The 144,179-nt window shown below is 42.7% G+C and overlaps 3 protein-coding genes across 8 annotated transcripts; 2 read left to right on the forward strand and 1 right to left on the reverse strand.

Moving 5' to 3' along the window:
- Positions 1–4,674: 4,674 nt before the first annotated feature.
- LOC128119455 (phosphatidylinositol 3,4,5-trisphosphate 3-phosphatase TPTE2-like) lies at positions 4,675–85,997 on the forward strand. Its single transcript, XM_052752842.1, has 23 exons — positions 4,675–4,775; positions 4,952–5,104; positions 11,694–11,744; positions 19,361–19,408; positions 21,492–21,545; positions 23,760–23,813; positions 25,051–25,116; positions 30,140–30,190; positions 31,972–32,133; positions 36,500–36,619; positions 38,870–38,969; positions 39,090–39,153; positions 40,050–40,114; positions 50,164–50,224; positions 51,381–51,462; positions 51,583–51,671; positions 58,013–58,074; positions 59,980–60,060; positions 63,884–63,989; positions 70,468–70,559; positions 74,466–74,558; positions 82,049–82,119; positions 83,830–85,997. The coding sequence occupies exons 1-23, from the start codon at positions 4,675–4,677 to the stop codon at positions 83,930–83,932; spliced, it is 1,929 nt and encodes a 642-aa protein (XP_052608802.1). The 3' UTR covers positions 83,933–85,997.
- A 2,210-nt stretch (positions 85,998–88,207) lies between these two features.
- On the reverse strand, positions 88,208–111,129 carry Slc25a15 (solute carrier family 25 member 15). Of its 6 annotated transcripts, XM_052751809.1 has the most exons (9): positions 110,589–110,940; positions 109,616–109,746; positions 109,275–109,514; positions 108,620–108,734; positions 102,768–103,026; positions 96,516–96,653; positions 93,993–94,162; positions 92,472–92,630; positions 88,208–90,695 (listed from the first exon to the last, which is right to left on the reverse strand). In XM_052751809.1, the coding sequence occupies exons 4-9, from the start codon at positions 108,672–108,674 to the stop codon at positions 90,571–90,573; spliced, it is 906 nt and encodes a 301-aa protein (XP_052607769.1). In that variant the 5' UTR covers positions 108,675–108,734; positions 109,275–109,514; positions 109,616–109,746; positions 110,589–110,940; the 3' UTR covers positions 88,208–90,570. The 6 variants fall into 6 exon arrangements, with proteins under 6 accessions (XP_052607769.1, XP_052607768.1, XP_052607767.1 ...); XM_052751808.1 differs by having other exon boundaries at positions 109,275–109,746; XM_052751807.1 differs by lacking the exons at positions 109,275–109,514; positions 109,616–109,746; positions 110,589–110,940 and adding an exon at positions 111,011–111,129.
- Positions 111,130–124,440: 13,311 nt separating this feature from the next.
- Positions 124,441–144,017, forward strand: Mrps31 (mitochondrial ribosomal protein S31). The gene is made up of 7 exons (XM_052751812.1): positions 124,441–124,645; positions 128,246–128,533; positions 131,483–131,641; positions 132,957–133,097; positions 137,999–138,072; positions 142,313–142,456; positions 143,716–144,017. The coding sequence occupies exons 1-7, from the start codon at positions 124,521–124,523 to the stop codon at positions 143,943–143,945; spliced, it is 1,161 nt and encodes a 386-aa protein (XP_052607772.1). The 5' UTR covers positions 124,441–124,520; the 3' UTR covers positions 143,946–144,017.
- Positions 144,018–144,179: the final 162 nt, after the last annotated feature.

The following is a 144,179-nucleotide window of genomic DNA, read 5'->3' on the forward strand; positions in this document are numbered from 1 at the left end:
CTTTGGAGATGGAAGGGCTGAGAGTTAGAGACCCGGTGATTGGCTTTGGCCCTTCCCTGACGTGTAGGCTGGTGTACTTTACCTTAATTCTACCTGAGTGGTCACTGCTGGCTTCTGAAAAGAGGCTTTAACGGTCTTCAACCAGGGTAATACCTTGAAAACATTCATCTCCTGTGTGTGGTACCTTGTAGGGTCCCTCAAGATTGCCTTTGATAGCCCATCTATCCTGTATGTCACAGGTCATGGCATAGCTCTCTTTGGTGTCTTATTTAGCTTATTTCTGTTATTTGTTTCTTTTCTTTCTTTTTTTTTTTTTTTTTTTTTTTTTTTTTTTACGATTTATTTACTTATTATGTATACAGCATGTGTGACTGCAGGCCAGAAGAGGGCACCAGATCTCATTACAGATGGTTGTGAGCCACCTTGTGGTTGCTGGGAATTGAACTCAGGACCTCTGGAAGAGCAGTCAGTGCTCTTAACCTCTGAGCCATCTCTCCAGCCCCTTCTTTCTTTCTTTTTATGAGACAGGATCTTCTGTAGCTTGGGCTCACTTCCATATTGATAAATAGCCAAAGATGAATTTGAACTCTGGATCTTCCTGCCCCTACCTCAGAAGTTCTGGCATCATTGGTGTGCACCATTACAGCCACCTTGATTGTTATTTCTTAAAATATGTTATTTCCAGTTTGTTTCTGGAGTATGGAATGGAGGATGCCACAAGGATTTTTTTTCCAGATAAAGAAATGCATTTCTCAGGTTATCATAAGGGAAAATTATTTTTATGAGAATATGTTCTGAATTTCAAAAGTATGTATCAGTTTCTATTGTTGCAACATAGTGCTGTGTGTGTGTGTGTGTGTGTGTGTGTGTGTGTGTGTGTGTGTGTGTGTGTGTTGGAGACAGAGCTTCCACAACTGGCCCAGACTGACTTTTAACTCAAGGTCCTCCTGACACAGTCTCCCCAAAGCTAGGATTACAACAGGTATGTATCATCACACTTAATGTTGTGGCGTAACATACCCTGGAAGGCAAGATGTCTAAAACTCAATTATACTTGCAAATGATAAACAGTCAGCATGGTTTTATTTATCTGACCACCAAAAGATGTGTTTTATATGTGGCACAATCTACAGAGGGGAGATTAGTTTTTTAAAATGGTGAAACCATCCCAAACCAGCATTTGGATAATGGGAAGTCTTGGTTGTCTGTTCTACCACTGGTTGTGTGTTCCACCCCATTCTGCCCTTACAAAAGCTTTTAAATGTGATTCAGAACATCTTTAATTTCTGAATAAAGGTGACCAGGAACTACCCCTTACTATTGTGGTGTTTCTTTTTCTATTTCCCCTCAATGGTACCTCATGGTTACCCTTTCCTATCCCTATACTTACAGGTCTAGCTTGCCGTTACTAAGCTTATCCAGAGTTACTTGAATGACATACCAAACAGGGAATAAAAAGGAAAACCATGATGGTTGTCTTCAGAGGCCCTGTCCTCATTTCAGGGATGTGCACATGCAAAGGACACACAGAGGTTGCTGCAGGGTCCCCAGTTCTGAACCCTGAGTCTCTTTCTTCAGTTCTCTCATAATTCCTTGTGATTTTTACTTTTCATTTCCTGGAATCTGATAGGAGAAAAATGGGATTGCCTTGTAGAGTGTTTGACTTGTGCCGTTTCCTTTATGGCAGAGTTACTGATATCGTCACCTCGCAGTCTTTGTCCTCGCAGATCAGTGACAGTGGGTGAGTTGACTTGACTGATCTGAGTTATAACACATATTGGGAACATATAGCACTAATTGGTTTATTGATTTTCTTAGAGATTGAAACACGTGTATGTAACTTTCTTTCTTTTAGGGGTGAAGTAGAGAAACAATTAAGTTGATCACCAGGCAGGAGGGGATGTGTCATAACCTGTTTATAACTCTTAATATCTAGCAGTCAGAATTCTTAGGATGCCATCAGGAACCCTGTGTATGACCCTTTCTCAGGTTAGTCTAGAAAGAGGAGGGAGTTCTGCTTGGGACATGGAGGAGATAAAAGTGGAAGGTAGCAGAGCCCCCAGCAGAAAATGGAAGGGGCATAATGGGGTTTGAAAGTGTGCCTCACCTTCCAGAGCTCTGCCACTAGGGTGAGTAGTAGGTACTCCCAAACCAAAACATCCAATTGGATTGAACAGGCTCAGGCCTGTAGCTACTGTACCTTCCATGAGGGGCAGGGAAGGCAGACATGTTGGGTAAAAGTAAGGAGGGATGGAAGGACTGAAGAGCGAGACATTAGATGGGACTGGAGAGATGCTAACAAGGTAAAGGGCTGTTTCCTATTGTGTCTGGTTCAGTAGGAAATAATTGTTCTTAATCTTGAGTCACTATATTCTACAGGACTCTAATAATGTTACTATCATATAAAGTGTCATTTATAGGAAATAGGACATTAAATTCCAAATAACTGATTTGTATGTGAGGATATTAGGAATCAATCAATTTATAAGCAAGAGGTTAATTATAACTAATTTGAACTTTTATGAAAACATGAATCTAGGAAGCAATTCTGTGTCTTACTGTATGTCTTTTAATCACTTAGCACTGTCTCAACCGGATGCAAACAGTGCTCTCAGGTGCAATGACTAATGAAATGTAAGATGTAAATGATTAACTATGTACGTGTGTTGTATATATACATCTATATGCACATACACTCATGCATACTCACACAAATTGAGACATGGGCTGTTCACTGCAGGGACATCTAACTGAGCACAGAATTTTCTCAGTGCTGTGCCTAACATCCTCTCATGAGAAGCTTCTGTATGGAACACTTAGGGAAGAAGCCACAGACAGAGTCATCTTTCTCCTACGGCTTCTTCTAACATCTTACTGTGTTTGAGACTCTAATAGAGTTGGCCAGTGGAGGAGGGAAATCCATGTGGAGCCAGAAGGAACTCACAGTAGGTCTGGAACGGAAGAGAACATGAACACTAGTCCTGCAAGTGATCCTCACCTGCCAGGTTGCTGCCATCCGGCAAGGCCGGTGCTCTAGAGCCAGGGCCATCATCAGACTGAACGGAGTCCCTGTGTGAGGGCAGGACATCTGTGCTTCTTAAGATGCAGAGTAGGATGGGAAAAGGGACTTGAAACTAAAGACCAGGAGCCATGGAGACTGAAGCGAAACTTAGTGCAAACTTAAGCTCAAATATTACATATGATACTAGGTTCAGGAAGAGAGAAGGGGCTTTATTGACTTATTTGTTCAAGTATTTACTTACTTCTTTTTTTCTTTTTTTTTTAAAATCAACAAAATGACAAGTGTTTATTGGAAAAATCCAGGACTCACAGGCAGTATGATATGAAACTAAAATATGCTATGTTCCATGAGGTAGTAAGAAATGCACTAATATAAAATTAGAAACTTCAAGTAAATATATCTATAATACAGGGTACAGAGATAGAAGATACTAGTCTGGCCTAGAGAATTGATTGGTTAAGAACTATTTAATTGTATTTATGAAGTCTTTAAAAAAAACTTTTTTTTTTTATTTCTTTGTGGATTTCACATCATGCACCCTGACCCCACTCATCTTCCCTGTCCCCTTGCTCCAGCCCTCTTCCCTTGCAAACTTCAAGAAGAAAATTTAAAAGTTGAAAAAAAAATCTCAGCATGGAAGCTGCAGTGTGGCCCAGTGAATCACACAGTCTACCCTTTAGTCCATCTTTACTTGTAAGTGTTCATTGCCATGAGGCATTGTTCTGGTCTGAGGCCTCTGGTTTCTGCTACACCATTGATACTGGGCCCTCACTGGGACTCCTCTTGGATATCCTGTTGTTGTCCTGTGTCATGGAGATCCTGTAGCTTTGGATCTATAGGTCCGGCCCCTGCACATTCTTCAGCAGTTCATAGATGAGGTGGGTGTTGGGGTAGGCTACCTCATAGTCCTGGTTCTGGGCCTGGGTGGTAGCTGGGTTGGTCAGCCTGCCAGCTTTCCCTCATCTGGACAAGCTCTCCAGCATTGCCCAGGCTAGCTCACCCACTGCAGCAGGCAGCAAGGAGCAGGGCCAGTTCTGCTCTCACACCTCGGTTCACGGACACCCACACCACCAGGGCCAGCTCTGTTTTGTCCAGGTGAGGTACAGTGCTCACTCTCTGGATTGCTATACTTGGTGAGGGGAAGCGCCAGCTCTTCTGTTCTCATGCCCTGGCCCCAGGTTGGACCTCCTGCCCATTGTAGGTGGCAAGGGGGGCATATTTCCCTTATCCTTGCCACCCTGTGGCATACGAGGGTGGGGGTAGGGGAAGAGCTCCTGCTTTCGCACCCACAGGCTTGACTCACCCATGCCCCCACCAACAGGATCAGCTCTGGTGTGCAGCCCAAGTGGGGTAACTGAGGGGCAAGTCCAGTTCCACCTAGTGTTGCTGCCAGTGAGGGGCAGGGCCAACTCTATGTAGCCATACCCTCCCTGTTTGTGTTTTTGGTGTTAACAGAGGCCTCGGCCAGCAGCACAGACACCATGGCCCCTGTCGGCAATGCAGCCTACTCAGAACTGCATAGTCCCAGTAGAGGCTCAACCCTTAGACACTAATCTGCCCCTAGGCGGCAGCTCAGACCCCTGACATCCTTGTGGCCCTTAGTGGCCCTACAGGCCATGGACATCAATACAGACCCCAGCTGTGGTTGAACCATGGACCGGGACATGGTCCTTGGCGGCAGCCTAAGCTCGGATGCCACCATGGCCCCAGCTGGTAGTGCAGGTCACTTGATTGGCATGGACCCAAAGGCAGCGTAGCCTTTGAACTCCCACATGGCCCCAGGCATGGGCCCAGATCCCAGGCATCTGCACTGCCTTTGATGGCAACAGAAGCCTCAGATATCAGTGCAGGTCCTGGACTGTGGCGGGGCTACAGACCCAGACATGACCCTAGCTACAGCTCAGGCCTGTATGATTGCCTTGGCCTCAGGTGGCAGTGCATGTCACTCAGGTCTGTATGGGCCCAGCAGCAGCACAGCCCTCGAGCACCAAGAAGGCCACAGGTGAAGGCCCAGATCCTGGGCATCAGCGTGGCCTTTGGTGGCAACATGGGCCACGGACATCAGCACAGACTCAGGCTGAGGTAGGACCACAGATTCAGACATGATCCTTGGCAACAGCCCACATCCAGGTGTCATCATGGCCCTGGTTGGCATTGCAGATCACCTAGATTGGCATGGTCCCAGTCAGTGGCCCCAAAATGCCAACATGTCCGCAAGTGACAGCCCAGATCTTGTGGATCCACTCAGCCTTCGATGGGAACAGGATCCATGAACACTGACACAGATCCTGGCTGTGGTAGGGCCACAGACCGAGATGTGGCCCACAGCCACAATTTGGGACCAAATGACACCATGGCCTTGAGTGGCAGCATGGGCCACCCAGGTCTGTATGGCCCTGGCAGTATCTTGAGCCTCTAAGACTAGCATGGCTTCAGGTGTTAGTCTGGACTGCTGGCCTCTATACAGCCCTCGATGGCAACAGGAGCCACAGGGCCACAGACCCAGACATGGCCCCTGGCAGCAATCTGGGCCGGATGTCACTATGGTCCTGGGTGGCAGTGCAGGACTCCTCGCTCTCCATGGCCCCTGTGGCAGTACATCCCTTGGGTATCAGCTTGGTCACAGGTAGTGGCCCAGACTCTGGGTGTCTGCAGGGTCCTTGGTGGTAACAGGAGCTGTGGACATCAACACAGATCCCCACAGCAGCATCAGGGCCACTGACCAAGTCATGGTCCTTCACTATGGCCCTGGGTGGCAGGCAAGGGATTTACCTTACTGCCCTCACCTCTTCAGATCTGCCTCTCTCCCCTGCACATGAACCATTCTGCCTCTCTCTCTCTCTCTCTCTCTCTCTCTCTCTCTCTCTCTCTCTCTCTCTCTCTCTCTCTCTCTCTCTCTCTCCCCCATTTCCCCACCCTGTACTCATGCACCATAATGGTGTCTGACCGGTTCATGAGCGAATTCTTCTCACTTCAGGTCTAGAAACCTGGGGCGGAACTGTGTTTGTCCTCTGGAGACCTCTTATTTGGTTTTCAATGCTGAGACTCAAACTCAGGGCCTTGTGCATGCTGAGTAAGTACTTGATCACTGAGCCGCTAGCCAGGACTTCCATTCCAACCCCTTATCAATGCCTAATATTCATTTGGTCTTTTTTTTTTTTTTTTGGTTTTTCGAGACAGGGTTTCTCTGTGTAGCTTTGCGCCTTTCCTGGAACTCACTTGGTAGCCCAGGCTGGCCTCGAACTCACAGAGATCCACCTGGCTCTGCCTCCCGAGTGCTGGGATTAAAGGCGTGCGCCACCACCGCCCGGCTCATTTGGTCTTTTTAATGGTGTCCCAGAGATCTGGCATTTTCTGTTCCTGCCTTTTGAGATGCTTTTTATTTTTTTAATGTTTAAATGTTCTAATTTGTCAATATTGTCTTCAAGTTGTGTTTTTCTTCTATCCTTGTGAGATTATACACTGAGCTATTAATATTTCACTTATTGGATTTTTCATTTAGAAGATTTCTAGTTTTCCCCCAAAAGATTTCTAGTTTTCATCTCTTTACTGAATGACTCTTTTATATCCTCATTGTCTTCTCTAATTCAATCAGCTGTTTATTTATATTGTTTTTGAAATTATTGCTAATTTCAACAATCATTCTTTTGAATCATTTATCTGGCATCTAATCTCATTTTATATCTTTGGAGCTCATTTCTAGAGTTCTTTTAACTTTTGGAGACGCCATGTTGCCTGCTTTTAAAATTCCTTGTGTTTCTATGTTGAAGTTTGTGCATTTGTGAGATCTTTCTTAGGAAGCAGCCTTCCCTTGGAATGCCCAGAGAAATCAATTTGTTTTTAGTGTTGAGTTTACTTCCAAATGAATTCTATAAAGAAAGAAGTTTCTTTATAGCTTCTTGGGCAATGATTCATGGTTTTGGTACAGTATAGTTGGGCTGGGGCCTATATGACCCATTTCCTCTGTAGGTTGTAGCAAGAGTGGGGACTCTCTGGAAGTTGAGGCAGGTGTTTGTAGACAGATGTGCATGTAGGGTGTGCATTCTGTGCTTACTTCTCTGGACTTTTGAAAATATGTGGTCTGAAGGGTTATGGGGGCTACCTGTGCTGGGGGCACTTGTTGACATGGTGGAAGTAGAAGCTGTATAGACGACTCTGCTGTTGCAATGGAGGTGAAACGGACCATGACTTTTCAGGTCTTCCCTGTTTGTGTCTATCTGGGGGAAGAGCTGATGACTGGCTGTTTTTATCTGCCTTATTCTTTAAGGTTTGAAGTATTTTCCAAGTTCAGTCAGTGCTATATCATAGCTGGATTGAAGTATGGTTTCTCAAAACAGGGATGGGTGTACATCTTAGTCACAAATGTTCAGGGCATGGGATCTGTCCCCAGCACCTCTCAGAAAGAAGAAAACAAGTAGCAGAAACAACCATAACATATGAACAAACTAGATATGAAAATACAGTCATAAACAAAAATAACTAGTACCATTACATCAATACCAGTAGAAAAGAGTTAAAAAATTATATAGGCCGGGCGGTGGTGGCACACGCCTTTAATCCCAGCACTTGGGAGGCAGAGCCAGGCGGATCTCTGTGAGTTCGAGGCCAGCCTGGGCTACCAAGTGAGTTCCAGGAAAGGCGCAAAGCTACACAGAGAAACCCTGTCTCGAAAAACCAAAAAAAAAAAAAAAAAAAAAAAAATTATATAGAAGAAGTAAAAAGTAACTAGTACATAAAGAACCCCAAAGAAAGAACACAATAGGACCAGCGTGATGGGTCAGTGGTTAAAGGTGCTTTTGCCCCAGCCTGATGATGCCTTGAGCTTGTTTCCAGTGATCCACAGAATGGAAGGAGAGGGTCAATTTTCATAAGTTTTCCTCTCACCCCTGCATGCCTGCGTGCCTTGGCATGAGCGTGCACCCACACACACACATAGCACACAGATGAATGAGCAAGATAAAATTTGTAAAGGGAACTAACGAGGAGCATCTAAGGCTGATGGCTTTGCCCACTCGTTTTGAGAGGCATTTCCCCAACCTGTTTCAGAAGGTGGAGTGTTTCGATCTGCGGATCAAATGAAGCAGAGCATGGGGTTTTCTTTCTAACTCGTGGCAATCTCAACACTTGGCTGTTACTTCTCGAAACCAACAATTCCATTGTTTCTGAGCTTTGGGACAGAGAATGCTGCATGCAGTTTTAGCTTTCATTTGGCTAGGAATCTATAACTATTTAAGGTTTCCTAGGAGTTGTATTAACTTAAGAATATCTGTATATTGCAAAAATTTAAATATATCACTTTGTACAGTTGCTACATAGCAATTTTTAATTTTTTAATCATGTGTTTATTTGATAGTATTATTCTCTGAGACTTTCATATGTTGTATTTTGTTTACTATTTATTTTTTTGGTCCTCAAGGGTTTCATGCAGAGGGTCCCCAGCTCTTTCCCACGGGACCTTTCAGCTTTCCCTTCCAGCCCATATCCATTTCTTTGTGTTAGCCTCTGACCTGCAGAAGCACATTCCACCAAGGACTCCCAGTGGCCACACTGGGCAGAGATGAAGGGAGACGCTCTCCTCATCGTCCTCTCTCTCCTCCATTATGGTCTCTCCAGGTGACTCTTAGTCCTACAGTAGCCTGCTGACGAAATGGTGGAAAACATGTGGAGGACATTTAATCCTTATTGCTGACCCTTTAGTGCTACGTCCTACTTCCAGCAAAAATGTGTGTCTTGGCCATAGCAGCTTCTTTTTGCAGTAAGCTGTGGTCAGTGAAGAGACATAACTGGTCAAAGTGCTGATATTAAGTCACTATGAGTGCGCGCACACACACACACACACACACACACACACACACACACACACACACACACACACACTGTGCGTGCACATACACCCCCGAGAACAGCTCACATTTCCACTCTGCTAACCTGAGGCCATGACCTAAGCTTCTGCCATCTGCAGCACAATTTGTTGCATGTAACTTCATTGTGTGCCCTATAGGGAAAATCATGAATTCTTTGATATTGTCTAACTTTATTCTTTGCATATTTTTTTCTTGGTTCACAGAAATAAAAAGGAGTCATTTAGAGATTCACAGTCCTCTAACCTAAATGACAACATTTGGTGAGTTGACTTTTTCTTTCAATCTGGATGGAAAAACCTTTTTAACGTACTCATTACAACACACAGCATACACGACAACCTTTCAGCATCTGTGTGCGGCATTTTTGATTGGGGACTAGATACAAAATGATGGGCCTGATCAAAAGATACTTAATTATAGTCTGCTAAGAACTTCAGAGTCTAGCAAGCCAAATGCTTAGTTCAACTGTTTCAATGACTGTGTGTTGTTCACGGTGATCCAGGGAGATAAGGATCTTATTCAGAGGTGGGAGGGGTGGACAGCAGAGGAACTCTGAATAAACAAGAGTGCTCCAGAGCTTGGCGTCCTCGGAAGCCTAGTCTCCCAACCCAGACCCACTAGCAGCACCTCCAGCTTCCAGCCCTGCTGTTCCTTGACATCAAATGACTGGTGGGAAACACAGCCTTCCTAGGTAAACCTGAGGAGGAAATGACAGGACTTAGGAACAGAAACGAGATGGGCTAAGGGGGGTGACATCAGCCCATTGTATTACTTTTTACTGAGAAATTTTTCTTAACAGCAAACAATTGCACTGTTACATAACAGATCATTTATGGGTGGACTATTAATAGCAAATAAAAGTTTTTTCCTATAAAAAAGAGAAAATTGGTTCATATCTTACATTTTTAAAATCCATTTTCCTCTGGGCGTTCTGTGACTTAATCTCCTATATCTAAATGTATCTTATACGTCATTCCTGAAAATATAATAAGCATAGATTGCTGAACAAAAACAGAAACAAAGAAGGGTGACTTCCTATAGAAATCAATTTGAGTTTAAAATAAATTCTGTCACAAAAGACTATTTCAATATCCCATTAGGTTTTGAACTAAAGTTCTTAAATCTTGACATATTAAAGTTTCTTTTGTAAGCCCATGTCTTTCATTCACACAAACCTTCACGTCTAGGGACAAAGGACAATACTTCTGTTCGAATCCCCTTTTACTTTTAATTAACACACGGAGTTCAGTTAGCGCTGTCTATGGCACCTGTGTGTGGCACCATTCACTGGGACATAAGTGCTTTCCCCTGGACTCATACCCAAGGAAATATGACTCTTCCTGCCCAAATAGCCGTCATGTTGCCAATAGCTCTTCAGCCAGGATTGGGACCTCTTGAACCCCTCCTCAGTCCATGCCATAGTGTTGACCGGCTTGATCTTGTACAGGTCTTGTTCAGGTAGCCACAGTCCATGAGTGCAACGACCATGTCGTGTCTGAAAAGACAGCAGTCACAGCGTGTCCCCCCCCCCGCCCCCTTCCAGCTCTTACATTCTTTCTGCCCCTTCTTTCATGATGCTTTCTGAACCTGGGGTTCCCATGCCGGGACCAAGCATTCATAGTGACATAATATCAGCAGAACTGTGACCAGTTATTTTTCCTCCTTAACCGCAGCTTGAAGCTTCTCTGACCAAGGGTGAGACTAGTGCAAATCTGTTGGATCCAAGCATAAATATTTAGAAGATAGTTTGACAGCATGATCATTTAGCAAAAGAACAATAGTAGGTCCCCGTCTAGGGCTGACGGCCTCCGCAGTCATGAATTCTCTCCTGTTGAGCTGGCCTCAAATCCAAGCAGAAAGCCATTGGTCACCCCCAGAGCATTTATGCCCCCATTGCCACCATGGGTACATCTCGCCAGTCAGTATTGTAATATGCGGTATCCAGCACTGAGCAAAACCACTGATGTATGACTGTGGAAACTAGCTCTCGGGGAGGAAATTTCCCAGTCCTCAGCACTAGAATCTTACTGTTTAGATCTTCTGGGCAACCCAAAGCAAAGGCAGGACCTGCGCTGCTTTGGGTGTTTCTGAGGCCTCCTGAAGCATTCCATCCATACCCTTGAGATGTTTGTTTCATAACCCATGTGTTCTGGAAGCAGTATTGTCCACCCATGCAGAGTACCTCCATTTTTTTTTTTTAAAGTTAGCTTACAGGGTAATGAATTTCCATTGATGCTGTGGGATGGTCTGTATGTCAAATGTGTTGCTGATTGGTCAATGAATAAATCACTGATTGGCAGTGGCCAGGCAGGAAGTATAGGCGGGACTAACAGAGGAAAATTGAGAGAACAGGAAGCTAGAGGAGGAGACACTGCCAGCCGCCATCAGGATAAGGAAGATGTAAAGTACCGGTAAGCCACAAGCCACGTGGCAAGGTATAGATTAATAGAAATGGATTAATTTAAGCTGTAAGAACAGTTAGCAAGAAGCCTGCCACGGCCATACAGTTTGAAACCAATATAAGTCTCTGTGTTTATTTGATCAGGTTTAAGCGACTTGGGACTGGCGGGTGAGAGAGATTTGTCCTGACTGTGGGCCAGGCAGGAAAACTCAAGCTACACATTGAGTTTTCATAGAGCCTTAGTGTTTGTTAGTGAACCCGTCCCCCCCCCACTCCATTTCTCCCCTATCAGGTTAATTTTTTTGGGGGGGGGGGTTCAACCAATTTATAAGTTGTAGGCAGAGTTAGTGAAAAGTAAGCCTGTGATTTAAATGGTATTTGATTGTGTACAATTTTAATTCTTTAGCTGTGACACAAATGAAGAGTCTCTACCATCCAATGATGAAAGCAGTGGAAGGTCAGTTACATACATGTATGTGTGTGTGTGTATATATATATAAATAAAGATACCCAGGTATTAAGCATAGAGTGTTTTGGATACCAGGTATTAAGCATAGAGTGTTTTGGATACCCAGGTATTAAGCATAGAGTGTTTTGGATAGTATTTCTAAAGTATTTGAATGCCAGCATCTGTTTATCACCTTCTTTCTTGTTTTGAATCTAGTTGAATAAATGAGAAACACATCAGGAGAAACTTTAGCGCCTAGTGACCCAAACTCACAGAAAACTGTCGAATTGCCTGTGTGTGAGACAAGACCTGAAGTGTTGAGTTAATTTGCTGTGGCTTCAGTAATAAAGCATTCCAAACTAGATAGCTTAAGCAATAGCAATTTTCCCCACACCCCACAGAGGTAGAAGTCTGATACCTAATGCCTTCAAGGCTAGCTCTTTTTGAGGGCTCTGAAGAAGATTAAGTTTGACACCTCTTTTGTCCCACTACTGGTTGTAGGAAATCTTTGGCATTCCTTGGCATGTGAATCCATCCTCTATGCCTCTGCCTCAATTTGTACTTAGCATTCTTTCCATGTGCATCTTATACCAATGTGTTCATCTCTATAAGGATACCACTCGTATTGAATTAAGACTGAATTTATTAGTGTGATCTCATCTTGTAACTGTTTATGCTTGCAATGCCTGTCTCTAAATAATAACAGTGATTAGGACATCAACAATTTAATTTTGGGGATAACATTCAAAAGGAGGAAAAATCTTGCTTCAGATCAAGGCAGTGGTAATGAATGATCAAACATGGGGCTCTGGAGCTCCAACAGAAGATGGAACACATGGATACTAAAATTGTCCCCAATCCTCAAAAGCTCTGCAACTGTGCTGGACTGATGCCTCCCACACAAACTCGCCATCATTTTAGAGTGAGCTACTAAACCCTGTCTGATGGGCAGAAAAGACACACGTAAACTATGAAAATGAGCAGGTGAGGAAGAGAATTCAGAGTCAGGAATCAGGTGAGGTCATGGTGATGTGTACCTACAAACTGAAGTTGAGTTTGAAATAATGTCACCACAAAAGACTCTTACATGTTGGTGCTGAGGTAATAGTTAAATCTGTGGATATTATTATTTCCATTGGCCTAAGATAATCACTTTTGTCACTGTTTTTTGTTTTTGAAGCAGTCTTACTCTGTAGCCACAGCTAACCTGCTCTCACTATGTAGGCTGGCCTTGGACTTGGCCTTGGCCTTGGACTCTTGCCTCAACTTCCTTATTGCTGAAATTATAGGCTTGAGTTATCATACCTGGTAAGATAGTTATTAACTTATTAAGCCCAATCCCTAATCAAAATGCCATACCAAGTTCAAATAATGATCTTCATATGGATATTCAAAGTTCAACCAGCTAATGTTTAGAGTAACTATAGTCATTTTAACCTTAAAAAGTCAGGAAAATTGTTTTGTTGTGACATTGTACTTTTATAATCCCTTAGTTTATATCCAGATGACTTAACATCAGTGAATTATCCAGAGTCCTTCAGTGAAATATGAATTAAAAAAAACAAAAAAAATACATATATGCATAAATATGTGAGTATGTGTGTGCATATACACATTTATATAAAGACATGTACATATACATGTGATGAGTCTTTCTCTGTCCCACCAGCTCCCAGTATGTAGTCAGACTTTCCTTTGGGCCCCAACTCACTCCCAAATAATGGCAAAGAATCGTATTATTAATTATGAAATCTTGGCTTTAGCTTAGGCTTGTTTTTAACTAACTCTTATAAGCTAAATTAACCCATTTCTATTAATCTACGTTCTGTCACGTGCCACTCATCCTGCTTCTTCTGTGGATGCTCTCCATGTCTCCATGGTATCTCCTATGCACCGCCTCTTCCTCTCTCTCCCCAGAAATCCCGCCTGTATCTCCTGCCTAGTCATTGGCCATTCGGCTCTTTACTAAACCAGTCACAGCGTTGTATCTTCACACAAGTGTACAAATATCCCACAACATACACAGAAACATTGAACAGTAAAAGAAAGAAGAAGCCAACATTAAGAGACAGCTGAGTACCTAGCCCTAAATGGGACATGTTTCCCACCCTCTAAAGCTTAAGGAGCACTGGAGGAGGGTGGGTAGAAAGAATGTAAGTGATGGATGATGGGGACATGTGTTGTGAAACCTGACCTTTAGGACCTGACATGGCTGCAGTCATGAACTCACAGCAGCTGTATTGCCTGTGCTGAGACTGGGCCTGACAACATTCATTCATGGGTTGAGGAGGGGCTGTGAGGCCCTGCTTGCCCCTCCCCAGGAACTGCTGGCTGTTGAGGGCTGCTAGAGAAGTAGTTACCCACACTCCAGCGGCTAGTTCCATATCCGGGCCCTTGTGGGTGACCCTGGTTAAACTAGGTGTGTCAAAGAACAAAAACAAAGACATAAAAGCAGTAAGGGGATTGTTTGGAGGGTGAGTGGGAGGGGTGGAAAAGGATAGAAGACAATAAGGGATGAGAAGGATCAGAATGCATTATATACATACATGACATAGTCAAAGAGTAGACTTGATCTAAAAAAGAATAAAAGGAAGTCGAGGTCTATAAAGATCCACCCCCAGGTGCACCATGGGCAAAAATGAAGTATACATCTCTCTCAATGAGATGCTTTTGGGGAGGGGGTCAGTATTTCCCACCCTTAATAGCAACAACTGCATTGGAAATGATCAGATTTACTAAGTGAGATACCAATAGTGTGTGGACCAAAGAGAGTCTCCTCAGAGCCTAGAGACAGAGTGGTGGGTTGGTAGGGGTTGGAAGGCTTAGCAGAAAAAGATCTGCCAGTGAACCTGCATGTGTCCCTCACCATTCACGCTCCACTGCCAGGTGAGGCTGGTGCCCCACATGAATACTCTCTGCTGAATCAGATGGAGCCGCTGCCTCCCATCTGCAGCTACTCCATCTTATCTCGTGGGGAGGAGAGAAACAGCGGGGTGAAAGGAAGATGGGAGAAGACAGAGTTAGGACTCAGGGGTTTAGATGGGGTCAGAAAGCTATGGGCCCACAAACTGTAGTTGAATTAGAAATAAGTGCACCAACGGACTGTTACACTCCGGAATTAATAGTTAATCTGGATGCATTACGTATTTTATTTCTGAGGTTATATTTTAATTACATTTCTCTCTTCCTCCTTTTCCCTCCTCAAAACCCTTCCAGATACCCCCTTGCTCTCCTTCAAATCCATGGCCACTTCTGTCATTAATTATTATAGCATGCATGTATGTATATGTATATTATATGCATATATTGCTAAATATAATCTGCTCAGTTGGTAGAGTGTTATTTGTATGTGTGTTTTCAGTGCTGACCATTTGGCGCTGGACAACCAATTGATGTGCTTATCCCTGGGAAGACCACCTCTCCCATTCCCAGCTTTCCTCAGTTGCCTACAAGATGAAATTTGGGATTTTCATATGGCTATTTTAAAATCAGCTACCATATAATAAGTATATTAAATGCAGTTATTTGATCCCCCCCAAAAGTGATTACATTTTAAATATATGTACTTTTTACTGACTACATACTTTTCAATCATTTAGAACATATACGGATGAATCGGCATCACAATACCTTTTTGGAGCTATGAGTGATAGGTGAGTAAACTGAATTAAAAACATACACCCATATGTACTCTTATATATACACATATGTAAATATGTATATGTGTATGTTCCTACATAGATCTACAAACTTCCATCAGCGTGCATGCATGTGCGCACATGCGCGCATGCACACACACACACACACACCCCTGAAAATACACACAAATCCCATAAAAACTATGCGAAGAGGTTGAGATTTGACAAAACTACCTCAAGAATATCTTTGACATCAGAATGCCTTTTAAACTGTATCTAAATAATCTCTTTGTAGGACTTGTAGTTGACTGCATTTATTTTAAACGAAATTGAGGAAAATAGGATCCTTCCTTCAGCCAATTTGGCACGTTAAGTATCGACCAATCCCTTAGGAAGTGTTCAGAGTTCCTATAAGATACTAGACTAGTGTGAGCCAGGAAAGGAGAGAATCTGATCAGGAGAAAAGAGAAAGAATGAGTATAGAGGGAGGTGTGGGGCTTTTAGCAGAAGAGAAGAGATACAGGATCTGGAGACCAGAAGCATCCTCACCCTCCAGCTGCCGCCACATGGACCAGTGCTCCAGACCTCCCCCATCGTTCTGCAGGGAGCCACTCTGTCAGAACACAGGGACTTGACCACGTCCCATACAAGAAAGACAGCATGATTGATGGAAGTAATGATATGATAAAGGCTCTTGAGAATCATAAATTGAGACAAGAAGGGGGTTTCCTTATAATCTGCAGCTAATATCCGAGAGAAGTACAACTAAGAAAGGCTATTACATTTTAAGAGTAAAGTAATAGCTGCTTCTCTTTGGACTCTTTTCCATTTCTACAGATTTGAGGCATTCAGCACTGGCATATAAAGCCTCATATTAAAAAAAATAAATCCCATGTTTAAATTCATGACATATGAATATTTCAATATTGGTAATTAGGTTATAGAACAATTGTTATTATATAAAATGTAATTGTAAATTTATATGTAAAATTTTTTTAATGTAAAATAAAGCTTAGACTTACAATTCATGTATGATCATGTATTTTCGTTTTCCTTTAGCCTAGGTTCAGATACTTTGCTATCCATGACATTTGATGGAATTACCAATTTCATAACGAGTTATAAATTATAAATGAAGACATATAAATGTATTAATGTGTTCACACTTCTGCAATATGCTTGGACACACAAACCCAAGCATAAAACTGGTAGAGGGAGGAGGTTGGAACTGGGGCGCTGCACTCCACGGAGCATCTGTGGCAGAACAGAGAGTCTTTGAACTGTTTCTAAACGTTCTTCCTGGTGTATTTGTAGGAAGCAGTCTTTTGAATTTGGTTCAGGTTGAATAAAAGAGAATCGCTCACAGGAGGGTGATTCTCCCCGTCAGTGTATTGTCCTTCTGTGTTTGTGGCAGTCAAATGCGTAGGACACTCAGACCTTTTATGTATGGTACAGTGGGTGAAGGCTAGAGAGATTCTAACTGGAGGCAGGAAGAAGGAACGATAGGAAGGAGCTGAGGGGCCTTTGGCCAAGAACACAGCTAGTAGTCCTGGAAGACTCCATCAGCCTTCAGAACTCTGCCACTGTGCTGAAGGAGGGACCCCAAACACAAACCTACCTCATCATTGCTCAGAGCCCCCAGCACAGGCCTGTACTGGAACTTACACAGGGTAGAGAAAGCCTCTTTGGGGGTAATAATAGTAAGGAGATCATTGGATAAGGAAGAAGGGATTTGTACCTAGAAACTGAATTTGCAGTTGCAGTTGAAAAAACAAACAAAAAAACCCCCTGAAAACAGAAAGCTGATACTTGGCTAAACACCAGACAAAAATCTTTTTTTTTTTTTTTGGAGAAGGGTCTCTCTGTGTAGCTTTGCGCCTTTCCTGGAACTCACTTGGCAGTCCAGGCTGGCCTCGAACTCACAGAGATCCACCTGCCTCTGCCTCCCGAGTGCTGGGATTAAAGGCGTGAGCCACCACCGCCCGGCACCAGACAAAAATCTTACTGAGCTTTTTACCAGGCAAGGTAGGTCTATTTCAAATACATAAATTCATTTTGGTGGAAGTGAATCACAAGTTTCAGAATAACTGATTGTGTTAGGAGAGGTAATTTGTGAAATCTAGGAAGTCACATGATATTCACCACGTGTCTCTCTAAATCTTATAGCACCTCCGTGGATGAGTTAGTACCTGCTGAGAAGCTGTCAATAAGATGTGAGACCTCAGTGTGCCAAAGACACGCAGACAGACATATAAACCTAAATTTATTCCTCACAAATCCACTGAGAAGGGCAGACTTGGTCACTAAGTTCTTCCTCTCACCTCTTAAATTGGTTGCAAATCTGAGCAACCACCCACTAAACCCTAAGGAACTTTTCAGTATGCTTGTGTATGACAGTCGGCTGGGTTAGATGAAAAGGAAAGAAGTCGAGGAGGAGCGGCAGAAGAAGGGGTCATGACACGGAAGAGCCTTCAGCCAAAATGACGAGAGGCAAGGAACCTCAGATATGCCGCCCACCCAGAGCACTGCCATTACGGAAGACTGGCACCCTAAACCCCGCCCATCACCACACGGGATGGAGCCCCTCCCACAGGTCCACAGCTGCTTCATTCTCACCTCGTATTTTCACAAGAAGTGAAACCAAAGACGACTTGAAATTGGTCGGAAGAACAAGTGTCTTTAAGCTGTAGCTGAGTTTGAAATAAATCCCATCCAAAAAACCTGTTATGTGCTGGAATTAAGATACTAGTTACTTAAATTACTATAGGTGAATTACTATTTACACAATCCCAGGAGATTCATTGCTACTATCTATAGATAGCCTCTTTTCTAATATAAAAATGCCAAATTGAATTAGTGATGTACACAAATATTTAAAACTCAATCAATTCACGTCCCAGAACTCATAGAATTAATGTAGTTATTTGATTCCAGAAGTTATTTCTATTCAGACCTGACTACACTTTTGAATACTCTAGGTCACACATGAATGAATTGTGAGAATCAAGTTACAAGTTAATTTAAGACAGCACACACACACCTATATGTAAACACTTACATAAGGACACGAGCTTCCATAAATATGTACACACATGATACATAAAAAGCATAGAACTAGGAAAAGAAGGGAAGGTTCCGTTTTGCAAAATCCATTCTGCATATTCTTCTGGACAGTACAGAGTATATTTGGCACTGTATCTAAGTCTGCATCTGTGGGTAACTTTCTGTCTTTTTGACCAAGTTGGTTGAAAGGAGTCTAGAGTATGGTCAGGACACTTCTTCAGGTCTAGATAAGAGGGAGGCTCAGGGCTCAACCAATTTAGATGTTATTAGAGGGGATCATCGCTAACGTGAATTTAAAAGGGTCTGTGAATTTATATAGTTTTCATTATAGTTTACTTTCAACTCACATAATGAAGTGAAAAGATTTATCTATGATGCAATCACCAAGGAAAAGTCTGTGTTGTAAGCTAATAAAGAAAATACACATGCAGCAAACATATATTCACAGAAACATAAAAAACAAGTGAGAGATTGATATTTTGAGTGGAGCAAGAGAGAAGAAAACTCTCTTTACAACAGAAAGAGGTTAGCAGTGATAAGGAACAACCTAGCTCTCAGTGTGAAAAAATGGAGCTAATGAAAGTTTAAGGTGTCCGTTTCTCTCCAGATCTCTGCCCCCAGTCAAAGATAGTCCTCTAAACCTCAGACCATCATTGCATGGGGTGGGAACACTGCCTTAGGTCTGTAGCTACCTGATCATATCTCATGGTCAGATAAGCAAATTGCACCACTAATAGTAGCTAATATTATGTCAGGTTTAACAGAAAAAAAATGAAACTATTTTGATCTTGAATTGTATTTTTGTATTTTTACTAATTATAATCATGTAAAGCATAATTTCTAAGGAAAGTATCATATTATATTCCAAATAGTTAGCTCTAAGATATCTCATCTTGCCTTACTATGTCTGTTTTTAACCTTTAGCACATCCCTGTACGAACCGAATTCCTCAAATGAATTCATGAAAGAAAGGTAAGATATAAATGAATAAGTAGATATATATGTGTGTGTATATGTGAGAGTTTATATGTGTGTGTGTGTGTGTGTATATACACGTGCTTGCATACACACATACACAGATTGGTATCTGTGTTATTCACAGTCAGGAGCATCCATATTATTACAAGTTCCCTTTTAAACTATTTCTAATGTTTTCTCATAAATGCTCTTTGTCTTTTGAATCATGTAGAAAAAGATAACAAGTCAGAGAGAGGGGCTTGTCTGGTGCTTGTCACCTTTAGTCACTATGTAAAAAGTGCTGGTCACAAATAGAAGGGATCCTCTTTACAGCCAGGAGGGGGCAGCAGTGGGCTGGGAGCAGAGGCCCCCCCCACAGCCTATTAGAACAGGCTAAAAGATCCTGGATCTTACCCTGTCTCCAGAGCTCAGTGGTTCTAACTCTCCAAGTGTGTCGTTTCCTTGGATGGAAGCTTTGCCTCAGAATGGGCTCAGCATGTGCAAGGCCTTATATCTCATCCCCAGCACTGCAAAAATAATTAAACATATATTCTATAAATCAAAGCGGCGGGGTTGGTGTTTACATTTCTCCTTTGGTAGCGTGCAGAGTACCTTCCTGCACCAAAGAGGCTAGCATGCGGGGGGTAAAGGCTCTGTGGAGGCACTAGCTTGACTTCTCCGTGTTCAATGATTTGTGTAGGGGTTGTCTTCAGCAATGGGGTCCCACTGGCAGTTTGCGGTTTATAGGAAGCGTATATGGAAGTTTTCAAGTAACAGTGCCATGTGGGTAAACGTTAGCTGCTTCAGAGCGTTCAGAATAATGCAAGAGAATTTGAGCCAGAAAGTTACGTCTTGGGAACCACATGGCATCTGACTGGATGTGTTTTTTTTAAATCTTCTAGCCTTTCGCAGAATGAGTCTGAGTCACTACATGGTAAAGGATCTACCAGTGAACTGTGAGATATACACTAATATGTTAATAAAATGCTTTAGCAATGAGTAATGGAAAATATACGGATATAAACATGTGCTGTTTGTATTTTCATGTGTACACAGCAACAAATGCCCCCTTACACATATACACACAGAAGCAGAGAAAGACATAAGATTTGGAGGCTCATAGAAGTGGTTCCTCTAGCATATACATGGACCTTTCTATCATTTGGGACCAATTTGGATAAAAGAGGTACATCTCGTCAAGCAATGCTTTTTACACCCCACGGTGTATTTAACACTCTAAGTAACCACCAGCTGAAACAATTAGGAAAACTTCCAGCTTTCTGTGTGTTAGATTTTATTACCCTGAGTAAGAAAGACGAGATCCTGTTTGAAGTGACGGGATAGCAGGGAACAGGAAGCAGAGGAGCCCTTGGAGGGAGAGAACAGAAACAATAAACTCTCGATGTGTTCGTCACCCTCAGACCTCAGCCCCTAGATGAAGCAGGTTCCTCCAAACCAAACACATCATACATTGAGGAACTTAAACTCATACCTATGAGACGCTTTCTGGTGCAGGAAAGACATCTGAGGGAGGTAAGAAGGTAAAAGAGGCACTTAGGAAACAAGGTATCAGATGTGACAAGCTGAATCAGCTTTTACACACTGAACCGGATTTTAAGTAAATTCTACCATAATTTTCACACATTAGTTCAGCTTCGGTAACGTTACTTTCTTTCCCCTTTCTGTTTCCTTTGCTTTTTTTTTTTTTTTTTTTTTTTTTTTTTTTTTTTTGAGATGTTATGTCGCCCAGGCTGAATTTGAACTTGTGATGCTCTTGCTCTAGCTTCTCAAAAACTGGAATTGTAGCAGTATGCCACAACATCCAACTTCTTCCCTCTTTAAACAAGATTGAAGTATTTATTAAACTGTGAAACATCATTTAAGGGCATATGATATCTTAGACTTACATGTGAAGTTTTGTTTGGTCTCCTGGCTAGGGCCTTTGCACGTATTAGGCTGGCGCATTTCCCACTGCCCTCTAGCACCAGCCCTATATGTGAAAAAATCTGAAGGTTCAAAAAGTGAACAGATTGAATGACAGTTATAATCATCGGGTTGTAATTAACTTGAACTCATTTGAGGTTCTTTTATCCTTTAGCACACTCTCGAGTGAACTGAAGACCGTATGCTCCACTGTGTCCACCAGTGCGCTGTAAGATATAAATAAATTAATACCTCTTTCTCTGCACTTCTCTCTGTGTGTACCAGTCCTTCCCGTGTAACACACAGAGTTTGAGATTGGGGTGTGTACTGTCAGGACCATGCAAGGGAACACAGCTCTTTGTGTACTCTCATGTTCTGTCAGGGTGAGCTTCTGTATACAGCATTCTTTGTGCCTTAAATTGTGGCACAAAGAAGAAGACTATACCAAAGCGGGAACTCTCTGATTCAGAGTCTTCACTCTTAGTTACTAGCAGCCAAAACCCGCAGAAAAATATTAGAATGCCTGTGTGTGACAGAAGAGTAGAGTAGACCAAGAGCAGAGAAATATCCATTTAGGCGTAAAAAGGAGGTAACGTTGAGCAGGGAGCAGAGGCATTCTCAAACAATGAAAAAGAAGCTACGAAACCAGAGCTGTATCCTTCATTCTTCTGAGCTCTTCCCACATGAGGCTGGTGCCACAAGCCACAGCTACCATCATTTTGAAAGGCTCTTCTGCCTCAGGTTTGCTGTTACTACCATACCTGAGGGACAGAAACAACTACAATTTGTGAACTACTCATCAATGGTGGATGCACGACTCATAAAAGAAGGTATCCAAAAGACAGATGGGTACCTAAGGACTAAAGTAGGTTCCTGATCGGTACAACATTTGCAAAATGACAATGACATTCTTTGCAAAATTAAAAAGGTGAGCCTGAAATAAGTATGGAAGCACAAAAGATCCTAAAGGGCTTCAGCACAAAGAGCAGAGCTAGAGGAGTTCTATAGTACCTGGTTCCAAGACATAGGACAAAGCCACAGTAATGCAGCATAATGTTGGCATAACATGGCACATAGACCAGTGGAACAGAGTAAAAAACCAGTACCAATCCACAAGTCTATAGCTAGCGGATTCTCAACAAAGGTGCCAGAGACAACTTTGGAATAAGAACAGCCTCTCCAACAAATCGTTCTTGGAAAACTGGACACCCACATGCAGAAGATTGAGATTAGATCCCTATCTCTCACCCCTCACCTCACAAAAATCAACTCAAAATGTAGCAAGGACTTTAATCAAGGCCAGAAACTCAAAAACTATCAGGGTGAAACATTATAAGATATTGGTACAGGTTATGATTATCTGTATAAGACCCCCAAAGCACAAGAAACAAACATGAAATTTGACAAAGATTACCTAAAAATGATAAGCTTCTAGAATGGGCAAGATTGCCAGCAGGTAAAGGCACAATTACCAAACCTAAGCCCCACATGGTTATAGAAGAGAACTCCTTCAGGCAAGTTGCTTTCTGATCTCCACTCAGGCTGTGGCATGTACACACACACACACACACACACACACACACACACACACACACACACACACATTTTAAGTCTTAAAGCTTCTCCCAAATAATGAAAAAAAAAACAGAGTGAAGACACAGTGTACATTCACCTGACAGACGTCAATACTGAAAATATATAAAAGATCCAAGAAATAACACCAGTAACATCAGTTTAAAAATGGCAAAAAATCTGAAGAGATCCCTTGAAGAGATCAGAGGAAACAAAGTCAACATATAATGAAGATATTTGCATATCCATGTGTGTTGCTGCTCTATTCTCAATAGCCAAGATATCCATTGACCCTAGGTGTCTACCAAGGGATGAGTGAGTGAAGAAATATGGACAGAGTGGAATATTGTTCAGCCCCAAAGAGTGAAATCTTGCATTTCCAGTAAAGTGAAAGGAACTAGATGACATTGTGTTGAGGAAAGTGGAGTAGATACAGAAAGACAAGTGTCGCATAATTTTTTATCTATCTAATGAAAGCAAGAGTGGATTTGAAAGCAGAATATAGTGTTTATAAGGGACTGATAAGGTTACTGGGCAATGGGTGAATGGAGGTTGGATGGACATGCTAGAAGCACTCTGTAACTCTGTACAGAATATCAGTAATGCATGTTAGTAAAAATGGACCTCAAAATTGAACCCTAAAGTGAATCCAACTATGAAATACTGTTTTACATCGGGGTTAGTTTCCATTTGAAAGAACACTGCTAAACCTTCGTCATTTTTGATATATTAAATGTTAATCTTTTCCATTAAATTATTAAGAGTTAACAAGTTTATGAATGTCAAACAGTAATTATAGCTAATTTGAACAAAAAATCAATTTTAGAAAATCATGTGGTATCTGACTATATGTTTTTTAAAACTATTTTAGCATTGCCTCATCTGATGCAACGTCAGAAATCAATGAAGAAAACATTGACAAATAGTAAGATCTAAAAATATGTATTTATGTATATTATATATCTGTGTGTATGTAAATATCTATTTATACATATTTCAATTTATTGGGATACACATAAGAGAAAGACACTGAGACTTGTGGAGTTCGTTAGGAGCATCAGGGCCAATATAGATTGTGATGTTATTTTTTAATGTCTTCTTGCCATAGTAAGTCCTTTTCTGTCTTAGTTGAATGTAAGGGGAAATACTTAGAAGAGTGCTTTGAACTCCTAATCTGTTGGCCACCACTAGAATGAGAGAGAGAGAGAGAGAGAAAAGTCCTATTTGGAGCAAGAAGGGAGGTGACAGGTAAGTGGGAAGAAAGTGGAACCCTCAGCAGAAAAGAACCAAATTAATAGACCTTAAAGCTGTCTGTCTGTCCCTCATCTTCCAGAGCGCTGGCTCTACATGATGCTGGTGCCCCAAACCCAGAGCCATTTCACAGCGCAGTCCTTCTCTCAGACCTTTAGTTATTTTAATACTATCCAAGGGCAAGAAAACGGCCCGTGGTGTATGAAAAGCGCAGAGCGGTGGGAGAATTTGCAAATCATGAAATTAGAAAGAGCAACATTTTTGACTAACCTACACTTTCAAGCTGGATTTTGAAATAAATGTAACCTCCAAAATGGTAGTATAGATGGGTTTAGATGTAGTAATGAAAAATTGCACTTTAATCCTGATTCATTAGGCTGTTTTACAAGGCTACAAGTCATCTTTATAGTATACAAGGATTAATTTAGGTAAAATTATGTATCAGTTTCCAGACAACCAATAGGCATATAAGTTCTAAGTGTTTAATATCTTTATAAACTATAGGGCAATTGTGCATATTTCAACCCAAAATAGGTCTTTGAATTCACTCAGCTCTTACATGAGTATTTTAAATCTCTAGTACTGACTTGAATGCAATGACATCAGCAGTCTTTAACTGCTTTGCTAAAAGATTGATATATTTCATGTTGCAATGATGGCGTCTTTAAAGACTGCTGAAATATATTTGTCTTTGGGCAGAGAGAAAGTGAGACACAGACCAAGAGAGAAGAGAGAAATTCGTAAAATTAAGTCTTGGAATTGTCCATGGACAAACAGTTATCTGAACAATGATTCTAAAAATTTTCAAAAACTCTACAGATTCAAGGGATTCTAGCTCAAATAACTTCTTCATATTACTGTTAAATGTAGCAATCTCTAATGATGTATCTTTGCATTTGTTGGTGCTAAAGCAAATTAGACCAGGTCTCCAAGTTCTGTGATGATGATGAAGGTATTGATATTCACAATTCATATTGGTAAGTGAGTTTGACATTTGAAGGAAGGGGAAGAATGGATCACTTGTCTGTGGCAAAAATAATAATAGAGGAATGTGGAAAACGATACAATAATAACCAATTGAATTTATAAACAAACCAATTGAATTTATAGACAAGTACAATGCTTGGGAAAACATTTTTGTCTACTTACAAACAATTTTCCTAGTTTAAATATTGACAATGTTGTTCCTTGGTGGTGACTTTATTACAACATTTGTTTAAAGAGAATTGTAGCATTCTATTTATTCTTTAACATTGGTCTTTTCTAATTTTTCCTGGGTATCTTCTGATTCCCGGTTTATAGATTGTTGTCCGTGAGAAATGGCAGTGAAAAGGAACAAATTTTGGTATTAGAGGACCTCTTCACACTCACTGAGATTTTATAAATTTTTTATTTATTTCTGAATAATATTATTTGGGATACTTCCTATTGCACAAATCTAATAGCATTTATATGTGTTCTCTATAACAACACAATGTGTTCTGAAATCACTTGTATCTGAATTATAGACATATTGAGGATTCTGTCCAACTGGATAATCATTTATTGGCTTCCATCAGTGTTGCAGATGATATAAGTACCACCAGAAATGATATTAGTTGGTCTCTGTTGTAATTGTTGGTGTTCAAATGTTACAGGGAAAACAAAGGTCTAACTAATGAATACAAATAAGTCTTCCAAGTACCTAGACTTTTCACTTTAAATAACTTCTAAAAAATCATGGACCATCATTCCAAAGAGGTCACACAATCACATTATTAAACTCTGCATGTTAGGTAAACATTTTCTATGATGGACTTGTCAGGGCTGTGGTAAAATTCAGGCAAACGGAGCATTGCCAGCATTTCCTTTTTTTAAATTTTATTTTACAATATAATTTAATTTTACATATCAGCCTTGGATTCCCTTGTTCTCCCCACTCCTGGCCCTGGCCCTTTCCCCCCAGCCTATCTCTTCCAGGGCAAAGACTCCCCTGAGGATTGAGATCAACCTGGTAGACTCAGTCCAGGCAGGTCCAGTCCCCTCCTCCCAGGCTGAGCCAAGCGTCCCTGCATAAGCCCCAAGTTTCAAACAGCCAACTCATGCACTGAGCACAGGACCCGGTCCCACTGCCTGGATGCCTCCCAAACAGATCAAGCCAATCAACTGTCTCACCCATTCGGAGGGCCTGATCCAGTGGGGACCCCTCAGCTATTGGTTCATAGTTCATGTGTTTCCATTCGTTTGGCTATTTGTCCCTGTGCTTTATCCAACCTTGGTCTCAACAATTCTCGCTCATATAAACCTTCCTCTTTCTCGCCAATTGGACTCCTGGAGCTCCACCCGGGGCCTAGCCGTGGATCTCTGCATCCAGTCCCCTCATTCATTGGATGGGGTTTCTAGCACGACAATTAGGGTGTTTGGCCATCCCATCACCAGAGTAGGTCAGTTCGGTCTGTCTCTCGACCATTGCCAGCAGTCTATTGTGGGGGCATCTTTGTGGATTTCTGTGGGCCTCTCTAGCACTTTGCTTCTTCCTATTCTCATGTGGTCTTCATGGACCCTAAGAAAGACACGGGGATCGCCCAGTGACGGAGAAATGGATGAGATCTACATGAACAGTCTGGATATGAGTGGGGGTAATGAAGGGCGAGGGTCGAGGGAAAGAGAGCTTGAGGGAGCGGGAGATCCCAGCTGGATCAACAACAGAGAGGGAGAACAAGGAATGTTCATGGTAAATGAAGACCACATGAGAACTTTTTTTTTACTCCACTCCAAGAAAGTGAGCTTAGTTGAAGTATAAAAGCTTCATATTGGCCGGGTGGCCATGGCGCATGCCTTTAATCCCAGCACTCGGGAGGCAAAGCCAGGTGAATCTCTGTGAGTTCGAGGCCAGCCTGGTCTACAAAGCAAGATCCAAGACAGGAACCAAAACTACACAAAGAAACCCTGTCTGGAAAAACAGGCAAACAAACAAACAAGCTTCCTATCACCTGCATCCTGCTGTTCTCCCCTCAATTCCTCCTCCACCTATGGTTCCTTTACATTTCCTAATTTCTGTGTTTACTCCTTGTTGTATACCCACCTCTGAAGGTTTGGAGCTAGGAACTGCAGGGGAGAGAGAACATGTAGCATTTGTCTTTCTGAGTCTGGGTTCCTTCTTTCTAGTTCCATCTGTCTACCTACAAAGCTCCTGATTGCATTTTTCTTTACAGATAAATAGTATTCTATTGTGTAAATGTATCCCATTTTCATTATGCACTCATCTGCTAAAGGACATTTAGGTTGTTTCCATTTTCTAGCTATTGTGAATAAAACAACAATGAACATGGTTTAACAAGTGTCTTTGGAGTAGGATGGTGAGTCCTTTGGGCGTATGCCCAGGAGTGGTATAGCTGGGTCATAGAATAGCTTTTTAGAGATATTTTTGAGGATTTTCCATACTGATTTCCAGGATGACTGCACAAGTTTGCATTCCTCCCAACAGTGGAGGAGGGTCTTCTTTCTCTACACCCTCCTTAGCATTTGTTATCAGCCGTGTTGTGATTATAGCTCTTCTGAATGCAGGGAGATGACACCTTCAAGTCGTTTGATTTCGCATTTCCCTGTTTGCTAAGGATGATAAACACTCTTTGAGTATTTTAAGCCATTTTTATTTCCTTTATTGAGAATTCTGTTCAGATTCCTAGCCTATTCTTTTTAATTATATAATTTATTTTTAATTGGATCATTTATTTTTCCTGGACTTCTTATTTTTTAAGTTCTTTGTATCTTCTAAATATGGATTATCAGATGTATACCTGGCAAAAATTGTCTCACATTCTGTAGGTTTTCTCTTCACTCAAATGATTATTTCCTTAGCTGCACAGGAGGGTTTTCTTTTTACAAGGTGTACCACTCATCAGTTCTGGCCTTAATTCCTTAGCGAACGGAGTTCTGGATCTTGTAGGAAAAGCCCATGTTTTCTTCTAGCAGTTTTAGTGTTTTCAGGTTTCAAATTGAGGTCTTTGATCCACTTGCATCTAATTTTGGGTAATAGATTCAGGTCTAATTTAAGTCTTCTGCATGTGAATGTCCAAGTTTCCCAGCGCCATTGGTTGAAAATGTGGTTTTTACTCCTGTGTGTGTTTTTGCCTCTTTGTCAGGTATGAAAAAGCTGTAATTACAATACTTGACCCTTTGATTTTGTTCCACTAATATACATGTTTCTTTTTGTGATGTGCCATATTGGTTTTATTATTGCTTTATTACAATATATCTTGAGGTCTGAAATGTCAATCCCTCCAATATTTTTTTGTTTTGTTTTGTTTTGTTTTTTGTTGTTGTTTTTGCTCAGGACTGCTTTGGCTGTTCAGGTTCTTTTCTGGTTCCATATAATCTTTTCTATTTCTGTGAAGAATGAGATGGGGATTTTGATTGAGACTGAATTAAATCTGTAAATTGTTTTTGGTAGGATCAGTGCTATGAATCCATGAACATGGGATCTCTTTCCATTTTCTGGTGTCTTTCAAAATCACTTTCTTCAGAGATTTGAAAATGTAGAGGTCTTTCACCTCCTTGGTTAGGTTTATTCCAAGATATTTTATTGTCTTCGATACTGTTGTAAATCAGGGTGTGGCCATGATCTCTGTCTCTGTATGTGCCAAGTTGTGATGTACAGAAAAGCTATTGCTGGGCTGGGCAGTGGCGGCACACGCCTTTAATCCCAGCACTTGGGAGGCAGAACCAGGCGAATCTTTGTGAGTTCAAGGCAGGCCTGGTCTACAGAGCGAGATCCAGGACAGGCACCAAACTACACAGAGAAACCCTGTCTCGAAAAACCAAAAAAAGAAAAAAAGAAGAAAGAAAGAAAGAAAAAGAAAAAAGAAAAGCTATTGCTTTTTATGAGCTGACTGTGGACCATCCACTTTGCCGAAACTGTCCATTATTTCTAGCAGTTTTCTGGTAGAATTTTGGGATCTCTGTACAATATCATATCATCTGCAAATAAGGAGAAGTTGACTTCTTATTTGTAGAGCTGTAATTTCCTTTTCCTGCCTTATTGTTGTGGCTAGCACTTCCAGCACTGTATTGTGGGGATAACTGCAGCCCTGTGTCATCCTGATTTTAGTGAAATTGCTTTGGGTTCTTCTTCATTTAGGACAATGTAGCTGTGGATTTGTCATATATATATATATATATATATATATATATATATATATATATATATATATATCCTTTATTATGTTGGGGAGTGACACCTCCAGTTCTGCTTCTCTAGGGCTTTTATTATAAAGCATGTTGGATTTTCCCAAAGGCTGTTTTTACATCTCCTGAAATAATCATGTGATTTTTCTCAAGTTATCTGTATGATGTACTATCTTTATTGACTTATGTATGTTGAAACAACACTGAATTTCCAGGATTAAGCCAACGTTATCCTGGAGAATGATTTTGTAAATATGTGTTTCTAGTCAGTGTGCTAGTACTTTACTGAGGATTTTTGTATCTATGTTTATAAGGAATATCTACCTGTAGATTTGTTGTATCTTTACCTGGCATGGGTATTAGAAAAATATTGGCTTTACAGAAACAGTTTGAGAGTGCTCCTTTAGTTTATATCTTTAAAAAGAAATCCATAATTTTGTTGCTAGGACACTGAGGTATCTCTAAGCTTGATGACTTGCCCAAGATCCTAATTTGCTAATTGAAGAACTGACATTGGAACACTTTTGTAAAAACCACCCTTTTCCATCTCCATACCATAATGCTTTCTTTGGTTGGTCCCAAGCTTAATTGCCCCTTCAATTTGGAGTTAGAGCTTTACATGCAAAGATATGTTACTAAGTATCCAAAGCATGGTGTAGTCACATATATTCTAGATAAGAACACAAAAAAGCAAAAGCATAAACATTTCAGTTACTAACACAGAACATTTTGGTGTATGTCTTATGAGGACTTTTCTTTAAAATTCATACTTATAAGGGGATTTTTTTTGGCTAAACTCACATGTGATTGACTTAATTTTACTAACTTTCACAGCACCACGATCACAAAAATGGTGCATTACCTGGTGTCATCAGTCACCTTCAGGTATGTGAGGGTCTTGAAGTGGAAGTAATTAAATGTTTATGACATTTAATTTTTAAAGTTTAATGAGAAAGGACCCAAAAAAGGCAAGAGAGAACAAAATGAAAGAACGTCCATTCTCACTATGTTGCAAATTAGCTCATGTATCCACACTTGATGTGATCTAATCTGCCTTAGAGGTTTAGTTAAGACTGAACAGTAAGATGTACAAAGAAATAACCTTGGCTCAAATCTAAATAGTGGCATATTTAGATTTGGGTATTTTTCTACCCATAAATGTGAAAATAAGAAAGCATACATTTTCAAATTCTGTAATTACAGACTAAATGTTCTAGTAAATGCTTTATACACCCCAAATTACTCATTCCAGAAATATTTTACTATTTAATTAGATTTCTTTTCTACATGATTATTAAAATTTATACAATGTAATTGCTTCCTTTAAAATCATTATTGTATGTGTATGGTGTTGTACCTATTTGTGCAGGTGTGTGTGTGTGTGTGTGTGTGTGTGTGTGTGTGTGTGTGTCCACAACTCAACGTTGGATATCTTCTTCAATGTTTTGTTATCTTGTTGTTTTTTAAAATAGGATCTCTCATTGTACATGGTGCTCACTTAGGCCAGGCTGACTGGCCGGTGAGTTCCTGGGATTCTTATGTATCTACCTCCCTGGGGCTGGGATTACAGGTGCTGCACTGTCCTGTCCCCTGCCATTGTGTATGTACTGGGGATGAAACTTGAGTCTTCACGATTGAGTGGCAGGTGTTTTACTCCTGAACTATCTTGCTAACTCCCAAGTTAATAATATGTTTTAAAAACTTTTTTTTTTTTTTTTGGTTTTTTGAGACAGGGTTTCTCTGTGTAGTTTTTGGTACCTGTCCTGGATCTCGCTCTGTAGACCAGGCTGACCTCAAACTCACAGAGATCCTCCTGGCTCTGCCTCCCCATTGCTGGGATTAAAGGATTAAACCACCACCTGGCAAGTTAGTAATATATATATTCCCCCCTCCCCTGGAGCTGAGAACCAAACCCAGGGCCTTGGTTCTCTACCACTGAGCTAAATCCCCAACCCCAGTAATATTTTAATTGAATCAGTAGTTGTTTAAAAACACACTTTACAGTTGAGTTGATTCATCTTTGTAGTTTAGGAAAATAATCAACTTATAAGGAGTTTTTTGAGACTGCGCAAGAAAAGGCTTAGGCACTCTTTAAGAGTTCAATTAATATTTAATTAATAAATATCCAAGCAATATTTATGGAATTGAGTTCTTTTTCATGTATCTGTCCTGTGTGCAGGATCCATGTGTGAACCTATGAATATATAATCATATATTTACTGGTTAAAGTGTTTTTAAAAGGAATATGTTATTCATGCTTCCACTTCTTTTTGTTGCTAAAGTCTTAAACTTATTTGGATTAATGTGACTTCATTTATTGTGAGAAATTTGTTAAAAAAAAAACCACCTTATGAATTCTGAGTATTTAAAGTGTTCACACTAAGAAGCTTGTGACTTTTATTTAGATTTGTGGTTCTAGGTTGGCGTGCTAAAGTGGCATCCCTGCTGTAGGAAGTGTGGAGGGACTTGGTGCAGATCTGATCTACTAACCTCCGCTTTTATTGGGTGAAAAGCTGAACATTTTCTTAGGATTCTGAAGCAGGATTGTTCTTTCTGCCACAGGATGGTTTAGCTCTAAATGAGGACTTTTGGGGGTATCTGAGCATTGGCTTTAATGTTGTGACTGTGGAGGTAATACCTCTGCTCTCTTTGCTTATTCATTTTAGAATATTTGGAATTCTGCTGATCTTTCTGGACATATTTCTTATGGCTATAGATCTGCATCTCTACAACAGCAATTTTTATATTCCTTTGGGATGCCGCTCACTTTCTTTAGCTATTGCTTTGTTCTTCCTCGTGGATGTTCTCCTTCGAGTGTACGTAGAAGGGTAAGTGTGATTCTGCTTTTTTTTTCTTTTTAAAGCATAACGCCATTTTTACAGTAATATGAAAAGTATCCTGTAAGAATTGTCAGATCAGCTCAACCAAATGGGTCCTTCTTCGTCAAAATGATTCTCCTTCTAGGCACGTTCCACAGAAGAGCAGTCATAGAAAACCGGTTTTATGGAGAGCAGCTTTATCAGTGCTATTATTGGGCCTTTATTCTACAACAATGTATTGTAGATGATTTTCTCAATTGCTAAAGATTAAAAGGGTGTCAAGGACGAGCCAGGCAACCATTGTGCCTATATGTACATGAATAAAAGGAACATGTATGTGATTGTCTAGAGTTTTTGTTGCTGTGCAGAGACACCATGACCATGGATGGCAACTCTTATAAAGAAAACATTTAATTGGGGAGGCTTGCTTACAGTTTCATATCATCCTGGTGGGGAGCATGGCAGCATGCAGGCAGATGTGGTGCTGGAGGGGTAGCTGAGAGTCCTACATCTTGCAGACAACAGGAAGTCAACTGAGACACTGGGCAGTATCCTGAGCATAGGAAACCTCAAAACCTGCCCCCACAGTGACACACTTCCTCTCACAAGGCCATACCCACTCCAACAAAGCCACACTTCCTAATAGTTCCACTGCCTATGAGATTAAGGCGGTCAATTACATTCAAACTAGCACATTTCACTCCCTGGCCCCCATAAGCTTATAACAATATCATAATGAAAAATTCATTTAGTCCAAGTTCAAAAGTTCCCATAGTCTATCATAGTCTCAACAATGTTCAAAAGTCCAAAGTTCAAAGTCTCTTCTGAGATTCACACAATCTCTTACCTGTAATCCCCTGTAAAATTAATATAAAAAAAACAGATCACATACTTCCAACATATAATGGCAAAGAATATACATTACCATTCCAAAATGTAAGGAAGGGAGCATAGTGAGGAAATCCTGGGCCAAAGCAAGACCAGAAACCCAGCTGGGCAAACTCCAAACTCTGCATGCCTGATGTCAAAAGGCTCTTTAGATCTCCAACTCTGTTCAGCTTTGTTGACTGCAACACACTTCTTTCTCTTGGGCTGGTTCTACTCCCTGTTAGCAGCTCTCCTTGGCAGGTATCTCACGACTCTAGCATCTCCAACATCTTGGGGTCTCCAGGGCAATCAGGCTTCAACTCTACAACTTCACAAAATGGCCTCTTTAGACCTCTATTCAGCAACACCCCTGATAACTTGGGCTGAAGCTGCCAAGGTTTGCTGCTTGCTGGGGCTGGAACATAGCTCCCTCACTCAATTACATCTTCACCATCTTTCTGTCCTTCACTGCCTAAGCTTGGCTGTCCTGAAACTGGGTCACTAGACCAGGCTGGCCTCAAATTCAGAGATCTATAAGCCTCTGCCTTTCCAGTGCTAGGATTAAAGGTGTGCCCCACCACACCTGGCTCTAAGCTTTTATTTAGCTCCTTTTCACAAATTGGAAACTTAGCTAGGTGGGAGCTCACCCTAAAGTCACCACTCCCTTTATTCAATTTCTTAATCCATTTATCTCCTTTAACACAAGACTTAGCTCCATTCCACTTTCTTTCTTTTTTTTTTAAGATTTATTTATTATGTATACAATATGCCTGTATGCAAGAAGAGGGCACCAGATCTCATTATTGATGGTTGTGAGCCACCATGTGGTTGCTGGGAATTCAACTGAGGTCCTCTGGAAGAACAGCCAGTGCTCTTAACCTCTGAGCCATCTCTCCAGTCCCCATTCCACTTTCTGGTGCTCTTTTTCTCCTCAAAATTTACAGTTTGTAATTTACCCTGCTCAGCTCACTTCTTTTCATTATAAGTCTTCATTAGAGTGGCCACTAATATCCACATGACAGAGTCTATATTAGGCTGTTTTGAGATTTCTTCTGCCAGTGGAATTAATCCCAAACTCTTTACTTTAGCCTCAGGCAAAATCTTCAGACCAGAGCAAAAGGCAGCCACCTTCTTCACCAAAGTGTCACAAGACCAGTCTCTGTGCCACAGACTGGCATTCTTCTCCTCTGAAGCCTCTTGATCCCCACAGTTCATCAAGTCACATTCAACACCACTGTCTCCCATGCTTCTACTAGTATGGCCTATTAAGCAGTGCTTAAAGCATTTCACTGCTATCCTAACCAAAACTCCTGAAGTCCCTATTACTCCAAACAAAATCAGGCCCATCACAACAATGCCCCAGTCCCTGGTACCAACTTCTGTTTTAGGGTTTTTATTGATGTGAAGAGACACTCTGACCCCAGCAACTCTTATAAAGAAAACATTTCATTGGGGTGGCTCCCTTACAGTTTCAGAGGTTCAGTCCATTATCATTATAGTGGGGAGCATGACAGCATGCAGGCAGATGTAGAACTGGCTACATCTTGGCTTGCTGGCAACAGGAAGTCAACTGAAACACTGGGCAGTATCCTGAGCATAGGAACCCTCAAAGCCCACCCCCACAGTGGCACACTTCCTCCAACAAGGCCATACCCACTCCAACAAGGCCCTACCTCCCAATGGTGCCACTCCCTATGAGATTATATGGGCCAAGTACATTCAAACTACCATAGTGATGTGCAAATGTTAACACTGATTGACTTGAATTCCAAATTAGATTTGATAACACACTAAAGAATACACCACAAATAATTCATATTTCAACAAAAATAAATAACATTAATTATAGTGACGTGCAGAAGAGTTTAGAGGCAGGTTCTTTCCATCAACAAAATCACAGTAGACAGACCTTGATCTTTGCCTTCTGGTTTTCTAAGCAGGTGGGTGGGTGAGCCATGCCTTGAGGTTGGATTGCTCTGGGAGTCAGAGACTAAGTTCTCCAACTTCATTTTATTCTCAGAGCATCAGAGTGTAATTTCTCTCCTTTCCTAAGAGATTTCTTTATCCTCTTGCCCCGTTTTGAGCTAAGGACAGTTGTCCACTGCCCAGTTTCTCAGTCTAAAAAGGGTTCTCTCAACCTTTTCTTCAGTGGTGTAGCCATTGGTAAGGTGCCTATGCGTCTATAAATAATCCCTCACCAATAATCCTCTAAGGGACCCTAATGGAACTCAGACCACAAAACAGGCACATAAACTAGAGTCATCTGAAAGGATGGAACTTCAATTAAGAAAATGCCTCCATGAGATCCAGCTGTAGGGCATTTTCTTAATTAGTGATCAGTGAGGGAGGGCCCAGGCCACTGTGTGCAGTGCCATACCCGGGCTGGTGGTCCTGGGTTCTGTAAGAGAGCAGGCTGAGCAAGCCATGAGGAGCAAGCTGGTAAGTAAGCAGCTCCCCTCCATGGTCTCTGCATCAGTTCCTGCCTCCAGGTTCCTGCCCTGCTTGAGTTCTTGTCCTGACTGACTTTGGTGATGAATATCAGAGTGGAAGTGTAAACCTAATAAACCCTTTCCTCTCCAACTTACTTTTTGGTCATGGTATTTCCTTGCAGCAATAGAAACCCTGACTAAGACAATTGGAAAACATCAATCTAAAAATAGATGTTATCTCAAAATCAGAAGAAACTTTCTCTAGAAGACCAGTGATCATGTCTGAAGAAAGGAAGTCTGTTTTTGCCCTAGGCAGACCATATTAAGTCTCTTCTTTTTATAGTTTCACAATCCCAGTTTCTCTAAATTCCATATTCAGCTTCATTTGCTCCCCTGCAGTGCACAGTATCCTCCTTCCTTACCTACAAAGGAGAAGGCAGTGCTTGCCTCTTGCCAATGGTTTGCTTCTGTCTCTTATCAATTGTGACTTTCTATCTTGATGCTTTAGATAGATGATAGATAGATAGATAGATAGATAGATAGATAGACAGACAGATAGATGACAGATAGATTGATCAGTAGATATTTAGACAGATGATAAATACATAGGTGATAGATCAATAGATAGATAGATAGATAGATAAATGCATGCATAAATATAAATTTACCACATGAAAACTTTATATTGATGTTGTATTTTTCCCTTAGTCTAGTAGTCTTGACAATGCATTTTAAACACATTAAGACAGGATTCTTTTTATTTCAGTGAACTAGTGAGTTTATTGAGGTCACTTAAAAAAGCATGAACAGCTTGGGTACCTCTACCCTATCAAAAGCTACACAGCCAGGTCTCAACTCCAGCCGACCTTAATACCCCACAAAATATATGTGCTTGGGACAGAATTATATGCAGGTGACAGGGTGGGGCCCAGGAGCCAGTAAGCAGTTAGAATCTCAGGTGAGTGTAGGATAACCCACCTGCTTCTTCCTGAGACTACCAATAGGGCTGAAGATAGAATTCTTCATGAAGATGAGTTGGATAACTTGTGCTCTGAAACTGTCCCATCTCCCTGCTCCAGGAAACAGAATTATTTTTCTGATTTACTGAACACCCTAGACGCCGTCGTTATTGGTGTGACCCTGCTCATTGCGCTCACTTACATACTTTATGACAAGAAGTTTCTTAGAGATATCCCAAGGTATGAAACATGACTTACCTCTCAAAACTCCTCTTTTGTTTCTCTTGTTCTTCTGGGTTGTTTCCTTTGTTTTGTTGTGTTTTCTCTGGTTTTATTTAACATTTTAACTCAACTCTCTTGACTGTGCCAGATGAGTGGTTTAAAAGCAAAATGTTTATATAAATTCCCATGTACTTTGAAACTAAAATATGTTGGCATTTAGGGGCCCATTGAGGATATACATACTAAGAATCTTTCGCTGAATAAGAGAACGTACAGCCGGGCAGTGGTGGCGCATGCCTTTAATCCCAGCACTCGGGAGGCAGAGTCAAGCGGATCTCTGTGAGTTCGAGGCCAGCCTGGTCTACAAAGCGAGATCCAGGAAAGGCGCAAAGCTACACAGAGAAACCCTGTCTCGAAAAACCAAAAAAAAAAAAAAAAAAGAGAGAGAGAGAGAACGTACAAAGGGGAGAAGAAACTGGACTTAACTCCTCTTATATCAACTCGAACTTTAGAACGTTATGAAATTATCCCAAAATTCCCATTTGTGCTTCAATCACAAATGCCTTAGATATAAAGTTCTGTAGTCCTGGGACTTCCCCATAACCAAGAGAGTGTTAAGCATGTATATAATTTGAGTGACTCAAAAAAAAAAAAAAAGGCTGGGCGGTGGTGGCACACGCCTTTAATCCCAGCACTCGGGAGGCAGAGGCAAGTGGATCTCTGTGAGTTCGAGGCCAGCCTGGTCTACAGAGGGAGTTCCAGGAAAGGCGCAAAGCTACACAGAGAAACCCTGTCTCGAAAAACCAAAAAAAAAAAATAATAATTTGAATGACTCTAATTAATATCTCTAAAACGTAATAAACATAGCAAGAAACCAGTAGGTAATGTGGGCAGCCACAGAGAGGAAGTTTTGCAGTATAGTTGCAGAAATGAGAAGACTCTGGCAAAGTCAGAAATCTTAGGGTCTATTAGAAGAGTTCTCTCTTCACCCTTCCCTCTCCCCCCACTTCCCCCCTCCTTTTTCCTTTTCTCCCCCACTTTACCCTCCTTTTTACTGTGGCAATGGAGAAAAGAAAGATATGTGGGTCTGAAGATTAGGGGGATAGTATTATTCATTTGTCAAATAACTGGTTTCTTTCTGTACCCCAACTTCCCAGGACTTCAATCTAGGATTCAACTAAATGTGTTGTGTGTTTGAAACAACCTGAGCAACCTCTCAATTGCTACCTTATAGCCACTGAATTAGGGGCTCTGGGGCCTGTTACCCCATGCTTTATCTTTAAAATGACTTACTATTTTTATTTTATGTGTGTGGGTGTTTTGCCTGCATGTGAGTATATGTATGCACCGTATGTGAGCTGTGCCTGCAGAAACCAGAGCGGGACATTGAATCTTCTGGAACTGGAGTTGCAGGTGGTTGTGAGCTGTCATGTGGGTGCTGGGAACCAGACCCAGGTCCTCTGCAAGAGCAACAAGTGCTCTTAACCGACGAACCACCCCCTCTGCTTTAAAGAACTTTAAAGAGCTCTTTCAGATGGCTTCTTCATATGGCTTCAAATTAAAGACCCAGAGTCTGAGAACAGTAGTTCTCTACCTTGGTGTTTTTGATGATAGGAGAAACACCAGCAAGCATACTTGGTTAATATTTCGGTCTATTTTCTGATGTGTCTCCACCAGTGGTAGTAGCGATTCCCTGTTCATTGATATATATAATACCAGCAATGTTTTGATGAACACACACACACACACACACACACACACACACACACACACACACACACACACGGAAAGAAAAGAACAGAAAAACTCTGATGTTAAACCACAAATTCTGAGTCTGTCTTCCCCAAACTTAGCATCATTGACATTTTAGGCCAGATCATTCTGGGAAATGATGTCATTCATGGTGAAGGGTTTATCAGGACTCCTAGCCTGTATCCACTTGATAGAGTAGCAACACACCCACATAATAGTATGACAACCAAACGTGTCTCTAGACATTGACAATTATCTTCTACATAGGGGTAAAACAACACTGTCCTGGCCAAGAACCACTGTTCCAAACTGAGTACAGAAGTAGAAGCATCACTCAATGTAGAGCAACTTGCCAAGCCCTCACAGGATCTGGGACTGGACCCACAGCACCACCCAAAATAAACAAATAAATAATTATAAAACTGTTCAACTTAATCCATAGTAACCAAATATTCTGTTTTTTTCTAGCAAAAAAAAAATATGAGTATTTAACTTTTTATCTATACATTTTCTTAGATTGGCGGTTTTATTTCGACCTCTGCGACTTCTTATTCTGATAAGAATTTTGCAGCTGGCTCACCAAAAAAGGCACCTTGAAAAGCTGACTAGGCAGCTGGTGAGTGGCAGCACGCATTTGTTTTCTGTTTCGGGGAACGCTTTTGAGGTTGTAGATCTTTATATTGTGTTCTTTTTCCTGCTGATTCATGTTTTCTGACGTTATGACTTTCCAATCTAGGTTTCCAAAAACAAAAGACGGTTCAAGAAGGATGGGTTTGACCTGGACCTCACTTACGTTACTGGTTCGTGAAGCTTACCTGATGCTGCTGTTCAGAAAGATTTCGCATTTTTTTTTTCAGACAGGGTTTCTCTGTGTATCTTTGCGCCTTTCCTGGATCTCGCTCTGTAGACCAGGCTGGCCTCGAACTCACAAAGATCCGCCTGCCTCTGCCTCCCAAGTGCTGGGATTAAAGGCGTGCGCCACCACTGCCCAGCCCAAGATTTTGCATTTTGTGTGTGAGTGAGAGATGCTACGCTCTCTTTTATTTCTGCCATGGTATTTCAAAGCATTCTTTATGTAGTAGTGCGCATGTCATCATGGCAGTGTGACCCTGGCAATGGACGTATCTACTTATGCCCCTTCAAACCAGAACTACTTTGTTGTAGTACAGGCGGTGGGGTAGATTTTTGGCTGAAATATTTTTAGCTGGAGTTTCATTTATTCAGCTCTCATAGCTAACTGTTATCTCAAGGATCCCTAGAGACTTTTCAAGCTTCTTTCAACTCCACCAACTGAGGTTTCTACTCCGTTGGTCTCAGATTTCCTGACTCATGTGTTCTGGAAAGCACTCTGGCAGTTTCTGTGTTTACTGGAATTAAGGATGCTTTCTTTGGTTTATTAAAGAAAAGACATTTTACCGACACTGAGGGAGCGTGGACTTAGGCCAACAAAAATCTGAGGCCCATAGATGGATGAACCAATTGAGTCTTAAGATCACTGTTTCATTTTAATGATTATTATTGTACTGGGTAATTTAATGTATTATATCATTTTGATTACTCTGAGAATGTGTTATTTTTTTCTATCCTGAATGTTATTTTTTGTAAAAAAAAAAGTTTTGTTATATGTAGATGAAGTTTTTGCATGTTGTATCATCTCTATTACAATATTCATCATAGCTATCCCTTTGGCTTCCAGATCGTATTATTGCCATGTCTTTTCCATCATCTGGAGGACAGTCCTTCTACAGAAATCCAATTGAGGTAAGGAAGGCTATTCCTGTAGCAAGTGCTCACTGCTCAGTGTGTTTTCTGGGATCAAAATTGTCCACCCACACAAGTTATCTCCATTCAAACTCCTCTCAAAATGCGTATCCATATATTGTGTTCCTAAATTATAGTGAGTAACATGGCTTTGGACATCCTTGGATGACTAAATCAATGTCAAATATGCAATGTTATCACCTTAGTGTTTCTATTGCTGGGATAAAACACCGTGAACTTGAAGAGAAAAGGATTGATCCACCATCCAGGTGAGTCAGGGCAGGAACTCAAGGCAGGAACCTGGAGGCAGGAACTGATGCAGAGACCGTGAAGGAGTACTGCTTACTGACTTGCTCTCCAAGGCTTTCTCAGCTTGCCTTTTTAAATACCCCAGAACCACCTGTACAGATATGGCATCCCCCACAATAGGCTGAGCCCTCCTACGTCAATCACTAAGTAAGAAAATGCAACACATGCTTACCCACAGGCCGGTCTGGTTGGGGCATTTTCTTAGTGAGATTTCTTCTTCCCAAATGAATCTAATCTAGCTTGTGTCAAGCTGACATAAAACTAGCCAGTACAGCTATCTTCTCTTCTCTGAAATTCCAACTGAAAGTTATCGCTTAAAAAGTTACCTTATATATGTGTATATTAGTGTAGCCTGTAGTATCTGATTCACCTCAATAAAAGTTTATAAACACACATATATGCATATATACATATATACACAAATGCATACATATATATGTATATTATTGAGGTATGTATATTATATATGTGTGTGTGTGTGTGTGTGTGTGTGTGTGTGTGTGTGTATCTCAAAGTGCAGTCATGTATTACTTGATGGAATATGTTTCACTGGGTTATTTTGCTATTATGTGAGCCTTATAGAGTGTTCTTGAACTAAGACAGCTATAAGATCATTGGGTATGTCATGGTTGCATAAGCTGACATCATTGATTAAAATGCCACTTTCCCCAAACAGACAGTTCTTTTGAGAGGACATATGACCAACAAGTATATGGAACATGGTCAGCATACTAATTATCAGGGAACTGCAAGTAAAAGCCACAATTAAATACTACCACATTCCATTTAGGAGTGACTGTTACTAAAAAGACAAACAAAACAAAACCAGGAATACCAACAAAGATGTAAAAGGAATGCTCGTGAATTGTTGGCAGGAATCTAAACTTTTACAGCTGTTATGGAAATCACTATGAAAGTGCCTAAGAAATGCAAAATAGAATTGCAGTGAGTTCAAGTAATCTCGATACTAGGTATTTATACTAAAGGAATAAATTCAGTGTGTCAGAGGCTGTCTGTGCGCTGCAACGTTATTCTTACCCAACAGAGGAAGTGATTGTTCTATAAACAAAAGAATGAATCAAGAAAACAACACAACTGGATACTGTTCAGCCATAAAAAAAAATGAAATCCTGTCTTTCAAATTATACAACTAGAACTGGGAATCTCATGTTAAATGAGTAAGTCGGGCCCTGAAAGACAAACATGGAATATAGAAAAGTTGCTCTCACAGACGTTGAGAGGATCATGGTGTTTGCCAGAGACTGAGGAGAGTAAGCAGGAAAGGGATGATAAGCAAAGGTTGACCAATGGATAGATACTATGTTAAAGGTGAGCAAAAGATGCTCCACTGTGCTATTGCATAGAAGGGTATGTGTACTGTGTACTTCAAAACATTCAGAAAAGATTTTGAATGTTTTTACTGAAGAAATGATAAATGTTTGATGAGACAGATGTCCTTGGCCTAATTTAAATATTACACTATGAATCAAACTAATGGTATTCCTTTAATATGTCTAACTTTTATATTTTAAATTATCAGTATAAATTAAATTTGACCGGTTAAAAATGTCATTGGGGTCTGATGATGTAAAGGAAACAGCATTTTCCAGACACACAGGGAAGACGTATGTATGGACCCAGAGACTGTGACAGCATGTACAAGATCAGCACAGGCTCAAGCCAGACAAAACCCTTGCAAATGAAGGGAGGTGGGCACAGGGTCCCAACACTGGCCAAGAAGCAATGTGCAAATGATAGCTCCTGGGAAAGGGAGAAGTCAGTTTTCTTCAAGTGACACTGGATATATTAACCGACTGGAAATTATCAAGGTATTAAGAATCACTTAACTTATTTTTGTCAGTATTCTAACATACTAGATGTAATCATTATTATTTTTTTTTTTTTTTGTTTTTTCGAGACAGGGTTTCTCTGTGTAGCTTTGCGCCTTTCCTGGAACTCACTTGGTAGTCCAGGCTGGCCTCGAACTCACAGAGATCCGCCTGGCTCTGCCTCCCGAGTGCTGGGATTAAAGGCGTGCGCCACCACCGCCCGGCCATTATTTTTAATTATGTCACCACTATTTCTTCAATTTCACATAAGTGGAATCACAGTGTACATCTTTTGTGACTAGATTTTTATCCTCAAAATAAATTATTCAGATTCACCCAATATTGTTATGTATAATGGTAATTCTTTTATTTATTTTTTTTGAGGCAGGGTTTCTTTGTATAGCTTTGGCTGTCCTAGAACTACCTCTGTAGACCAGGATGACCTAGAACTCACAGAAATCTGCCTGCCTCTGTCTCCCAAGTGCTAAGATTAAAAACATGTGCCACCACTGCCCAGCCATATAGTGGTAATTCTTTAAAAAAAAAAATAACATCAGTATTTATCACTGTATAGAAAATACCACTTACACAAAGAAATCATAAACTTATATACCACTTCACAAAGTCAGTGAATACACTATACTGTCCAAAATCCATATTAGGAGAATTTCAAAAGTATAAATATCAGTAAGTATAGCTAAAGAAAGACATACAAACTGGACACTCAGATTTGTTTTTTCACAAACTCATAAAGTCATTTTTTGTTGAGATCTCATTATTTAACTACTTATTAAAAGATATAAAAAGACAGCCATTGCAGTGTATTGAGCTCCATAGAGACAGCGCCCGGGCAAGTGAGAGCCAGATGGGCACTGGGCGACTCTATGCTTCGCAGAGGAAAATCAGTTAAACATGGGCAAAGGAGATCCTAAGAAGCGAGAGGCAAAATGTCCTCACATGCGTTCTTTGTGCAAACCTAGAGAGGAGCGCAAGAAGCACCTGGATGCTTCTGTCAGCTTCTCAGAGTTCTCGAAGAAGTGCTCAGAGAAGGGGGAGACCATGCCTGCTAAAGGAAAGGAGAAATTTGAAGACATGGCAAAGGCTGACAAGGCTCTTTATGAGAGAGAAATGAAAACCTACATCCCCCACAAGGGGAGACCAAAAAAAAAAAAAAAGTTCAAAGACCCCAGTGCACCCAAGAGGCTCCTCCTTCAACCTTCTTTTTCTGTTCTGAGTACTGCCCAAAATCAAAGGAGAACACCCTGGCTTGTCCATCGTTGATGCCGCAAAGAAGCTGGGAGAGATGTGGAACAACACCACTGTGGACGACAGGCAGCCCTGTGAAGAGAAGCCTGCTGAGCTGAAGGAAAATACGAAAAGGCTATCGCTGCCCACAGAACTGAAGGAAAACCTGGGGAGACGAAGAAGGGGGTGGTCAAGATGAAAAGAGCAAGAAAAGGAAGAGGAAGATGAGGAGGAGGATGAAGAGGAAGACAAAGATGAAAAAGAGGATGATGATGAATAAGTTGATTCTAGCGCAGTTTTTTCCTTGTCTATGAAGCATTTAAACCCCCTGTATACAACTCACTCCTTTTAAAGAAAAAAATGAAATATAAGGTTGTGTACAATTTGTTTTTAAACTGTATAGTGTCTCTTTTTATATAGTTAACACACTAACGAATGTGTCTTCAGATAGCCCTGACCTGGTGGTATCTTCAATAGCCACTAACCTTGCCTGGTCCAGTCTGGGTTTGTAAATTGGTATGGAAATTTAAAGCAGGTTCTTGTTGGTACACAGCACAAATTAGTTATATATGGGGACGGTAGGTGTTTTGTTTTGTTTTTTATTTTTTGTTTTCGTCTTCAGTTGTCTCTGCTGCAGCTTATACAAAGATAATTGATGTTCTGTTAACTGAATACCACTCCATAATTGCAGTTGTTTTGTTGACATTCTGAATGCTTCTAAGTAAATACATTTTTATTAAAAAATATATAAAAAACTCTCCAAAAAATAACATTCACACAGCAAATAAAATACAATTCCTGTCAATAGAAATAAGAAAATCTTTCTTTAAAGGTTTTCTGACAAGACATTTGGTAAAATGAGCCAGAATGAGACATCTTCATTTTAATCATAGATAAGTTCCTATCTGTGAGGTTTTCATCGTTCCTAGGGGAAATTCTAGCCACATTAGCATGTCTATTCTTGTCCTTGTTCAGCTCATGCTTAGGCAGTCATGTTAGTGAGACTTTCTATGTACAGCTTCCAACCTTCCTAGGAGGCACAGTCTCCCAGCAAACTCCCTGATCCTCTAGCTCTTACAATTTTTCCATCCCCTTTTCTTCAACGAGCCTTGATCCTTAGGTACAGGAGTTGCAATGTAGATGTTATCAGTTGGGACTGAGCACCGCCATTCAGCATTTTGGTTCATTGTGTTTTTCTGTAATGGTCTCCATACGTTGCCAAAAGAAATTTCCTTGATGAGAGGTGAGGACGACACCTATCTCTGGGTAGAATGACAAATATTTGGAATGTAGTTAGGGATTAGGCTGGTTTAATAAAGCGGCATTATAGGTTCCCCTCCAAGATTCACGGCTTCACTAGCCCTGACTAGCTGGCTAGGTTTCCTTCCTGAGAGGTTCTTACATCTAATTAGAGAGCTGTTGGTTATCACCAAGTTACAGGAACCACTGCTGTTAGGCTGTCATGCCGTGGTGGTCACTGTTGGGGCTCCTATATGTCATAGCTGGGTAGGACTGTTGGGTGTTTTTCTCCTTTGGAAGCTTGTGAACCACATTCTGGTGTCACGAACACTAGTCGTCAAGGAGGAGGCTTTTAGGCCACTATATCATATGAATTTAAATATGTGAATTTGAAAATAATTAGGTTTAGACTAGTTAACACGCTTCCTGTTCATCTACATGCAACAAATGCAAAATTTTCAACGAAGCTTCTTCAGTCATATTTAATTCACCTCCCAAAATTGCCACAATTAAGCTTTATGGGTAACACATCCTTTGGTAGATAGTATTGTTTTTCAATAGATTAAGTTGGTAACTTGGAGTTAATTATAGTTTACTTAAATTGAGCCGCTTTTCTTTCGACAAAGTTGGTCTCAATTTAGCCGTATTTAATATTAGCTAAATTGTTGCTAAAAAGACAAACAAACAAACAAAAAAACCAAAAAAAAAAAAAAAAACCCCAAACCTTCATGTAGCTGAAAATCAAAACAAAGGCATTTCTCAAGTGAGCTCCGGACTATTGGTTTCTATCAGTTATTGAACTGATATCTCCTCGGGGTGCTGATTGACAGTTATTGGTTGCTTTACTGTTTTAATCAAAGTATTCAAAGAGAAGCTATTTTCATAAAATGCATAAGACACAAGCTACCACAAAAGCCTCTCTATGGGTTGAATGACTGTATTTCACTCAGAATGCAGGCTCAGATCTAAGCCATTAGTTCAGCTGCTGGTGGCCTTGGCTAGCCAGAGAGCTTCAGGGGACAGACACACGGTCCGCAACAGCTGCACATCTTGGACAGATGTCACTTTAACTCAAGGGTGATGTCCGTGGACCCTTAACTCCTGAGAGGACGCTAAAACATTCCTGTGGTTTCCTCAATCTTTAAAAAGAAAGGATGGTAAGGATGTAGTGCCCCACGGAGGGGGTTCCTGAAGGTGTCCAGGCAGGGAAGCAAACCTCTGGAAGAGATAAGAATGAAAACTGGGTGCAGATTGACTTCCTCAGCCTGGATCAGACTGAGGGGGTCCAATGCCAGGCGGTTCATTGTCAGCATATTTAAAACACTATTTGGGAAAAGGTTTCCAGGCAACAATCAGTCCAATCAATGCAATCCCAGGTGCACAATAAAGCTGAAGGTGTGACTACATAGAGACCCTTTACACAATGCATGTGACCATGAGGGTGGGTTCTAGAGCTCAAGGGCCTAGAATCTGGTGTGATCTCTGACTGATAGCATAGAGGTCAGCAGGCCATAGAGTACTTGTGACATCTCCCCTAAGGATGGGTAATGGTCTAGGGAGGGGAGAGTCTGCGATAATCATTCCGGGGAATTTGGGTGAGGTCTGCCTCCACAGACGACAAAAAGGTCACCAGGTCATTAACAAAATCCACTCTTCAGCTTTCTGGATGGAATGCAGGCAATTGATTTTTATCTCCTCCACTGAGGAGGCATCCCATTCCTGACTAACATTCCTGGTTTTCTTAGTGCTGCTCTGAGTACAAGGACCTCTCTGCTCCCAACAGCACATGTCCCAGCACTCAGGAGGCCGAGGCAGGCAGATCTCTTAGTTTGAGGCTAGCCAGTTAGCCTGGTCTACAATGTGAGTTCCAGGACAGCCAGGGCTACACATAAAAACCCTGACTCGAAAAAAAAAGAAAGGAGGGAAGGAAGGTAGGAAAGGAGGAGGGAGGGAGGGAGGGAGAAAAGAAAAAGAAAGGAAGAAAGAAAATGAAATGAAGGAAGGAAGGAGAAATAAAGGATGTTATAAATACAGGATTATATTTGGACTGACCTTAAGTATGCAAAGCAGAGGATATTTTTTCTCTTGAAAATCTTTATTGTATCATGTGTGTATGTGTGTGTTCGTATGTAAGTGTGTGCATATGTGTGTGTGTGGAGGCTGGAGGACAGCTATGAGTGCTGTTCATCAGTTAACACCCACTTTGTTTTTGAGACAGGCTCTGTCACTGGTCTGGAGCTCACCAAGGCTAACTTGGCTGTCCAGTGAGCTCCAGGGATGTGCCTGTCCCCATCTTCCCAGTGCTGGGTTATAAGCATTTGACCACATCCAGCCTGTTAAGGTGGGTTTGGGGATCAAACTCAGGTTCTCATGCTTGCAAAGTACAAACTGAACTATCTCTCCAACCCGAGGGTAAAATAAACTTGAGCTTTACTTACAAAGAAATGTTCAGTGTTGCCTTTAAGTAGCCCAGGTGCTCCAGATGTGGGATCTATAGGGTTAGCAAACAAAAACTACTGCCGCGTTCAGCAGATAGAGACTGTAACATCTGCTGTTTCTGTAGCAAGAAATGCGCCAGACAGGTGGAGGGAGAAGGGTGTGATGCAGGTGTAGACACATAAAGGTGGAGCTGTAGCAAGAAGACTTTCAAAGGGGACTGTTATTTCTTCCACTTTTGCATCTGAAGGAAAAATTTCAAGGATTGTAGAGAGCCACACAAAGGCTCAGCCACTGAGAAAATGCACAGTGCTTTTACCTACAATCCTCAAATCTTCTCAGCTATCTTATTTTCTGATTATACATGCACTGTTTATTAAGATAAAGTTAACCCCCCCATCTCCCCCCTTCCAACCCTCAACCCCTTCTTCTTCTGTCCCCATCCAGGAAAGGACAGGTCTCCCATGAATATCAACAAAACATGGCATTTCAAGGTGCAGTTAGACTAAGCACCTCCCCATGTATTAAGGCTGGGCAAGGTGACCCAGTATGAGGAGTAGAGTCCCAAAAGCCAATAAAGAGTCGGAGACGGCCCCTGTTCCCACTGTTAGAAGTCTCACAAGAAGACCAAACTACACAACTGTAACATATATGCAGAGTGCATAGGTCAGTCCCATGAAGGCTCCCTGGTTGTCAGTTCAGTCTCTGCGAGCCCCTGTGAGCCCAGGTTAGTTGATTGCATGAGCTTTCCCGTGATGTAATGATATATCTGTAACTGTTATGATAGAATTCTCATCCAGTGACTGATGGAAGCAGATGCAGAGACCCACGGCCAAGCTCCAGGAGTCCAATCAGCAAGAGAGAGGAGGGAATTATATGAGCAAGAGATATTGAGACCATGATTGGAAAAAGCACAGGGACAAATAGCCAAACTAGCGGAAACACATGAACTGTGAACCAATAGCTGAGAAACCCCCATGGAACTGGACCAGGCCCTCTGGAGAAGTGAGACAGTTGATTAGCTTGAACTGTTTAGGAGGCCCCCAGGCAGTGGAACTGGGACCTGTCCTTGGTGCATGAGCTGGCTTTTTGGATCCTGGGGCCTATGCTGAGATACTTTGCTCAGCCTTGGTGTAGGGAGGAGGGGACTGGGCCTACCTTGGCTGAGTCTACCAGGCTGGGCTGACTCCCCAGGGGAGACCTTGCCTTGGAGGAGGTGGGAATGGGGGGTGGGTGGGAGGAGGGAGGACAGGGGAATCTGTGACTGATAAGTAAAATTAAATTATAAAATAAAAATATTTTTTAAAAAAGATGTAAGATAAGCTTTCTATGCAATTTCCAAATCATGTGACTAAAAAGCAATTTTAATCATTTCCATGTCTGCATAAAATGTTCTGCTATCCTGAAGTACACTCCTTAGAGGACCTGGATACGTGGAGACAAGTCTGTGCATACAACATTTAAGTTCATCATTTTTAACTTCCTCATGGAAATATTTATGAAGTGAATATGTCCCTTTTCACATGTCAATATGTTAAAAGAAAGGCAAGCATTTTTAGCAGGAGAGAAATTCATGTGACCTGTCATGAAAAAAAAAATCAAGACAGCAATCTGCTCTGATGTGGAAACAGCAAATAAAAGAGAGGAGAAAATAGTCAAAAGTCCAAATAATTTATAAAAACAGCAGCCATGTTTGTAGTCTATACCAGTGCACCCTTGTTTGAAAACCTCTGCTCTTGGAGTAAAGATTTGGCAACCACAGTGATTTATCAGTAAAACCATTTCAATGCAATTAGAAATCATCAGGGCTGGACTACTGCCTGAAAGAGCAATGCCTATATAATGACAGAACTCCCGGGCTCGTCACAACCACTTCTATAGTTTAAATCCTACTATCTTCTTATAAGTTAAGTGAATTTCATTTGTGTTCTATAGTATGATGGCCAACAAAACAATAGCAACCCCTGAAAAAAAAATTTAGAATATTGTATTGTAAACAATCTAAAACATTTAAAACAATGAAATAGTTTAACTTATTTGAAAGGTGTGGAAGCAGTTCAAAAGTTTAATGGAATCTAGTTATGTGGTGTGTGATGCAGAGGAGAGGGGATCTAGCATTCTGCCTCATTACAATATTTCCTAATTAAAAGTTCCCTGCAGGAACACTGTGTGTAAACACGGATAAGATAACCCCAGACTTGTTTTGTGGAACCTTTTGAAAGAGTTCATCTCTTCAGGTTGAAATTTTCCTTCTAGTGCCTTCTGTGGAGCTGGATTTGTAGATAGATGCTACTTAAATTTGGCTTTGTCACGAATTTCTTTCTCCGTCTATTGAGATTGATAGTTTTGCTGGGTATAGCAGTCTGGGCTGGCATCTATGGTCTCTTGGAGTTTGTAGAACATCCATCCAGCCCTTCTGGCCTTTTGATTCTCCATTGAAAAGTCAGGTGGTGTTCTAATGGGCCTGCCTTTATATGTTAGTTGGTCTTTTTCCCCTGCAGCTTCCAATGTTCTTTCTTCTTTGGTACATTTAGTGTTTTGATTATTATGTATCATGGAGAATTTCTTTTCTGGTCACAATGTATCCACTCAGGAAGGAGAGAGTGAACAAGTGATACTATGATATAAAGCCTCAATACTTTCTCCCAGTAGTCCACTTGTCTAGCAAGACTCAACCTCCTAAAGCTTCCATAACTTTCCCAAACTGCACCACCAGCTGGGGGACCGAGTATTTAAACATGTGAACTTACAGGGGGCATTCAATTCAAATTATGGCAGAGGCTAATATGAATATCTCAGCCTTCTTTAATAACAGATTACAGAGGATGTAAAATCTACATATCCTCATATTCAGGGAATTTTCACTAGATATCCCCCATACCAATGAGAAGCAGGTGGAGCAATTGTAACCATTTTTGGTTACTTCTAGTAGCTCCATGCTTACTTCTGGATGACACTGCATAGGTAACATTTGTGTCTGTCTGTCTTTAGGAGGTTGTGCGGTTCCTTGACTCCAAGCATCCAGACCACTATCAAGTCTACAATCTATGCAGTATGTACACGACTCACTTTTGTGTTACTGTAGGTAGAGGACAGATTGGTTCTGCTGACTCCTCTCCTACATTTCATTTATTCATAAGTATTTAGAGTTAGAGTAAAATTCCCCATCTTGTGTTGGCCTCATGTGGTAGGAAAGGTAGCTCACCCAGCACCAAGTACCCCAGGAGAGAGGGCTAGGTGGGCCTAGAAGGACCGAACAGACAGCGCAGAGGTGAGCCATGTTAGGGAATGTCTGTTCTAGGATGAGGGAATGTTTTCTTCCGTCTAGGTTACATTGAAGGTGCAAACATTCACAAGTCTGCTCTCTAACCCACCTGGAGTAGGCTGTGATGAGGAGAGCGCACTGGGTTAAAATAGAAACAAAAATGCAACCCTTTGGGAATATTATACCTCAGTTTACCACTCTGTCTCTGGTGATTTGTTCAATGCCTGTATATTAAATGAAAATTTTCAGGAGCCGACATCTCTGTCAACTGTACATTTGTCTCTGCTCTGCGGTTTCTAACACTCATGACTATGTCCTGAGAGGTCACTAGAAAGGGAAAGGTGAAGCTTCCTTTTAAAAATGAGTTTAGTGAGGGATTTAGTTGGGGATTTAGCTCAGTGGTAGAGCACTTGCCTAGCAAGCGCAAGGCCCTGGGTTCGGTCCTCAGCTCCAGAGGAAAAACAAAACAAAACAAAAATGAGTTTAGTGGCCAGGTAGTGGTAGTGGCAGCTGTAGCAGCAGCAGCAGCAGCAGCAGCAGCAGCAGCAGCAGCAGCAGCAGCAGCAGCAGCAGCAGCAGCAGCAGCGGCGCACGCCTTTAATCCCAGCACTTGGGAGGCAGAGGCAGGCGGATCTCTGTGAGTTCAAGGCCAGCCTGGTCTACAGAGCGAGTAACAAGACAGTCTCGAAAGCTTCACAGAGAAACCCTGTCTTGAAAAAAAAAATTTTTTTTAATGAGTTTAGTTTGCCTGAGGTGGAAAATTGCCAAACTTTTTTTTTTTTTTTTTTTTGCAACTCTGAAAAATTGTTTTTAGAGCTAACAGAAACTACTCTTGAAGATAGATAAGGAATTTTCTAATTGAAACTCTGTATCTATTTATATAACTTTATCATTTGCTGTGTTACTAGGCATAGATGTATGACATATGTATTATTTATTTTAGGTGAGAGTGCTTATGACCCTAAGAACTTCCACTACAGGGTCCGCAGAATCATGGTTGATGATCATAATGTCCCCACTCTTGAGTAAGTTTTACCCCACGCTGACTGTCAGAAAAGCGCTAAATACCAAGGCTCGGTGTTCTAGAAAATGACTATTTTGGAAAAAATGTTTAATTGAATGAAAAATCTTATTTTTGAAATCAGGGAAATGTTGTTGTTCTCCAAAGAAGTAAATGATTGGATGGCTCAACATCCTGAAAACATTGTGGCGATTCACTGTATGGGAGGAAAAGGTAACACTGCCTTTTTAAAATTTTCCTCTTTGAAAAGAAACATGCATGAGAACTAACGCTATTAACCATATTAATCATTAACACTTTAAACTAACTGGCTTCAGGACAGAAAGATGTAAGAAGACAGGAAAGGCAATGGCAGAGGTGCAGAGAGGACCGTGGGAGTCAAGGGAAGGAGAAAAAAGAGTTCAGGAAGGGTGCGAATATTTTCCCCTGCTTACCAAATATTTAGATTATCTTACTCTTAACTTGACAATGTAAGTCTGTAAAAATACCAATGATGTTTTATCTTTAGAATAGAATAACACTTTTTATTTTAAGGCTATATTTTCTCTTTAATTGACAGAGATTATATATATTATGATATGCATTATATTTTTGTCATTATATTTATTGTGGAGTGGCTGAATGCAACTAATTAACACATATATCACTTTATCATACTTATTTTATTGTGGTTAATATGCTTTTCCTTGATGATTGGTGACGTTGAGCATTTTTATATACCTGTTGGCCATGAGTATGTTTTCTTTTGGAAATACCATTAGACTTTTATTGGTTTTATTGTTGTTGCTGTTATTTGTTTAGAAAGATGTTTTTTTATTTTGTTTGGGTTTGTTTCTTTCTTTCTTTTCCTTGAGGAAAAGTTTGGATTAATAGCCCAACCAGTCCTTGAACTACCTATGTATTGCAGGCGGGCCTCCAATTCATGATCCTCCTGTCTCCTTCCAAATACTGAGACCACAGGCAAGACTACTAAATCCGTCACTGGTTTATTTTAGAGAAGAAGTACTTTTCTTATTGAAAATGTGCGCACTGTATTCTGATAGTGGTTCCCCTCCCCCATCACCCAGATCCTCCCCACCTCTCCACCCACCCAACTCTATGCCTCCTTTCTCTCTATCTTTAAAAATCAAACAGGCCAATTTTTAAAAGTCAGAATAAAAGAAAAAGTGAGAAATAACAAGAAATACATGCACACAAAGCCCACACAAAATTGGAAACCATAATATACAAAGACCAGTAAGATAAAAATGCCCAAACAAATCAACATGAGACAAAAAAAAAAATTAACCGAAAATACCATTGAGTTCATTCTGTGATGGCCATCTACTGCTGGGCATGGGATCTACCCGTCAGTGTGGTTTGTTTACCCACTGAGACACAAATGAGAGAAAACATGCTACATCTGTCATTCTGGATCTGGGATACCTCACTCAGAAAGATTGTTTCCAGCTCCATCCAGTTACCTGTTAATTTCATAATTGTGTTTTTCTTAGTAGATGACTAATATTCCATTATTCAAATGTACTACATTTTCATTATCCATTCCTCAGTTGATGGACATCTATGCTGGTTTCATTTCCTGGCTATTGTGAATAAAGCAACAATAAACATGGATGAGCAGACGTCTCTATAGTAGATATGAAGTCCTTTGGGTATATGTTCGAGTGGTTTAGTGGTTTAGGATCACGTGGATCATCTATTTCTAGAGTTTTGATCAACCTCCGCTATAATTTCCATAATGGCTTTACCTGTTTGCACGTCCACCAGCAGTGAATAACTATTTCCCATACCTTATATCCACATCAGCATTTGTCGTCATTTTTTTTTCCTGTCTTAGCCATTCTGACTTGGGTAAGATGAAATCTTGAAGGTAGTTTTAATTTGCATTTACCTAATGGCTAAGGATATTGGACATTTAAAAAAAAAACCAAAAACATTTCTTGGCCATTCATACTTTATAGAGAACCCCCTTCTTAGTTCTCCGCCCCAATTTGAGGAATGGGTTCGCTCTTTTGAAGTTGTTGTTGCCCAGTGATGTCCCACATGCCCCCGAACATCACAGGCTATTGCCAGTGCTCTTGGTTACCCTCCAGAAGTTGACAGCAAGAGCCTGTTGCTGAAGATACCACATATGTTAGTCCTAGAATATGGAGAGGTCAAGCTGGGACTTACCTGGAAGCTACATCCCTACCGGCTAGCTTTCACAGTGCTGGAATGTGCTACTCATGCTAGCAGAGGGGACAAGCAATCCTTACTCTTAGCCAGCTGTGACCCCTGGAAACTATAGTAATGGCCAGTTGGCAAGGCATGCTTACTGCTGGAATGGGAGGAATCAACCACTGTTTTTTTTGTGTTTTGTTTTTCAAGACAGGGTTTCTCCGTGTAGCTTTGCGCCTTTCCTGAAACTCATTTGGTAGCCCAGGCTGTCCTTGAACTCACAGAGATCTGCCTGGCTCTGCCTCCCGAGTGCTGGGATTAAAGGCATGCGCCACCACCGTCCGGCTCAACCATTGTTTGATTGGATTTGAGATTCATTCCACAAGCTGAATCTCACATATGACACTATTATTGGGTCAGTTCTATGATAAGATTGTCCACAGACTCCAAGAGAGACTGTTAAATGGACATCGTATTAAACCAACTCCTAATGATTTGTTATTCCCATTTTTAGTGCATCTCTCAACCATCACCGGAGAAGCTTCTTTTTGCTATAGATGGTGGTTAATATAGAGACCTACAACTAGTCAAGTATAGAGAATGAAAGACTGCAGTTATCTGTATCACACCCCCTCTGCCCGGGGCTCGGGCATCATTGTGGAGGAGGGAAGGGAGAGGTTGTAAGAGTCTGGGGCAGTGGACAGCGATAAGGAAACAATACTTTCCAGACATCTCACAGCGGTTGTGACAGTTCACACCAGAGAAAATCCCAGAAGAGAGATGGAAGGTGGGCACAAAGTTCCCCCGTAACTAAGGAACTATTGGCGGGCACAAAGTTCCCCCGTAACTAAGGAACTATTGGCGCTCAATGGCTTCTTGGAGAGGGAGCATCCATCTTCTTAGCAGTATGTCCCCCGGCAGGTCATTTATGTCTCACTGGGAGGTCACCCATCCAAGAGCTTATGGGCAGCACGGCCTGTACTTTATGGGTTTCTTTTCTATTTTTGAGATTTTATTTTAATTCTATTTCTCCCCTCCCTATCCTACCTACAAACCTTCTTCCCATACACCCCTCCCCAGGCTCTTTCAATCTCATGGCCTCTTTTTTCATCAATTGTTATTGCGTGCATATACGTATTCGTATAAACATACATATTCCCAAATGGAACCTGTTGAGTCCACATAACATTACTCATAAGTATGTCTTCAGGGCTGACTGTTTGGTACCAGACCAACCAATGGATGTGCTCTGCCCTGGGGAGAGCTTCCTCTTCCACTCCCAGCTTTCCTCAGTTGTCTTTAGTTCTTTGTATAGGGTTATGTGAGGCCTTGTGGGCTTTCCTGTCCAGTTTGGCATGTTCATCGGTACCCTCCTTGTTCAGCTCACATTTGGGCAGTCATGTCGGCAAGACTTTTTGGGGGTAGCTTCTGGTGTCGCTAGGAGACAATCTCACAGTGAACCCCTGTTCCTCTGGCTCTTTCAATCTTCTCAGTCCCTCTTCTACAATGTTCCCTGAGCCTTAGGTGTGGCGCTCTTTTGTAGATGCGTCCATTGGGACTGGTCTCCACAACTCTGTGTTTTGATTGGCTAGGGTTCTCTGTAGTGTGTAGACGAATTTCTAAACAGTCTTATTAAATAAGAAACACAGAGCCAAATATAGAGGTAATAGCCAAAGAGACCAGAGCAATAGCCATGACTAGCTTTAGCTTACCACCAGCAGTAGCTTCCCCAGAGAGAGCTTCTTCCTGCCTGACCTGTGTTTTTATTGTCTTTCTGTTCTGCCTTCTCATTGGCTCTAAGCCCAGCCACATGACTTCCTCATCACTGCCTGTCTATATAGACCTCCAGGTCTCTATGGTTGGTACTGGGATTAAAGGCTCGTGTCACCACGCTTGGCAGTGTCCTTTACCACACAGAGACTCTGTGTGCCATGTGATCGGGATTAAGGGCGTGTGCCACCACTGCCTGATTTTTGTTTTATGGCTATTTGACCTCTGATCTCTAGGCAACTTTATTTATTAACATACAAATAAAATATCACATTTCAGCACAAATAAAATGTCACCACAGTAGTGGCCTCTAGTAGAGTGGAATTATATATCGTGTTGTTAAATAAAAGCAATTGAGAAATATTTTAAAAGATGTGCTGGGAAGAGAGTTCAGTCAGTGAAGTGCTTTTCATGTGGACACAATGACCTGAGTTCTGATCCTCAGAACACATGTAAAAACCAGCATGTCTGTAACCAGCATGTGCTGGGATACAGACAGAAAGATGTCTAGGGCTTGGTAATGAGCTGGCATAGCAAATCAGTGATCTTCAGCACCTTTAAGACCTTATCTCAAACAGTGAGGTAGAGAGCAACAGAGCATCCTCCCCCACCCCGCCCGCCATATACAAGTACATACACATCTCACACACACATATACATACACTGCACACATACATACACATTGCACACACACCACACACATATATACATGTACTCATACAAACCACACACACTCACACACCACACACTCACACGCCACTCTCATGTACACTCACACACACACACACTCAAACACTCACACACCACACACACTCAAGTGCACATAGTATACACACACCACATACACACATACCACTGGGCCCAGGATGGAGCCAGTTCGGCTTTCCCCAAACCAAACCCCCTTTTGTTCACCCCACAAAGCATTCGATCAAGGCTACCATTGCTGTAGAATAAAGCATTTCCTAGCCAGTACTTGGATGTACCTGGAGTTCAAACCATAACCTCAGTTGGCCACTAGCAGTTGAGCTGAGACCCCTCTAATGAGATATTTTGTGTCCCTCACCACCCCTGGAAAGAGGTGGTAGTGAGTCTCGGGTCCTTTCTCTTCGCTGACTCTGCCATACTGTCACTGGGATTTGAGGCCCTGCCGTTTATCACTCTGCTGAAGACCCAAGTCACAGAAATTAGCAGGAGCAAACAGGCTTGTGCAAGCCTGCCTTGAAGAAGACAGATTTGAGTATCTACCTCAAATCTTTATCTCATCTCTTAAAACGAGAAGAGACGTTTATGGAAGAAAATAGTGTGGGGGTGTAGATGGATGACGGGAAGGGAATCCATGCCCTGGGTCTTTAGCTTCAGACCTGTGGTGACTCTGAGAGCAGTCTGGACTGCATGAGACTGTGGGTAAAATTGTTTTAATTAAGAACTTTTACATGGAAGGAGTAATAGGCATTGCAAGTGCTGGATGGTGTTGTGGGTGTTCTGTTTACATCAGTTACAAAAGCCAGGTCTGTAAGTCGTGCTTTAGTGTTGGCGCCCTGACAGGGCTATTGTCTTTATCTCCACTGCAATGTCAGCATCAGAGACTGAAGAAAAGTCCACAGCAACTCGTGTAGCATGCCCACAGTAAGTAGGACACCGAGTTCCAGGTATAGTCACAGAGCAGTGATTTGGGCTACTTGGGGCAAGCACGTTTACTTGTACAAAACACATTTTAGGTGTTTCCGCTCATGGTGTCAGAAACTGACCTTGGGATCTCTTCCTCAATTGTTTTTTACCTTAAAAAATGTATTCTGTGTTAATGTATATGGTGTGTATGTGTGGCGTGTGTGGTGTGTGTGTGTGTGTGTGTGTGTGTGTGTGTGTGTGTGAATGCCATGGTGTATAATATGTGTGTGCGTGTGCGTGCGCGCGCGTGTGTGTGTGTGTGTGTGTGTGTGTGTGTGAATGCCATGGTGTGTATGTGTGTATGTGTGTGTTTGTAGAATGCCATGGTGTATATATATGTGTGTGTGTGTGTGTGTGTGTGTGTGTGTGTGTGTGTGTGTGTGTGTGTGAATGCCATGGTATATGTGTATGAATGCCACGGTGCATGTGTGTGTGTGTGTGTGTGTGTGTGTGTATGTAAATGCCATGGTGCATGTGTGTGTGTGTATGTGAATGCCATGGTGTGTGTGTGTGTGTGTGTGTGTGTGTGTGTGTGTGTGTGTGTATGCCATGGTGCACATGTGGAGGTCAGAGGATGATTTGGGGGAGTTGGTTCTCCATGTGTGTTCTGGGGATTGAATTTAGGTTGTCAGCTTATACAGCAATCACCTTTCCCCCCTGAGCCATTTTGCTGGCCCTTTACCTTATTTTTGAGACAGGGTTCCTCACTAAACTAGAGTTAGCTGTTTTGGCTAGTTTGGCTGGCCAGCAAACTTCTGATCCTGACTCCACCCCCCAGTGCTGGGGTCAAGGTTGATACTGTCACAGCAGCTTTCGACATGGTTTCTAGGATCTGAGTTCAAGTCCTGATGCATTCTGCTCATCGAGATCTAAGCCATCTCCCCAGGTCCTTGGAGTGAGTTCTTACACTGAACACTACAATGAACAATGACTCTTTAAATGGCCTCTTTTCTCTCTAGGAAGAACGGGAACAATGGTTTGTGCCTGCCTCATTGCCGGTGAAATAGTTTTAAATGCAAAGGTATGAGAAGCATCACTCTAGTGTCTCACATGGATTGAATCTGTTTACTCTGAAGCATCACTGTGTTATATGATTCTTTCAGTCATGACTCATACGAGTTAAACTAGAGAGGTGGTTTTCAGAAACCCTGGCTTTGGTATTCCCTTGTTTAATGCACAGTTGGTAATTAACCGATCTCTTGTTCTGGGGCAGGACTAGGCTAAGATCAAAGAGACACAAAATTTAAGGGAATGCAAAATACTCCAGTAATTAAGATTTGTCACATTTTAGTGCAATATTTTAAAAAATAAAAATTAGTACAAAAATCATGATATGTATGATATCAACATTTTAATAGAGGGAGGGCACAGTAACTGCAGGATTAAGATAAATTAAGTTAAGCCAAGTCATGCAAATGTAAAAAGACTCAGTCGGGCTTGTCGGTGCCCACCCAGTGATCCCAGCATGCCATACCGGAGCAGGAAGATCTTAAGTTCAAGGCTAGCCTGGGCTATAGGACATAGTCAAAATGTTCCCCCTCCCCTTACTGCCAATCACATGACTTCTTCCTTCTTCCCAAGAATAATACCAAGGTTAATTAGATAAGTGCTTCCAAAGGACTTAAGCATCTTTACGACTGGTAAGTCATTAAAAATGATCACTTTCCAACTGACAACAGCACATGATTGTCTCTGCTTAGTCAGAGTCGGTGTGGGGGAGATGTCTGACCTTGCTAGAAATGTCTGAGGAGACAAGGTGGGCTCTTTCCAGTTTCCTAAAAATCTTTTTTTTAACCTTTATTTAGAGTGTATGTATAAGTTGGTTTTTTCCTTTCCACTGTGTGGCTTCTGGGCATCAAACTCGAGTCATCAGGCTTGGCAGCAAGCTCCTTTCCCCACTGAGCCATCTTGCTGGTCCTGCTTCCACATTTTAAAACAGAATTCTGTCATTTGCCTCAGGGGCTTGCTGGGAGTTTAACACTTACAGGTTGTACTTCGGAAAGCTCTGTTTATCTCTCCTACAGTCTACAGAGGAGAGGCTTTGGCTTCCAAACACACACAGTTCCAGAATCTCACCACTCTCCCCGTTTTTATAACTCATGACACACAGGTTTTGAAAATGGGTGTTTTATCCTGGTTTCCTGTAGTCCCTGGGGGCTGTGGGTGATGCCATGCCTGTCCTAGGGCTGAGCCAGTTGGTCTGCTGCCTGGGGGCCAAAGGCACAGGTGAAAGGGAAAAAAAAAGGTGTCCTGGGACAGTGACTTTTAAATTACAAATCAATAATTAATGAGTGAGAAAATCAACTTAATGAGGGGCTAGGGAAATGGTTCCATGGGGAAAGGGCCTGTTGTACAAGCCTAAGAACCTGAGTTCAGAACCCTGGCACCCACTTAAAAACATGGTAGCATGAGCCTGTCCGTAACTCCAGGATGGGAGGGTAGGGCACTAGAGACAGGTGGTTCATACTGCCTAATCGAATCAGTGAGCGCCATTAGAGAGTGGGGAGATGGTTCCATGAGTAAAGGGCCTGTAGTTGGAACATGAGGACCCGAGTTCAGATCCCCCGCACCTATGTCAAAAGCCACACACATGTGTGCATGCCCTGTAACCCCAACACGGGAGGGTCTGTGGAAGGGGATCAGGCCAATTCCAAGGGCTTGCTGGCCAGCCAATCTAACTGAATGAGTGAGCTCCAGGTTCAGTGGTACCATGGTTCTCTGGCTGGAGCCTGGACCGTTCCTTGTTTGTAAAATGGAAGGTAGAAAGATTGGACCAGATACTTTCTAGCCTTTCCATGTATTTATGAGTCTTTGGTCTAGAGATCTAGCTTTCTAGCTGGGCTGTTTGGGGTAGCCTCTACCCAGAGGCCGCCAGCTTAAGGAAGAGTGCAGCTAAACTATGGCTGTGGTGTCCCCTTTCCGGCAGGAAAGTCTTTACATTTTTGGGAAGAGGCGAACAGATAAAACCAGCAGCTCTAAGTTCCAAGGAATCGAGACCCCTTCTCAGGTAAGATCACTGTCTGGTGGCTCTGTGGGAGGTCGAGAGATATCAGCCCTTGTCATTAATTTCATATCCCACCCTTCCAGTGTGATGGTCAGTTGACAGTGCTCGGGTGCCCTGGCCCAGGCTTTGCCCCCTCCCTGAGGCTGAGCCCCACCTCAGATGCCAAGCCTTGTGATCTACCCAGAACATTCTACTTTACATTTTATATTTGTTATTGTTTCTAGAGTTCAGGCATTGATTTGCCCTCCCATAGTAAGAGGGCCCTGACCTGTAACGATCATATAAAGTCTACCACTCAATTCCCTGACACCTATCCAAACACACGAACAATTCAATCCCTGAAGAGCATCACAGGAACTGTTTTTGGATGATTCACCTGTGTGTGTGTGTATGTCTTTGTGTGTGTGCCTGTATGTCTGTGTGTGTGTCTTTGTGTATTTCTATATGTGTGTGTCTGTATGTATTTGTTTGTGTATGTGTCTGTTTCTGTGTGTATTTGTGTGTGTGTGTGTGTGTGTGTGTGTGTGTGTGTGTGTGTGTGTGTGTGTGTGTGTGTTGTAAGGGGGTAGGGACAGAGAGAGGGAGAGAAGTTATATTAAAGAAAAATGAGCTGGGCAGTTGTGGTACATGTTTTTAATCTCAACACTTGGGAGACAGAGACAGATTTTGAGGTCTAAATTCTGGTCTACATAGTGAGTTCCAGGACAGCCAGGGCTACACAGAGAAACCCTGTCTTGAAGAAAAAAAAACAGAATAAAAGGAAAAATAAGTATTTTGAAAAACACTACTATGAGTCAGGCATGGTGGCTCACACCTATAATCCTAGAGTGAGGCAGAGGGATCTCAGTTTTGAGGCTAGCCTAGATAAAACCTTGTCTAAAAAAATATTTATTACACATCAGATAATATTGTGTTTCATATACATGTGTGTATTTGTAAGTCGCAGTTAATTCCATATACTAACTATTTTGAAATATATTCTATTGCCTTTTGTTCTTTCAAAAAGGTGTATTATAGAATTTTCCAAAGTCCTGTACTAGTGAGAATTGTTTGTGCTGTGTCAACTATGGGGTGAAACATTTTAAAGGTAGGAAGGTTTGTCCGGCTCAGTTTAGGTTCATGGTCAATCGCTCCCTTTTCTTTGTCCCCGAGGGGGTAGTAAATGAGGGAGCCAAACCACAACCTCAAACCTCAAACCATAACACACACACAAGAAGAGAGCAGGCCACTTCATGGTCATCATACCAGGTCAGCATCATTCCAGGCGCCCATCACGGGTTCTCTGCCGTTCTCCGCAGTCCCCTGAGTACCACTTTCCACACTTTCTTTCCCCAGACCGGCATTGTTTTGAAGAAAATTCCACTTTATCCCATAAGAATTTCAGCTTGACATCTGACAACAGGACCTTCTTAAAAATACCTTACTATTCACCAGACATGGTGGTGCATGCCTGTAATCCCAGCGCTCAGAACACAGAGACAGGTGGATCTCTGTGAGTTCAAGGGGGCCAGCCCAGGCTACATAGAGAATTCCAGGACAGCCAGAGCTACACAGAGAAACCCTGACTCAAAGCAAAACAAAAACCTCCTTAATGGCATTTATGAAGGCTACCAGCACAAGGACTCAACTACGAGTTTGGGAGGAATTGGCAAGGTCATGGACTAGAGTGCCCTTTGTTGGGTACCGGTGGCCCCAGCAGTTGGGTAGATGTATGTATCCACCATCACATTCTATGACTTGTGGACCGCTCTGCTGGCCACATTACATCCACTTCAGAGTTAAGGACTTGTAGAAACCTTTCTTTTAACTTTCATTTCTTTTTTAAAAATTAATATTTTAGGTTAGCATACAAAGTAATTGATGTCATCATGATGTCTCCATACATGTGTCATATTTTGCTCCCATTCATTCTCACCCCTGTGCCCACTGTCCTCATCCATGTGCTACCCTACTACCCTCTGGCTCATTTCCATCGTTCCCTCAGTTAGTACCCCCTTCTCCTCATTATTATATGGAATACATATAATAAGAGTTATATTATTATATATTACATTATATTATTATATTATAATATTATATCATATTATTCTCCCTGGGTCCCCATTCCTTTAAGGTCTCTTTCTTCCCTCCTATGATACCCTTTCTAGTTTCATGAACTATATGTGCATACACAAACACACAAATATACACATGTACATGCCCATCATATGTAATTTTTAATCAGGTTCTATATAAAGAGAAAACGTGACAGACTCAGAAAGACACGTGTCTTCCATTTCTTTCTTTCTTTGTGTGTGTGTGTGTGTATGTGTGTGTGAGTATGGTGCATGCATGTGAGTGTGCAGGTACATGTGCTGTGTGTGTACATGGAAGGCCAGAGGAAGGCATTGGACATCTTCCTTCCTCTGCTGCTTTCTACCTTAGTGTCTTGAGATGGGCCTCTCACGGAACCAGAAGACTGATGTGTGAGCTAGGCTGGGTAGCGAGTGAGCTCCGGGGATCCAGTTGTCTATACTACAATGCCTGGATTTCTTTTACATGTGTTTTGAGATTTGAAGTCATTTCTTCGTGCATGCATAGCAAGTGCTTTTACCCATGGAGACATCTCACTGGTCCCAGACCTCCATTTCTAATAGGAAGCATGACTGTTAATCTTGTTAGCACTTCCCAGTTGGTTCAACACCAGAGTGGTTCAGCTTCTTGAAGAAAGAACCGAGGAACGTCCTGTGAGCAACATTTCATAGGGAAAGTATAGGGTTAGCGGTCCCCAAAGCATCCTCCTAAAAACATTCAAGGGAATGGAAAGTGAAGAAGCTCTAGACGGGAGAGACAAAGAAGAGTGATGTGTGATCTACTGACATATTATAGATGTCTTCTAGAGTCTTCGTTTATGCAGTTTTACTATGAATGGAGGCAACTCCCCACCAAACCATGTTTTTTCTCTAATGTGGTCACTATAACTAAGTTCCAACCACCATGTTGAAATGTTGGGGCTGTTTTGATGTGTTTTGTTTTGTTTTTTTTGAGCAGCCACCTTCTCAAGCATGAGCAGGGACTTGGAGATGGTTCATTCAGGAAAGTACCTGCCACTCAAGCATGAGGACCTAAATTCGGGTCTCCGGCCCCTGTGTGAAGGCCTGGTACCCCAAGTCTGAAGCCTCAGCATCTGGGTAGGGAAAGAGGCAGAGACTGGTCACTCCACAGAGCTCACTGGCTAGTCAGTCTAGCTAATGGATATAAACTCCAAGTTTACCAAGAGACCTTGTGTCTAAAAAATAAGATAAATCTCTGAGAATTCTAAGCCAGCTTGGTCTACATAGCAAATTCAAGGCCAGCCAGGGCTACACACTGAGATCTTATCTCAGTGATGATGGTGACGATGATGATGATGATGATGATGATGATGATGATGATGATGAAGAAGAAGAAGAAGAAGAAGAACCAAGAAGATAACCAGCACCAACCTCTGGCCTACACATGAGCACCTGCATACCCATATGCACATATACTATCATATATATCATACAACACATGAACAAAACCGACACCATGCAGCCCATATGCAAGGATTGGCTCCTTTCATGTTAGTTCATTCACCTCAGCACCAAACTCAGTATTTTTTCTTGGTAGATATTCACTCATGAGACAACATATATGAAATATGCCCAACTACGTAATAGCATCCTGCAATTGATTGCTCGCCATACCTGACAAAGTCTTTGTAAAAAGGGGGAGGTGGGAAGGAAAAACAAAAGGAGGCAGGGTTAGTCCTGCTGACTTTAGACTTTTCATCCCCGCTTAAATTGAGGTTTCTGTTGCTTTGCAGAATAGATATGTTAAATATTTTGAAAAACTGAAAGTCAGGTACCAAAGCAGGCTCCCTCCAAGAACACTACTCGTGATAAAAAGATTCATTATTTATTCCATTCATGGTAAGTGCTTTAATTGGAACTAAAGGGTTGGGTGGGGCGGGGGGGGGGTAGCTGTCTGCTTACAATGCCTCCACACGAGCTCCTACCTCTGAAGTTGCCCACTGGCCATGTGGCAGCTTGTTGACAGCTCCTGAGTGTCCCTCTCCTTCCCTTTTCTTCATCTGCTGGTATGAGGTGGTTGGGGGAAGCATTTCTTGTCCCTTCTCATTGATTCTCTGACCTCAGTCCAGGGTAGATTTCGGGGCCAAGCCTCAGTGAAGGGGCAGGGAAAGAAGATAGCCCTGAGTACACGAGAACTCTTCTTTTCCATGTTCGCCTGGTAATTCTTTGCAGCAGTTAAGGGGATATAAAACACCGTGACAAAGCTGCTTTCTCCTAACCCTCCCCATCTTCATGTAGATCCAGGTAGAGAGGAAGCAAGGGCTGGTGCTTAGGAAGCCTTTTTCCAGCCCTGTGTGCTCTGAAGCTCTGGCCGTTCATCTTTGAGCTGGTTCCCTCCTTTGCCAACCACACAGGAACTTTAAAATTCTTAAAAAATATTTGTATTAGTTCACCTCTAGTTCAGGGTTCGTCTTGCAGAGACATCCTCATATAATTTTCCCACCTGCCCTTTCAGAGACCCTTTCTCTCATCCCCTGATTTCTTCATTTACCTCCTCTCCTTCACTGGCATCTCCATCGTGATGCTTTCAATACCCAGGCAGCAAATGTTGCATTTACTGCCACATAACTACTAAGGCTTATGTCAGACCAGGCTTATCCCAGTGTCTCCTGCCCTTTGGAAGTCCTTGGGTAGAAGTCTGCTGTAGCTTGAGTTTTCCTGCCTGGCCCACAGTCAGGACAAATCTCTCTCACCTGCCAGTCCCACAGCCTCTCAGACCCGACCAAGTAAACACAGAGACTTATATTGGTTTCAAACTGTATGGCCGTGGCAGGATTCTTGCTAACTGTTCTTACAGCTTAAATTAATCCATTTCCATTAATCTATACCTTGCCACATGGCTCGTGGCTTACCGGCATCTTCACATGCTGTTTCTCATCTTGGCGGCTGGCAGTGTCTCTCTGCCTCAGCCTTCCACTTCCCAGCCCCATTCTCCTCCTTGTCCCGCCTACACTTCCTGCCTAGCCAATGGCCAATCAGTGTTTTAATTATTGACTAATCAGCAACACATTTGACATACAGAACATCCCACAGCACTTCCCCCCCCTTTTTTTTTTTTTTAAAAAAAGGAAGGTTTTAACCTTAACAAAGTAAAATTACATATAATTTGGGAATTTGGGCGTAGCTTCTCTTACTACTTCCTGCTGGAGGGGGGCGCTGTATCTTATGGGGATACAAAGAAAATTTTAGGATCATGGAAAAGTCCATGAGGGTGTATCGTCTGAGCCAGTTGCCTTCAAATCATTCTGGATGTTGGATCATCTGGGCCATGGTGTCATCGGAGACCTTTCAGGGGGTCTTGGCTGGTCAAACCTGATGTATCTTAATCTGGAACAAATCCATAGCCTTTGGCTTTCTGTGGGAACAAAAGCAGAGTCTCCTTTCCAAAGTAACATATCCTTATATCCAAATTTTGAAGTCAAGGCACCTTTAAGATATACATTTTGGCATAACTCAACAGCTTTTACAATCAAATATTTTTCTGCAGTTAAAAGTCCCAAAGACAACACAATGCAGATTCTCTGTGTAATATCCATTTTTACGTGACTTATTTTCTATACTACCTTTACTGTCTCTTTAAAGACTTTATTTTTTAAAACTATGTATTTATTTCTATAACTCTATATATCATCTTTTTTGTCTCTTTCAAGCCTACGTATCTTTTACACACATTGTAAACTATTACATCTGAATCTGTCTTATTGTGAATCTATTGCCTTAAACTGCAGCAGCTGTGGCTGCTGGCTCCGCCCACCTCAGCTTCCCAACATGGCAGTGGTTTACCGCCAGCTCTGGGAGCTATCGTGGGTCTATGCTTTTATCCAAGCAGCAAGTAGCCCAGAAACCCTTTTTTGTTTTGCACTAGCAAAGGCTAAATCCACCATGTAGCTTAAAGTGCCACTTGCAGAGGCCTCATTCCCGCCATACTGCAGGTCGGGCGCACAAGCTAGGAACCCACCAGTAGCTCAAACAGGCAGCTGCCGCTCATTTGAGAGAGACAATTAGGAAGCTGTTTTTTTTTTTTTTTTTTTGTTTTTTTTTGTTTGTTTTTTTTTTTTGGTTTTTCGAGACAGGGTTTCTCTGTGTAGCTTTGCGCCTTTCCTGGAACTCACTTGGTAGTCCAGGCTGGCCTTGAACTCACAGAGATCCGCCTGGCTCTGCCTCCCGAGTGCTGGGATTAAAGGCGTGCGCCACCACCGCCCGGCAGGAAGCTGTTTTTAGCTCCGTTTTAGAATCTTTTTTTCTCAGTTTTTAGGTGGAAACTCTTGCCACCACGTTGGACGCCATTTGTAGCTTGAGTTTTCCTGCCTGGCCCACAGTCAGGACAAATCTCTCTCACCTGCCAGTCCCACAGCCTCTCAGACCCGACCAAGTAAACACAGAGACTTATATTGGTTTCAAACTGTATGGCCGTGGCAGGCTTCTTGCTAACTGTTCTTACAGCTTAAATTAATCCATTTCCATTAATCTATACCTTGCCACATGGCTCGTGGCTTACCGGCATCTTCACATGCTGTTTCTCATCGTGGTGGCTGGCAGTGTCTCTCTGCCTCAGCCTTCCACTTCCCAGCCCCATTCTCCTCCTTGTCCCGCCTACACTTCCTGCCTAGCCAATGGCCAATCAGTGTTTTAATTATTGACTAATCAGCAACACATTTGACATACAGAACATCCCACAGCACTCTGCAGTCTCTGATTGTCTGCAGTTGTGAGTCTGTGTTTGCCACCTACATAAAATACAACATATATAGGACATGCCCCCCCCACACACACCATTCCAAGGCTGAGGTCATTGGAAGGAGGGGGTGGAAAGATTGTAAGAGCCAGAGGTGGTGGATGATTGCAAGGAGACAGTGTCTTCCTGACACAGCGGGGAAGTTGCACGTGGGAACCCACAGTGGTTGTGACAGCATGCACAAGACTAGTGCAAGCCCATGCCAGACCAAATCCCAGCATGCAGAGGGAAGTTGGGCATGAAATCCTCTGTCCGGCTGAGGAGCTGTTGGCGAGTGATGGGTGCCGGGAGAAGAGGAGTCAGTTTTCTCTGAGAGATTAGCCTCTGGTAAGTCAACCCCATTCCAATGGAAGACCACCATTCAAGAATATTTGGAAAGTACAAACTAGTCTTGATGGGTTTCAATTAAAGAACCAATAGATACAAAGTAGAGTGGGTATGGAAGGGGTGGATCTGGGAGCGTTGGGAGTAGAAGATGAATATGATCACAAGTTATATGTAAATTCTCATAGAACTAATACAAATATTTTTAAAGAAGTTCCTGTGTGGTTGGCAAAGGAGGGAACCAGCTCAAAGATGAACAGCCAGAGTTTCAGAGCACACAGGGCTGGAAAAAGGCTTCCTAAGTGCCAACCCTTGCTTCCTCTCTACCTGGATCTACATGAAAATGGGGAGGGTTAGGAGAAAGCAGCTTTGTCACGGTGTTTTATATCCCCTTAACTGCTGCAAAGAATTACCAGTAGCAGAAATCCTCATCTTCTTCCATGGAGCTAATCGTTTGTTCTGGAATGTAAAAGGAGAGAGGCTGCGACTCGGATCTACTGTCACCCATGGAAGGAAGGAGACCTGGTAGGCTTTCCACCTCTGAGATACGAGAAGAAAAGGAAGCATCCGTATCTATTTCCCCATCACTCTCCGTGCCTCCCACATACACAACTCACTCTTAGGCAAAGTGGGAAACCATGAACGTCTCACCCAGAAGAGACAGGGCCGTGCCATTTCCACTGCCAAGAAAGCCGCTAAAGACGCTTCTGAACCCTTAAAAGTCCATGTCAGCTAGGTAGTGGACCATGCAGAGTCCTAAGTGCTGGGTGCCAGAGAAACCATTACCAGACACTAGCATCCTCCAGATGACCTAGGATGTCTAGCCTTCTATGGAGCCACACAAAATCATACCTAGGTGTATAGTCTTTGACATTTGCCCAATTATTCAGAAAGAAACCTTTAAGATACAAATTAAAACTGCCATTGTAAGATTGTTTACATACATTTGTTTACCTTGGAAATTTTAAGAAATTCCTACAGAACTGTTTAGATTTCTTTCTTCCAGAACCAAACTTCAACCTATTGTTTGTATGTAGATTTCGAAAGGAGCACTATATAAGTAGAGTCCCCTGTCCTAGCAGGAGACAGCTTGGGTGTGTAAGTGAGCAGCTGTCTGTGCAAAGTCCATTGTTAATGCTTCCTGGGACCCATAAGACCCATAGGAATTATGAGGCCCAGCTGGGTAGCACCCAGTGCTGGCCTCACTTAGCATTCCAACCGTGGTTAGGTCCCTCTTCCTCATCTGAGGGAGGGTAGATGCCACCTTGTCCAGTAGGTGATGAAAAGATGGTGGCAGCTATGCCTCCCTCACCTTCTTTTTCATCTGGAAAAGAGATTTACACTGCTGTATTCTGCACCACAAAAGGCAGCACCCTATGCTGATGGAACAATTTCTTCCACTAAGAAATATAAATGCAACTATAAAACCACACTAGCTAATGACAGACTGTTTAGTACCTGCGTGTGTACTATGCCTCAGCTGCTTATGTGTGGTCAAGGGGCATTTAGTCTGATGAGATTTTAATGCATTTCTCTAATATGAACATTAAGAATAAAAATTGTTTCTTGAAAATTCTAAGATTACAAATGTTCTAGTAAATTCGAGTATCTCATCCATTGCCTTGACCTGATATCTAGTCATAAGACTACAATTTCCCTCAATAATAGTTTTACATTTATTTAAACCCTGGGGAGACATTATTTCACACTATAAAGTTTAATTAAAGACTTAGTCAAAGACCAGAGGACCTAACACAAACATACATGTTCATGTGAAGTCTAGCAGGGCGTTTCATGGGCTTGATTTCCTAATTTTGACTTAACATAAGGCTGAGGCCTTTAAGGACCATCTAAGGACGACTCCTCACGAAGACCTGTGGACAGAAACTTGAGCTTATAATCCTAGTCTTAAAAAGAGGATTGCTCTAGATTTACAGAATAGACTTCAGGAGGACTACAGGTCAGGTTAACATTATGGCAGTACCCAAGGCAATAACCAGTCTTGTTTTTGAATAAGAATAACCTTACCTTAAAGACTTTGGTCAAAATAGAAAGAGAATGGAAAGGTGTAACAGACTTGAAAATAGCTAAGTATCTGCCTAGTGCTGCTGTTCAGACTTAGAGTACTTTTGATTTGCCTGTGAGCTATTTCATAACTTTTTACTTTGAAGAAAATGGATGATTACAAATAATCTGTCCATAGAAACAGAAGTTAGTTGTGTCCAGTTGCTTGAACTTACTTGTTAAGTTCAGCCATTTCCTACCTGCCTGTTCATGTGTGGTACTTTGCAAAACCTGTAACATTGTACTTCCCCTTCACTTATCAATTAGTTGAACCCAAATTTTGGCAAAATCTAAGGCAATGATATACTATGAAACTATTTCTGTAAAACAGAAAGGAACATATGTGTTCACAATTATGTGGGAAACAAATATTTGCAGTTGATTAGGTTTAAAAACAAATCAAGTTGCCTTGCCCAGCCTTAATAGAAGGCAAGGTGCTTAGCCTTACTACAACTTGATACGCCATGTTTTGTTGATATCCATGGGAGGCCTGCCCTTTTGCTGAATAAAAACAGAGGAATAATGGATGGGAGGGAAGGCAGAAGGGAGGTGTGGGGTGAGGGACTTGGAGGAGAGAAGGGAGGGGAAACTGTGATTAAGATGTTTATATACATATAAAACAAAAATTCCCATCACCTAAAAAAATTAATAATATTGGTTACATATTTGGGGATGGTAAGATGGAAATTTTTCACTGCATAGGATTTTTGTTTGTTTTACTTTTATGTTTTTAAATCTTTAAGATCCACTTATACAGTTTGCAATTTTTAAGTGTGTGAGAACTTAAGGGCTTTGATACATTCATTTTTCCTGTCATGTGGTAAGTATTTGACTTCATATGGTTCTATAATTTTTTCATTTTATCATCTGTATTCAATGTACATAATACTGTGTTATATAAAACATCTTCATACAAGCACACAACAGTTTTATATTTTATTTATTTCTGGTCAACATCAGTGGTTCAGTCACTGGAACGGAGCAGAGGAAACCGAGGCATGAAACCCCAGTTCATGATGCTAATTTAGTAAGATGGTGTTAATGAAACCTTAAATATAAAGAAAATTATGTTAGATGGACCATCAAAAATGACTATGACTTTATTAGCATATCTGTCAAGGTAAAATATGGGGAAAGTTGGATGGAAGAGCTGTTTGGACGTTTAACAAGTCTATATTCTTCATTTTTACTCAGGTGTTGGAAAAGGTGATGGAAGCGATCTAGAAATTCAAATAATAATGTGGCAGGAGACTATATTTTCCTGTTTTTCTTCCAAAAATTGTATGGTAAGAGAAAATACATGAACTGAGATTTCTGGCTTTATTTTTGCTTTTGTTGGTGTGTGTATGTGGAGGGGTATAGGTGTGTGTCCTGATGTGGGAGCGAGTGTGTGTGGCTGCATGTAAAATCCAGAGGTCAAGGTTGGGTGCCTGCTTTAATGGCTTCCCACCTCATTTTCCCAGACTGAGTATCTACCGATCCTGATGTTCACTAATTCAGCAAGACCAGGGATCCATCTGTCTCCACATCCCCAGTACTAGCATTACAGAGTGATCCTCCACACCCAACTTCCTGTGAAGGTGCTGAGGATCCAAACTCAGGTCCTCATGCTTGCACAACAGGCTCTTACCCAGCTAAGCAATTTCCCTAGCCCTGGTGTTTAATTGAAAACTCAGCATCAAAACAGCATGTTCATTTCCCAAGCCACAAAGAGATGCTTGTTGCTCTCTGGTTACCATCCAATTTGGGGATGCTTGGTTTTGATAAAAACCAGAGCTAGCTTACTTCACCTTGCTGTTCAAAATGGGTTTTGCAAGACATTTTCTGTAAATTCTGGCCCAGTCTTGCTTTATCTTTCACTTTCCCACAATGCTTAAGTGCATTCCCAGCAATCTATCAAGGTTTTAAGTTTATGTCTTGTTGTTGGTTGTTTTTTTTTTTTAACTCTTGCTCTTTTGAGGGGCCCTGGCCATCCAGCTACCAAATAAATACACACATGAAGGGTTATTCTTAATTATAAATGCCCGGCCTTAGCTTGGCTTGTTTCTTGACAGCTTTTCTTAAGTTATTATCTCATCTACCTTTTGCCTCTAGGCTTTTTCCTTTCTCTTACTTCTGTATATCTTACTTTCATTCTTACTCCATGGCTGGCTGGCCAGCCCCTAGCTTCCTCCTCTCCTTGTTCTCTTGCTCCTTCTTTCTCTCCCAGATTTCTTCTTCTATCTATTCTCTCTGCCCGCCAGCTCCACCTATCCTTTCTCCTGCCTCACTATTGGCCATTCAGTTCTTTATCAGACCATCAAGTGTTTTAGACAGGCAAAGTAACACAGCTTTAATGTACCTCAGAGTTTTGTTGTGTTATTTTTGTTTAGTTTCAGAACAACAAACCTTCTTTCTTGATGTCTCCTTTGACCCAGTGTTATTTAATGTGTTATTTAATTTCTATGAGTTTGTTTTTATTAATTTGTTTTGTTGCTGATTTTAAGTTTTATTGCATTGTGGCCACATAGAATGTATAGAGTTATTTCAATTGCTTTTGTATTTGTTGAGAATTGTTTTGTATCCTGGTATATGATCTGTTTTAGAGAAAGTTCTGTGGGATGCTAAGTAGAATATATATTCTTTGGTGTTTGTGTAGAGTACTTGACAGATGCCTGTTAGGTCCTTTTGATGTCTGATGTCATATAATTCCAATGTTCCTCTGTATTTTTTATTCAAATTGTCCTTCTATTGGAGAAGGTGAGTTATTGAAATCAGTCACCTGTTATTACTGAGGTGATGTTAATCTGTGTTTTGAAGTTTGTAGTTGTTTTGTGTGGTGGTATTGTGTTCCCCAAAATATTGTGTACCCTAATAAACTTATCTGGGGTCAGAGAACAGAACAGCCACTAGATACAGAGGCTAGAAAATGGTGGTACTCATGCCTTTAATCCTAGCATTCCAGAGGCAGAAATCCATCTGGATCTCTGTGAGTTCAAGGCCACACTGGAAACAGCCAGGCATGGTGACACATGCCTTTAATCCCAGGAAGAGATGGCAGAAAGCAGAAAGGTATTTAAGGCATGAGGACCAAGAACTAGAGCGGGTTAAGCTTTCAGGCTTTCAAAAAACAGTTCAGCTGAGATTCATTCTGGATGAGAACTCAGAGGCTTCCAGTCTGAGGAAACAGGATCAGTTGAGGTATTAGCAAGGTGAGGTAGCTGTGGCTTGTTCTGTTTCTCTGATCTTCCAGCATTCACCCCAATACCAATACCTGGCTTTAGGTTTGATTTTATTAATAAGACTCTTTAAGATTCATGCTACAGTTTTGTTTTTTGTTTGTTTTGTTTTTAATACATTTGAGTGCCTGGGAATTTGGTGTATGTATGTGTAGGACTGTATGTCTTCTTGGTTAATTGTTCTCTTGATCAGAATGGTGTAACCTTCTTTATGTCTTCTGAATAATACTAGAGGATAGATTTTCTTTCTTTATTCAAATGCCTGTGTCTTTTGATTGGAGAGTCAAGGGCATTTATATTTAAAGCTACTGTTGAAAGAAAAGAAATGTTTTCGTTGCTATCTCTCTCTCTCTCTCTCTCTCTCTCTCTGCTCTTTGTATTATTGTTTCTATCTTGTGTTCCATTGATTATAGCATCATTTGTTCTCTTTCCATCCTTCCTTGTTACTCGGGTGTGCCCTCTGTTTCTGGATGTACCCCCTTTTTAAATTAAAATTATAATTTAATTAAAATGCTTTTCTTTTATTGAAATAGAATTTCTTCATATGATATATTCAGATACCATTTCCCCTCCCCCAACTACTCCAAGAGTCTCCCCATCTCCCTTCCCTTCCAGATCCAAACCCTTTCTGTCTCTCTTTAGAAAACAAACAGACAACTAAAGAATAGTTAATAAAATAAGATAAAAGAAACCAGAGTAGAACAAAACAAACACACAAATAGAAGAAAAAGAGCCAAAGAAAAAACATGAGAGACACACACACATTTGTACACACAGGAATCCACTAAGTACACAAAATTAGAAGCCGTAGTATATAAGCAAAGGATCTGTAAGGTTAAAAAATAATAAACAAATGCCCTGACACAGCATTATGAGACAAAGAACCTCCAAAGATGCCATCAGTTCATTTCATAGTGGCAGTCTACTGCTGGGCATGGGCTTGGCCTTCGGAATGGTTTGTATCCCCAGTGAGACTCCGTGGGAGAGAACTAATTCTTCATTTGTGAGTGATTATCAACTGGAGATAGGTTCTCGGCTAGGGATGGGGGTTTGTGTGCATTTTTTCTCTCAGCTGGGACCCCATCTGATGCAGAATGAGACTTACAGCTGGGCCTGCCTGGGATGGTGTACAAGCTTCAGTAGTCAAGCTATGCATAGGAGTGTGTGCAGGTGAGATATCATCTGAAGTATCCACCAAGCCAGGCTGCTGAGTACACAGACTGTGCCAGCAAGGCTAGGCCTTAGGTTTGGCATAGCTGGGTGATGTTCTGTGGGAACTTACAAGGCTAGGTTGGCACAGAAGCCGAGCTCACAGAGCTAGGCCCGAGGGTTGGGGATGTTGTAGGTGGTTCATGTTGCAAGGAACTCACCAGAATGGGTGGGTGCAAAGGCTATACACCCAGCGCTAGACATGGGGTTTGGGGATGGCATGTGTAGTGCATTGTTTTTAAAATAACTTATTTATTTTATGTACACTGGTGTTTTAGTACCCTAGGACTGGAGTTACAGACAGTTGTAAGCTGCCATGTGGGTGCTCGGAACTGAACCCAGGTCCTCTGGAACCTCTCTTAACCACTGAGCCATCTCTCCAGCCCGCATAGTACATTTTAAAAAAAGGCTTCAACATAGGAAAATGAGATGATGAATAGCCAACAGTAATGCTTTCTTGGTTGAGATCTATTATATTTAATAATGTATTTTTCAACAGTGTCCCATCAGGGCCTTCAACAGATGTAAGGTTAATTTAAATAACTGAGTTACAATTTCATAGAAAGATTAATATCTACATATATATATATATATATATATATATATATATATATATATATATATATATATGTGTGTGTGAAATGACTGGACTTTGGCATCAAGGATACTTGATAAATTTAGGATGTTTGAGGGAGTAAAAGGGGACTTCACTCTTATACATCTTAACCAAGCATATAGTTGTGAATTTCATATGTTTGTTCACAGATATTTCATGACGTTGAAACAGACAGAGTAATAATTGACGTATACAAATGTCCAGCTCTATATGAGGATGTGAAAGTGAAATTTCTCTGTCCGGTGAGTAATGAAGATACACCTTGTTCTTGTCTGGTCTTTTTCTTTTGTTTTAGTTTTTTGAGACAGAGATGCATAGTCCTTATTATGCACCCCAGGATGGCCTTGAACATGTGATCCTCCTGCCTCAGCCTCCCAAGTGCTGGGGTTACAGGGTTGTGTCACCAAGGGTGACTCTTTCTTGTGTTGTGGTCTTTTTAATGATTTTGGTTTGGAATTTCCTTTGCTACAATTCCCAATAAAGGAAATGACAGACATCAGCGCAAGGCCAGGAAATTGGAGGAAAGCAACAAATCAAAATGAGACTTTTTCCCTGAAGAACATATATAATATTTTGTTCATTTTATAAGTTCTATATAATAAGCACATATTAACTTTCAAATAAAATAGAAACATCTTAGCCGGGCGGTGGTGGCGCACGCCTTTAATCCCAGCACTCGGGAGGCAGAGCCAGGCGGATCTCTGTGAGTTCGAGGCCAGCCTGGACTACCAAGTGAGTTCCAGGAAAGGCGCAAAGCTACACAGAGAAACCCTGTCTCGAAAAAACCCAAAAAAAAAAAAAAAAAAAGGAAACATCTTGATTTGAAAAAAAAACAAAAATACTACAAATCAGTGATTATGTTTTTGTTTTGTATCTTTAAGATATGTTGTAGCCACTGGGAATTCAGGCATACATCTTTAATCCCAGCACTCAGGAGACAGAGGCAGGTGAATCTCTGAGTTTGAGGTCAGCCTGGTCTACATTGTGGGTTCCAGACCAACTGAGCTACATAGTGAGATTCTGTCTCCCCAAATCCCAAAATGGCAAACAAACAAAACACCATATTATTGCCAATAATTTATAACAGACTTTAAAATGAAGGTTTTTAACTTACCTTTGAAATGACAATCAATATAATCATTTTATTAATCTAATCTTGCCTTATGAAAAATGGGAATGTCTTCCATTGTCACTACTCAGAATATCTTAAGTTATGTTATCAGTTATAAATACTATGTCTGGATATTTACTGCATGTAGCAATCTTTAAGCCTCACTCGTTTCATTTTTTCTATAAAATTATTCATCTGAACTACAAGTAACTATGTTAGTCAACTTAAAATGTCTCTTCCTTTTTCATCCTCTGCCTCCTTTCTGCTAGCTACTTAAATTATAAACAGGTCGAAGCAGGTGACTTAGGTGGTTCCCATATAGGCTGGCTGCCTTGAAGAATGGAGCTGCTCTGAATTCCACCCAAGCAGCAATCTCTAACCAAAGATAGTATTCAAGTGCCACTTGTGAGGGACACTTCCAGGAGCACCTGGGGACCCTCAAAAGATTACTCTGAGCCTCGACTTTTAGACACTTTGACCCGAGCTTGACCAGGATCCATGGCTCTGAGGCAGAAAGGAATTTTGGGACTGGCAAGTATGAATCAGAATTGGTGTTAATAAAGATATTACAATATACATTCTAAAAACAAGGATCAGGAGAAAGAAAAGCATCCAGAAACAAAGGCTGGGTGCAGGCTTCTCTGAGAATCACAATGTCATTTTAATAGTCTTATTTTGGTGGGCGTTGAAGGTATTATGAAAGGTTTGTTTGGAGCCTAAATTAGATAATAGGGTGGTTCCTGGGGATCATCTGACAGGATTACAATTGATAACCTCAGGAGTAGCAGAAGGTATGGTATCAATGTGCAGAAAGTGTCAGTCAGAAGGAATGATGCCCTTCCCTAGGTCGTATACATTCAGGCCTTAAGACTGGTCCATTGCTATCTTAACATACAGTATCTACATAAGGAAAGAACAAACTCTCTGTCAGCAACTTGTAAAACAATGGTAACTGTGCTAGAATTCTTCCTTCCCAGCTGGCAAGAGGTTTCAACCAGGATGAAGGGTCTCCTTTCCCTTGTCATGTCCTCATATTTTCTCATCTTTCTTTCTGGCCCCACAAAGACAATTGGTCAAGGAACCTTGGTAAAATACAGCCTTTGTGATCATCAAAGCCGTAACATGAAAGTACATTCCAAAAATATAGGTAGTTCTTTCTTTTTTTTTTTTTTTCTTGTCTTTTCAAGACAGGGTTTCTCTGTATAATAGCTTTGGCTGTCCTGGAACTCACAGTGTAGACCAGGCTGGCCTCAAACTCACTCAGATCTGCGTGCCTCTGCCTCACGAGTGCTGTTATTCAAGGCATGCGCCACCACTGCCCAGCAAATATAGGTATTTTTATCATCAGCTTTGTTGATTAATTATTCAGTGTAGCTTCCCCTTGCAGAAATCAGTAAGAAACACTTTCTTTTCCTTTAGATTTGTCTTGAGACTTCTCTCTGGAGAGTGGCTATAACTTTTAAGCTTGTTCTAATAGATTTCCTAGTGAAGTGGTTGTATATACTTACATGTCTTTCTCAAACTATTTCTTTGACAGCCTAATGCCTAAGTGTCTGATCAGTGACCCTCTCACAGGAACCTGTTTCTATTGGCAGACGTCCTGTGGTTCTTGTCTGCCCTGTCTAATTTATTCCTATAAAGATGGCCACTTTCTAGGCTAGCCCTGGAAGGAAGAACATTGTGTTCAGGTGTGCTAGGTAGGTATGGTGGAGATGATCACAGATCGCAAAAGATAATAACAGCAGCAGCTTTTCATTACTTGGAAGGATCCCAGAAAGAAGAGGGCAGCATGCCTCATGGGAACGAAGAAGAGCGCCACCTAAAGGCAATAGAAAGCGACCTCACTCAATATAACCTCTAGTTCCATCCCCTTTTGTGCAAAGTCCATGATTTCATTTTTCTAAACATCTGGACAGAATTCCATAGTGTGTATGTGCCACATTTTCACTAACCACTTTATCATGATTTCATTTTTCTTAACGTCTGGACAGAATTCCATAGTGTACATGTGCCACATTTTCAGTATCCACTTCTCAGCTGAAGGACCGTTGGGTTGCTTCTGTCCCCTAGCTATTGTGAACAGAGCAGCAATGACTGAGGCTGAACAGAGCATCTGTGGAGTAGGACGTTGAGTCCTTTGGGCATATGGTAGATTTATTTTTAGTTTTTTGAGAATTCACACTGATTTCCATAGTGCCTGCGCAGTTTACAGTCCCACCAAGAGTGAATGAAAGTTCCCTTTTCTCCACAAACCATTTTGTTGATCTTTCCCGTTCTTACTAGGGAAAGATGAAATGTCAAAGTTGTTTTGATTTGTATTTCCCTAATTGCTAGGCATGATAAACTTTTTTTGAGACATTTATTATCCATTTTTTCCCTCTTTTGAGAACTCTGTTCAGGTCCATGTTTTAAATATCTTTTTATTATTGTTATTATTCTTTGTTTTTCGAGTTCTTTATGTATTCTGGATACTAATCCTCTGTCAGATGTGTAGCTGGCAGAGATTCTCTCCCATTCCGTGGCTTCCTTCTTTAGCTGTGCAGAAGCTTTTTAGTTTTATGAAGTCCCACTTCTCAGTTGTTGGCCTTAATTCCTGGGCAGACCATCCTGTTCAGAAAGTCCTTTTCTATGTTTATTTGATGTGGGGTACTATGTTATATTCTAGCACTTTCAACATTTCGAGTTTCATGTTTAAGTCTTTGAGCCATTAGAGTTAGTTTTTGTGTAAGGTGATAGACACAGGTCTAATTTCATTCTTTTGTATGTGGACATAGAGTTTACCCAGCACCATTTGTTAAAGATGCTTTCTTGCTGGGCAGTGGTGGCATGGTGGCACATGCCATGTCTTTAATCCCAGCACTTCAGAGGCAGAGGCAGGAGGAGCTCTGTGAGTTCCAGGTCAGCCTGGTCTACAGGGTGAATACAGGACAGGCAAGACTACACAGAGAAACCCTGTCTCAAAAAACAAAAAAAGAAAGAAAGAAAGAAAGAAAGAAAGAAAGAAAGAAAGAAAGAAAGAAAGAAAGAAAGAAAGAAAGAAAGAAAAGATGCTTTCCTTTCTCCAGCCTTTGTTCTGGGCATCTCTGTAAAATATTAAATGGCTGAAGTTACAGGTACTCATATTTGAGTCTTTGATTTTGTTCCATTAACCTATATGTCTGTACTGTATTTTTTTATTATGGTTCTGAGATATATCTAAAATCTGGAATAATAATCCCTCCAGCATTGTTATCTTTCCTTGGAATGGTTTTGGCTATCCAGAGTCTTTGTGATTCCATATGAATTTTAGGATAGTTTTTTTTCTATTTCTGTGAAGAATGAGTTAGAGATTTTGAATGGTATTGCATTGAATATGTATATAGTTTTTGGTAAAATGGTCATTTTCCTAATATTAATTCTACCAACTCATAAGCACAAGATGTCTCTCCACTTTCCAGTGTCTTAATCTCTTTCTTTGGGGGTCTTAAAGTTTTCATTGTAGACGTCCTTTACTTCCTTGGGTAGGTTTCTTCCTAGATATTTAAGGATTGTGAGTGGGAGTTAGTCTTTTATCTCCTTTTCTATATATTTGTTAGCGATGTGTAGAAAAGCTCTTGATTTGCGCAAGTTGATTCAGAATCCTGCCACATGGCCATGTTTGTCTTCTTCTTTCCCTGTTTGTGTCACTTTAATTTCCTTCTCTTGACTTATTGCTCCAGCTAGTGTTTCTAGAACAATATTGAAAGGGAGTGGGGGTCGGGAACATCATTTTCTCATTCATAACTTTAGTGGGATTGCTTCTAGCTTTTCTCCGTTTAGGATGATGATGTGTGTGGGTTTCTCAGATATGGTTTTATTATGTTGAATTATGTTCCTTCTAGCCTTACATTCTCTAGGACTTTTACCATGAATGCATCTATTGTCAAAGGCTTTTTCTGCATCTATTGAGATGTCCATGTGATTTTTCTATTTAAGTCCATTTATGTGTTTTATTGCATTTATTGACTAGCATATGTTGAACCCTCCTTGCATTTCAGGTCTAAAGCTACCTTGGTCATGGTAGATAATATTTTAATATATATGTGTATTCTGTTTGTCGGTGTTTTATTGAGCATTTTTGAATCTGTAGTTTGAAAGCTGTAGTTTTCTTTTTTTGTTGTGTCTTTTCCTGGCTTTGGAATTAAGAGTGGAGTGCACCTTCTGTTTCTCTCTTATCTTTTAGGAAGGATTGGCTGCAGATCTTCTTTGGAAGTCTGGTAGAATTCTGATGTCTATCCTCTGGCCCTGGACTATTTTTAAGCTGGATTTTTTTTATATTATTATTTCAATCTCATTTATTATGGTTTAGGTTGCTGGCTTCTTCTTGGTTTCACTTTGGTGGTTTGACTGAATCCAGAAATTCATCCACTTCTTTTAGGTTTCCCAGGTTAAGAGAATACAAGTTTTTAGAATATTCCCTTATATAATTCTGAATTTCTTTGGTGTTTGTTGTAATATTTCCCTGTTCATTTCTGATTGTGTTAGGTCCTATTTTTCTTTTTCTTTTTTTTTTTTTTTTTGGTTAGTTGAGCCAAAGGTCTGTCAATCTTGTTTATGTTCTCAAATAACCAGCTCTTTGATTCATTGATTCTGTGTATTGTTAGGTGATGTGCTTCTAATTTTTTTTAAATTTTTTAACAGTACAAATATCTGGAAAAATATAATACACATAAGTCACTACATATATATGTGTGTATATGTGAATATATATGAGAATATATATGTGAGAATAAATGGGTATATGAGTTGATGATGCTTCTTCCAATAGCAAAAGACCAAAGACCAACTAACAAGAACCCCAACACCACTCATGAGAGTCCCAGGAAGTAATATGGCAGGACACAGAAAAGTATATAAGGTGTGAGGACCAGTAACTAGGGGTTTTTAGAAGCTTTTAGGCTTTTTAGGCAGTTCAACTGAGACCCTCATGGGTGAGGACTCAGAGGCTTTTCAGTCTGAGGATTTGTGGAAACAGGACCAGCTGAGGAGTTGGAGAGGTGAGGTTGGCTGTGGCTTGTTCTGCCTCTCTGATCTTTCAGCTTTCACCCCAATATCTGGCTCCGGATTTTTTCTTTTATTAATAAGACTGTTTAGGAATTTGTGTTACATATTTAACGACAATTAATGAAAACAGAGGCTTTGGATTTCAAAAAGAGCAAGGACCGTTACTTGGAAGACATGTCTCCTTCCTTCCCTTTCCTCCTCCCATCCCCGCCTGTATCTTCTCCCCTTGCGCCCTCTCAAATGTTGAGATACCTCCTTCCACATTGTCACCGGTGTTGCCCTAGTTCAGGTCTCGTTTAAGCAGTCATGTTGTTGTGGTGTCACGGATGAAGCCTGCCTGTGTTTCTAAGAGACACGTATCGTCGCTGATTTCCTAGTCTTCTGGCTCTTACAGTATTTCTGACCCTTCTTCTCCATTGCTCCTTGAGTCTTAGGTACAGGAACTGTGCCGTGGATGTGTCCACTGGAGCAAGGTGCTCCAGGATAAGTGGTTCTCAGTATTTTGACCAGTTGTTTCTTGTAGTTGTTGTTTTTTGTAATGACCTTGGTCTGCTACAAAGAGAAGCTTCCTTGAGGAGGTTTAAGAACTACACTCATCGTGGGTATAAGGATAAGTATTTAGAATGCAGTTAGGAATTATGCTGGTTTAGTAAACTGGTGATACTAGGTTAGTCTCTAAGATCCAATGACAATTAGCTCCAGGGAGTTGACTAGGTTTCCAGTACCAGCCCTGATTATCTCCTGATGAGCGGGCCTGACGTCTTCACTAGACAGCTGTTGGTTGCTGCCAAGATGGAGTGCCACTGTTGCACCCTAGGGATATGTTGCCATGCTCATGGCTGGGTAGGCTAGTGGTTGCGTCCCTCCCCTCGAAGCATACATAGCACCTTCCAAAGGCTTTCAGGTCAGATTGAGCTTGGATCTTCTGAGTCCTGCATCCAAAGTCCATGGTGTCTTCGGCAATAGGGACATCCCTTCTACCTCTGGTAGGTAACCAATAGCAACAGTAACAGCCTAGATTGTCTGGGGAATCTCTGAGTCTACCCTGACCAATAATTTGAAATGAAAGTTTCTCACACTTGGTACTGAGGGTTTTGTTAGTCTGTTGCTCTTGGTGGAAATGCTGTCAGCTCAAGTGGCATGATTTCATTTAAACTATATATGTATATGTATATACACACCCTTATATGTACTATAAGTAAATTTAGGCTAATAGAAATAATGATTCCTATGGCTTTTCAAACACTGCCATTTTTAATGCATAAAAGTTATATTTTAAGTTCAATTTATCTGTTTTCTTTTACTTCACTGCACTAATTTGAGATTTATATTTTAATTGAAATTACCAGCTAAATAACACATTTTAACACATTTCCTTAAAATTTTTAACACCAAGAGAAAGCAACATTCTCTCGAAGCCTTCTTTGTGTCTTGAGTATATCATTATAAACTGTAAAGTGCTGCATATTTAATAAATGTGATGGCTTAATATGTTTTTACAGGAATAAGGGAAGAAATTTTAAACTCATTGGAATCATTAGTTCTTTGTATCAGTTTTATGATGAAACTAACCTTTTTCTTTAACCATGTCTTTTTTAGAATCTTCCCAAATACTATGATGACTGCCCCTTTTTCTTTTGGTTTCATACAGCTTTTATACGAAAAAACAGGTAGGGATACACTGTAATCTACCAGAACCAGCTTCATGCTCCATGTATGTATTATGACAAGGTTTACGCCAGCTGTCCTAACGTCAACTTATAGAAACAAAACAAAATCCTTGAGTCACTCTAATGCATTAGTCATCTTAATGTGGTTTTAAAATCCTTTTAGAGTTTGTTTGCATTTATTATTAGTATGAAATACACATACAATACAATATACACTTACAGTTTGTGTTTCCTTTTGTCTTTTTCACGGAACTCAGTTCCATTAGCCACCCCCACCTCCACTCTGTTCCCCTTGCTTGGGACATCATGTGACTTGGTAAAGGTTATTTTCAATATCCGGCTGCTACTTGAACCTCAGTGTCGCATTAGTCACAAGCACTGTGCCTTTGGACTATAAGACAAAATGTATTATCCTCAGATGTGAATGTGACAGTAAACTCCTTCCATGGAAGGTTAATATGCATCCACTTAGTGCCTTGAGTTTGGCAAGGCCTCGAGGAGTGTTGACTAATGGGCACCCAACCACCAAATTCTAAGTGCGATCCAGAGGTGTCCACAGCTTAGAAGCTGATTGGCACACCTACCATCTAGGGCTGAAAGAAGTTAGAAAGCATGGGTATTAATGAAGTCACCTAAAATCATTCATGCGATAATTTCCCACTTAAATATAATTTATTAGAAAATCATTTATTAGAAATTGAATTGGAAATCTTTATTTAAAAAATTAATTGGGGGAGGCAGAGGCAGGCGGATCTCTGTGAGTTCAAGGCCAGCCTGGACTACAGAGTGAGTTCCAGGAAAGGCGCAAAGCTACACAGAGAAACCCTGTCTCGAAAAACCAAAAAAAAAAAAAAAAAAAAATTAATTGGATTTGAATGTTATTCCAAAGAATCTTCTTGTGGTCATGAGAACAAGGAGGAGACAGAGGCAGCTAGACAGAGAGAGAATGAGAATCCACTACAGGAGAAAAATCATTTAACTCAGTCAGCTGGTAGATGGTGTTGAAGTGGTTGTCACTGAACAGGTCTTGAGTTAATACTGTCCTAATCTTCTCTTCAAACTGACCAAGGCCTGGTAACAATTCAAGCCTTGGAAGACACCAGAAGTGAACTTGCAATGCCCATGATTTCGATTTGTAGTGACTTTGTACTTGGTGGAGATTTTGACCATTTATTTCTGGATGTGCACAATCTTTGAATCACGAGTCTTTGTCCCTTGTAGTCCATGTTGATATAGGAGAAGCAAAGTTGGATCATTTTACTACTTTTATGGAAGATGCTAAAGATGTTTGTAACATTTAATTTGCATATGGATAAGGCAAACTGTTTATATAGTCAGGAGACAGCTGTTAAGCTAAAACACAAAGTTCTTCACTTAAAGGAGAAGCAATGTTTTAGTACTGGGTTTTATTACACGTCTCTGGAGTATTTCTCACTTAGAGAAATATCACTAATAAGATCATAAGAACCAGTGTTGGAGAATCAGTAGCACATCCTTATTATTAGAGTATTATTATTATTATTATTATTATTATTATTATTATTATTAAGGTATCTTGGAGAGTTAGAAGGAGTCAGCCAACACACAGAGAGGGTCTGAGGCTCTGATTGGTAGTGAGGTCTTTTCCCTGAAACTTCAACCAAGTAACCTATTTGCATGGCTTTCTGTTAGCCTTAATAGAAAATGTAATCATTTTTTTCTTATTCTTAGGCTTTATCTACCAAGAAATGAATTGGATAATCCCCATAAATCAAAAACGTGGAATATTTACAGTTCAAATTTTGCAGTAGAGGTGTATTTTGAAGAGATATAGCCTGAGGTTGTAGAGCAGCTGTTGAAGAAGTGCTAGTCCTATTCTTGGATAGAATCATGTTCTTCCCAATCGAAGCTACATATTTATGTCTTCTAACCTATGTCTTTGATGGCATGTCTGCATTATATATATGTGTGTGTACATATGTTTCTGAGAAATATATTAAATGTATACAGGAAAAATGATATCAGTGGTCTTTTTTTTTTTCCTTTGAAGGCATATACAATATGGACTTTTTGAGAGAGGGTCTCACTATATAGCCCTTGCTGGCCTGGAATTTACTGTGTAGGCTAGATGTGAACTCACAGAATTCCACCTGCCTCTGCCTGAAGGCATGTATCACTGTGCCTGGCTCTCTTTGTACTATTTGGAACATACTGTACATAGGAGTATTAGGTACTATTTTGAAGAACTTTAAAGCAACCAATCTTTCATGCCAATGTTAGGGACATTAAGTATCATTTTGAAGAACCTTGAAATAACAGATCTTTCCTGTTTAAAAAAAAAAAGAGCTATATAGAAATTGGGTGTGTTCCCACAACACACACATACTTACATGTTTCTGAGCATGTATTTATTCTCTGATTTACGTTTGTAATTTGCCTCTACTTGATTCATAGATTGATCAGATACATCAGACTGGCAGCAATGTCAACGTTTGGTGCTTTATTTGGGCATATATTTTACCTGCATACTTGTGTCTATGTGTGCCTGTGCATGGGTGTGCATGCGCCATAGCGTACACGTAGCCATCAGAGGACAGCTTGCGTGAGACTCTTCTCTCCTTTCATCCTATGGGCTCTGGGAATCAAACTGAGGTCTTCCGCCTTGACAGCAAGCACCGTCACTGAGCCATCTCCCCAGCCCAGCAAAACTGAAGTATTTAAAGCCAGAGGAGAAAAAAAAAAAACCCAAAAACCTAGTCCCTCACTGATAGCTCACACTTGCCTTTCTCTAGGCAATGCACAAGTAGCTTACATGACAAGCCCTCTTTACGCACATAGGAAGGATAAAAGGATTCGGGTAAACACGAAGAGCAACGACCTTAGTGGCGGCTGCTTTTCTCTAACATTCGGTGACGTTGAAGGAAACAGTGACGTAGATGTGTTAGGTCGTTGTCCCTGCCGTCCTAAACTGATTAACTCTGAGCAATGTTGCCTTTAAGCACTGGCTAGCCTTGTGTCCACTCAGACTCATTTTCTGTTTGGTTTCAAGTGCTGCTGCATTCTAAGTTCCTTTGTGGCCACAGTATCTTAAAGCCAGGATGAGTCCTTGAAAAGAATGTCATTTTTGGCGTCACTGAAATAAATTTTATTTGGATTTTCCTTTTAATGGCAAGGATGTCAACAATCCAGGCCAAGATAAATTCATCACGAAATTAAAGGTAGCAACTAGTAAAACTCTCTGTCTGCTGTCACGACAGGCCACCTTCTAAGAAATGTCAATAGATGACTGCACTATGCAGACTATAGAGTGAGTCTGCATGAAGACAGCTACAGCATCACTGAACAATATCATCTTACAGGACCACATCATATGCACAGCCTTCATTGGCAGAAAAATCACTATGCAGGGCATGGCTATGTGACTCCCGAAAAACCCTGCGTTCTGTAGAGATCACTCTAAAAACAACAGTTCACGAAAATAAGAGGGGTTTGGGGCAGAACACAGCAATCGAGCAACTTTGCACAGTCAGTATTTCAACCACTGCGGCCACTCACTGGGTTCGCAGCTCCAAAGTCTAGAAGGTGAAACTGTGCATTTTGTTCCGAAGTGAAAATAGAACACATAAAGGCTGTGGTTGCCTCAGATGTGACTGAAGCTCCGAGTTTCTCTGGGAATGAGCAGCAACCCGCACAGAGCTGGGAGGTGGCTTTTTAACCACCTCTTTCTTGCCATCCTTTAAAAATCCCCCAAAGGGCTCCAGCCCTGTCTTCCCCTAACCTGGTTCCTCTCCATATATTACTGCTACGATCTCCCGTAGCTCCAGTTATGGAAACGCGTGCCGGGGCAGGACAGGCTGCATGCTATTTCATTTCATTTGCAGCAGCAAGGATCCATCCACAGGCAGATTCCAGGCCTAGTTAGCCTGGTAGTTTGGCACACTGGCAATGAGGAAAGGAGAAAACTTCAATTTTTAAGAAGTGTCTGTTTGAAAAAAGGTCAATGTTGAGGTTTCTCTCCTACCTTTCAAGACTCATCAAAATTTCTGACAGTCGCCGGGCGGTGGTGGTGCACGCCTTTAATCCCAGTACTCGGGAGGCAGAGTCAGGCGGATCTCTGTGAGTTCAAGGCCAGCCTGGGCTACCAAGTGAGTTCCAGGAGAGGCGCAAAGCTACACAGAGAAACCCTGTCTCGGAAAACCAAAAAAAAAAAAAAAAAAAAAAAATTTCTGACAGTTGCACGTTGCCATGCTGTTCTGATTTTGTTCACAGAAACCTGTTTAAGCCTCTTGGGGTTTGGCTGTCTTAGATCCCCAAGTGCATAATTCTTAGAACAAACTGAGACATTCACCTCACACTATAGCTGAATACTAGTTTTCCTAGATAGAATTTATCATCTTGGCATAGAATTATCCAAAAATGCAAAGTGTTTGGGGCAGAAGACTTTTGGGGCATGGTGTTACATACTTGTAATCAGCATTTGGGGGGCTGAGGCAAGAAGGTGGCCTTCAGTTCAAGGCCATCTGTGCATTCATAGCAAATGCCAGGCCAGCCTGAGCTACAGAGATCCAGTCTCAAAGACCCATAAGAAAATTATCCTGGGGCTAGAGAGATGGCTCAGAGGTTAAGAGCACTGGCTGTGCTTCCAAAGGTCCTGAGTTCAATTCCCAGCAACCACATGGTGGCTCACAACCATCTGTAATGAGATCTGGTGCCCTCTTCTGGCCTGTAGGCATACATGCAGGCAGAACACTGTATACATAATAAATAAATAATCTTAAAAAAATATTCAAAGTCTCTTTAAAAAAAATTATCCTAAACTTAATAGCAAGTACTTAATTATTTTTAAAAAGTCATTATTCACAGTGAGGGGCTGAGCAGGGATGGCTCATTTCGTCAAGCACCCACTGAGCAAGCGTGAGGATTTGCGTTCAGATCTTAGTGCCTGTGTAAGTCATAGCACACATCTGTAACCCCAGCACTGCGGGACCAAAGACAGACAAATCTCAAAGGCTTGCTGGCTTGCCAGTCTACTCAGGCAGCCAGCTCCAGGCCCAGAAACACTCCCATTTCAAAAAAACCCAGGTAGTTGGCCGGGTTTCCAGCAGCAGGCCTGATCTCCCTCTTGTTGAGTGGGCTGTAAGTCCAACTAGAGAGTTGTTGGTTACCACTATAGTATGGTGCCACTACCACACCATTAGGGTTATCATACCATGCTGAAAGCATTCATCTCGGAGGAGAACCTACAACCACTACTTCAACCAGCATGATCTCTAACTACGTTCTAAGCATTTATCTTTATACACAGATAAGTGTTGGCTTCACCCCTCATGGAGGAAACTTCTCTTTGCAACAGAGACTCTTACAGAGTCATAACTGATCAGAGTGCAGAGTTGTGGAGCCCAGTCTTAACAGATCCATCTACAATACAACTCCTGCTTCTAAGGCTCAGGGATCACTGCAGAAGAGGGGGTGGAAAAAAATTGTAAGAGCCAGAGCAACAGGAAGTTTGCTGTGCGATTGTGTCTCCTAGAATGTCACAGAAGCTGCGCCCAAGAAGCCTCATCAACATGGCTGCCTAATCAAGACCTGAACAAAAACAACACTAACAGACAAGCTATCATGGAAGTGAGCAAGCTCACCAGGCCTCATTCCTAGACAAAGAACTACAGGAAACTAAGGAATGCTTAGAGCGGGAGATATAATTGTTCCCAGGGAAGAGCACACCAATAGGTTATCCAGCGCCAAACGGTCAGCCCTGGAAACATACAAGTAGCAAGATATAGCTATCTCTCTATATAAAGATACATACATACTATATATATGTATGTATGTATGTATGTATGTATGTCAACAATTAAAGAGAAAGAGGCCATGAATTTGAATGAGAAGCAAGGTGGGGTACATGGTTGGAGGGAGGAAAGGTGGAAAATGATATAATTAGATTATAATATCAAAAAATTAAAAATTATTTAAAAAAAAATAAAGTGGAGAGCAAATAGAGAAAAACAGTCAATATCAACCTCTGGCTGCCACACACTCACGCACCAGTGAGTGCATACGCACATATACCACACACATACAGTAAATAAATAAATTAACAAATAGCAGCTGTCTTAGTCACTGTTCTTTTACTGTGGTGAGACACCATGACTACAGCAACTCATAAAGAAAGCATTTAATTAGGGGCTGGCTTACAGTTGCGGAGGGTGAGTCCGTTATCATCATGGCAGGGAGCATGGCAGACATGACTTGAGCTGAGAGCTTTACATCCTGATTCACAGGCAGCAGAGAGAGACACTGGGCCAGGAATGGGCTTTTGAAACCTCAAAGACCATCCCAGTGACACACTTCCTCCAAAAAGGCCACACCTCCTAATCCTCCTAATCCTCCAAACAGTTCCACTCCCTGGTGACCAAGCATTCAAATATGAGCCCTATGGGGGCCCTTCTCATTCAAACCACCACACACACAGAGGGAGGGAGCGATCTAATGGGGTGTTTCATGGCTGCAGAGTACACAAGCAACATTGTTTTTGTCAACCTGCCTACAGTAAAATTATTTTACATCAGGAAATCTTGCTGACAAAAGAATACTTGTTCCAATGCAAACAACACCTAGAAGTTTATTATCCATAAATCTTTAATATTCCCATTGGTCCTTGATATAAATATAATGTATCTAAATGAAACTCATCATAGACTCACATTAGGTTTATTTAATAATGATAGAGTACTCATTTCTTTAAACAAAATATCTCAAGTTCTGGTTTTGTCTCAAGTTCAATTGTACCCACACATTAAACCAACAGAAAAATAAAAAATTCTCCTTAGGTCTCCATTTTTCACTTCCCTTGTTTCTTACTATTTCTCTAGAAGGCCACAAATCTTCAATGGGCAGACTGTGAGAAGCCACACGGCCAACAGGGACAATATGAACTAGACCTCAGGCACCAGAAAGGGAGATGACGGCTTGGGCCAGTCCTCTTGCCGTATCAATCCTCCGGTGCTTGTATCCAGAGCTGTTGAGATGAAGCACCACTCAGTAGCCACTGGCCATACAAGAGAGGGAACTAAAGCAGACCGACAGACGGTTCTCTCCTAAAGTGCCAGCCCAGGGATGCTGAGTGGCACCCCTCCCTTTTGGGGAGCACTATGCTTTCCCGACCTTGTGCTGCTGGCACTGTGGCAAGAGGGCATGAATAAGGTCAGCCGACTTCCTTCAGCTTTGTAGGCAGAGTAGGAACAAAGCCTACCGTCAGCCCCACTGGTCTTGGACGTACTGCAGACTATGAGATGTTGGCTGCTACATATTCCCTAGTTTAATAAAAATGTTCTTACTGTGTCACGATGCTTTCCAAATTTACACACCATCTACAGTCATTAAAATTCACAGACTGCCAGCTCCAAATGTAGAGGCAAATCAAGGAGTTATGGGCCCCAGGGTGAACTTCAGGAGGGTGAGCCCTGATATACTTATGCTGTGGTGCCTAATTAGTGAGCTCCTTCAGACTTCCCTGGGACTAGGACCCCATGATGAAAGCAGGGAGCCCAGACTTCGTCTCTGCTTCCTTAAGGGTCTCTGATTGGTGGAGGCAGAGAGACACTGGGTTCAGAGTGGTTCCATATCCAGGACCAGAAGAGCACCCTGGGTTCCTGCTGAGACCAGGTAAGAGCCGCTGTCAGTTTTCATGAGAGCATGGCAGGGCAGCCCCTTGTCGATCATGAGTCTAGCACAAGGGGAGGAAGCTCTTTGAGTTAGAAGGGAAGCTGGTGGGTACTCCGCTGCCCTTCAGAGCACTAACACTCCAGGCCACTCCTACCAAACCCAGAGTGCAAAATAATAAGCCCACCTAGAAAACGAATGGCACTGTTGAGCAGCATGGAAAAAAAAAATCCAGGATATCCATCCTGAAATTTCTTCAAGAATGTAGAAGCCACACAGGTACGCGTATAAGTTTATCTAAAAATATAGGTAGATGTTTTAGCTTTAATGTACCACAAAAAGTTAAAAACCTCTTAGTGCACAGGCTCTGCAGCCTTTGGCCCTACGTCTAGGATGGGTTAAGCAGTCATTTACAACCATGTGCAAAGACATTGGTCACCATTTACAACTAGACATAGAACAAAATTGTGTTTTCCTCAACTTAGGGCCATCAAAATTGCATGTGTAACCCTGGCTTCCGCAGAAGTTCTGTCCTGAGAGGAAGGCAGTCCACGTAAGGCCACCAGCTAGCTGCCCGTACATTCCACCAAGGGCAAGGCAGCGACTTTTCTCTTTTGGTGCAACAATGGGCAGAAATGATACTGTGTAGAACAGAGGGCCTTCCACCAAGTCTAAGACTCTGAGTAGAAGCAGGGAAGACAAGGACAAACGTCCCAACTAATCAAATAATCCCACATTGTTCTTGTACTCCGTGAAACCCTGAGTTAACGACAGTCACTAAACTAAAGGCTGCCTTGAATCCAGGACACTTCAGTAGGCTTCAAATTGGCTCATCATCAACTTCCTGCTGTATTCATAGGCCAAAAACAGTGCCGCATTGGCAGGGAAGGCTCGAATCATAGTAGGTTTCAGTCCAGAATACAAGGCCGTTATTCCTGCAAGACAGAAGGGCAATCCAAGACTGTGACAGCGCTTACTTGAGGGCACAAGCGCAGCTGCACAGTAGAGATCACCTGTGCCCACACACTCAGACACAGTACTAAAGCCCTTGTGATGAACGAAGGGGCTTGCTCTCAGGTTCCCCTCAACAGACTACAGGAACAGGGTTAAGTGGCAAGCCCCCTGGCAAAGCTGATTGATGCTCAAATAACAATGCAAATGCTATGCCTGGAGGACTCGGGCAGTATGGACAGAGCAGAGCTAAGAGCTAACACGGCCAGATGGAGGCAATCAAAGAGCCAGAGGGGCCAGCAAGAGACCCCAGAGATGTATTCAGCATGGTCATGGGAGAGACCCAGATGAGGGACTGAACGAGGGTGTGCCCGGCCATCCTGGAGAAGGCATGCAGGAGTGGTGATACACAAGATACCTGCACTCTATTTGAGTTACAAATTAAACATGTCCCTGGGTCACTGTACTCTCTCTTCAGAGCCAAAGCACAAGTTCATAATCCAAGGTACTTTCTGTTTTGTTTTGTAGATAATGATGTTTTTGACCTCATCTATTTCACTTTTTAAATTATTTTATTTATTTTTAAAGATTTATTTATCTCATGTATATGGTGGTCTAGCCACACATACACATTCATGCCAGAAGAGGGCATCAGGTCCCATTATATACGGGTGTGAGCCATCATGTGATGCTGGGAACTGAACTCAGGACTTCTGGAAGGGCAGCCAATGCTCTCTTAACCGCTGAGCCATCTCTCCACCTGAATTATTTTATTTTTTAGATTATAATTATAAATCATTTACCTCTTCCCTTTCTTCCGTTCAAGACTTCCCATAACCCTAGTTTTAAGATGCCTATAAGGTGGATGCCAGAAAGACCAGTCTTTGGGTTGATGTCATACAAACGTGACTTAAAAAGTCTGTATCCTACATAACTCTAAAACCTGACAGCAAATCATCCCTACAGACTGCTCAGATCATTTCTCATTCCAGAGGTCTTACTGATGTTGTATTACATTCTTTTAACTGTAACACAATAAGAATATAATATATCCAATATATTCTTTTAATGCCTTAGTGGTCCTGGTAGGGGGTCTTTTCATATTTGGATTATGTAAATGAGGTGATGCTACTCGCCTCAAAACATTCTTCCCTCTAGACAAAGTCTGTATCTTAAAAACACCCCCAAGGTCTTTAGAATAAAAAGAATCCTGCCAGGCACCTGGCCCGGAAGTTAGGAAAAAGAACTTTAAACATTTTTGAGAACAATGAAAATAAGATAAAGCAAATGATTTGGGAATAGAAAGCCAGTGTTAGGAGAAGGTTATGAGGCAGGGAGAAAAGAGCAGTCGTGGGGCTAATTAACCCTAGATGGATCCATTTCACAGAGATAATCACTGTGGACACACCCCAGTCTCTGCCCAAATTAACCATAGATGGATCCATTTCACAGAGATAATCACTGTGAACATACCCCAGTCTCTGCCCAAATTAACCCTAGATGGATCCATTTCACAGAGATAATCACTGTGGACACACCCCAGTCTCTGCCCAAATTAACCATAGATGGATCCATTTCACAGAGATAATCACTGTGAACATACCCCAGTCTCTGCCCAAATTAACCCTAGATGGATCCATTTCACAGAGATAATCACTGTGGACACACCCCAGTCTCTGCCCAAATTAACCATAGATGGATCCATTTCACAGAGATAATCACTGTGAACATACCCCAGTCTCTGCCCACAGCAGCCTTACCTTCATTCTTCACGATACTCAGAAAAGTTCTGACTAGTCCTGTCTGTTTGCCACTCATAGAAAGAACTTGGATTCTAGATTTGATACAATCCACCGGATACACAGCCAGCCACAGGCAAATTCCACCAAATCCACCACTTAGCATCAGTGGGACGGGACCTAGGGAAGGAAAGCAGAAAGCGGCACTTTGTTTTAGGTGGCGTTTCCAGAAGCGCATGGAACAGTCAACTCCTTGAAAAACATTCAAGGCTCTAGCTAAGAAGTTGGAGTATCCCCAGGCATCATCAAGACCAGGTACTGAGTCCCCACCCCAACCTCATCCTCCAGTTGGGGTTGACCCACCCATAGCCAACAGGTCTCACATCACAGGGAATGAGAAAACAGCCACTGAAATACAGTCCACGTCTTTCTCAACTTTAACCCCCAACAGCCCTAATCTTCCTCCACTGTGACAGGAAAGAAAAAAAAAATCTATGTACTGCTCCCAAAACACCATGCTTTGTTATCACATTTGAAAAATGTACTACATTAGACAGGTGCAACAGGGATTGTTTCCATTTATGACACTGATAAGCACTGACCAATTTCCTTATTACCTGCCCGCCTTACACTCAGAGCTAGGGTTTTCAAGGCAGAGATAGAACTCTGGGTGGAGATTTGATACTTAGGTATGCAACTTAAAAGCAGAAATGTATTTTAGGCTGCCCAACTAGCACATCAAACGAGACTGATCTCATCAATGGCACATGCCGAATGGCTGTCGTTAGTTCAGTTTTTGTCTTGAAACAGCCTTAACATCTAATACAGTGGTTCTCAAGCAAGGCTGCCTTGGTCTCCCCAGGGAATACTGACAAGTTCTGAAGCTACGTTATTCTGTTTGTTTTTTTCCTTCTTGGAGGGAGGTTGCTATCTGTAGTGGGGAAAATGGCCAGGGATGCGATTGAACATCTTGCATGCACAGGACACCCCACAAACAGCTTGAGAAACCCTGTTAATTAAATGCCTAAATAGCAGATCTATCAGGAAGTACTTATTTAATGGATAATGAATAAACAATGTTTGGGGAACAAACTTATTTGTGATTTGATGTCAGAGACAGGGCTTGGCAGACAATCTTACTTTGTAATTGCAATGACAGGCAATTAATGAATTAAAAAAAGCTTTTAAAGCTTATTGTGAGATTGTTGAGAGTTGATTTCTCCATCAGGAAAATAATCTCTATTTCTTCCTCTAATGGACGCAGAACAGTTAGTACTACCCAGAAGAAGAGACAGCTCTAACAATGCTAATGTGGCAAAGAAGTTTGAGATATAAGGCTTGAGAGCTTGTCTTTAGGAAATTTCCCTCGGGAGACGGTGCTAGCCAACACCCACTGCCATTTTATCTCCTGGCACCCAGAAACTCCCCAGTGCTGGGTGGACTCCCAGGAAGGTGCACACCATACACAGACCCTGTGGAAACCAGGAAACCCAGGAGGCTGACTCTACTAACCCCAAATGTTGTCAATGGGAATACATTTACCTAGTTCATCTTTTGATTTCCCTGATGCGAAAAAGGATCTGCTCAGTTCATAGCCACCGAAGAATAGGAAGTAGCCTGGTACTTCTCGAAGTAAAGTGCTTGAGAGTCCGTGGTAGAAGCCCAAGGGGCCGTCGGTCCTAAAGATTTCTTTCACGACTGACCACACTGTGCTGGGGGAGACAAAGGAGGAGGCACAGTCAGTGCGGGTGTGTGCACGCAATGAGATTTTTGTACCAAGGGAGGCTTACGTGACCAGCTTTCCTATAACTGGGTTTTCCTGTGCCCTGCCCTTCCCTTCAAAGCACACCTGTTACTCTTAGACTTAGTGGGACCTCTGTTCACCCAACCAGCTGCTTCCTTACCTGCGCCTGAGCAGGCCTGCTAACTACTATAAGCTACATTGTCTGAGATGTGAAAGGGTTAGTGCCCGTCTTTTCAACAATGACCACGTAAAAATGACTTACAATAAGGAGCCATCCGGGGCTGGCCATAGATAAACAATACTACACTTGCTCAGTGCCTTGCCCCCTGGAGCCCCATCTCTTCCAGCTCGTGGGTGTATTAGTTACTTGTTGTAATAAAACACCGGGCAAGGTGCAAACTGGAGGGAGAAAGGGCTTGGTTTGGGCTCACAGTTCAGGGGTACAGTCCACGGTGGGGGCACGGCAGTGCAGCAGGAGCCCGGGACAGCTGATCACATTGCATCTGCAGTCAGGGAGCAGACAGCAAGGACCACTGGTGCTCAGCTGACACTTCCTGTTGTGCAGTCTAGGGCCCAGGCTCGGGTAATGGCGCCACCTCTTTTATACATGAGTCTTCCTACCTCAGTCGACTGAATAAAGAGATACTGACCAGATACTGACTCCTAGGTGAATCTAGATTCTATCACGTTGACGGCCAACAGTGGCCGTCACTGTGAGTTTAGGATAATGTGTTCAGGTGGTCCAGAGGAATGAGCGTCACTTGAAGGCAAGACAAGGAGCTCGGAGGGTCAAGCTCTAGCCCTTGGGACTGGAGGAACAGCGAGAACTGAGTCTCTCAAGCAGAAGGGATGCAGAGAAGTCCCTTTTGCAAATGAGACCTGCTCCAGGGGAGCAGTTTCAGGGCCGGACACCCTGGCCGCCATCTCCACCACAGTGTGCCCTGTGGTAGGTTGTATACACGCTGAGACCAAGCAGAATGCCACATGCTCAGTGTTTAACTACTGAATTGCTCACTTTGTTCTTAGGGAGACAGAGAGATGTCACATTGACTCCCCGAATGACAAAGGCCATAAGCCACCATCTTCCTTCTGAGAGCTCTGTTCCCACAGCACTGTTCCCACCACACATGTGAACATACTAAGTGACCCCAACTCAACACCTGAGCCTGCATCCAAGCCTGTGTGTGGTGGTGTCAACGGTCTGTTTCTTACTCTAGGCACTGGTTACAAAGGCCCATTCATTTCGTGACTGTTTATAGAACTGCCCACTTATGATCTGTATGTATTCACAGTACTGTTGGTAGGTTCTGGTTCAGAAATAACCCTTTAAAGCAGTGGTTTTCAACCTTCCTGATGCTGCGACCCTTTAATACAGTTCATGTTGTGGTGACCCCCAACCGTAAAGTTATTTCATTGCTACCTCATAACTGTAATTTTGCTACTACTATGAATTGGAATGTAAATATCTGATACGTAGAATATCTGATATGCGACCCTTGGGAAAGGGACATTCAACCTCTAGGGGTCATGACCTTCAGGTTGAGAACCACTGTTTTAAAGCGTTATACTGGTAGACTCCTAGGCCATGAATAGCAGGGGAGGAAACTGACTACTGGTCAGTTTGTTGACTGGTTCCCCAGAAGATTTACAGACCTTGGGTGATGGCAACACCCTTGACCAGATCTTCAACCAGCCACATGTCAAGATAAATAGGCACAATTTGTGATTAACAAGGATAATAGACAGTTTTTTAATTCTAGACACATGTGGCATTTATATCCTCACCGCAGTGGACAGCCAGCTGCTTTCATGTCTAAGCTGATCACTGACAGGACCAGAGAGCAGCTCTACTTACAAAGGTTTCTGATGCATGTTTTCAGAACTTGGACTCTTACCAAGGACAGGTGACGGTTTGGAAAGGGTAGGAGTTGCCACTAAATTGTGGTGATAAGCCTGAAGACCCATGTGAAAGGGTATGAAACACTCACCTCAGAATCTAAATCCACACTCAGCTCAGCCCTCAGACCCAGTTCAAAGCTGTCTCCCAAATATAGCTGAAGATCATGCCTTATGCACCCCAGAGTACAAAGGGGACAGTTGGCTCCTTGGTGTCTCCATTTCTACACTATTAAATAACTGCCTAAGCTAGGGTAGGTAGTGAGTCCAAACATAATAAAAAGTCTTCTCAGAAAATCCCCTGACACAGTATTTTAGAATAGGGAAAGCTGTTTCTACACTTGGCACTTAATGTTAACAATATAAAACGAAAACACAGTGCACCAAGATGAAAAACCTAACATCTGTGAATAAACAGTGCTTACTTTTGGCTTGCAGCTATCTTTCCCGAAGATTCCATTTCATACATGGTCTGGAGCCGACACTTCACAAGCTCTGTGGGGCAGAGGACCAGCGCGGCGAAGGCGGAGGCGAAGGAGCCAGCAGTTGCGTTCTGGAGGTCACTGAAAGGACAGAGGATGGACCGTCAGCTCGTATGTCCCTTCGGCACTCACCACGCAGAGAGAACACGGGGATGAGAGAGGGACCTCCACACGTGCTTCCCATCTAAGAGTCCTGAGACCCTGTAGCAAACTGCAGTACTCCAGCTCCACGAGGAATGGCACTGAGAGGTCACACATGTCCCCAAAGCCACACATCTAGAGTGGCATGCTAGGAATCAAACCCAGGTCTGCCTGATGGCTAGCTACACCCATGCTTATGTCCCCCTCCCCTCCATTCGTGTGCTGAGAACCTAACCACCGATGTGTAACAGCGTTGAAAGCCAGGGCTCTTAAGAGGCAATCAGGAATAGATTGGTTCCTGAGGATGAGACTGCTGTGGGATGTTCTGTATGACAAATGTGTTGCTCTGATTGGTTGGTAAATAAAACACTGATTGGCCAGTAGCCAGGCAGGAGGAAGTGTGGGCGGGACAAGGAGGAGAATAAAGCTGGGAAGTGGAAGGCTGAGTCAGAAACACTGCCAGCCGCCACGATGACAAACAGCATGGGAAGATGCCGGTAAGCCACGAGCCACGTGACAAGGTACAGATTTATAGAAATGGATTAATTTAAGCTATAAGAACAGTTAGCAAGAAGTCTGGTACGGCCATACAGTTTGTAAGCAATATAAGTCTCTGTGTTTACTTGGTCGGGTCTGAGCGGCTGTGGGACTGGCAGGTGGGAGAGATTTGTCCTGACTGTGGGCCAGGCAGGAAAACTCTAGCTACATGAGATGTCATCACGAGATCGATGGCCTATAATCTTGCTCTCTCTGCCAGGTGAGGACAGGGAGAAACCATGTCTGAACCAGAGCTTGAGCCTGGTGGCACCTTCATTCCTGATTTGGCAGCCTCCAGAAGAAGAAATGTTTGTTGACGAATCCTAATGGACGGCATTTTGTTTAGTAGCCCAAGCTAAGGCACATAAAGAAAAATGGAGGGACCATAGGAGAGAGGTCACTTACAATCTTACTTCCCCAAATACAGTCTATTAATACCTTAGTATATTTGTGACAATATTCCTTCTGGCCCCAAATCCAACCTGGAGTAACCAGATATGGAATCTAACTACTGCAGATAAAAAACAATCTAGGTTTTTGTGATCACAAAACCATTTCCCAATTCAGCTATGACCTCTGTTAAGATCTGATATGGTTTGCATATGTGGCCCAACAGCTTGTGTGGTGGAAGCTTGACCCTTCGTTGTGGAGATGATGGGACATTTAAGAGGTGGGGCCCGCCCATGGAAACCCCCAAACATCACAGGTCATTGCCAACGTTACTGGTCACTCTCCACAACCTGAGGGTAAAACCATGGCTGAAGACAACCCTTACATACGTCATCAAACACAGAGCAGTCAAGCTGGTGTCTGACTGGACGCTTCACCTCTACTGACGAGCATTCGTGGTCCTGGAAGGTACCCCGCATGCTACTAGAGTCATGAACAGCTCCCTGCTACAAACCCTGTGACCTACAACAGTGACCCACCTGCAAGACATACACAAATATTAAGGAGATAACAGACCACTTTCTGATGGGACTTAAGGCCTCTACTCCATGAGTTGGAACCCATACCTGATATGGCCATTAGCTTAAAGGAAAACCTAAAACTGTAATTCTGCTAAAGGAACTCAGTAATAAAATGATCCCTAATGGCATATTCATTAGGAATATTCACGGACCAGTGCCTCACTCAGCCCTCATCAGAGAAGCTTCTTGCGGCAGATGGGAAACTAACACAGAGACCCACAACTCGACAATGTGCAGAGAGTGAGAGACTTTGGAGCACGCAGTCTGAAATGGGATGTCTCCATCACACCCCTCCCCTTCGGAGCTCAGGATCTATGTGGGAGAGGAGATGGGAGGGCTGTGAGAGCCAGAGGGGATGGATGACTCCAAGGAAACAGCATCTTCCAGACACAACAGGACTGACGTCCATATGAACTCAGAGACTATGGCAGCATGCCATAAGAATGACACAGCCAGACGGGGTCCCGGCACTGGGAAGGGAGAAGTGGACACAGGCACCCACCCCTAACCGGCTACTAAAACTGATACTTGGCAGGAAAGGAAAAATGAGTTTTCTCCGGAGGAGTCTCACTGGGTATATTCACACTTCCCTGAAGTAACTGGACAACACAAAATGAACGTAGTGGCATTTTTTGTAGACGTTTTGTTTCAGTTTGCTTTGCGCATTTTTTTTGGTCTCACTGGTCTTTGTTTGTTTATTTTGACCTCCATTTTTGTGGGACTCTTTTGTATGTGTTTCTTGTTTTATTTGTTGTTGTTTTGTTTTTGTTTGCTTTAGAGGGGGGAGGAAGAGAAAATGAAGTCTGGGTAAAGAGGTAGGGAGGATCTGGGAAGAATTGAGAGAGGGGAAAAACATGATCGAAATATATTGTAAAAAAAAAAAAATGTTTCAGCGGGGCAGTGGTGGCACATGCCTTTAATCCCAGCACTTGGGGAGGCAGAGGTGGGCAGATCTCTGTGAGTTCGAGGCCAGCCTGGTCTACAGAGTGAATTCCAGGACAGCTAGGACTGTTACACAGAGAAACCCTGTCTCAAAAAACCAAAAAAAAAAGTTTCAATTATAAAAAAAAAAGCCGGGCGGTGGTGGCGCACGCCTTTAATCCCAGCACTCGGGAGGCAGAGCCAGGAGGATCTCTGTGAGTTCGAGGCCAGCCTGGACTACCAAGTGAGTTCCAGGAAAGGCGCAAAGCTACACAGAGAAACCCTGTCTCGAAAAACCAAAAAAAAAAAAAAAAAAAAAAAAAAGTGGGTCCTAGGATGCTGCCATCCTTTCGGGGAGAGGGGGGCAGACACCAATACAGCTCTCACAGGACTGCACTAACTCCCACAAGAGCGGAGCTTCCTGTAGTAGCTGGTGACCTCTCCTCACACGTTCCCATCATGATTCCATCTGCAATGCCACCATACAGCCAGAAGACACTGTAGAAGAACCAGGCAGATGCCAGCCCCAGCCCCGGCCCCAGGCTCTTGTACCCCGTAAGCTAAAGAAGCTGCTTCTCTTGCTTCCAGCTTTGGCCTTGGTTTTCTGTAGCCTCGCCTCTGCACCAGACAGCAGCCGCTGTCTGCAGGCTGAGCTGGTCTCTCGAACATCCGGGACTCAGCAGAGCAGGCTTACCATGAGGTTATCTGAAGCAGGACCGTTTGCTGGGTGGACTTCCTTTTGACCTTAGAGAATTAAGCCTACCACCGTGAACTAAAACGAGCCAAGCAGGCATACCAACATCCTGGAGTGTGGAGCAAGTGTCTTGCTCTATCTAGTGCACATCTTCCCACCACTCCTTAGCTCATCTGTTAAAAGCCAAAGCTTCAAACGGTCTTCTGGCCAGCCTACAGACGATACTAGGCCTGCCTCAGGGACTCCATCAACCCGCTGCCAGGCAACTGTCCATGGGGGTCATTACCTAGAATGTGTCAAGTTTGCTAGAACAAAGGCATCAGTCAATAAACATGGATGCCAACTCAACGTCAGGTGTTGGGAGGGTTCCAGAATCTGAACGAACATAAAACATCCTAAGAGTACAAGGGAGAAGCCAAGTCAGCACTTCCACGGACTTTGACTTCCTCCTAAGTACTTTCCAGGGCACACAACAGGCACACAGACCTTCAGCTCTCCATGTAGGATGAACGTGTATGGCTGGAATTGAAAGTGCACAGAGTGTAGGATGGGGTTTTCTAAGAATCCACTGCAGACTCTTCATCTCATTTTGCTCTGTTTGGGTATTTTTGCCTTGCTGGTCTCTTTGTTCATGTTGATTTATGTGTTTTGTATGTGTGTGTGCTTCTTGTTTTATTACTTTGTCTTAAAAAGATAAAAAGAACATAAAGTTGGTAGGGAGGTACGGAGGATCTAGAAAATGGGGGTGGGGTGGGGAATATGATCAAAATATATTGTATGAAACTTTTCAAAAAAGAAAGAAAGACTCTACTGTTTGATCCAAATGCCTCTGCTGTGTAAGATCTCATTCAACCAAAGGTCAAAGGAGAACGCCACATGAGGTTCAAACCAGGACACACAAATATTTGTGATGCGGTTGCAGAAATCCACAGTAATGCTTGCTTTAACTGTTTCCCTTTGCCACTCTTGATAAACGCCCGCTCTAGATCTGACCAATATCCTTGCTGGTCTAACAGACAGAAGACTGGGCGGAAGGGGGACAGTGGGACATGTCAGAGTATAGCAGACTGTAGGCACTGTTTGCCCAGCAAGTAAAAAGCAAAGTGTCTCCTAAGACTGAAAAGGGGAAGACTCTAAGCTCAGCAAAGATTCTAGTGCTGTGTTACAGCAAGTTAAGCAGGCTGATGTCCATACTGAAGAGCTTGTGTGGTGAGAAGCTCCATACTGTGGGTATCACATGAAATAAACACACTCAAAACTCCACCCAAGGAACACAGTGAGGCATTTTCCAACCCTTTCTCGGCAACCCCAACTCTTGCTTCTGGAGAGGGTGTGGAGACACAGAGCTGTAAAGCATCCGACTGTCCATCCTCAGAAAAGACTACGTGAACGTAGTAATGCGCACGTGGCATCCCTACAGTGGAGGTGGAGGCAGGGTGATGGTGACTTTCAGGCCAGTCCAGGCTACACACTGGGACCATGTCTCAAATAAAACACAAAGGAGAAAAGGCACTGTGCTCAAACCAGTCTCTGCTCATAGGCGAAGAAGCAGGGGAGGGGAGGAGGGACACGCAGGGCCGGAACCGCAGGAGTGTGTTCCCATCACCATCTCTTTGGTTACTTTGCCCGGAGGGGAGCAAAGGGTCTTCGACCAGAATCTTCCCTGGGGACCCACTGTCGCTCTGGCTCCTCCCCAGTGTTGTCCATCACTAACGAAGCTGAGGGAGATAAACCCAAATGTCCTGAAATGGAATGTCTCTCCTTCAGCTAGAGAAAGCCAGTAGTCTAGTGCTTTGCTTCTGTCTGCTCTCCCTGTGGGATGCTAATCTCATGGCCCTCTGCTTCCATCTCCTGGGCTCTGCTACCTGCCCTCCCTTAGCTGGAGGGCTGGAGGATCACGCTCAGCCCTCCTCTGTCCTACACCATCTCCTTGGACTGTCTTGGATGTCCCCAGTTTTTCAACACAAGTTCTGCCATCAAGATGAAGTTCTTGCCTATGAAATAGCACATCTGAATCTTGTAGATGTTTCCAGAACACACCTCCGTGTCCAAGGAGTCTACAGTTGTGTCAACCTGTGGCTGCAATAGAGGCTCCAATTCCTACTGACACAGCCTACAAGCCTCTGCCCTTTGCAAATATAAACAGTGTGTGTGTGTGTGTGTGTGTGTGTGTGTGTGTGTGTGTGTGTGTGTATAAAAATGACATATAATGATTTTACTGTGTGCATCTGTATGTATGGAGGTGTGTATGTGTTTCTCAGGAGCTATACCTGTCTTTTGAGAAAGGATCTCTCTTTGGGACCTGGGGCCCTAGATCTCCTTCTACTTCTGCCTTCCCAATACTGGGATTCTAAGTACACACCATGTCCAGCTTTTTATGTGGGTGGTAAGGATCTAATTTAGCGCCTTGTAAGCATTTTAGTAATTAAGCTTTCTCCCCAGCTCTTCCCCCAATATAATTTTAAATCATTTCAAATAAATCAACATATGAAGGAGGGATGACTAAGCATCCCAGTGGTTTATGAATTGTCTGGTCTCTGAATATAGCAGCCTAGGGAAGATCAGCACAAATGAAGTCTGATGTATAGGGAGGGTTCAGCCAAAGAAACCTGGGTCCATCTGTAGCTTCCTAAATTCCACATTTCTTGTCTAGTATTGCTCAGGTTCCCTTTCAATACTCGCCACTGATGAAAGGGAACCTAAAACTTAGGTCCCATGTTCTACAGATGTAGCCCAGCACTTCTGTTCACACGGAAAGCATCTTCCCATAGGGACCAAACACACAGTAAGACTCTTGACACGATGCATTTGTTTAAGCCATGACAGTGTAGAACATCAGAGTCATTTTTAGAAAGGAAACTTCTTTTCTACACATGTCATTGAAATCAAGTGTTCACTTATTTAAGAAACAACCGAGCGTCGGTGACTCACCTCAGTTTTGCCTGATTGTCCAATCCAACCACTTTGCGGACCACCTGCTGGCAGAAGCCGTAACACATGAAGAGCACCGAGTTCTCTGCAATATTAGCAATCAGTGCGGGGCTGGTGCCCTTGTAGAAGCCACGGAAGCCCACCTGGGAGTAGGTCTTCAGGCAGCAGTCGGTGAGGCCCCGGTAGAGGTCTGGGAAAGTCTGCATCTTCACCTTCATCGTGTCGAAGGGCTGCCCAGTCAGGACACATGCTGTGCCCCCTAGAGGGAGGATGTTGAGTCTTTAGAAGGAGTCTATAGCCATGGACAAGAAGGAAGGTAGCTTGCTGTCCATGGTTTAGCAGTATTTTCGTTCCTAATGACTGACTGCCTCCCCCCGCCCCCCCGAATCGTCTGGCCAAGTTCAGTACAACTTCTGGCAGGTGCCTATACTGGTCAGCACCAGAGGCCAATCCTAAAGAGACTCATGTGTACAGGAGAGATGTTTGGTTTCTCCATTCCAGTGTTTGGGGGAGGCTGGAACTCGGTTTTACTGTGCCGTCCAGACAGTAGATACCCCTATGAGCCTCTGTTCTTCATCTACACCATCTCATACGGTTAACTTGGCACAAACCTGGCAGGCTTGGCGCAAACCTGGCACACAAGTGGTTACTAAACAACAGCCACTATGGACATGAGAGAGAAGCCAAGTGCCAGATAAGGAAAACAAGAAGCCTGCTAATTAATCTCCTGAGGGCAAAACATTGGACCCTGAAAAAAAAAAGCACTTGAATTTTAACTCTATCAATTAATGACTTGTACTTAGTTAGGGAACAGACTACCTTTGCTTAGTATAAATGGACTGAAGTCTGCCTTGTGATTGTTTCCACACTATAAGAATACCAAATGTACTGAGTCTACATTGCATTAGACTCCTTCAGTAAGAGTTCTGAACACAGGGGTAAGAACAAACTGTGATTGCCCCATAACGTCTATAGACCCTGGACTAGGACCAAAGTTTTAGGACATGCCGCTGGTTAATATTTACCTCCCTCATGAGGTCGAGAAGGCCCCACATTTGAGATACCCCCTGCTTAGGTCAGGAACCAGCAGCTATCTGATGAGGCCACTAAAACGCTGTCAAAGTGGAAGGCTTACACAAAATATTTAAGAAATGCAATTTTGTTTTTGTTTTTCAAGACAGGGTTTCTCTGTGTATCCCTGGCTGTCCTGGAACTCACTGTGCAGACCATGCTGACCTCAAACTCAAAGATCCACCTGCCTCTGCCTCCCGAGTGCTGGGATTAAAGGCATGCGCCACCACTACCCGACTTAAGAAATGCAATTTTACAACTCAGATATTATTCATGGTTATTCCACCTGTGCTGTGGGAAGTAGAGATGGAGGACACTGAGGATGTCATCATAAAATTCATTTATTTACTAATAGACAAGGTATTACTTCCAAGAAGTCTGAGAATGACTTGACCAATTAAACAAAACGATTTCTGTGATTTTCTTGCTATTGTCCGCTTCTTCCAGGAGAGTAACAGGATAGCTTCACCTGATTATCTCCAATTCTGAATCACTGGACTATCATTTACCAAAATGTTAGAGCAGAGTGGGTGATGCGGGCCTGTAATCCCCGTACTCAGGAGTCGGAAGCAGGGGGACTCCAAGTGCCAGGCTAGCCCACGCTAGTGAGACCAAAGCGAAAACAACCAGAAGTCAAGATGATGCTCCTGTTGTCAGAACTGTTCTCTCCTACACACTGCTGGGCTAGGGATGTGTCTCACACACAGCAAAATAATTTAATTATTCCAAAGAATCGGTGACTGTTAGGACTTTTAGGGTGCACATTTTGGATAAACTGAGTGAGGCCTGTAGTTCAGCACACTAACATTTGAACTGAAGCGTTTGCCTGTTAACTCTCTCAGCCTGAACGTGCAGACAGATAGCACTTATTGCTTATTATGTGATGAATATAATGAAGTAAAAGCTTCATCCCCTCATGAAAGTGGAGCTAAATCCCAATAATGTGTACGACAGGACTCAGTCCAATGCCTACCCCCAGCTCCAGCCAGCAAGCCCAGTGCCAAGCCGGCGCTCCGATTTATACATCAGTAACGCCAACATTGAAGGGTTCTCCACCTGCGTAGAAGTTGTATTTCTGATTATTCTCTTCTCCTTGAAGGACAAACGAAAAGCCTTGTCTTCTTGAGAGGATACCACAGGCAATTCCCTCCACTCGCTCTTCGGGAGAGGTACCAAGACCAGCTCATGTTCAACATTTAACCAATAGTCACTGTGGTGGGTAATTCTCACTGTCGGCTTGACTGCCTTGAGAGGCCTCTAAGAGACCAATAAGGCAGACCTCTGGGTTTGCCTGTGAATTCCAGAGTGCATTAACTAAGGAAGAAAGACCCATTCTGAAGCACCACGGGCTGGTGTCCAGACGTAATACAAATGGTGGAAATCGGGAAGAAAAAGGACAAAGCAGAGCCAGGTCTCTCTCTCTCTCTCTCTTTCTCTCTGAGTGTGGGGGTGTGTATAGTATAGATGTGTATGCTTTCTGGCTGCCATGATGTGAGCTTCTCTGGTCTGCCACCCCTTCCCACCAGGGTGGAATAAAACTTCTGAAACTCCAGGCCAAAATAAACCCCCTCCCTTAGGCTGACTAACAGTCCGGATCTTTTTTTTTTTTTTTCCCAAGACAGGGTTTCTCTGTGTGACAGTCCTGGCTGTCCTGGAACTCAACTCTAGACCAGGCTGGCCTCGAACTTACTACTCTTTGGACATTTTATCATAGCAACAAAGAGTCTGTCCAACAGTATCATGTACAGACTGTCAGTTTCCTATACACAAGCAGCAAATCACAAGTCACTGAGGCCCTTTACCAGGGATGGGACAACTTACAGCAGGACAAACAGGGAAACCCCAAACCCCCAGTCAGCAGCAGTGCCACTTTCCGGGACAGAGAAGCAGGACATTTTGAAGATATCCCTTCAAAATGGTTTTGGAGGTGCTTGTTATTTTGACACTGAGAAGGTAAACTTCAGGGCTGTGAAATTCCTCTTTCCCAGCCAGTGTGCCAGATAATGAGACACACCGCAAGAACTGCCCGGGACTGACTTTCCCTGGTGTAAGGGGGATACTAAACTAACTCAAAGCACTCCCCACACCTCTGAGAGTCAGCTTTCGGGGTGCGCACTGCCTTGGTTTGGTAACTACCCAATACTCTAACTCTGCTTCAACTCTCACCCCAGCTGCCCAAGGAGCCTTCCCTGGGACCTCTCCTACAGCAAGTACAGGTCAGAACAAAGACAACTTTAATAGCAATGAGCTGGCTGGGAAACTTGTCTGGTGGGAGTGGCTTTGCTGTGAATCTAAAGGAGACAAAGAATTTATTTACATTCACATCCCATCCTGACCCTTGACCGCAGCTGACTCTGTACTTACAGATAAATCACTTCCACCAATGAGGGGTGGTCATGGAACATGGGGGTTCTCTGTGCAAGTGGAAAAAAAAATCTCAAAACCTAGGAATCTGCCAGTCCAGATAGTTAGGGTAGCAAAGAATTCAAACCACCTGACCTCAGAGGAGGCTGTTGTCCCACTAGGCACACTAAAACAAAGATGTCAACAAAACAAGAAGCCAAGAACTGGCGATTTTTCTACATATATAGTGAACATTGATACCCAGAGTTCTCTAAGGCCTGCTATGCCAACTAAACTTTGGGACCCTCAAAAGTGAGAGTGCTCCTTCCTGATTGCATTCCAGGTCCCTCACAATAGAACGCAGTCTAATGCCACTAATGAGCACCTCCACGGACCAGCGTCCCACCCAAACAAAGTCCCTACCCCCATCAGCAAACTTGTGCTCAGAAATCACAAATCCAGCATCTCTGGGGGCAGCCTTGTGTTCCCAAGCCCAGGGAGAGATCCTAAACCACAGGCAGCAGAAGAATATTAATGTCAATATATGGACACCTTATCATTGTTTAAAACAGAAAAAGCCCACTGGCAGTTGTCGTCTACACGAGGCTCCCAACAATATTATTGCAATTTACATAAAAATATAACCGCTAAGTGCTACTCAAATATCTGAATGCACATGGTCAGGGAAGAGGTAAACTTCTTGAAAAATTATTGCAATAAAGTCTTGTTTGTTCTTAGACTGATGGAAGAGCACAGACTGCCAAAGTTGAGACTCTCTCAAGAGACTGCACACCTTACTGAAGAGGCAAGAGTGGAACACGCAATGCTCTCCACTAGCCAGAGCTAGCTAGCGGATGTTTGTGTCACTTCCAATCAGCATCTCCACAGCCTGGCATGAGGACAAGAGGAGGGAACTGACTTAACCCTGTGACCAGGACTAAGAGGAGGGAACTGACTTAATCCTATGATTTAGGACTAAGAGGAGGGAATGGACTTAATCCTATGACTTAGGACTAAGAGGAGGGAATTGACTTAACCCTATGACTAGGACTAAGAGGAGGGAATGAGATCCAAGGGATTGGCCCATCCTCCCTTCCACAAAGTAGTGGGGACTGACCTGAAGACCCACAGTGGTTAATTAACACGTTGGGGCACAACCTTGCTAGCTGCTGGACCTGCTCACCAGACTGGAACGCTCCTGTCTCTAGCCTGGAGAGGTGTCCTTGCCCGGGGATCCTTATCAGCCTTCCTTCTGAACCAATTTTGACCTTTGGTTCATGGAGGGGGGTGGAATAACTGGGGGGAGGGGGGGAGAGAGGGAGTTGTTCTCTGTACAAGGACTTTTTTACAGCTGAACAAAGGACAGACAGAGTGAGAGGTGGTAGTCCCCTGACCACACTTGATCTGTTGACCCAAGAGGTCATACTGGATAAGAGAACATCGAGCAATGTGGTGCTCTGGCTTCCCCATTTACAAGAATTGAATGTGGGGGGCTAGGGTAGATCAAAGGTTCCCTTGGGAAACGTGCCTGCCAGTGTGCCGTTGCCCCTAAGATGACAGGGAACTTTGAAAACAAAATGACTATCATGGGTATCCAATTCTTTTTGCCCCAGACTAAGCTTCTCCTTACACCCACATGTTAAAAAGGTAGTCTTTTTACAGTGGCCTCAGGTCACCAGCCCCGGCTCCAGACGGCTCTTAGGCTCAGGATCTGAGGGTCAGCCTCAACTGCCCATTCTCAAAAGATTCTGCATCTTCTTCCCTTCCACGCCTGGAGACACTGAGGAGTATCAGCCTCATTGCCAAAGGGGGCCTTCCTTTCTTTCCTATCACCAATAAGAAAAGTAACAGAGGAGCTGGAAAAAGGGCTCAGCTTACTGCACTTCTAGAGGGACTTACTTTTGGTTCCCAGCGCCCACATGGGTGGCCCACAACCGCCTATGACTCCAGCTCCAGGGGATGGGATCCAATATGCAATTCCAGTCACCTCGAGCACCTACTCACACGTGGCAGATACTCCCACAGACACACACATACTCGTGAATAGAAATAAACTAGATCTTAAAACAAAAAAAGAAGAGTAACTGGCATTTTGTACTACAAAAGGTCTGAAGACTGCCCAGCTTGGGGTGACCCACTGCCACATGCCTATCCTAGCATGTGACAGTAGCCAAGTGAGTTAGCAGTTCATTTTGGAAGTGAGATGTTTTCTAGCAATACCAGGGACATCGTCATCCTGCACTGACTGGTAAAGCTCTGATATAACTAAACACTACTGTATCATACTTGCTGCCACACTCTGAACAATATCACATTTCCACTAAGTTGATTCATTCTGAGGGTAGAGTACATTACCTATGGGGTAATAATTTCCAAACCACTCTAAGGAAGTACTTCAGGAATACAGGGGGAAGGATTTTTTTCCCCCTAAGGATTACCTGCGGCCCCTGCCGTGAGGTCAATGGCAGCTTGGATGGCAGGATTGGACTTCATGGTGTCCCTGGGTTCTGTGGAAGGCAGTTCTCTAGAGTGTAGGGTGTGCACCACATATCCCTGGGAAGAAGGAAATGTTCAGTTAGCCTCTGCGGTCCCCCATTCTCTAAGCCTAAGTTACTACCCTTAACTTTGGGGAGTGGGAAAATGGGTTCCTAAGGAGGCTTAATGTATCAACACAGCCAAGTAATCCACTTCCCCTCCAAGAGCTCACACATGAACACCTTCCCTCGGTATCACTGCTATAGGCCCCTACGGCACCCCAAACAATCTGGATGAAAACCTCGACAACAAACAGCAGAAAAGGAACCAATCACAAACGGCCCAGACCACACCAGACTAGTGCTTCAGAGGTCTATGGTGAAAGTCCAGTCCACCGGGCTGTCATTATTTCAGACAGCAGCCTGTGCCACTGAGTACCAGAGCCTAGGCGCTCCATTGAGTCACGTGGCTCCCAAACCGGAGGTCTCCGTCTAGACAAGGTGGATTATAGAATTACCAGGCACAGGCAGTCAAAACTGCCACAAGGTCCAGAATAGAGCCCTGGCCCTGTTCTTCTCACCATCCCATCAGGTTTCAGCAGTAAAAGCGTCGATTTACCTAAAGTCTTGTTACAATTCAGATTCTGATTCAACAGGCCTCAAGTAGGACCAGAGATTCTCACAGCCCAAGCTCCCAGGTAAGGCTGATAATGTGGGCCAGCCACACTTCGGTGCAACATCTGGACTACTGGGTTCGGATTTTACTTGACCAGAATCCCAGAGGTAAGTCTCAGAGAGTCAAGTGGCCAACGTTCTCTACAGGACAACTTGAAATGTTTGTGTTGAAGCCTTCCTCTACCTTTAGACAAAAAAAAAAAAACCAACTCGCTGAGACATGGACTTAATGCTAACTAGAAAAAAAAAAATGGAGGACTCCTTAACACACAAGATCAAAATTACCCATTGCTCAAACTATTCTGTATCTTCTCCAAACACAGAATTGATTTACATCTAACAGGACAGTTTCATTCCTCATCACACTGAGGAGGTTGGTGTATTAGGCCAAGGTTCTTTCAAAGGCCAAAGCCATCCTGAAAGTCAAGAAAATAATGGCAGCAACCAAGAATTTGTGAAAAACACTTTGTCAATGACTCTATTCCAAGAACTTTCTTTTCTAAAAAAAAAAAAAAGTTTCTTTTTAAATTAGCAACACGGTAGTTTACAGAAACACCCAGGGCTACATTTTTGCAGAGAAAATAAAAGGCTGACTACAGGGGTAACATTCAAAGTGGCCTCAGATAAACTTCAATGTATTCATTTCTTTTACTAAGTTGGAAGGCACAGAAAAAAGCATCTTAGCGCCCAGCGGCGGTGGTGGTGCACGCCTTTAAGCCCAGCACTTAGGAGGCAGAGCCAGGTGGATCTCTGTGAGTTCCAGTCCAGCCTGGTCTACAGAGCAAGTTCCAGGACCGGCACCAAAACTACACGGAGAAGTCCTTTCTCAAAAAACCAAAAGAGGGGTGGGGCATGAATTTCAGAAGGGGAGTTACATAGAATGGATTATAAGTAGAAAAGCGGAGAGAGGAAATGATCTTAATTATAATTTCAAAAACAGATTAATATATATAAAAAATGCTTTCCCATGCTGGAGATCACACCTACCTTCCTGCATACTAGCCAAGCACTCTACCACTTAACTCTCCTTCTCAGGGATAACTGTCAAATTACAGAAAACAGAAACGGTACTAACAGATGAACCCAGAGAGCATGCAGAAGGAAGTGAGTATGAAATGTGGCTCCAAGAGAATGCAGGACTTGCACAAACCAGACTGGTCCGCACTCACGGATTTAAACTGACTTAGGAGCTTGCTGTACCGTTTGGAGTAGAAAACCCGAATCCTTTCAAGCGTCCCACCCTCCTCCTTCAAACTACCCAGGAGTCGCAGAAACAACGCCAACACTGCTACTGGTTCCGAGAGGAAAATAACTTCTTCGGTGGTCGAACCGGGTGAGGCTGCATTTCGCTAGGGAAGACCTGTCTCCCGCTGCAGCTGGGTGGCAGGAGGCCGCATGCCACCACCATCCAAACCCTTCGGCCGGGCACCGGGGTGCCCACTACTGCTGCAGCTGCGGAGCGCGTCACCCGGCCTGCACGGGATGCCTCCCCGCGCAGCGCGCGCACCCCGCGCGGCACCGCTCGAGGCAGAGCCCGCCCGACCCCCTGCGCCTCCCGGGACCCGGCCGCAAGCCCGGTCCGCGCCGGTGTCGCAGCACGTGTGCGGCAGGGCGGGGACTGTCAGGCCGCGTTCCCTAACCCGCCCGCCCGCCCGCTCCCTCCTGCGCCGGCCACCTCACCGCCGCGCCTGGCTGCACGGGCTCGCACTCCGCCGTCCGCGCTCCCCTGGCGGCCGCGGCCCCGGGACACTCTTTAAGGTCGCAGTGTGGGTCCGGCCCTCCTCCCCTCCCTCCCGAGACCCTCCACTGGCCCTCCTCCCGCCCCCGAGGCCCCTCCCCCCCTCCGCCCCTCCCTCTCGAAACCCCTCCACGGCTCCCCCAACCCTTCCCCCCCCACACACGAGGTCCCTCCCTCCAGAAGCCCCTCCCTCCAGAAGCCCCTCCCCTGCCGGCCCTCCCCACCCGAGGCCCCTCCCTCCCGAGGCCCGGAAGTCTGCTCTCCACACTGGCAGCGTGGCTGGCGGGCCCTGAGGGTTGGTGGCAGCTTCCAGGAGGACTCACCTTGAGGTCTCCCGACATTATCCAGCATTATCCAGCCCCGGAGGCTGTGGCTTTAACGGTAAATGAAAATGATTAGAATGGTAGTGGTGAAACATAAATTCACTTATGTCCATCTATTAAAGTTATCTATTTGTTTAGAGACAGGGAAGGGACTCACTGGCCCAGGCTTAACTTGCTATGTGGCTAAGGATGGCCGTGAACTTTTGATCTTCCTGTCTCCACCTTCCAAGTGCAGGGAGGCTTGGTTTTATGAGGTACTTGGGATCAAACCCAGAGCTTCTTGCATGCCAGGCAAGCACTCTACCAACCAGGCTACATCCCTAGCCCATCAGTTTTGATTTTCTTGTTTGTTCGTTTGCTTTGTATTGGTTTAAATTTCAGTCTTTCAACCCCAAGGAAATCCATCCCCAGGATCATTATGGAAAAGGCACCCGTGTAAACTGCCGCTACAAGGCAGCCTCCCTAGTTTTGTGGTTCGTAGTGATATATTCCTCTAACACTTTATCTAGAAGTTGGAATGATGGTTCAGAGGTACAGAGCTCTTGCTGCTTGTCAGCTTGACTCAAGCCTAGAATTGTGTGAGAGGAGAAGCCACAGGAGAGGAATTTCCTAGATCCGGTTTGTCTGAGGATGTGTTTGTCCCAGAATGTCTTCATTGGTAATTGACATTGGAGGACCCAGCCCACTATGGGTGGCATCATTCCTTGGGCAGGTGGTCCTGGATTGTATAAAAAAGCTAGCTAAACATCGAGCCAGGGGTCAACCTAAAGAGTGAGCTAGTAATCTGTATTTCTTCATGGCTTCTGCCTTGAGTTCCTGTCTTGACTTCCCTCAACCTGAAAGTGTATGCCAAATAAACCCTTCCCTCCCTCAAGCTGCTGTTTATCAGAGTGTTTTATACAGCACAGAGTGAAATTAGAACACTTCCTCCAGAGGACTAGAGTTCAGTTCCCAGAACCCACAAATGGTGGCTCGAAAGTTCAGCCCTGGTGGATCCAACTCCCTCCACCCTCTTCTGGTTTCTGCAGACAACTGCATGTACATGGGGGTACACACACACACACAGACACACACACACACACTTGCATACACACGTTTGCACATAAAAGTAATAAAATCTTTAAAGATATAATGAAATCAAAAGAAGCTGAAAATACTTAAGAAAGATGTGGTTCACAGGAGTGATACGGTTATCTTTAGTGCTAGCCCTAAATTAGAAGATTCTTGGGATTCATGTGACACTTAGCCACCACCTTCCCACTCTGCTTTAGCCTCCCATAACTATTTCCATTTTCTATATTGTAGTTTCTTCTTTTTCTTCCTTCCTTTCTTTCTTCCTTTCTTTTTTTGACATAGCATCTCATTCTGTTGCTCAAGCTAACTACCAACTCCCAATGCCCTGCCTTACTCACCCTAGTAAGCCTGGTAGGGTGGTCCAGCCTGTCAGTCCAGTGTTCAGGAGGCTTGGGCAGGAAGATGGAGAAATGGACTCTGTAATGGACCCTTATCTCAAAAAAAAAATATGGTATTGGATTATAGCCAGTTAAAAATTAAGTGATTGATAAAGGGTGTCACTGACTTGAATATTTGGTGTGATGTGTTTTAGTATGTAACATGAGTGTACAAGGGTCAGCTCTTCCTGGCCTTAGTGTATGCTGTAACAAGTCAGAGAACCCAATATGTAGGGAACTGGTCAGCATCAGCCCCTTAGACCTGGCACTTGTGTAACTATAGAAACAAGCCAGGGAATTTGGATGAGTTGTTCAGAGTGACATGTGGCCTAACACGTCGGAACCTTCAGCAGCTTTGCTGTGCCTCCTGGCCCAGTGGCCTTGCAGACCTAAGGGAAACCTAATTGAGGACAGACCAGGCCTTCTGTTACAGATCAAAAAGAGCACATGACTTAGAGCCAGGATGTGTAGTCAAAGTCCTTGTGTGACCTTTAGTGAGTTTCTTATTCTTTAAAAATCCTTAGCTATGCCATGCAGTGATGGTGCACATGCCTTTAATCCCAGCACTCAGGAAGCAGAGGCAGGTGGATCTCTGAGTACAAGGCCAGCCTGGTCTACAGAGTGAGTTCCAGGACAGCCAGGGCTACCCAGAGAAAACCAGTCTTAAAAAAACAAATAAATAAATTAGCCACAGAATGGCTGTGTGGCCAGCACTTTTGTGGTTCTCTGTCCTCCAGGGACAAGCTACTGGAGCCACCATGTGGTCACTGCTACTCCAGGTGGTGACTTGGCAACCTTGATGAGCCCCTGGTCCCCAGGCTAGTGCCCTGTTTTGTCCTGGTTGGGTTCCTTCCTCTCCTTTCTTTCCAGCTGGTTCCCAGGACTCCCACGCCACACCGCTACGCTTCTCCTAATATCCTCTTGACAACGCTCGGCCTCAGTTTGCGCTGTAACTAAGAAATAACTGAGGTTCTGCTGAAAGGAATTTAAGCCTCGAATCTATAAAGCTGGCCGTTCTGTAGAAACGCTTGTCCATTTATCCTCTGGTTGGTTTGCACAATGAGTCCCCACGTGTGACATGTTGGCTGGTGCAAATGAGGGTCTGAGAGAGATAGAGGAAGGGGGAGGGTGGGTCGGCTATGGGGACAACTGGATTCAGGAGAGCCCTGTCCAGAGATGCTCTTAATCTCTAGGAAGGCTTCTTTTCCAAAGTAAAGGGGCTGTAGGAATCAGTTCCTGGACTAGCTTAAAAATCCCTCTTTCCTAGTATTTTTGTTCGAGGAAATGAGACACAAATATATTGATACTTAAGAAAGAACTGATTAAAAAAAAGAAAGAAAGAACTGATTGGAGAGCTTTAGAGTCCCTCTAAATAAAGTACCTAGGCAACTCTGTTCAAGGAGTCCCCAAGGATGTTGGGGCTTCTTTTTCTTTTAAGATATATTTAATATTTTTAATGTAGGCATTTGTCTGAACACATGCATGCTGGTGCCTGTGGAGGCTGGAAGGGAAAGTTGTAGTTCCTAACTAGAGTTACGGGTGGTTATGAGCGGCCTTATTCATGTGCTGGGGCCTCTGAGCGTAGCAAGTGCTCTTAACCGTGGAACCATCTCCCTCTCCACTTGAAAACTCCTGTCATAGGCATGGAACACTGCTCTCACTGACCAACAGAATGTAGTTCAGAGCTGAATTCCAAATGAGCAAACACAGTCACACACTGGCCTCTCTGCTCAAGGCAGGGGCCGGCTCCCCTCGGGATTGCGCAAGATGTCACTGTGGCCGAGCTGGAATGGAAGCCGGTTTGACGCAGGTGAGAGGACAGACAGATTGACCACAGGAATCATCAAGCCGTGGTCAGTGCACCAGATTTCACAATGTGCAGGTAAATGACATCACAGGGGGAAAAAATAACCAAGTGTGGTAACTGGAGTTGCAAACAGATCACAAACACAGAACATCTCAGATCCATATATTCATTTGGTTAAGTGAGGGAAAAGAATGCTTTAATTACACAGTTTCAGTACCCACTACATAGAACTTTTGTTGAAAACCCCCTCGAGTCTTGTTTGGAATCAGGACAGCCAATATTTGAGATTGAAAGAACAAACAGATTTGGATTTCTATGAAACTGTGAAATAAAAGGGAGATTTGCATCAGTGAAGTAGTTGTTAGAACAATGTCTGAAAGGAGGCAATTTCCTTTACGTATCTTTGGGAATCTTTATGGTATTGCAAAAATGAAGGCCGGAAAGGCCTCAAACTCACAGAGATCCGCCGGCCTCTGCCTCCCGAGTGCTGAGATTAAAGGCGTGCGCCACCACCACCCGGCAACTTGTGTATTTTTAAGGATAAAATGTAATGGCAAAATAATTACAGATGATGCTCATAACTGCTCACAATTTTGTGAGTCATCAATAATAGAGAACATGCCATAACTGAAAAAAAATTTCTCCCCTCGTGCATTTACGACAAACTTGGTAACAGGTAACATAATCCCCAAGCTGTAATAATAGCCATTTTGTATATGAAAAGATATCTAGAAGTAGGGAGAGCCGGGTTGGCTAACAGCTCAGCCAGGTCTGGCTTAGATTTTTCCATGATTGCCTTTTCCCTAGTGACTCGAAGTCAGCTGCCACAACTCTTGTGTGTTACAGCCTTACATGCATTGTCCAAGTAAGAAGGAAGCATCCTCACGCCTCTTTCCATCCGAGGAAAACACCTCTCTCCTCCCTGACAGATTTTGGTCAGGCTTCACCTTGTGGTCCACTGGCCCCGAACTGGGTTTCATTCCCTCTCAACACTAATAACGGTAACAATAGTAACAAATGGTGGATGGAGACTAGAATTACCCCTAACTCATGTAGAACAGGGTCCAGCAGATTCCCGAAAAGGATCAGCTGGCAAGCATTGTTGGAGACTTTTCAGGACGTGCTGTCTCTCGGGTACGAGTTCAGCTTTGCCACCGTAGAGCCGCGGACACTGCCGATAATTAAGTGTGGCTGTGTTCCAACAAGACTTAGCTTTTGCATGTGGACATTTCATCTCATAAGTGTTAGGTTGCTTCTTTATTTTGCTGTGATGAAACCATGACCAAAAGCAACAATTTGGTTGCTTTTATAGGTTAGAATCCAGGTCCAACTTTGTATCAAATTGACAAAAATTAGGACAGTGTATAATTTTTACTTCTCACATTATATTATTTTTTGAGGTTTTCAACTGTTTAAAAACCAGGGTTTTTTTTTTTTTTTTTTTAAAGCATTTAGAGCAGCTGATGGAGTAGACTTGGCTTAGCAGGCTTACTTGTCAACCAGGTCTAGAGTATGGGTGCTTTGTTGCCTTAGGACTGTAGGAGGGGCCCACTTCCTCTGAGATTAAAAACATTCCCTTCTTGGAAAGAGAGGAGAAATCCAGGGAATCCCAAAGTTTTCTAGGAGCAATCTTCTTCATTAAAAAATTTTTATGTGACCCCAGGTTATTTAGGGAGATAAAACAGATGTAAAATCAAACATTCACTTATATTTATAATGAATCATAAATTTGTTCTAAAACACTTCTTTGGTATACATACCATTTTAGCATTCATAAAAAAGACGAGCATAGCCGGGCGGTGGTGGCGCACGCCTTTAATCCCAGCACTCGGGAGGCAGAGCCAGGCGGATCTCTGTGAGTTCGAGGCCAGCCTGGTCTCCAAAGCGAGTTCCAGGAAAGGCGCAAAGCTACACAGAGAAACCCTGTCTCGAAAAACCAAAAAAAAAAAAAAGACGAGCATGTGTTAACATACTAAAGATATGCACGCGCCTATTTATTTTTATATAAGGAATTCAATCTTAGTTAAATATTTGACGCTGAAGAATGCAGAGCATCGTCGGTGTACTTGACTCTGCTGGAGGAGCTTCTCCAGCTGCCCGCTCCCCACTCTTGTCCAGGGCATTTCCTTTGCTCCTCTGTTCTGCCTGGTGTTTCTCCAGTACAGCTCGCAGATACCCAGGGTGCAGCCCTACCTTCTGCTGCAGCAGAGCAAGCAGCCCACAATGAAAAGACTGTAGCGTCTCGGCTAGCAGGTTCTGGACTTGGGTCGTCGGGAAGAGGATGTCTCCAAACTCCCAGGAGACCCAGCTCCTGATGGCCAATTCCCACATCTTTACCAAGCCATTCAAATAGCCTTTGGCAGCAAGAGCCACACACACACACACACCCCCAGGGCATCACCACATGGTGATGAAGTTGCAGAGGCTGGAATTGAACGGCATCATGATGATGTGTCCTGTGGACAATTTCTGAGAGTCGCACATCTCTTCTGAATGAGACAGCAACATGGTCCTGAGTCCTGCGTGAATCACAGAACCATTTCACAGGCAGGATTCTGAACTGTGTAAGAGTAAGAAGAAAAAAGCTAGCTGAACAATGACCAGAAGCAAGCAGGCAGCATGGGCATACTTGGTTTTCCATCCTGTTGACCACAGAGGTAGTGTGACCAGCTGTCTCTAATCTCCTGCCCACGTGATGGACTATAACCTGTGATTTTAAGCCAAATAAACCCATCTCTCCCCTAAATTGCTTTTTGCCATGGTATTCGTCTTAGTTTTGTTCTGTTATTGTGATAAAATACTGTGTCAGCTAAAGGGGCTCCTTATTTCAGAGGTTTCAGTTCATGGTCCTTTGGCTTGTCCTTTTCGGGGGTGTGGTGTGACAGCCATCGTAACAAGGTAGGTTGTAAAGCGTCTCACCTCATAGTGGCCAGAAAGCAACGAGAGTAAACATTCCCTTCAACGTCATACCCCACGTGGGCTGGAAAGATATCTCAGCAATTAAGAACATTTTTTTTTAAATAATTTATTTAACTATTTTATGTGCATTGGTGTGAAGGTGTTAGATCCCCTGGAACTGGAGTTACAGACAGTTGTGAGCTGCCATGTGGGTGCTGGGAATTGAACCCAGGTCCTCTGGAAGAGCAGCCAGTGCTCCTAAGCCCTGAGCCATCTCTCCAGCCCCCAAGAACATTTTTTTGTTCCTGCAGAGGACTTGAGTTTGATTCCCAGAACCCACATGGTGGCTCACAACAATTCATAACTCCAGTTCCAGAGGAACCAGTGCCCTCTCCTGGCATCTGTAGGCAACAGGAATGCATGTTCTATGCACTGACATGCATGCAAGCAAAATATTCAGACATAAATTTTTTTAAAATACTTTTTAAAAAAAGAACACACCCCAATGACCTAACTTCCTTACCCTAAGCCCTACTTCCTCCAAAGGTCCACCATGTCCCAATACACAATCATCTTGGAACAAAGCCTTCAACACATATGCCTTTGGAAGACATTTGGGATCCAAATCATAAGCAATATGGTGGCACATACTTGTAATCTCAGGGTGCCAATGTGGGAAAATCTTCAAGACCAGCTTTGACTACAAAGTGAGACTTTATGTCAAGAAAAAATGAAACAAAACAAAAACCCCTTGCAGGTAGCATTAGGGTGTATTTTGCAAGGAATATGGTCCCTTTTCAGGAGAGTGATCTTCAATCTGTGTAGTCCTCGGGGCTCTTAATTAAACTCAACTGAAGTTAACTCTATTTGCTGAGGCACCATAGGCAGTTGATTAAAGAGATAGTTTGACTTTTATAAGGGGGAGTTCCGACTCCATGAACACAAGACCCCTCTCTATCCCACCACAGAGCTGGTCTTCCCTGGAAGCCCCTGCCGAAGCTCTGTGGAGCTCTGCATGTTAATTTGCGTCACTGCCCCCTTTGTGTTTCTGTTCTTCCAAAGCTGGGCCTGATCCTCACCAAGTCTCCATGATAAATCATCCCATACCCTGTCACTGCCTGGTTTTGCTCATTTCCAAATGACAGGTCTTGAGTGACAGCTAATGGATGCCATGGCCCTGGTCTCTAGTCTTCGACATCTCTACATAAGAGCAGACACGGTGGGATTCTGCTTTCTGCCCTGAAAGGCAGGACTCACTTTAGTGTTAACATAGTTCCCCCAAAATAGAAGGGGAGTTTAAACCATGCTAACGGTGTGTAGCTAACCATGCTTACTAACGGTGTGTAGCTAACCATGCTTACTAACGGTGTGTAGCTAACCATGCTTACTAACGGTGCGTAGCTAACCACGCTTACTAACGGTGTGTAGCTAACCATGCTTACTAAGGGTGCATGGCTAAACCATGCTAACTATAGGCAAGCGCTAGATTGGTAAGGGAAATGGACAAGGGGAAAGGCAGGGATCTTTGAAATATCAGGGTACTTTTGTAGACTCCCTATAGCTTGGTTTGAGCAGAAGTCTCCAGTACAGCTTGGTTGAAGGCCACAGCAGGGAGCGCAGGATCCTAGGTTAAATCACTGAGCAGGAGCCACCTGCTAAACTCTCACGGCCTTGTGACTCCAACAAGGGCCAGTTCTTCCTGTACTATTCCGTGTCCTTGCTGAGGCTCAGGAGCTGTGATGTGGCCCTTGCCAGACCCAGAACTCTAGCCTTGGTGCACTTACATCACTTCTGTCGAAATGAATCACGGCAATCAGTTTGATAGATTACATCATTGTAGGCTACCAGGATTTACAGAGCTCTCTCTGTCTCCATCTGAGTCCCTTCTCCACCTCCATGACCTCTCATCTTGATTTATAGCTGGATATATCTTCATTGAGTTATTCTTTAGCAGCTGTATCCAATTTGAGACCCATAGGCGACATGCATCCCAGGATAGCTATGCATGTGACCCAAAATTTGTAAATGACAGTATCATGTCACGCTGGCGCCCCCTACAAGTCTCCTCGCTTTAAAGACAAAATGCATTCCGTAACTATTCATTGAGCCATGTCCACATCCTATGATGATGCTTTTACTTAAATTTAACATCAAGACTGTTTTGAATATGTTAATAAGTACCGTTTGAGAAATAGAGCGAACCAGACTGGCCTGGTGTGATGGCACACATCTGTCATCCGAGTATAGGGGGTGATGAGGCAGAAGGGTCGTATACACTACCAAATTAGTCATCCAAAATAAATGTTACAAGCAAATTTATACATTCTCAGAAAAGAAGAATGTCCATAGGGCCACAATTAGAAGATGAAAACATTTGCTTATAATTGGTCCTATTGGATTAGAAAGGGCTGTGAGACTGTCGTGTAAATCTATTGCCTCCTTTGGGTCTCCCCTGCCATGATTTATCTTCTTTCTCAGGGCAGCAGACCCGCCCATTCAGTCAGGAAATTGCAGCTCAACCTGAGCTGCCAAGGTCAGTAGCCCTCAGCTTGGGATTTTATATGTATCTTCGCCATCCTGCGCAGGAGCAACAGTTTAACACTATCAATGATGGCGGGCCATCACTGCTGTCCCAACCCTACAGCTCTTAAATCTTTTCTGTTTCTTGTGTATTTTGAAAAGATGATCTATGTCTTTTGTGGGAAATTCCCTTCTGTGAAGTAGGTAAGACAAGCAAAGCCGGAGAGCTTGAATGCCCAGGCAGGTTGTATATATTAGCTATTTAACATATGGCATATAATTACATTTTTTTATTTAATAGGAAAACCTGTAGGAGCCTGTTGAATGTATTTGCCAATTCTCTAGAGGACCAGAACTGATAGATAGATAGATAGATAGATAGATAGATAGATAGATAGATAGATAGATTTATTAGAGTGGCTTACACGCTGCTGTGGTCTGGCCAGCAATGGAGAGGCCAAGGATCTGATTGCTATTTAATCCACAAGGCTGGATGTCTCAGCAGTCCCAATCTGGTGTTGGAGTCCCAGAGAAGCTCCAGAAAGCTGCTGGTCTTTAGTCTATGTTAGAATTCTGAAGAAGTGGGTTCTGTGTCTGGATGTGTTGTTTGCATAAGCCTATGTATCCCACGCAGTGGATACAGCTTCCATGAATGCCAGAGGAGGAACCCCTGGAGCTGGAGTTACAAGGGGTAGAGAGTTCCAACCAAACCTGGGTTCTCTGGAAGAACAGCCAGTGCTCTTAACCACTGAGCCATCTCTCCAGTCCTGTGAAAACCTATTTTAAAATACTGTACATCTCCTTGTTATCTACTCTACCTTTATATTTTCTGTAGCACTAAACATGCTGTTTATGGATTCATCTCATTTGTTTATTGTTGGCCTCACCCTTCACTGCCTGCTCATTTGCAGTTGGAAACCAACAAGAACAAGGACTTAATGCTTTTAACTGATGGTTCTCTACTTTGGGGCAGCTCTTAACTATGTGTAACTGCTTAATTTCCATATAATGTAATGAATTTTAAGGTTCAGACTCTCTCTTGCACTAGTCACATGTTAAGAGCTCAGTAGCAGCATGTGGTTTGTGGTTTGTGGCTTGTGGGCAGGACACACACAGAACAATTTCATCATCTCCATAAATTCTATTAAGTATCACTGATGCAGAGCAGTAGCTAGTACACTGTGGCATTCAGGAAACACGTGTAGAAGGAAGTTTCCCCATGACATTAATCACAGGACATGGTAGACGTAGTCTTTCTTACCTCCATTATGGAGAAGCAACCCAATTTCCCTCTGGTTATCTGCACCAAGCACCCCTTCTAACACTGTTTTTCCTTAGCCTCGTGGCTTAAGGTAGTGGTTTCTCAACCTGTGGGTTGTGACCCCTTTGCGATTGCATACTAGACATTTACATTGTGATTCATAACTAACAAAATTACGGTTATAAAGTGGCAATGAAAATAACTATACGGTTGGGGGTCACCACAACATGAACTGTATTAAAGGATCCCAGCATTAGGAAGGTTGAAAAATCACTGCCTTAAGGGCATCAGAAGCCCTAAGTGGCTAGGGGTAAGTCTGAGCTCCCAGACAATAGGATATTTGTTGAAACATTTAATATTCCCAAATATGTCATTTTAATAGGTTTTAAGATATTTAGAGTAGTCAAATTCATAAATGGTATGTATTTATCAAGCCTTAATATATAATTACAATATTTAAATTTGAATCTGCATGTGCATTTTAATTGGGCATGCCAAAAATAATTTTAGCACATAACAAAAATGAATTTTAAAAGGGAACTGAAGTTGCCACAGTCTGTTAAAAAATATTTTTGGCACAAAAAACATGAAAAAACAAAAAATATTGAAAACAATTACCATAGACACATGACACAATGACATGAAATTAAGTGCACCCAGTTGAGAAAAAATAAAGGGTAGAAAGTTTCTCTATTATTTTAGGATGTGAGGAATGCTTAGTAACACAGAAGGCTAAAAAAAAAATGACATTTGCCATATAAATTTAAGCTGGTACTATTCTCTCTGTCTGTCTGTCTGTCTGTCCCTTTCTCTCTAAATGGCCAAGGGAGGAATGGTTTGTTTCTTTCTCTCCTCTCTACCCCCCCTCTCCCTCTATTGTCCCAGACTGTTTTCTAACAGGTAACTTGGGTATCCCAATTTGCACCAATCAGGTCTGGCCACCCTTCCACAACAAGCCAATTAATTAAAAGAACCAAATTAAACATGGACAGCAGGGGGAAAAATATTTATTTAATGTGCTCACTTTGGGAAGGGAGGACAGAGATCCAGCGAACTTCTCAAGTCCACTTTAGGGTCCTGAAGTAAGATAAAGTTAAATAGAGGACCAAGGAAGCGCACATCCAACCAGTCCTTCCCAAGGTGTAGTCATGTTGTAGGAATTTAGCAGAGACACTGACTGTATCTGGGGCAGACATAACTTTGAAGAATCATTGTGGTAAACAGTAAAGAATCCTTGTGGAAAACAGTGATTGTTTTCTGTGATTTGTAAAACTGTTTATCTGAAGGAGGTTGCAGCCATCCCATGACTTTGGTCATAAGATGCCTCAGGCACACCTGAGGCTTTTATATTATTGTGTATTGCAAATGATACATAATAAAGGACTAGAGTCATGGGGGCATGTGATGCTCTCCTTTAGTAAGACATGTAAATTAGATTAGGGAGCTTGGTATGAAGAAATACTTAGTGTAACAATCAATAAGTCAGCCTTTGTAAGGCTGTTCGGCTCAGTCCATCAGAGAGGCTGGACCTTCCTGCTGCCACATAGGCTTAAAATTTGATCTTGGAGTGCCTTCTTTCTTCAGCCAACCCAAGCTACACAGAACACCCTGACACAGTCACACATGTCATTGGTTCAACATCATTTGAGTCTTAGCTTCATCCTCTAAGTTGGTCTGACAAGATGTTCAAACTACCTGAAATAACCTTCAGGAGACAAGCTACTCCTCTGGATGGCGCCCCTTCCATCTCCCACATGAGATTCCAAAGGAAACCCCATATCCTTAGGGTCCACTTTCAACAGTGTAGGAGTCAGGTTGAGAGACACAGGCGTCTCTTTAGAATATCTTTGTATCTGCCAGCCCGGTACATGGGAGGGTCAGGTTTTATGAAAATATTCCCCAGAAAATCCATGAGAAAACAACACCAGATGGTCTGGACTCAATGGGTCCATGCATGTGCTGGGCTTCCACTCAGAGTTTTCCAGTGAAAAGTGGATCTGACTCAGATCCCCACGTTGTGATGTCGTAATTGTCCACATTAAAAACAAAACAAACAAACAAACAAAAAACCCACAGCTCTCATCCTAAATGGAATAAGAGTTTATTCTGGATCCGTCTTGAGTGACCAAGGCTCAGGAACACAGATCTAGGTTAACCCAAATTCCATGTTCCAACATGGAAGCAGTTTCATTAAGTTTTTATAGTTTTACAGAACAAAGAAAGTTATGTAAGACAAGGTTAAAATACATTGGTGGATACATCAGAGAGGAAGGTACAGCAAGATGGGAGAAACTTTTTCTATAGGCCCAAGATGCTATTCTGAGCTTTTGGATTGGTGGAAGCTAGTGGTTTACTAAGTTAGTAGATTCTAAAAGGTTATTTCCACCACAGAGGTGGCAAGGAATGGATACTGGGGGTGGGGGGTGGGGCTAGAACTAGCCCAAAGTAAGTTAATTAAATTAGTTTCTGGACCCGCAACATCCCCATCTCTCCGAAGTACCCCAGTTCTAATCAGCCAGTCAGCCTCTGCAGACGCAGCTTCTTTCTAGTTCTCATCCACAGTCCCCATAAAAAAGAAGGTTCCAGCAACACTCCTTATCCCTTAGAATCTTCACTCATGTGATCCCGTCAATCGTGACAGTACATACCTGTTTAATTTGCACTATCAAATTAAACTCCAAATAAAATCAACTTCCTTATTTTGCAAATTCTGCGAGATCCCTTATTTTCAATTCACTGGAAAAGAGGCAAAGGAAGAACTTGAAAACACCTAGCCCAGACCTTGACCAGGAGTTTCTTTCTTCCTTTTTTTTGAGCGCTGCAGGCTCACTCCATCACTCATGGGAGGGAGGGACAGGCTGTACCGTCAAGTCTCTATTGCTTCAATCAGTTTTTGTTCAATTGATCACCCCATTCACTCTCTGACCTGTAGTCTTACGGAACCTTGATGTGAACTTCACCCAGACACCAGAATCTGAAGAACGAGCCAGAAAACAGCGGGATCAAGGCAGTCAAAGACACCGGAACACAATTACAGGCCCCTGTTGCTAGCCGGAATCCTAAAGGCGAAGACGAGTGCAGGCGGAAACCGTCTCGGGGGACATTTTAGGCGGAGGGATGCACTTGTTCGGTTCTGCCCTTGCTTGAGTTTGTGTTTCCGGTTGTGCTCTGGCTTGAGTTTATTTTTACGCCATGCTCCACAGAATCCCGGCGTTTATACGCCCTCGCCCCTTCTCGGGCCTTCCTTTGTCCTCTGGAAACTGGGATGTCTCGGTGGCTGTGAGTGTGCTACACGCGGCTCGGTCCGGAACTGGCAGGTAAGGTGTTCCAGAGTTATTGGCCCCACCGGTCTTCCAGGACTGCCCTTCCTTCTCTTTTACATGCAGTCCTCGTTTCCCCAGCCGCCTGGGGTTGGCACTGAAACCTTAGGCTCTTGAAGCGGTTGTTTTAAATGTGGGCAAAGAGAAATCGTACAAAGACTAGGCAGCTGGCCCAGTGTCACGATGGGTGTGGCAAACCGCTATGACAGCCTGCCTCGGCTCCTGTCCTGGGGACTTTCTGCTGCATGCCTGCCCCTCATCTTGCTTGCTGCTACAAATCTTCATACGGGCTCCAAAAGAGAGGTCGTTTTCTTTCATTCTATGTTTCCCAAGATTTCTTGATGGCCTCTAATGAACATAAAGTGAACGATGTGGGGGTTTTTATTTGATGCTGGAAATTGAATTCAGGGTTTCTTTCTTGCTAGACAAAAGATCTACTACTGACATCCCCAGCAAATTAGGGGAAGTTCTATAATACACGTTATTATTATTATTATTTTTGAAGTACCACAGCCCTCTTGGAAAGAAACATTGTGGCAACCTGATTTTCATTTGTCTGTTAAAGTACCTTCAACATTAACTTTCAGACGTAAAATAATAATAATTATCAGAGGATTTTCCTAATTTGAATTGTACCATATTGATATTATGAGCATTCTGTGTATTGGTCATAACAGTACTACCTTTGAAACTTATTTTTCACCCAAAAGTGACTCTCAAGTGACTGATGAGGTAGCCTCGGTCATTTTTCATAAGCAAATTATATAGTTTTGGAGTTTGGGAGAGCTAGGTGATTGGTGTCTCAGCTGTGCACATTTATGGCATAGCAATGCGGCTGGGGCCTTAAGGACCACTAAGCTAGGTAACCCTGTGAAGGAGTCTGAGTGAAAATGTCCCCTGTCGTCTCAGATGTTTGAATACTTGGTCCCTAGTTGGTAGCACTGTTTTGCTTTGTTACTAGAGACAGCTTTGAGGTTTCAGAAGCCACACCCATTCCCAGTTTGTTCTCTGCTTCCTGTTTGCAGCTCTAGGTGTGACCTCTAAGCTGTTCCTGCCACTGTGGCCGGTGTTTGCTGCCATGTGTCCCCACTGTGACAGACTCTTATCCCTCTAGAACCTAAGCCAAATAAACCCTTCCTTCTGTGAGAAAGGTCGTCGTGTTTTATCACAGCATGAGAAAAATAACTAATAGACTTTGTTCCCAGTTGGTGGTGCTATTTGAGGAGGTTTAGGTGATGGAGCCTTGCTGGAGGAAATACATCATTAGGGGTGGGCTTTGAGGTCAAAAGTCCTCACCGACTTCCGGTTGGCTCTCCCTGCTTGCCACTGAAGATGTGGGCTTTCAGCTTTTTGCTGTCATTATGCCTGCTGCTTGCTGTCACGCCTCTCTGTCCAATCTCTCTGGAACCATAAGCCACAATAAAGTTCTTTAAGTTGCCTTTGGCCACAGAAAAACATCTACTACAGAATTCGGTTGGTTCTTGCTGTGAAGAACCTGACCATGTGTTTTGGAAGAATGTGGAAGGCTTTGGAACTGTGGACTAGGTTAACTGCTGCAGGTCATGTATAAAGGGCCATTCTAGTAGGCGCCCGGAAGATAGTAATGCTGAGTGCAGTGTGCACTGTATAGGCCTGGCTCAAGAGTCAGAGGAACAATACTGGCAGCTTGGTCCAAAGACCATTCTTGTGATATTTTGGCAAAGAATCTGGCTGTCGTCTATTCCTGTTCTAAGAACTTACCTGAGACTTACTTTTTAAAGGACCAATTTCTTTGAAAATTTGAAGACAGTATAATGTTGAGTTTATGGTATGGTTATTATTGATAACACTTATTCAAGTCCACGGTGCAGAAGGGTAAGTGGGACAAAAAGACATACAAATGTACAGTTTGGAGAGACAAAGGGCCCCAGGGAAGCTTTGTGTTACAGCCAAGGCACAGGCTCAGAAGAGACTTGACTGTTATGGAGTTATTAGTACCATTACGGAGATGCTTGCTGTACTCTAGGAAGGCTATACAAGGGAAGGGAGCCCTAAGGGCAAGACCCGCCCCCCCCCCCCCCAAGCTCTCAACTTGGAAAAGAGCCTAAAGAGTTTTCTCTGCCTTGAAAGTCACAACAAAAGCTGCTACTAATGCAGTCTGGCTAGCTAGGGCACATCCCAATCTGGTAACTGAATTTGGCACTTTTGCCCACGTGATGCTGGCTTTAGAGTCAAGAAGGGGGTGTGGATTCTTTCTCCGTGGTTTCTCTGAGGCTAGGCATCTTGTGGCAGGGGAGACCCGACAAGCCATTATGGGATGCTATGAAAGTGCAGCCAGAGTTGCATTGGAAACCCCAAGGTTTTGGAGGTGCCAAACCTGTCAGATATCTGCCAAAGAGAGCTGTAAACATTGTGGAACCAGTCCAAGAGAGAGATGTATGTTTCAGGCAGCAAAGCTGGATGGGAGGAGCCATCTACATCTTTTGACATCAGACATGGAGCTGCAGGATTGGTATTTGCCCTGCTGGGTTCCAGTCTTGCTTTGGTCAAGTGTTTCCTCACTATACCCCATCCCTCCCTTTTGGAATAATAATGCATTTTCTGTGCCATTATATGTAGGAAGTATGTAATTTGGTTTTTAATTTTTTTTTTTTTTTTTTGGTTTTTCGAGACAGGGTTTCTCTGTGCAGCTTTGCGCCTTTCCTGGGACTCACTTGGTAGCCCAGGCTGGCCTCGAACTCACAGAGATCCGCCTGGCTCTGCCTCCCAAGTGCTGGGATTAAAGGCGTGCGCCACCACCGCCTGGCTGGTTTTTGATTTTAATAGGAGGTTACAATTAAGAGATTACCTTGAATTGCAAATGAGACTTTGGACTTTTTAAACAGTGTGAAAGACTACTGGTACTTTTACAATTTGGCTAAATATATTTTCCATTATCAGCCATGAGCCTGTAGGGGCCAGGGAGCAGCATATAGTAGTGTGGAGTCAGGCTTAGGTATTTGAAGACTTGGTCCCCAGTTGGCTGCACTGTTTGGGGAGGTTTAGGAGGTGTGGCCTTGCTGGAGGCAGTGTGTCACTGGGAGTGGGTTGGAGAGGTGAAAAGCCTCATACCACTTCCAGTTTGCTCTGTCTGCTTTGTGTTGCAGTTGAGGGTGTGGTCTCTCGGTCTCCTGCAGCCTGCTGGCATGTACCGCCTCTTTCTGCCATGCCTCTACATCTGATGGGCTGTTCTCTCTCTGGAATCAGAAGGCCAAATAAGCTCCTTTTTCATCACGGTGTTTTAGCTTAGCCACAGGAAAGTAACTAACTCACCCTGCGTGGTTGCTTCTGTGGTTTTCAGTTTCCTTCCCTGTAAGAGGAGGATAATGCTGACCTTTGGAGTTGATGTGGGTGTGAAAATTGTACACAAGTCTTGTTGTACAAGCGATGCCCAGAGTATATACTAACACATGATAAATTGCTTCCATTATGGTTGTTCATAATAATAGAAAGCAAAAGAAAATGGAAAGGGCTTAAATTGAAATTCTTTTCAATGTAAAAGCAGGGTTTTTTTTTTTCAGTTACTACTTTTTACTTTTGCATTATACTTTTCTATTATTCCTTCATATGTCATTCTAGGACAGAAAATCATATCCAAAGACATTTTGGCACCAGCAGCTCAATCTGTAGCAAGAAAGATAGCCAGTCTGTTCCAGCTAATGAAATTTCCCAGAAGGCAGCAGAGAGCCAAGACAGAGGAGAGGAGACTTCAAAAAAAGACCTGCTAGACATTATTAAGGACATGAAAGTTGAACTGAGCACAGTCAATGTACAAACAACAAAGCCACGTGGCAGGAAGCCTTCCCCCAGTCTGGAGGCTATAGTTAGCAGGCATCACAGAGCTCCAAAAGATCCTCCAGAGAAGAGGTAAGTAATTCCAATTCAAACATTCTTGGAGACTAATCTATGGTGTTCCAATAAGCCTTTTCTTATAGTAAACAATCTATTAAAGTATAGCTCTCGAGGCATTGAACTAACAAAGCAGCAGAAGTACAGGGTCTCTCTCTAATAGTTTAGTTACGTGTGTGTGTGTGTGTGTGTGTGTGTGTGTGTGTGTGTAAGGGACAAGCAGATATCTGTAGCCAGGTGTGGTGGCACATGACTATAATCCCAGCATTGGCAAGCAAGAAACAGAGATTGTGAATTTGAGCCAGCCTGGGTTACATAGGAGACTTTATCTCAGAAAAATAATAATTAAAAAAAATACACATACGTATATAAGTACTCATCCTGGGTTACATTTTGGCAAGGCACACATCTGTACTCCCAGCCCTCAGGCTGGACCATAGACTGCAGGATTGTGTTAGACAAGCTTGGCTATACAGGGAAACATTGTCTCAAAACAGCAATAAGTAAGAGTGACTTTAAAAACTCTACCCCGGGCGCTGGCCGGGCGGTGGTGGCGCACGCCTTTAATCCCAGCACTCGGGAGGCAGAGGCAGGCGGATCTCTGTGAGTTCGAGGACAGCCTGGTCTACAGAGTGAGTTCTAGGACAGGCTCCAAAGCTACACAGAGAAACCCTGTCTCAACCCCCTCCCCACCCCAAAAAAAAAAACTTGATGTGTTTATGACTTATTATAAATGTGCAATTTAAATAAATCACTGAAATGAGACAAACCCTTTGAAAGGTTCAGTAAGGTAATTTAATTTAATTAAATTTATTTTTTTGGTTTTTCGAGACTGGGTTTCTCTGTGTAGTTTTGGTGCCTGTCGTGGATCTCGATCTGTAGTCCAGGCTGGCCTTGAACTGACAAAGATCCACCTGGCTCTGCTTCCCGAGTGCTGGGATTAAAGGCCTGGGATTAAAGACCTGTGCCACCATTGCCCAGCATTCAGTAAGATAATTTAATGTGATATTTTTATTGACTCTGAGAATTTCATATATATATATATATATATATATATATATATATATGATGTATAATTATTTATCTCCTAGTCCTTTTCCTAACGCCTTCTAGATCCATCCTTATCTCCCCATCCCTTCCTAAATTCATGTCCTCTCTTTTTTTAAATAACTCACCGAGTCCAATCTTTGCTGCCCGTATACTGGTGGGTGTGAAGCAGTCCACGGAGCATGGTCCCTGTACCAGGGGTGACACCCTTGCAAAACTGACTTCCTCCTCCTCCTCCCCCAGCAGCCAGCAGCTGTTAGTAGCTTCTCACTTAGGCGTAAAGGCTCACAAGCCTCTCCATGCTAGAATGTTGGCTGCCTTGATGTTGCAGGCACCCACAGCTGCCGTGACTTGATGAGTGCAGTGGTCCTGCCTTGTTCAGAAGATGCTGTTGTCAGCCGGGCGGTGGTGGCGCACGCCTTTAATCCCAGCACTCGGGAGGCAGAGCCAGGCGGATCTCTGTGAGTTCGAGGCTAGCCTGGGTTACCAAGTGAGTTCCAGGAAAGGCGCAAAGCTACACAGAGAAACCCTGTCTCGAAAAACCAAAAAAAAAAAAAAAAAAAGAAGAAGATGCTGTTGTCACTCGGGTCCTTAGGACCTCTGCTCTTCACAATCTTTTCACCCACCCCTCAGTGGCCCCAAGCTTTATTAGTGGAGGGTGGTGACGAAGGTGTCCAGTATATGGCTGCTTGGTCCATAGATGCTTTTTCTCTGTACTTGGACCAATTGTTTCTATGTTGACCACCTACTAAAGAAACCTCTCTGATGCGATGTAAGAGCTGCACTAATGTATGGGTATAAAGATACAAATCTAGAGGGCATTTTGATGCTATGTCCGTTTAGCAAAATGATAGGATTAAGTTCACCCTTAAGGCCTATGAGCTCCCCGACCATGGGTCCACGGCCATATTTACAGCATCAGGCGTGAGTTTACTCCCGTGGACCAGGCCTTCAGCCAATCAGAAAGCAGTTGGTTACTTCACCGTTGCACCACTGGTTATTATTGCAGCCTGCGGGTTCACAGACGGACCACATCGCTGATTGATCATTTCCCCTGCGGGTTCACAGACGGACCACATCGCTGATTGATCATTTCCCCTGCGGGTTCACAGACGGATCACATCGCTGATTGATTATTTCCCCTGCGGGTTCACAGACGGACCACATCGCTGATTGATCATTTCCCCTGCGGGTTCACAGACGGACCACATTGCTGATTATTTCCCCTGCGGGTTCACAGACGGATCACATCGCTGATCGTTTCCCCTGCGGGTTCACAGACGGACCACATCGCTGATTGATCATTTCCCCTGCGGGTTCACAGACGGATCACATCGCTGATCATTTCCCCCAAGCAGCCTGCACAGCACCTTCCAGTGCTGTGAATGCCGGTCACCAGGGAGCAGCTTGATTTCTCCATGTCCTGTGACCCAGTTGTATAGCAGTAGGGTCTTACCATCAAGTTCTGGTGGGCAACACGAGAGTGGGGGTAGCTATATTGTTTTGGGGATACTCCTACAATAAGACAATTTAAAAAACGTTTTCCAATTAGATATGACAAGATAAGCCGGAGAATGTAGATTGCCCCATAAGTCCTTTGTGTGTGTGTGTGTGTGTGTGTGTGTGTGTGTGTGTGTGTGTGTGTGTGTAGGTAGGTATATGTAGTCCTAGCAGTTCTGTGGCTGAGGTAGGCGATTGTGAGTTACACACCAACCTAATGAGACCCAATCTCAAGACAGACAATCAAGCATACAACAAAGCCACCAAGAAAACAGTGTGGAATACTTGAGAATTCTTGCTTTTATGAGAAGTTGAATCCTTTTTTTAATGAGTTTTCCTCCCCATGTTGTTTGACTTTTCACTGAACTAGTGATGTTGTACTAATTGCAGTTTTCCTTCCTCGTTTCGTTTTCTTTTTAGAAATGAGGTCCTGAGTCCTGAGTTGGTGGCAGCTGCGTCTGCCGTTGCAGATTCTCTACCTTTTGACAAGCAGACAACCAAGTCCGACCTGCTCAAGCAGCTTCAGCAACACGAGGAAGAGTCGAGGGCTCAGAAAGATAAAGAGAAACACAGGATTAGGTGAGCTGTCAGATGCCATGTCAGTGACTCTTAGGTCTCCTCACAGTGGCTGGTGACTGGCACACGTCTGCTTTACCTGGAAAATCCACCTCACGGGCCAGCAGGATAGATGACTTCCTGCCAAGCCTCATGGCCGTATGTCCCCAAGTCCTCATGACTGAAGGAGAGAACTCAGTCCACAAACTGTCTGCCGACCTCTGCATGCATGCTCGTGTCTACACACATACCCACCCCACATAACAATACATTTTCAAACATTCGCCTCCTCAGAGCAAGTACTTCTAACTGCTGAGCCATCTCTCTTAAAGTGGATGTCTAAACTTTTCTTTTAGGACATTACAAAGTTTTTTGCCCCTGAAATAGAAATGATAAAATCAGTAGTGTTATTTAAAATGAAAAATAAAATAGGTAATTGAGTAAGATAGTTCCCTGAGAAAATCAGTTTTTCTCCATTGAACAGTCCGCTAGTTTTCCTCACAGTGTGATTCAAACACATTCTCTCCCCTTTTCCTTATGTTTGAGGTGAGCTTTTCAGCATATCCTTTTCCTTTTAAAAACTACTATGTATATGTGTCTGAGTGTGTGCATCTGCACTGTGTGCATGCAGGAGACTGCCAAGTCAGAGGAGGGTGTTGCCCCTTGGAACTGGAGTTGTAGGAGGTTTGAGTTGCCATGTGGGCGCTGGAAACCAGACAGTCCTGGTCTTAAGAGCAGCAAGTGCTCTTAACTGCTGAACATTTCTCCAGTCCAATCAATGTATCCTTTTTCCCTCTGTAAATTTATGCCAAGTTTTCCTACTTACTACTTACTGCCCGGAGGTCATAAATAGTGGCACTACTTCCCTTTGGGGGTGACATGAATCTGTTCTCCGTGAGCACACAGAGGGCATTTGTCTCTATAGGATCAAAGAGTAAACACATCCCTGTCACCTGAGCCCTTCTTTATATATATATACACATACATACAAGACGGCAAATACAGCTCATTTTCAATGTTAATGTAACTGTCAATGGAGGTGACAGGTACAAGTATACTTGTTTGTATTTTCCTATCTGTTTCTCTGGATATTAATTTTTGTAACTGACATTTTCATCTTTCAAATAAAGATTTCTTAAGCATATATTTCCAAAATTGGAGACATACATCTTAATGCCTATGTCACATGAGTAGAAGTATGTGACTTTACTCATAAATCTTTATGCTCTTGTTGGGGCATAAAAGTGGAATAAGAATTAAGTGGTATGTCTCCTCTTAAGAAAAGTTTGCTACTCCAGTGCAGCTCAGTTTCCTAATGCACTTGACCTTTTTATTTCAGTTTCCGTCACATAATATCAGATATGAAGATTGCCAAACCCACTTCCGTGAGACTTAGTACAAAACCACAGCACCAGATTCAGTTTGATGAAGGGATGGACAGTTCTCTGGACCAGGAGAAATCAGTTGATTTGAAAAAAAGGTATTCAAGCTTTATAGTCTACTGGGTTTTGTTTGCATAGTTTGTTTTTACTCTAACTGCAGTCTTAATTTATTCTGCATATTATTACTGATAGATCCCTAATCACTGTGGATACCTAGTTAGGGTTTATATTGCTGTCATAAAATACCATGACCAATAAGAGCAACTTGGAAAGGAAAGGATTTCTTTCATCTTACACTTCCAGGTAACAGAATCCCTTAGAGGCAGGGCAAGGACTCCAGGCAGGAACCTCGAGGCAAGAACTGAAGCCGAGGCCATGGAAGAAGGCTTCTCACTGGCGTGATCCCTCTGCCTTGTTCAGTTTGCTGTGATATACAACCCAGGACCACTTGCCCAGTGAACTGGGCCCGCCCATCAATCATCAATTTAAAAAATGCACCACAGGTTTGCCCACCAGTCTAGTTAGGGTATTTTCTCAATGAGGTTTTTCTTCCAGAATGACTCTAGCTTGGGTTGTTGACATAAAAATAGTCAACACAGCTGTCTTCTCTGAAATTCCAACTGACACTCATTGCCAGTTATCACTGATGTGTGCATATTAATTCCTGTGGAGGGTCCCTACAGTTGTCTTACAGACAGTGATCCTCAAAGAGGTAAGAACTTCAGGGAGTCTAATCCCGTGTGGTTCATTGTCACCATATTTAAAACATGGTACAATTTGGGAAGAGGTTTCCAGGCAACAATCAGTCCAATCAGTCCAATTCCAGGTGCACAATAAAGCTTAAAGTGTGACTACATAGAGACCCTTTTACACAGTGCATGTGACCATGAGGGTGGGTTCTAGAGCTCAAGGGCCTAGAATCCAGTGTGATCTCTGACTGATAGCATAGAGGTCAGCTGGCCATAGAGTACTTGTGACATCTCCCCTAAGGATGGGTGATGGTCTAGGGAGAGGAGAGTCTGGGATAATCATTCTGGGGAATTTGGGTGAGGTCTGCCTCTATAGTAAAAGGTGGGTGAGGTCTGCCTCCACAGACAACAAAAATGTCACCAGGTCATTAACAAAATCCACTTTTCAGCTTTCTGGGTGGAATGCAGATATTTAATTTTTATCTCCTCCATTGAGGAGACACCCCTGTGTGATTAACATTCCTGGTTCTGTTAGTGCTTCTCTGTGAGTACAAGGACCTCTGTGCCCCCAAGAAGTGCAATTTGCAGTATTGGGTATAAATATGGTATGCCCAGGCTGAATGGGAATTTATTGTACCATTTCCTGGAGAGGAAGTTCCTGGGTTTAACAATGCTACGTTTATTTATACCATGAACCAGAGTGAGTTTTGGCTCACATCACTCACACTGTTTAGTAATCCTTTCATTTAGAATAAGTGGTGCTGAGCAAATTCTGAACAAATAAGTTTGTAAGAAGCATTATTTTTCATGCTGAATGTTTCTAACACTGAACATTTATATGCCCTTTGCATGTGTAGTTATGTTTCCCTTTCTTCATATCTTAGAGAGATAATTCATCAGTAAAAGGGCCAGGCACAGTGGCTTATACCTGTAATCCCACACAGGGGAGGCTGAGGCAGGAGGAGCACCATGAGTTTCAGGCCACTCTGGATTTCACAGTGAGTTCCAGTTCAGCCTGGGCTAGAGTGAGACTGATCCCAAAATAAGAGCAGACATGTTGGTGCATACCCATAATCCTAACTTGGGAGGTGGAAGCAAGACGCTCTTAAGACTGAGACTAGCCTGGTCTACAGAGTGAGACACTGTCTAAGAAAATGCAAAATGCACATACATAAATATAGATTTTAAAGATCATAATAAAAATCCCCATATTACCTTAAGGTGGTAAATTATTTGTAGTCATTTGAATTTGCTGATTTGAAACTGTTAAGACACCAAGGCCTACTTTACACGGTTATTTTGCAGTTGGAAGTTGTATAATTACAGAAAACTGTGTTCTTTAAGTGCAAAGAGTGATGGTTGCAGGGAAAGGCAGGTGTTTGGCACGGACTGGTGAGCACTGAGCTGCCTTCAGCTGTAGGACATGCGGTTGAAGGGTTCTCGGTGCCGTGTCTATTCCATGGATTCTAAGTAGAGTCTTGACTTAGCTTCTTCTAGGTGTTAGGGAGATTTGTGGGGAAACTGAAAAGCTGGTCGGTGTTTATACAAAAAGTTCAAGTGGTTAGCGTTCGTTTTGAGGGTTGTTTGAATTACTGAAATGATTTAGTGTCGTTAACATGTTGAAAGAAGTAGAGAGCTTACTAGAGTCCACAGGGTAGAAAGAAAGAACTGATTCTCACAAGTTGTTTCTGACTTCCACATGTGCACCGTGGCAACGGCACACACACACACACACACACACACACACACACACACACACACACACACACAGATGCACACTTATATACACATACAAAATAAATAAATAAAATAAATGTAAAAAAATTAGGGGTAGCCAGGCGTGGAGATACATATTTGTAATCCCAACATTTGGGAAGGAGAAGCAGAAGAGCCTCAGTGTGAACCACTCTGGGATGCACAGAGAGGCTGCATTAGTTAGTTTTCTGCTGCAATAAAATACCATGGTCAAGACAACTTATCCAGGGCAGAGACATGGCAGTCGGAACAGGAAGCTGAAGGGTCATATCTTCAATGCAAGCCCAAAGCAGAGAGCGTGAGTTGAAAGTAGAGCCAGGCTGTTGGTACAGTGATGAACTTCCTCTAGTAAGGCTGTCCATACCACTTTCCCAAACAGCACCACCAACTGGGGATCAAATGTTAAAATACCTGAGCCGATGGGAGTGGATGCCATTCACCCACCACGGGTCCTCTGGCTCAGAAAATGCAAATTTCAAAAGCAGTGCAAGAGAAACTTTAGACAGGGACGGACACAGAGGCTTCTCCATGCAGAGGCTAAAAGGGTGACAGAGGGTATTGGGAAGCAGTGCAAGATGCCAGGTTCTCTTAGTGGGACTTGAACAGTTGTTAGGACAGCCTGAGAAAGCCAGGCCTGGACTTGTTCAGAGACTGAGGTCTGGGTCACGGAGCACTGGTTTTGGAGTGTCCCTGGGCCGCTCCAGAGGCTTGGCACTACTATTGACTAATTCTGACTGAGTAACTTTTATAGCTCCCGTTAGTCTGTTTCCCCACCTATCAAGTGACAGTGAAAACTTAACTCTGTCATGTACTTTTCTCATTGATGAGACATGTGCCACGAGAGCGGCCCCAGCTGTGAGCAGGAGTGTGAGGCGGAGGGCGTCTTGTATCTACCATCTGGAAGCAGAGAGATGGTCACTGCTGCTCAGCCCACTTTCCTTTTTCCCTCTTTATTCAGTCCTAGACCCCAGCACGGGGGACGATGAGACCCACATTCAGGATGGGGCTTGCCTCCTTTAAACCTCTCCAAACTGCCTTCACAAACTGCCCAAAGGTGTGCCTGCCAAGTGAGTCTACGTCAGTGAAGATAGCGGTAGGTCTAACCAGCACACTAGCTGCAGAGAAAAGCGGAGTCAGCAAGTATGCACACACCCCTCCAGCCGTGTGGTCTTAAAATTCCAGACAAGGTGATCTGTCTTTATCAGAAGTTGCTTTACTCTGTTATCCTGCTGCTCGGTAATGATGTTTAGTAGGGAAAAGAACTTGAGGCCCTGAGGGCACTTCTGGACAGAAAGACCTGTTTCCTTATTTTTAGGGTCCTGGTCTTACTCTGTAAGCTAGGTGGCCAGGGTGGTTTGGAATTCGATCCCTCTGCCCCTGCCTCCCGAGTGCTAGGATTGCCGGCATGCAGAACTCCAGACCAGGAAGGCCAGTGTTCACAGCTACACAGCGACCTCATGGAGCAAAACGTTTACATGAATGAAGGCTCTTAATTTGCAGCTTTTTCTACTTTATTTTAGTAAAGTAATTTGACGGAGAAAAGAAATTTCAGAGTTATTTTTCAAACTATTCCTATAGTTTATGAACTGTGTTTGAATCTGTTAGTAGTTTTGTTCAAGTAAATAAGAAAATTGAAAGGAGTGTTTCTGTTGAGGAAAGTAGTGAACTCTGTCCTGGTTTGTTTCTGTTGCTGTAATCAAATACCCTGATAAAGAGCAGCAGGAAAGAAAGGGTTGATTGTAGCTCAGGGTTCTTGCTTACAGCCCTTGGTGGCAGGAAAGTCAAAACAGGAACCTGGAGCAGCTATCACATCCCATCCACAGTCAAGAGCATGGAGACATGCATGTTTACTGTGCTCAGACCCTCTCTGTACTTACAAAGCCCAGGATCTTCTACCTATGGCATGATACCACCAAGTCAGCTAAGGCCATCCCCCACTGACAGGTCCAGCCCAGCTTGATATAGGCAGTCCCTCACTGAGGCTTTCTTCCAGGTGATTGTAGGTTGTGTAGGTTGACAGACATCATAGTTAAAGTATCCCAGAAGGGGCTGCATATTAACTCTCTGACATTAATTTCAGCGGTTTGTAAAAATGGCTATGTAAAGAAAGTTAAGAAATACTTTTAAATTGCAGATTGATTGCTTTGTAGAATAGCATGTTTTATTTATGCTTCCTTCTACACTATAATTTATAGTTAAACTTTCCACTGTCTTCTGTCCTCAAAAACAAATGTTTAGTTTATTGCTTCTGTTTTTGCAAATTTTTATAGAGTTCCACAACACTCAGTTTTCTAGAACTTTCAGTTGAGTATTTTGAAAATTAAACTTAGCTGATTTGTAGTGTTATAAAGCAAAAATCCAAGGGTATGTGTTCTGTTTTTACTTATGAGTCCTAAAATCATGGCAATATAGCTAAAATGTCTGATGTGGGTCAATATGATTATCTTTAATTACTACATAGATGGTTTCATGTACATTTTTTCCTGAAGCAGTTTTTATTGACATTTTATAAATATATCTTACTAAGATGTATTTTTTAAATGTTTTTATCTTAGGAGAAGTTTATTCAAGGGGAAAAGACTTTCAGTTTTTCACGTTAAGGCGTTTGCTGATAAAGTACCCGAACCAGGTTTGTTAAGAACAAGACTTCTCCAGTGGAGAAGCATTCTGTCTTTGAAAGATGGTGTTGGTGTTTTGATTGTAACAGTTGGGTATTTGCATTTTCATATTTCTTCCTGCCATTGGCCTAGATCTTGCCTATGAATAAAACTGTTGATTCTGCTAATTTGAATCATGCTTCCCCCTTAAAATATTGCATTCTGTGGGATCTCAGGAGATCAGTACTAACAGAAAAATAATCCAGAGCAATGGATTGTCTGCTATTTTTGGTAGAAAGTATTATTCACCCACCATTTACATTATAACCCTCTGCTTTCACATAAAGATAACTAATGTATGGTTCCTGCTTTTTAGCAGCTTACTACCCAGAATAGGGAAGAGCGTATATATATTTATTAAATTGAATATTCTCTTTTCATTTTGATTAATTTGGCTACTTGACAATCTTTTTTAAAAAACTAACTTTTCATTTCATTGATTCTTTGTATTTTTTTTGTTTCTGAAATATTAATATCAGTTCTGATTTTGATTATCTCCTCCCATTGATTTTTTTGGGGGTATTGTTACTATTTTTCCAATGCCTTCAGGTGCTTCATTAAGTTATTAACTTGAGACCTCAACATTTTTTATGTAGGTATTTAGTTCTATATTTATCTTAAGACTGGCTTCAGTATTTCCCATATTTTTTATGTGTGTTTTCTTTGCCATTCAATTCTAGGAATTATTTAATTTACTTTTTTATTTCTTCCTTGAACTGATTATCTTTCAGTAGCATATTGTTTAGTCTCCCATTGGCTAATGTAATTTCTGCAATTATACAGCTTTATCCTATTGAGGTCAGACAAGAATGCAGGATGTAATTTCAGTTTTCTATATTTTTTGAGATTTGTTTTGTATTCTAATACATATTAGGACAAAAACATGATCTAATTTGAAAAAAAATTGCTGCTGAGAAGAGTGTATATTCTTTAGTATTTGGGTGGAATGTTCAGTAGGTATCTTGTTGACCTATTTGATATATGATGCCATTGAACTCCAGAGTTTCTCTTTTTTTTTTTTTTTTTTTGTTTCTTTTTTTTTTTTTTTTTTTTGTGTGTGTGTGTGTGTGTGTGTGTGTGTGTGTGTGTGTGTGTGAATGACCAATGTCCAATATATTGGTGAGAGTAGAGTATTGAACTCACATACTATCACTGTGTTGGGATTAATCTGTGGTTTTAGATTTAACTAACAGTATTTTCTTTTATGAAATTGGGTACTCCTGTATTTGGTGAGTAGATACTTAAGATTGTAGTAATTTCCTGGTAGATTTTTTTTTTACTTTGTTGAGTATGACATGTCTTTGTCTATTCTGACTAGTTTAGTTTCAAGTCTTATTTTGTCAAGTATTAGAATAGTTATGTCTGCTTTTCTCTTAGTTCATTTGTTTAGAGTACTTCTTTGAATCCTTTACCCTAGGTGGTATCTATTGGTAATGGTGAGTTGTGTTTCTTGGCTTAGGGCTATCAAAATGTAGGGGAGCTGATGTGGGGAACATGGGTAGCCTACCTGGGTCTCTGGAGGGTTCCTGGTGAGGGGAACTATCCTGGTTAGTTTTTTGTCAACTTGAAAGCAATCTAGAGTAATTTGCAAAAAGGAGATGTCAATTGAGAAAATGTCCCTACCAGATTGACTTGTGAGCAAGCCGTGGGACATTTTTTTGTTGTTTAATGATTGCTGTAGGAGGGCTCAGTCCACTGTGTCATTCCTGGGCAGGTGGTCCTAGGGTATATAAAAAGGTAGACTGAGGGATTGGAGAGATGGCTGAGCAGTTAAGAGCACTGGCTGCTCTTCCAGAGGACCTGGGTTCAATTCTCAGCAACCACATGGCAACTCACAGCTGTCTGTAGTTCCAGTTCCTGAGGATCCAACATGCTCACACAGACATACATGCAGGTCAAACACCAATGCACATAAAATAAAAATAAATCATTTGAAAAAAAAGGTAGACTGAGCAGGCCATGAGGAGCAAGCCAGTAAGCAGTGTTCTTCCGTCAGTTCCTGCCTCAAGTTCCTCCCCTGTCTTCCCTGGATGTTAGATTACAATCTGGAAGACTCGATAAACCCTTTTCTCCCCAAGTTGCTTTTGGTCATAGTGTTTTATGGTATCAATAGAAACCCTAGCTGCACTAGAACCAGTCTGGGATATAGTAAGACCCAGAGGTTGGTGAGGTGAGGAGAAAATGTTAGTCCTTGGCAAGTAGCACAGTTCCCAAGGATGGAGAGGCCAGGAGGTGGTGGCAATTCCTGACAGGCAACCACAGGGCTTTGGGGTGATCAGATGAAGGGGTACTGAGAAGGGGAGTGCAGTTACCCTACCTGTGTCTCCACACCAGGTGGGGCAGGCAGCTGGAGAGTTCCTGCGAGAGGATAGTCTTGTTTTTAGATTTGTAATTTACTCAAATTGTCCTGCCAAAGTGCCTATGCCATTTTATATTACCATTGTCAATGGCTGGGGGAAGTATGACTCATGAAAGATGTTTGAAGTTTCCAAAGTAAGTAAATGATTAAAGCGTGGAAGATGGCGGTACACAGCCGCCATGTATTACCTTACTCAAGAGCTGATTGTGAAGATTAAATAAGCATGTTTAAAAAAGTTCCTCACAGACTGAGTGTTCAGTATCCGTTAGTATTTCTTTTTCTTTTTCTTGACAGAGTCCTGTAGCTCAGGCTCTAGGTAGTCAAGAAGGACCTTGAACTCTGTAGGAGGCCCCGAGGTCCTTGTGCTCACAGGTGAGCACTAGGGAACCAGGCATGTTAGACATGCCACGCTGTCTCTTCAGAAGACTGGGAGCAGAGGTGGTTAGTAGCCTGGTGATGTTGGCTATCTATGTTTAGACCACACCAGGTCCTTCCTCAGACTCTACCATGAGCTTGTTTTTCTCCGTCAGTCTGTAGAACCTGCCTTTATAGAAGATGTCACGTGGAGTCAGTCTATAGAGCCATCTTTATGAAAGTTATCACGTGTACTTTACAAAGAGTTTCAATGTAGTCATGTCTTAAGCTTTATTGTGCGCACAGGATTGAGTTAATTAGCACTGGGAAACGTTTTTTCCAAATTGTGCTCTGCTTAAATATGCCTAAAATAAACTACGTGAGGTCAGACTCTGTTTGAACCCACACCAGCTACTGAGCTGTGTTGAAGCGGACTCCCTGTGCCTCTCTCTGATGGACACTCTTCTGGCCGTGGTGTTTGCAGAGACCCCGAACCCTTGTCCGTAGTGTTGTGATTCCAATCATTCGCCATCATGACCACCTTTGTCATTATTAGTACTGATTTTTTTCCGTTTAAAACATTTTTTAGGGGGACGGTTAGTCCAGTTTGGCCTCATCCTCTCTGTAGCTGAGGATGACCGTAGACTCCTGGTTCTCCTGTCTCAAGCTCTGTGTGCTGGGTCACAGCTGTGTGCCACATTGTCATCACTGGTGACTCATTTTGACAGACTGGGACTTTGAAAATCAAAATCACAAATGTTACATACATTCAGCCTGGCGTACCAGTAATTCCCTCAGGAGACTAAGGCAGGACGACGGCTCTACACAGACAGCCCCTCTCTTTAAGAGAAACAAATCAAAACCAAAACATCAGACTCATAAAACCATTCTTAAAGTGCAGATTCTCCTTTTTCTCGTAGAGGCGGCGGTAATAACGTGGCATGGTGTCGGTAACAGCCGAGGTTTGCCCTTCTTAGTCTTACCCCCGTCTTCCTTGTTTGTTGCAGTTGTAGCTCCTGGGACCTTTCGTTATTATAAACTAATTCTGAATACACGGTCTGAAAATATGTATCAATGTAGAATTGATGATAACATTTTAAAGTGCATTTTCATTGCATGGTTATTCATTTGTCTCCGTGTTTAGATGTATGAACGTGGTTTGAGTGCGGAGGTCAGGGGACAGCTCTCAGGAGTTTGTTTGCGCCTTCTAACATTAGGTCCGTGGGACTCACACTTGGGTAGTCAGGCCTGTGCCTTACCCACTGAGCTGTCTGGCCAAGAGTTACATTTTTAAGAAGACATTTACAGTGTGGTTGATGTCCCTGCGAGGCCTGCCCTTTTCTGAGGGGAGATGGAGTGGGGGGTTGCATCCGGGGGAGAGGGGAGGTATGGGGGAGAGACTCTGTGGTCAGGATGTGATATATGAGAGAAGAATAAAAAATAGTAAGAAGACATTTATGTTTTCCTGTACTTAAACTTCTTTTTTTCCAATCCTGTAGAAGCCTCGCCTTCTCTCTGGGAGATCGAATTTGCTAAGCAGCTGGCCACAGTCGGTGAGCAGCCTTTGGGGAATGGATTTGAGGAGATGATCCAGTGGACGAAAGAGGGGAAACTGTGGGAGTTCCCAATCGACAACGAAGCCGGTAGGTGTTACTTCAGAAGCTCCTCACAGTCAGCAACCAGAGGTTGCTCTGGAGGGGTCCATTTTAGACTGTAGGGAGGTGTGTATGTGGACCTCAGAACAGTGGTGTCTGAGAAAAAACCTAGCAGTGTTGTTTTAAATCGTTATTTTAAAGATGTTTGCAATTTTATTTAATTCTAGACATTTGATAGTAAAGGAGTAAAATTTATGTCAAAATATATCATGGGAACCATGGATGTAGTTCAGTCAGTACAGTAGAGTGCTTGCCTAGTACACGTGAAATCCTGGGCTGCAGCCCCAGGACTCAGTAAACTGGGCATGGTAGCACACACGTTTAGTCCCATATTTGGGGTAGAGACAGGAGAATCAGAAGTTCAGGGTCACCCTCAGCTATAGGACTCACATACAGAAGTTTGAGGACAACTTTGGGTGTGAGTCTTCACCTTCCACCGTGTTTTGAGACAGGATCTGTCTAGCTTACTGCTGTGTGTCCTGCCAGCTGACCCAGGGGAGTCCATCAGTCTGTCTGGCCTCCCACTTCCAGTAGGGCTGCACTGGGAGGACAGAGTTGCCCTGTTGCCTCCGGCTTTCTTACATGGCTTCTGAGGATGAACTCAAGCCACCTCCCCAGTCCTAGACCGCATTTTTATGTCCACGGTACCAGTAGATGGCTTGGGCTGTGTTGGATCATTCCCATTTAAAGTCACCGTTGAGCCAGAGGTGGTGGTGCACAGCTGTACGCTGGCATTGGGGGTGTGGAGGCAGGAGTGTCGGGACCGACTGGGTCAGGTGAGAGCTGTCTGGAAAACAAAACAGAAACGCGAAGTTTACTGAATTGTTGGAATGGAACTGTGCCCCTTGGGTTATTTTCATTTTTATATTTATCATTTGTGTCTTCTTCTCTTGGGCTGCTTGAACATCTCCTTTACTATTTCTTATTTTACTTTCAAATACTTACACACTGTATAACTGTCTTGGTAGTTTCCTCAGATGCTAACAGTTTTGGTGAGCAGCGGTTGCTTCTACAGGTGGAAGAGGGGCTGTATCTCAGGCACTGCTTCGGTTCAGGCTCTACAAGAGCCCTAGGAGGGGGTTCTCTCAGTCCTCGTTCTGTGCCTGCTGAAACTGATGCTCACGGTCACACCAGCTCTGATCTCACAATCTAGGCTTCTAACTCTGCTGGGATACTCTTCATTAATGTTAATTTTATGATGTAGGCTTTACGTTCACAATTATGTTACTGTTTATTTTACTTCTCAGGTTTTGATGATGATGGCTCAGAGTTCCATGAACATATATTTTTGGATAAGTACCTCGAAGGTTTCCCCAAGCAAGGACCGATTCGCATCTTCATGGAGCTGGTGACAAATGGCCTTTCGAAAAACCCATATCTGAGTGTTAAACAGAAAGTCGAGCATATAGAGTGGTTTAGAAGTTATTTTAATGATAAAAGGGATATTCTCAAAGAAAATAACGTAGAGTTCACTTAACATCATGAAGAAATTTTTTATTTAACTGCTGAAGATATATACTATAGCTAAATAAATTTTTTATTAAAGTTTTCCTGTTGATTATTATATCTGATTTGACTAATACAGATGTGAAATTACTTTTAACCTGAAATATGTTTTTGTATAGAAAGAGCATTCGAAGTACAAAAGAGTGTCTGAGAATTAGTAATGCAGCTAAGACAGTTCCCCCTAGGGTTCTCAGGAGGTGACTGT

This window comes from Peromyscus californicus, unplaced genomic scaffold (assembly GCF_007827085.1).
Source record: "Peromyscus californicus insignis strain IS unplaced genomic scaffold, ASM782708v3 Scaffold_23__1_contigs__length_62951481, whole genome shotgun sequence".
NCBI classification, from domain to species: Eukaryota; Metazoa; Chordata; class Mammalia; order Rodentia; family Cricetidae; genus Peromyscus; species Peromyscus californicus.

Excerpts from the sequence above, each read along its gene's own strand:
- LOC128119455 (XM_052752842.1), top strand. The coding sequence starts at position 4,675 with ATGGACCGGGACATGGTCCTTGGCGGCAGCCTAAGCTCGGATGCCACC. Across the intron at positions 4,776-4,951 it reads GGCATGGACCCAAAGGCAGC|GTGGCAGTGCATGTCACTCA; the intron begins GTAGCCTTTGAA and ends CCTTGGCCTCAG. Across the intron at positions 39,154-40,049 it reads GGACCTCACTTACGTTACTG|ATCGTATTATTGCCATGTCT; the intron begins GTTCGTGAAGCT and ends TTTGGCTTCCAG.
- Mrps31 (XM_052751812.1), top strand. The coding sequence starts at position 124,521 with ATGCTCCACAGAATCCCGGCGTTTATACGCCCTCGCCCCTTCTCGGGC. Across the intron at positions 133,098-137,998 it reads TCAGTTGATTTGAAAAAAAG|GAGAAGTTTATTCAAGGGGA; the intron begins GTATTCAAGCTT and ends TTTTTATCTTAG. Across the intron at positions 138,073-142,312 it reads TGATAAAGTACCCGAACCAG|AAGCCTCGCCTTCTCTCTGG; the intron begins GTTTGTTAAGAA and ends CCAATCCTGTAG.
- Slc25a15 (XM_052751807.1), bottom strand. The coding sequence starts at position 108,674 with ATGAAGTCCAATCCTGCCATCCAAGCTGCCATTGACCTCACGGCAGGG. Across the intron at positions 96,654-102,767 it reads GACAATCAGGCAAAACTGAG|TGACCTCCAGAACGCAACTG; the intron begins GTGAGTCACCGA and ends CTGTCCTTTCAG. Across the intron at positions 92,631-93,992 it reads GAAATCAAAAGATGAACTAG|GTCCCGTCCCACTGATGCTA; the intron begins GTAAATGTATTC and ends TTCCTTCCCTAG.